This window comes from Schistosoma haematobium, chromosome 6 (genome assembly GCF_000699445.3).
Source record: "Schistosoma haematobium chromosome 6, whole genome shotgun sequence".
Taxonomy (NCBI): Eukaryota; Metazoa; Platyhelminthes; class Trematoda; order Strigeidida; family Schistosomatidae; genus Schistosoma; species Schistosoma haematobium.
This window is the reverse complement of record NC_067201.1, coordinates 7,208,425-7,330,320: the sequence shown is the minus strand read 5'-3', so window position 1 is coordinate 7,330,320 and position 121,896 is coordinate 7,208,425. Positions and strand designations below refer to the sequence as shown.

General features: G+C 33.6%; 1 protein-coding gene across 1 annotated transcript; it reads right to left on the bottom strand.

Annotated features, from left to right (window-relative positions):
- Positions 1-476: 476 nt before the first annotated feature.
- MS3_00008421 (uncharacterized protein) lies at positions 477-69,489 on the bottom strand. Its single transcript, XM_012937052.3, has 4 exons — positions 68,674-69,489; positions 35,539-35,736; positions 19,554-19,826; positions 477-8,843 (listed from the first exon to the last, which is right to left on the bottom strand). The coding sequence occupies exons 2-4, from the start codon at positions 35,650-35,652 to the stop codon at positions 8,655-8,657; spliced, it is 576 nt and encodes a 191-aa protein (XP_012792506.1). The 5' UTR covers positions 35,653-35,736; positions 68,674-69,489; the 3' UTR covers positions 477-8,654.
- Between the last annotated feature and the right edge of the window lie 52,407 nt (positions 69,490-121,896).

Genomic DNA, 121,896 nt, shown 5'->3' with positions numbered 1-121,896 from the left:
ACTGAATGGCTGTTTCGCCCTAGTATGGAACTCTTCAACAGTGCGCATCCGCGATCACACTCGTTAGTGACTAACTTCCAGAGGTTATTCTCAGAGTTCTAATGAGAAGCTGTGACCAGTAGAGTTCAACTGTCTCAGGTGTGAGCTATTTACTCACCGAAGACAATGGTAGATTACGCGCAGTATCGTGGATTGGACATTAAAACTGTTGGATGGCGGTTCAATGGGATAGAGGTTAGGCATTCGCGCGCGAGATGGAAGGTCCTGTGCTCGGGTCCCGAGTGTGAGTTCACGGGCACGCACTGCGGAGGCGTTTCATACTAGAGCGAAACGGCCATTCAGTCTTTCTACATTTTCAATAGTGGTCTAACATTGTTCCATTCATGATCTCAAAGTTATGATCAACTTTTAATACTTTTTTTCATTCATCAATAAAGAAAAATTATGGAAATAAATGAGGTAGGGAAGTTTCTGTTGTGGTGAGTGCTACTTATATCGATGCAAGTAGTGTATGACGCAAGTTAAAAACGTAATGTCTGGCAGCAGAAGATGGGGGAAGATCAAGAAAAGGAAGATCGAAAACACGATGCAATTTGTAAGAAAACGCATGAACAATGAAATGTGAGACATTGGATTGATGTTTGCAACAGGAACAGTCCGGTTTGATATGATGGATTGATATTTTGCAAATTAACGGTTTGCTATACGCTTTTCCTCTTTTACCAAGTAATTCTGCAATTGTGTGATAAGGACGTTCGTTTGTCCCCATCCGTGTTCTGTTCGCTACACTGCCAGTAGATTAGGAATATTTTGCATTACGAATTGATACTAATTTTACACTTACTGAGAACCAGAAGAGAGTCTATTGTTGTTTTGCTATACGTTGAAATTTATCTTCAGTGGACACATATATCTACTCAAGTAGTCGAAGATTACACCTAAAACCTAACTATATTTATTATTATTATTAATGACTTTATTCCGTATTGTAATTTTGGTCCAATATAGAGTTTTCATCAGAAATTATTTCAACATGTTTCCTTCCCTTATTTCTTGATCGATCCTGATGATAAATACCGAGTGATCGCCAGTTAGATGTTAACAGTTCGAGAATCGATATCTGAATAACGCTCATTCTTTTCAATACATATTGCCAGCCATCACCGATGTCTCTGATTGTACTTTTTTGTAACTTGTATAGCGAAAGGTCATAAACTTTTCATAAATGCACCTGAATAGGTTATGCGATTAACAGATATAATGACGTGTTAAAACGAACAAAAACAGTTAATATGTTGAAGTATCTAAATGGCAGGAATAGGTGACCCAGATATTCAAGTAGGCCGCCTTAACGGATTCAATCTGTGACGTTACCGATAAATTTAATAAATATTATAAATCATTCATAAAAGATGTAAATAATATGTTAATGGAAAAGACTATAAAAGCTAAACTATTTATTGATTTGCATAAAACACATTTGTTCTGGTACAATGGAATATCAAAACACAATGCATCACACAAACGAGTCGATTATATTGAAAGGAAATGAAGCGAACAAAAACAGTACAATAAATGAAAGAAATCAATACACAGTTAGAAGATGCAGTTCAGTTAAACATTAAAATCAATAAAAACTTCGTTTTGTTAAAAAAGTCCATCTCACTACTGTAATGAAATTAATTGAAACCTGCGACAGGATCGGTGCTGATTTCTATTGAGACATGTCTAGTAACTTCTCAAGTCAATAAGTAACAAAACTTCTAGGGTTCCAGTCGAGGAACCGTAACAGATGGACAGACTCTTGTCCCATACATCTATCTTTTTTTACCACAGTTTTATACATGATGTAGAAGTTAGTAAGATGGTATTTATAAAACATGACTAAGACAGTGAAATCGATGACACAAGTTGAACTGAACACAAAGTCCTGAACGATAATATTGCCATCGAACATAAGTGGTATGTTGAAAACTACGATAACAGAGTACATACAATCGCTGAACATCCTCAACTCAAAGCAGAGTAGGTCACACAAGCAAAGGATAGAATCACTCTTACTAACGCTTTATAAACTCAGTCTTTTACAATTTAGCTAACAACAAGACAGCTTCAAATCGATCAATCAAATGTATTTAATTTCAGATTTTTTTTCCCATCCAATTTATTATTAGTGCCTAAGCAATGGAAAATACAGACTTCAAAATCACACATATAGATTGACAAAATACAGGCTTAAATGACTCCATTTACAGATGATGTTAAATCATTTAAAACTTATTGGTTATTGTTAAGAGTTTTATTCTCGTTCACTTGGTGAATACTGGACATCAATTTGACTTGAATAAAGCTTTCAATGTTATACATTGTATTCGATGAAATTTAATTCATGGTTTACGGGTGAGTCTTTTGCTTACCGTTGAATCTGTTGGAATCTGCATTCATCAACTTAATCGTTTCGCTAAACAAAAGCTCGTTCAACCTCTCTCAGTCTACAATAACCATCAAAACGAGAGTGAGTTACATATAGACTTTGTATCACGTTATTCAATTGTAAAACATTTCTTAATTTTCTTCCCCTTTTTGAATTTTTACATTGTTTTAATAAACGTCTATTAATTCTTAAGCAACTGTTATAAAATTGAATTTCCAATTGTTTACAAATAATTATTCTTAGAAGGGTTTTGTGGAGAATTTTTTTAGAAATTTCAATAGTTGAAATCATGAATCAATTGAAACTAAATCACCATGGAAAACGTGGAAGCATTGGATGGCCATTTCGTCCTAGTATGGGACTCCTCAGCAGTGCACATCCACGATCCCGTCCCTCAGGAGATTCCAACCCAGAACCTATGAGTCTCGCGCTCGAACGCTTAACCTCTAGACCACTGAGCCGGATGGCATCCAACGGTGTTAATGTCTAACCTCGATCAATCCACGGAATTGCGCCACCGTACACCATTGTCTTCTGTGAGTTGATATCTCACTACAGACCTGGTTGAACTTCACTGGTAACGACTTCTCACTAGAACTCCAGAAAATGGCTCTTGAAGTCAGTCACTAATGAGCAGATGATTATTATTGGAGGGGGTTTTGTGGAGATTTTTTTTAGAAATTTCAGTAGTTGAAATTATGAGTCAATTAAAGCTAGACCACCATGGAAAACCTTGAAGCACTAGACGGTCGTTTCGTCCTTGTGTGGGACTCCTCAGCGGCGAATATTCACGGTTCCGCATGCGGGACTCGAACCCAGGACCTTTGATCTCGCGCGTGATCGCTCAACCTCTAGACGATTGAGGCGGTGTTCAATGGTGTCAATGTAAAATCATAACATTATTAAGTAACATCACTACTCGACTAATATTATTTTATTGTCGTACATCATATATATCAGTGTAAATTTATAGTTTATTTATACATTGAAAAACCAATTAATAGTGCGTTCGTTATACCAGCGCATATTGGAAAGGAATTTGTACAAAAATAGTGAATTACTGTTCATTTTTTTTTATTACAACAAGTTTTGCTATGTTAACTCCCTTGAAAACTAAATATAATCATAAAACAGAAACGACAATATTTAACACGATCAAATGTTACATATTTATTCCTAGTTTTTTTTCTGGGGAATTTTATCAATTAATCTTTCTTTGATGCGTTGTGAAGCTCGTTTATTGAATTCGACATTTAAACAATGCATATTGTTGAGGAGTCCCATACTAGGACGAAATGGTTATCCAGTCCTTCCAGGTTTTCAATGGTGATCAAGCATTGATCGATTCATGATCTTAATCAAACTCAACGATCTCCACGCCCTTATACTGATAATAATACCATATGTCAAATTAATTTCAATTAAAATTTAAAATGCACTTGGTGTTTTTTTACTTGTATCTTCCCATTGTTATTTAGGACTGCAATTGATCAGTCTCTCATTGGTATATGTGCATACTGTGCGGATTACCTCGATATTACCTGAATTCACAAGCTTTATAAGCAAAGATCGATAGTGACTAGCAGTGGAATGGAGGACCAGCGTTTCCTATTTGGGACTAATCAGCTGAATGTACCTGCATCCCAGAATCCCAAATAGGACGAAACACGCATCCTGAATTCCACTGCCAACCACTATTCATCTTTGCCTAAAATTCAAAATAGTTTATGAAATGGATAACAATTCCTAACTCCAGGAATTTTAAGTCAAAAGTTTTAAATTTACGATTTAGGAATGAAATAATAGCTCATTACCTGATGTATTCATCTTTCAGCTCATCAATTACAAAATCAATAATTGTTTGTTTAGCAAATCATCATATCAAACTTTGGATTGATATAATGTCAAGCGATTGGACGTTGTCTACAATAAACCCTGCTCAGTCTAGATTTCATGCTAGTTAGCATTCGTCAGCAAGACGTATATGAGATTTTAAAGCAGTAGATACTTTCTCTAGGATTCGAACATGTGTCACGCAGCTTCAAAGTGTTAAGTGTTATCGCATTGAACTTTTAGTCCTAGTGGAAGCAACTATCCCCTAAAGTTTACAGATGTACCTTACTGATAAGTGTTAACTAAAACGAAATTCAAGTTCAGGATTCCTCGCTTACTCTCTTCGACTGTTTTATCTCGAGATTATTATTGACGTAGTTTTTCCAATAAATATTCAAACTTCTTTCACAAAAAGTAAATTCAGCAAATTTTGGAAATATCCGTATTATCCTCTTTGACACTACACTCACACGTCTTCACGTTAGATTGAAAACAACACTTTCAAGTACCACGGTGGTGATGATAATTTCATAGTTTATATTACTAGCTGATCATATATAATTATGGAAAACGAGAAAGTATTTGACAGCTATTTCATCCTAGTGTAAGGTTTCTGAGGAGGGCACATCCATTATTCCTTAAAAGATTGAACCTAGGAATTTCAGTTCTCGAGGTCTACACTTAACTGGACTGGCATTAATATGTTTATACAATCAATCTCCAATCATTTCAAAATATTGTTTTGCCATCATTAATTTAAAGGTCACTGTGAGGTTTAAATATCCTGGATACAACCCTAGGTGTGGTCGTAGATATACATTTATGACGTACAATGCTATGGCGAAACAACTCCATTTTACTTCTTGGCTTCTAGTGATTATCTAACTAAAATTAATCATGGAACGTAAACTACACAATTCATTAATCTCTACAACATTCCATAGTTACAAATGATTTTGAGACAGTTTCAAAATGAATTCACTTAACATTTAATACATAAAATGGTGGAGTTTTATTCTCTGCGTTGGATAATTTAATCATGGATCTTTCATCATTCTTTTGAACAATATCATCAGTACAACAAATTTCAAGTAGAAATGGAGTGTTCAAATTCAATTCACATATAACACACACAACTTGTTCTATAGACCTTGATCAAGGTGAAACATTTCACTTCAACCTGAAACGTCTACTGATGATATCATTCAGAAGAATAATAAAAGTCCCGCGATCCAAACCATTCAACTCAAAGAACAAAACTTCATCAAATATTCAATACATAATGTTGTATTTTATAACAACTGAATATATATATGAGAAATAAATCAATGAAATAATATATAATATAGTTTATTAACGTGTTTACGGTGTTTATTTTTATTTACCGAAATAAACTTCTCATTTTGATCTATGGTTCATTGTATTCTATTTTATTGATTTTTCAATGATCAGTGAAATGAATTAAGATTCAATGAAAGAAGAATATTTGTAATGATGATATTATTCTTATTATTGTTCATAGAACCTATAGAGATGCAAATGTTTACATACATTTTCAGTCATGCATATTCACATGTACTATATATTATCATTCACACTATAGACGGTATAAGTAGAGGTGAGTTTGAAATGAGAGAATTATTATGTAATATGAATAATAAAATGAACAAATAATAATATTTAACTTGTAAGATAAAATGAAGACAAGAATGGTTAAGAAAAAAATGTCAATGAAAAGGAAAGGAATGAAAAGGTTGTGTGGAAATAATAATGCTAATGCTAATAATAATAATAATAATAATAATAATAATAGAAGCAGTGTAATAGTAGTAGTACTAGTAGTAGAAGTAGTAGTAGTAGTGTGAGTGATAGTAATTAACGATCGAGAATCATTTAAAATCCTTATAAAATAATGATAAAAATGGATAGTTCTGAATAAGAATTCTACTTATGGCGACAGTAAACATAAATATTTTTAAGATGAACATAAGTGAAGAAGAAATAGAAGAGGCGGGAAAAAGAAATAACTATTACACCCATGTACTCAATGTCAATATACGTAAGATAATAACAGTAATAGTAATACATTAATGTAATACTAACCAACATAACTATTGTCTTATTTTAAAGAAATTTATCATTTCTGTCATGACAACTAAAATTCATCTCTTTATATAATAGGTTAGTAAAAATTATACAAGTATGCATGAATATCGTTCAATTACGTAATGCAACAATATCAGTATATATATATATATGTATAACGCATATAACTCACGTAATAAAGCAATATCGGCATATACATATATGTATATATGTTGCTATGTATATCTATATATATATATGTAGGTATGTGTATACAGAAAACAATGCATAGAACAATAATTCATCACATCAATGAACTATATGTATATATATATATATATATATATATATATATATACTTATCATTTATTATATTTAAACAAAACATGAAATTACACAACAAGAAAAAACATTATTTGGTGTTGCTATTATTGTTGTTGTTTTTCTTTCAAATATAGATTCTCTTTCTATAAAAAAGGAATAAAACAATGCATAAGTTAATTAAGTGAACAATAGAAGACAAGGCTCCAAGTGTATAAAGAAAAACAAAGTGAAAATAAAATATGGAATATAAGTTTAATAGATGGTAAAAATACATGGAGAACAAATGAACAATATTCATTGTATTCATGACTAAGAAACAAAACAGACACACATACATATATATATATACAGATAGATAGATAGATATCAGTAGTAGAAGTAGTATCAATGGTTATTTATATTAATATTAAGTATGAAAAATGCTTAAGTCTTCGATCATAATTAAAGAGTAACCATCTAAATGAATCAATAAATAAAGGGGAAATTATTAAGAATTTTATAAACATTAAATTAAGAAAAAGAGAAAAAAAAGAAGAAGAAAATTCAACTCCCCCCCCTCTCCAGCAATCATTATCGATTGATACGATCAGATTTAAGCGAATTTATTAAATGAAAGAAAGAAATTTATTACAAATGATGAACAAAACAGCAAAAAAAAATCAATAAATTGGTTTTTTTTCTATTTTTTTTGTTTGTTTGATATTTTCATTTTCAAACTATTTACTTTATAAATAGTATCTGTGGCCTAAAATATTTTCATTATATGCATACAAATATAGAAACAAACAAAAAAAAACTTCCTCCTAATATAATAATAATAATATTCTTAGATTAAAGAAAAGAGATCAACAAATACCTTGGATACTGAATCAAATTTTGAAAAGCAATGGTTCAATCATTATCATTATTATTATTATTGATCATTGAGGCATACATAGTACACAAAACTTGCATTTATCTAATATATTTATATAGAAATAAATAAATAATGATCGTTACAAGATATACTCATGAATGATAAGCGTTATAGCGAAACAATGCTGATATTAATTCATAACAGTAGTAATAATAATAATAATAATAATAGTAGTTTATATTATTAAGACTTTAAAAAGTAACTAGAAAAATCTTTATGACAATTAATATACTGTTGATTGTATTATAAACTAATTATTATATAGATGTATGATTATTTCACAATATACAATGCACTTTTTAGAAACATTTTGAATTCTTTTTACAAAAGTAAAATAACAAACAAACAAACCATATACTACTATTATTACTACTACTATTACTACTAATAGAACAATCAATCATTCATTTGTTTTGTTTTTTCTATTCTGAAACAAGAATTAAACGTTTCTTTGTTTTCACGAAAAAAAAGAGACTGGTATTACCCCCTTTCTCATATTTCTTTTTTCAAGTACTAGTTGAGGGATATTTCCATATATTATTATAGTGTGATAATGGGTTTAAGTGAGTGATATTGATGATAGTACGTATATATATATATATATATATACGTATAAAAAGGGGGTGGATGTAGTGTTTTACAATTTTTTCAATTATGTATAATAAGTTAGCAGTCGATAGAGAATACAGGAGTCTTTTTAAAAAAACAGAAAAAAATAACGAACAAAAGATGTATACTGTTGCCAAAATGAGAAGAAAATCAATTTGAGAAATGACCATTCCCATTCATGATTAGTTGATTTGTTTTACGAATACAATTAATTGTTTGTTTAGTTTCCTGTTGTTTTTTTTTCTTCTTCAAAATGATTAATGTTTTAGTTGTAAGTTGGTTTTTTTTATCTCTACGAACAATACAGATACACAGATATGCACAATTACAAATTTGTTTTTAAAAAAGAAGCAAAACATGACAAGATTTCCAATAATAGTAGTTAAGGATACAAAATGGATTGATTCATTTTGACATTTTGTGTAGTTTGCTTTTTTATTTATTTATTATTAACTATTCAGCTGGTTCATCAGCGAGTAACATAGAATAAAGTTGTTTATCTGCCATACAACCATCCATAAATTCTTCTCTTGTTAAAACTCCATCAGAGTTACTATCCATTTTTTCAAATATTTCATCTGTACGCGCTTCAGGACTTAAATCAACAGTTGATTCATCAGCACCTAGCATACTGTAAATTGCCTAGATGTATGTATATATTAGGAAAAAAACACAATAATATTATATAGATTAAAAGCATATGAATTATTGGAATTTAAGAAAATAATTCGGATAAAATATAATAAACGTGACAGACTTTGTATAATGTTAGATGATTGAAGTCAGTTAGCAGGATACCCTATCCCATTTATGTTTCGTTGCTAGTTCGCTCTTCTCAGTAAACATTACTTGTGACTATAACCCGAACTGATGCTCCCTGATGGATTCGAAACACTAAGATTCAGTTCCACAGTCCAAAATGTTGTAGGGGTTGGTTCTATGTCAAGCCTATATAGGTTATCCTAGCTTCTGGACAGATCAATCTATTGGTTCTTCTCAAGCCACATTTTAACCCTGTCATTTATTCGCCTATTAATCCTGACTTTTTTTTATATGACCGTATGTGTGCTAATTACTTATCTTACTCATTACATGTCTGTAACTTATTTTTACCTGAATATAAATATCGGTCCACGGTGCGTCATTCCGTTTCGTTTCGTCCTCTCTTATTCGCTTCGTTTGTTAGATTGTCTGTCTGGACCACTGATTGTACGATATATACGTATTCGAAATTCATTCTCGTATTTGACTTATTTAATACCGTTATTCACTAACACCAGATAAGTCGGTGATTATATAGGAGGATTGGCGACATGTATATTTCGACAGCAGTCATTCAATAACAATCACAAATGATCTAACTGGTGTTACCTAAAATGTTACCACTAAGCTTTCCAACAGATGACTGATATCCCGTAAGATTGAGATATTTACCACTGATCGATCATTGAGTAACGACTAATATCATGTTTTGCCAGCTCATTTTTATCTCTGATCCGATTCTGTCAATCCAATTTTTTATTGTGAATCGAGGTCGATTGAAGAAAGCACTCAAGTACTATAATATCTCTAATAGAAAACACCGATTAATTTGAAACAGTGGATTGAACTTAAGATTCCTATGTTGTACAGTCTGTTAGTAAGTATGCCTAGAAAATCAATCTATTTTTTTTATAGCTAGAATTGATTCCCAATGTAATTTCTAATAGCCTTTCAGCGTGAAGGTTAGGTTATCGTGCCACTTCCAACTTAATGCATTCCTACTAAATTTTTCAGTTGATTACTATCATTCCTGATTACAAATGACTGGAAGATTTCATTCAGTGTAAGTGAGATCTATGCATTCCTATGAGTGCAAAGACTAATCACCATATGATTTACACAACAATAATAATCCTCCACGTGATTAAAGAAAGAAGATATGAAATTCAGAAAAAGCTCGATTTTCTAAAAAGTCAAAACTATAGTACAATAAATCAATCTACTTAGCTAAACCACTATGGAAAACCTGGAAGCACTGGATGGCCGTTACATGCTATTGTGGGACTCCTTGCGAGACTAGAACCCAGAAGCTATCAGTCTCGCGCTCGAACGCTCAACCACTAGACCACTGAACCGGCCGTCATCCAACGGTGTTGATGTCTAAATTCAACCAACCCACGGAATTGCGCCATTGTCCACCATTATCTTCAGTAAATTACTATCTTACAATAGAACTCCAGTGGTCACTGCTTCTCACTAGAACTCCAGAAAATACCTCTTGAAGCCAGTCACTAGTGAGCATATGTTGATTGATATCAGAAGGGGGTTTTGTGGATATGATATTATTTCTTGATAGTTGCCGGCTCAGTAGTCTAATGTTTAAGCACTTGCGTTCGAGACAGGATCGTAGATGCGCAGTGTTGATGAGTTCAATACTAGGACAAAACGATCATCTAGTGCTTCCAGGTTTTCTATGGTAGTCTAGCTTCAATCGACTCATGCTCGCAACTATTAAAATTACAAAATTAATAGTTTAATGCATTTCGACAAAAAAACATCTTTTGATACAAAAAAGTAGTAGGGTTTCATTTAGTAAAAAAACAACTATTCTAACTCATTCTAATCATGAAATATTTCAACGAAACATATTTCTAATCAAACAAGGTACTTTTTATGCCAACTAAAGTCGCATTAGTAGATTTCATTCATAATATCAATAGATTATATGACAATTGTATGATAGAACGATTTTCCCTTGACAACTGTGACCAAGAATTAAAACAAAAAGTAATGATAGTAAAACTCATGTAGTTGATTAATATAAACATTGAATACAAGCATAACAGTGTTATGCATTCTATCTTATACAATATTTTCTATTTCTACTTATTGTTAGAATGATTTAAAAGAAACCGCTTAAAGTATATAATATAAATTTAAACAAAACGAGAATTATAAGCAAAGATGGATGATGGCTAGTAGTGGAATCCAGGATGTGTGTTTTGTCCTACTTAAGACTTATTGACTGGATGTACCAACATCCCAGGGTTGATGTTCACTTTGAAACTCGAATCCAGTACCGTTCGTTTTAAATATCATTATGCTATTCATTTAGCTACTGAATTCTGATAGCCACGAACTTATGCAGTAGGATGAAGTTTAAATTCATTTTGTATTGTCTGTTTGAATTTTCCCATTTATGTTTAAGACTGTAATTGATCAGTTTCGAGAATGAATTATATTTATAGGAAATAATCAACTCAGTGTAGTTCCTTGCTTACTCTTTTTACCTACATACAAGTGAATAAGATATTTAAGATATTAGTTGTTGGGGATGATAGATCCACAAAACTCATGTTTTTTAATTTTATCTTATCGACTAACTTATCGATTAAATGTTTGAATGACAGTCAATTGATGAATTATCGATTAAATGTTAAATAGCGGTCAATTGATGAACTTATTGATTAATGTTTAAAAATTTTCCATGACAATATCGATTGTAAATATTTGTATAAATACGCTTGATTTGTGTGCTTGACCTGACTTGGTATCTGCTGTTTGGCTGTAGAATACACTTATTACGCCTTACCAAGACTTCTTGATCGAGTTAGCTGAGTCGGGGACAACGGACCAGAATAGCTATCGAGTCTCTGAATCATTGATCCTTCGTTCCGTTCGAGTACGACGAATCAGTAGTAGCATTCAAGCTTAACGAACCTAACATTACTATTATGTAATAGGAAAGAAATTTAGCTTGTTTAGAAAGATCAAAGAAATATGAGTTTAACTAAAAAGATCACAGTCAGTCAGTCAGTCAGCTACAACGTAAGACCAGGCACATATATGCATCGGTCCAAGTCGCCATACCTCATTAGCGCAACAAGATGAACACCGGATTCTTATGTTAGAAAAGTTGTTAGAGGTTAATCATTAACTCTTTTTGAATACAATCGTAAGGATTAAATATTCTAATCCCTATGGCTCCTGCAAAATCTTAAAAAGATGGGATTGAACTGTTTATTGATAAATTTGAGCACGTTCATTGCGTTTATGTTATATCTCTTGTCTAGTAGGTAGCCTCATGTCAAATTAAAAAAGTTGTTTTATCCTCAAAGGTGTATATGTTAATAGGAATGAGTTCAGTAAAACGAATGGAAATCAGGATTTCTATCCTTCTGATGTAAATGTTTTGCCATGCACATGTAAATTGATAAAAATAATCAGACGGGATTTATAATGAACATTTGTCTCTTATTATTTATGTTACTGATCATAGTCTTGTATATGGTGGAACCAGTTTTGGAGTGATGAGTGTGCTTTTTAAAACTGTTTTTAGTCATTAATTTTATTCATAAATTGATCAACTTTGCAAACTTCTTCCTATTATTTCGATATTCCGAGCTGCATTTCTTTATAAATGCTTGAGAGCATCCATTTACTTATGGATGGTTATTTATTTCCGTATATTCCTCCTTGAGGTTTTCTGATGAATATAACTTTTTGACTCTGTCAGAGGATGATTTTACTAATCTATATCTATAGCATATATGTCACAATCTGTATAAATTTAAGCATTATCCACTGCAGTTTCATTTCCTACATGTTCACATTCGGTAAACTTCATTGAGATGGTGGAGAAGATTTGTAGCTTAGGTGGATGATTTTGGTGGAGTTTTGTTCTCTGAGCTGGATGGTTTGGTCGTGGAGCTTTCATCGTTCCTCTGAACGACATCCTCAGCACAAACTTCAGATAGACTTCCAGCTCAGAGAACAAAACTCCACCAAAAGGTAAACTTCATTATTTCTTCGAAAGGTAACTAAATCTCAAAAAAAAAGATTAGAACACACCTTTTTCTTCATTTCTCATTGTAAACTTACTATTAAGATGTAATGTATTGAAGCTTTCAAGTATCTTACCGAAATTTATCGATCATTTGTTTAACCAATATCCGTTTAATAGACATGACTGAACTATGGTACATAATTTTACATAACATGATTTGCAAAAATAGTCATGAATAAATCCCAATTTTTAATTGTGATCCATTCTTTAGAAAGTAATTTAACAAGGAAAGACACAATGGTGAAATTCATATTTGATGTTTAATCATATTTTTCATCACAATGAAATTCATTAGTTGATCTAAGTTAAATCATCATTGAAAATCTGGAATCATTAGAAGGTTGTTTCATTCTAGTATGGGACTCCTCAGCAGTGAGCATCCACGATCCCACACACGACTTAAACCTATGACCTACGGTCTTATGCGTGAACGCTTAACCTCAAGACCTGATTTACCACATACAAATTTATATTACTTAACTTTGAGTTATATATTGCGTGAAGGCTAATTATTAATATCAACTAGATAACCAAAATTGAAGTAATTGAGAGCGTGACATTAAATTCTTAACCTTTTAATGGGAAATCAAGTGTTTTAACTTAATAGTCAATGTACAATCTCTTAATTATCTCTTGGAATTTTATTCGGTCCATACATTGAATGTGAATACGAGGTATAGTTTTGTAGTAATCCTAGTAATATCAAATAATTCAGAAAAGATAGGGAACTAGTTTTCAATTATACAATCTGATTGTGAATTTGGCATTATCTCTTTTAATTCTTATTTCACACCATTATTCATTTAGAGATTAGGTTTCATATTACATATTTTTTCTTTTAATAAGTAGTAATGGTAAAATGTACCTGAACAAATTCCAATGTGACATTGAAATTTGTACAAACTACTACTACTACTATTGTTATTGTTGGGACGGCTTCCGAGAAGCCGGATGGAGCCTCTAGACGCCCTAGAGGAGACGAGGAGTTTTTACGTAGTTGGAACTAGATAGAAATTTCTAGAATATCAATGTAGCATGCTACGATTAGATGGCAGCATAACTTGCCTACTTGCTGATTGGCTGAATTATAATGATGTTGTAGTTAACGCTAATATTTATAGATAACCATGATTTTTTTGCACATTTTTGATTCTTACCAAACAATCACTTGTCCTGCTTCTTTTTTCTTCTAATTTGAGACTGTGAGGTTCTATACGTTCGGGTGTCATTAGTTGTATATCGTATTCCGTATAACAGAGTAACGGTTATCTCTATTTACTTAGTAACCTTTATAAAGTTTTCTCGACTATATAACCGATATCAGTAAACAGATCAAAGAAACTTGTTTGGTTTTATAAATGTAGTTTACAGCATTTTACAGACAATATTCCCATTGTTTATGAAGTCACAATGTAGTTTTCACGAAAATAACTCGTTTTGAAATTTTACTTTTGATGGAGTTTTGTTCTCTGAGCTGGATGGTTTGGTCGTGGAGCTTTCATCGTTCTTCTGAACGACATCATCAGCACAAACTTCAAATAGAAGTATATTTGAAGTTTGTGCTGATGATGTCGTTCAGAAGAACGATGAAAGCTCCACGACCAAACCATCCAGCTCAGAGAACAAAACTCCACCAAAATCATCCACCTGAGCTACAAATCTTCTCCACCATCTCGAAATTTTACTAAGAGAAATTAAAATTTTAAATTATGTAAACAATAGAGCACATGGCTCAAAATCGTTTACAATGGTGCAGAAATATCCACTCTCTGTGTTCTGCCAAATTCTAATCATCCGAATTCTTCATGTCCCCTACTTTTTTCTCATTCCAACCTTATTTCACTGGATTATACTCTTTTGAATAACATCTTCAAACCCTAATCTTTCCGATTACTGCTTATACTCTTACCACCTCTACCACTATGGGATTTGAATGGACAACTGCATCTCTGCGCTAATGTGGTATGGCAACTCGAACTGATGTACGTACGTAAGAAGTTTCACTTTGTTACTGACTGACTGAGAGCACATGATATACACCGATATTATTCTGTATAATCAGGAGTAGAGGAAGAATAACATAGAAGAACTGGAAATTGAATGATAGATATTGATTCATGGGATAATTATTATTATTTCATTAATATAAATTGAATAGAACCTTTTGTTTACTACATATAACTAGATCTATATTTTTGTTCAGTTTATGAAAAAGAGGAAATCGTTTTGCTTTCTTCTTTTTCATTTATTTACTTTTATATACTATTGTCATTGATAAATGAATTGAAGGAAATTACCATTTTCTCATTATATCACTTATTACAGTGTCACTGGACTAGTGTTGACAATTGTCTTGTAAGCTTTTGTTTTGATTACTTTCGAAGGTGTGTTGTGTACTCTCAATTGTTTGTTTCTTTGTTTGTTTGTTCATATACTCTTCCATTTTCCAGTTTCTTTTTAATGTTTCATATTATGAATGTATCACTTAAATCCTTTCCATATTATTTATAGTAATGTGTATAGTTTGTAAAACCTTTCAATGTTCATAATATTTACGGGTTTTTTGTTGATAGATGACAACGGATAAGGAGATTATTTACTTGAAAACATCTGTTTTCCGAATTATATATGCATATATGTATATGTGTATATTCACTGAAATAATGAACTGACCAGTGTTAGAAGTTGGATGGAAATTTCATCCTAGTATGAAACTCCACAGCAGTGCGCATCCGTAACCCTACACGCGGAAATCGAACACAGGACCTTCGGTCGTGCGCGGAAACACTTAACCTCTAGATCACTGAATCGGCTTCCATTGAGGTTAATGTTTAACTTTAATCAATCTACGACATTGCGCGACCATCTTCCATTCTCTACAATGGGTAGTTGCCATACACCCAACACGGTTGAACTTCACTGGTCACGGCTTCTCACTATAACTCCGAGAATTATCTCTGGAAGTTAGTCATTAGTGGGCACAAGATTATTATCAGTAAGAGGTTGTAGAAATTATTGAGTTTCAACCTGCATGCATAGTCACGGATACGAGGAATCCCATACAATGGCGAAACGGCCATCCAATTCTTCCGGGTTTTCCATGATCTTCTAACATTGGCCGGTCAATGATTTCAGTAATATTCAAAAATCTTCACAACTCTATATCAATATACATAGAATTTTTGCTAAAAATATTTCCACTTAACGCTTGACTACACAATGGATATGTCTTTATGTTTACAATTCTTTTCCCACTCTACTTTTCAACAACAACAAAAATCTCCAGAAGTATTTATACTAGTTAGAATTATTTTTCGGTTTATTAATGAAGCAGATAAAACATCAAACTAACTAACTGACAAACAAACAAACAAACAAACAGTTGCCTGTACATCAATTTAGATAAAGTTTAAACAGGAAACTTAAATAAATAAAAAGAGAGATACATTGGAATATGAACACTAACTAGTTGAAGTGTTGTCTGTTAAATATTCCATGTCATGTTATAAACCATTATTTTTGTTTTACTGAACTAATTATTCTAGTAAATAGTTGATTATAAAAATGTTACATTTAAAAAACAATGCAGGGAAATGAAAAGATTGTTCCTATTATGGACTGATTCTGGTTAAGTAATCATTGAAATCAATGATGACATTTATCAGTAGTGTACATTCAAGACCTTATTGTGAACAATGGGGTTTAATCATGTTGAACATAAATACAAATTTCACTAAAAGCTGTGGATAATATTTGCTTAATATTTAGCGAAGTTAGATATATAAACTATTGATTTCCAACTCATTAACCTAAAGGTTAAGTGTATGCTGATAGTCTTGGAGGTTGTAAGGTCAACCTTTAATGAGATGGTAGATGAGTATCACTAAGGAGTTATGTATTGGGACGAAATAGCTGTTCAGTACTTTTTGAACTTGAAGTGTTGTCTAATTGAATTCTGAGCATATGATAAATAGTCGTCAATGTCAAGTTTCCTTAGTCCTTTCTTACTGATCGAATTCGATTGATCAAGCTGAAATGTGGAAACTAATCCAGCTCATTGATAACGTTTATAACTGTGAATCTATGTGATGCACAGTTTGAATTACAAAATGAATGTCAACCCTCTCAACACCCCAGGTTATATTCTATCATTAAGTGTCAACTGATACATAATCTATGTTTAAGCTTTTAAGCTGACTACATTCGACGCTCAAACAACTATTCACTATTATGAACTAGAGCAAAACAGAGATGTCACTCCCTCCTCCTAGTTTTCATCAGTTCTCGATCTAATAACTGTCAACAATGGGAAGAAACGGCCGTCCACTGCTTCCAGGTTTTCCATGATGGCCTAGGTTCAACTCTCAGAGACCTTATTTATTATTACTTGACAACAAATAACTTAATTTCACACTCATATACATATTGATATAGATATTAATAATGAGAGATTCAGTCACGAACCTAATGGGTCAGTAGTAGTTCGGGTCCTGAAATTGAGTCACATGCGTTTGCAATCTATATGGAGTATCAGTGGTGTCAAGATTATAGATACGCTTTTATTAGTGAACATCTATCAAGAAACAAATTATTGTCTAGGATATCCTATCTACTAACTTCAATGTATGAACATATTGGAAGATTCATATGTAAATGGAAGTTTAAATCTATAATACTGATTTAATTGTTTACATTTCTCATATTTTGGAATATGAACATACATGCATAATAGCCAATCATAGTGTACATAGACTGTTAATAGCTAACAATGTGTTAATACTTCATAACAGACAATACAGAATGATATTGACAAGATGTTGGAATAACATTATACTTTGTTATCAGTATCAAATAGCTGATAAATCTAAAGTTTTTTTTAAACGAATTAACGTCACGTTTCTGTGTTCGTTTGTCTACATATATCGTTTTGTACTGGTTAGCTTTATTAACCTGTGAAAATGTCTAAAACAGTAAAAGAGGGAGTTGTATAACCATATTCTATGTCGAATTCTAGATTTAAATAATTCAAGTAGATTCATAGAATATTCAAGATATATGTGAGTTTGTATATTCCTAGTTTATTTGGAAATCATTCTTAAATGATTGAAAGACTGTAGTTTGACCTATTACTATATAGAAATCAATATTATGTTGATATTGTGCTAAGTATTGATTGAATTCTATCAAATAAGTTGTAACTTGATTTCTGGTCAAGGTGAATCGACATGACATGTTTCAAACTTTGATGTTCCGTATTTAAAGCCAAGTGCTACAAAACTTTAAACACACGTGTCTCATTATCAGTACTAGTAAGCAATGCATATTTACAATCTTCAGAGAACATATTCTTATGGTGTAATCTGAACCCTGGAGTTAGACTGTGAAACTGAGTGACACTAGCTTGAATCTCACAATGAGTTTCAACTTGTCCAAGATGATAAGTATACCTTGCTGTCGATCACTAACTAGTGAGAAACCCAAGTCAAGTAGGATGTCCTTCCTACTAATTTTAGCCATCTAGGAAGCCTGACATCATAGTTAGAATTAAAATATGACAAATATGGTATCACTTACCATTTAGCAATCAATCAAAGTACATATTTCAGTCCTATAAAAGATTTGTCTCACTTTCAGTAACTTAGAGGTATTAGTTATAACAATAAATGACCATGTTTGAATCCAGTACAAGGGCACACATCCTCTTAAGATGGCCAATACCTCTTGATGATAAAATTCAACTTATAGAAAATCTACATTTATGACTTCCTACCGACTCTTCCTAATCACTAAACATAAACTCTAACTGCATGCAATTTTGGCAAAGTAATAAAAACATTTCTGTTTTCGAAAAGAGAAAGAAATAGGTGGTTCCATAGCAATTCACAATCAACATTATATCTATCCACATTATAAGATTTTCAGCTTAGATAAATGCTACTGATGATTATACTTTTACAGACCAGGATGATGTGACTGCCAATGGGACCATCAGTGCTTAATTCAAGTGGAACTATGCTTTCCAAAGTTCATCAGTAGATAATTAACCTGCCTGTCCTGATGGTCTTGTTTGTAGTTTTATACAAGATACTAGTATCATTTGGACCATAACTGGAAACTAAGAAGCTCTGGGTGACTATTTCGTCATAGTTTAGGTCTCCTCAGCAATTCATATTCATGATTCAATAGTGGGTGACCACAATTGAATCTCACTAATATTAGAAATTTAGGCCATTTAATGTCACCTCAGCAGTCAGTAGATTAAACTTCCATCACAAGACCCAGAGAATCCAACTGTGGAACCCAGTGGGGTCGTGAATGCTTACTTTCAAAGAGTCGCATGCTAGGACGAAATAACTATCTAGTGCTTCATGGTCATCAAAGGTTGTTTAATTATAATTATTCCATGATATAACATTTCATACTTTAAAAACCCATACAACTCTTCTTTACTGAAACATCTGTCAATCATTGATTCACTATAATATATATTAATAATTATTATAAATAAAATCTATTCTACTCACTTTGATAATTTCAACCATTTCATGCTTTTCAATAGTTCCATTACCATTAATATCATACATTTGAAATGCCCATTCAAGTTTCTCTTCTGGTTTACCACCTGATGTAATATTAATTGCTAATAGAAATTCTTTAAAATCAATTTTTCCAGAATTATCTTTATCGAATGTTCGAAATACATGTGTACAAAATTCTTCAGCATCACCATCAGGGAAAAATCCAGAATAGACTTCAATAAATTTCTTTTTACTTAATTGACCAGAAGGACAATCTCTCTACAAATAATAATAATAATAATAATAGTAATATAAGTATGTGCTATTTATATCGACATAAGTAGTATATAACGTTAGTTAGGAATAGAATGTCTAACAGCAGAAGTTTGAAAAGATCGTGAAGAGAAGAATGGGAACAGAAAGCAATTGGTATGGGAATGTAGGAGCAATGAAGTATGAAACAATTGATGAACATTTTGCAAATGAAGTATTGGTGTATAAGTTTTCTATTTTATGAAGTAACTCTGTAATTTTGTACTAAATATAATCTGTTGTCCTCATCTGTGCTCATCTTCACGTCAGTCAGTCAGTCAGTAACAACGTAGAACTTCGTACGTATGTGCATCATACCACATTAGCTCGGAGATGCAGTTGTCGATTCAAATCTCATAGTGGTAAAGGTAGTAAAATTATAAATGAATGGTTTAATTATATCATTTATGCTGAACTCTAATTAACTTTGAACGGTTTCATTTTTCAATCATTATCAAACTAAAATAATCGTAACATCTGATGTATAATATAATTTTGAGCAATGCTTGTGTAAGTATTGAGTTCCACATTGACTATGACTAATTAATAGAATAATAAGTAAACTTCTTCTTTATCAGCATCTATTTTACGAATCATAAATTATGTACAATATAAATAGAATATAACAATTTAAAAATGATATATTGTGGCGTGTACTACTGATGTTAATAAATATAAGTAGTATGTAGCATCAATAGAAAGCGAAATACCTGGCAGCAGAAGGTTAAGAAGATTGAAGACAAGAGAAGAAGAAGAATATAGAGTAATTGATGTGGAAAAGAAGAATTAGTCAAATCTGAGACGATTGATCGACATTTACAAAAGGAATAGTCAAGTTTGAGACAACTGTTTAACATTTTGCAAATTAAGTTTTTGCTGTATGGATCCCAGATTTTATTAAAGCGTTTTGTAAGTTTGTATTGAACTACATTCTGTTGTCCTCACTTGTATTCACGTTCACTTTAATATCCTTGACCACCATAGACAACATGATACTAGATCAATTTCAAATTTTATATTACAGTAGAATTAAACTAAACACTATTCACATTAAGTTGACTGATTCTAATTCCTTTTTTTACATAATTTAATAGTTGAATTCATAAGTCAATTAAAGTTAGACCCCCATGAAAATCTTGGAAGCTCTGAATGGCCGTTTCGTCCTATTGTAGGACTCCTCAGCTGTACGCATCCATTCATCGGTGTTAATGGCTACCTTCAACTGATCCACGAAATCGCGTCACCGCACATCATTGATCTAGTCTTAATTGACTCATAATCTCAACTATTAAATTACTATAATATCGACAAAAACCCCTTTCTGATTAAAACCATAATAGATAAACAAACGATATATATATATATATTTGTAGTAAAACATATTAGTTGATGTGGATTCGAATCATACAACCGGGTACAATTTCGTCTAAGATTATATAGATACTATGTCAGTAAGGGTTGATTAACATCAAAACCTAATTTCTGGATCTTTTTAAAAACTTAACTATCAACCATATTCATCTAATATAAGTAACCTTTAAGTTTACGGTACTCAGGTTATAACAAAACAAAGTTATAGTTAAGCTAATTAAATTGTTCCCTATTAATGATAATCTCAGTATTCCTATTGTTTATGTGTTGTTAATTACAACGGGTGATAAAAATTGAAAATCTGTTGGAAACCATTTTGTGCTGAAAAGCTGTTTCGTTATAGTTTGGTAGTCATCATTAGTAATAGGAACATATTAAACTAAACAATTGAGTTGGTTTACATTATCATGATTGGTAATTTTGAGGTAAGTTGTGGCTTATTGTTTCATTCTTGAACAAGCGGCATCATTGATGAACACGGTGGATCTGATGCAGATGTGAAGGCGCGGATCTAGAACTCAAAACAACTGTCAACCAACACCAAGGTCAGAATTCTCAATACAAATGTCAAAACAATTCTATTGTATGAGGCGGAAACATAGAGAATTACGAAAGCCATCATCCAGAAGATACAACTGTTTATTAACAGTTGTCTACACAAAATTCTTGGGATCTGTTGGCCAGACACTATCAGAGACAACCTATTGTAGGAGAGAACAAATCAGATCGCAGCGGAGGAAGAAGTCAGGAAGAAGCGATGGAAGTGGATAAGACACACACTGAGGAAATCACCCAACTACACCACAAGGCAAGCCCTGACTTGGAATCCCCAAGGTCAAAGGAGGAGAGGAATACCAAAGAATACATTATGCCGAGAAATGGAGAAGAACGTGAGAAGAATAAACAACAATTGAATAGAAATAGAATGGAAGGCCCAGAACAGAGTGCGTTGGAGAATTCTGGTTGGTGGCCTATGCTCCATTGGGAATAACAGGCGTAAGTATGTAAGTATGGTTCACAGATTTTACTAAGACGTTCTGTAACTTCATGTTCAACTACATTCGGTTGTCCCCATTCGTGTTCTTGTTCATTACATCGATAAGTAAGAGCATTCAGATAAATTCTAATACAGAAGAGTATGATGAAGTCACTGTGTAAGTGATGTCAAATTGTTAAGCACTATAAACTTAATTTTATACATGCAATCAGATGAGTATGTTTATGTTTTTTTCTTTGCGGTAAAACATAATTTAAAAAATGGAATACAATTCCAGAATGAGACATTAGTAGTTAATGTGTGCCATGTTGCAGAGATTTGATATTGATTCTATATTCTTCACGAGTTTATATCATGGATTGATCTTTGATAGATAAGCATTGAAAATCAGAAAGAATTGAATAGCTATTTCGTTCTGTTATGGAATTCCTTATCTGTGTACATCCAAGAAAAACCCTGAGTTGAGTTCGTAAGTCCTAGATTCAACCCCTAACATGTAGAGTTATTAATACAAATTACTGAGGAGTGACATATCATAACGAAACATTATCCATTTCCCTTTGGTTTTTAATGGCCGTTCACTGGAGATAGATCTGCGATGTTAAACTGGGAAAAATTTAACCTCTTTTATAAATGATGCTGTATTTATTTGAAATAAACATTGATAGCGTAACTAAAAATTGGTAACATTCATAGAGAAGTTTTCCAGAGTGAGTTAAACAAAGTTTCATCCACTATTGTACTATATATAGGCTTTAACTATAGTTAACGGTTTGTTTTCTTAAGCTTATTTATTGTGATTGCCTTCTTCGTTGTCCTAATTCATGACCAAGCAGTCATTTTTAGTTGTGTTTTTTTAACTGGGTGAAAAATGGGATCGATATCGGCATATTTATTAATCGTTGATTGATCTAAGTTCCAAACTTCTATAAATTCTCTGGTATTATTTGTATTCCCTCTGTCCGAGATTTCAATATTTTACCAGCCAAATATGTGTGTACGATTATACACATAGATTGATATAAGTGAAAATAAACCAGCTTTCTTCTATCTAAGGTTTATACTAATAAATAAAAATGAAAGATTCATTATTAAGCCATCCAGTTGAAAAGAATTCAGCTCTACATGGATCATTATTCTGAGCTACAAATTTCCACCAACATCCCGATGTGTTTGATGAACTGTACATTATTTACTGATCTATGATTCTCAATTTACCATTATGTTATGTTAGATAGTAACTCAGTGATGACAATGGTGGATGTGTCACTGAATTTCGTGGATCAATTGAAGTTAGACATTAACACCGCTGGATGCCGGCCAGCTCAGTGGTTTAGTGGTTAAGTGCTCACGCGCGAGACCGATAAGTCCTAGGTTAGAATCTAGCGAGACGGGGTTGTTGATGCTCACTGCTGAGGAGTTCCACAATAGGACGGAACGGTCATCTAGTGCTTCCAGGTTTTCCATGATGATCTAGTTTCAACAACACTAGTGAGCTAATTATTACAATTAAACTGAAGTTCTATTGCAATGAATATTGCATACAAACTAAATCAATCTCTATAGAATCCTTTTAAATAAATTGTTCGCAAGATTGCTCATAAGTAGTATTTATACCTCAAAGCCAGCACAATCATCAGACGGAGAGAAAACATTCTGAGTCTCAAAAAAACACGGCATAAGCAGAACACTGACGAACCAGAAGAGAAGACATTTCGCATTTCAGAAAACACTCCAAGATGCAAATAAATAACCGAAAATACTATATAAACACTGTAGTTTTTCATAGTAGAGACTGAGTCTTTCTGCCACTGTATTGTTCTGTAACATGTTTAAATCATGAAAGCCTCCTCTTCTCTATTACTTAAATCTTTGTGTATTATGTAAGGCTTAATTAAATTGATAATTATAATTCTGTTGAGTAGTATGGATTATAATTCGGAATCATAAATCATATGGAAAATTAACTATTCTTTTAAAACTCCTCCTGAAGTCACTCTGGGGGCTACTGCCGGTCCCAATCCCGAATAAAGGAGGAGGGTTGAGCATGGGGTTAGCAACCTCATCCCGTAGAAAACTAACTCGCCAAGAAAGAACGCTAACCAAAAAAATAATTATTATTTTAAAAATAGAAATTAGTTATAACACAAAAAAGAGCACTCAAGACTTATCATTGTCTCTTTGCTTAAAAAGCTTGTGACTTAAGGCTATATTGAGGCAATCTGCACAGGATGCACATATGCCAACATGAGACTGATCAATTACAGTCCTAAATAACAATAGGAAGATAAAAGTAAAACAACATCAAGTGAATTTAGTTGTTTACTGCATATATTTTCGTGTATAGTTGACTAATGTATAATTCAACTCCTAATAAATAAGTAACATTTCAATGATACATTTGGATTAGTATTGTGGTGAAGCAGAACATAGGTGAGGACAACCGAATTATATTTAGCACAACATTACAGAGTTACTTGGTAAAATAGAAAAACCATACTATGATACCTAATTTGCAAAATGTTCAATAATTGTCTCGAACTTCGTTGTTCTTGCATTTCGATACTAATTGCTTTCTATTCCCCCTCTTCCTTTCTTGATCTTTCCCATCTTCTGCTGCCGGACATTACATTCCTGACTCGTGTTATTTACTACTTATGTCAATATAAGTAGCACGCACCACGGTATCAGTTTATTCTTATTTAATAGTATGAGGGTGATATATTTGTAAGATAAATGAATAATTTAAGCTTTAAGCGATTGTAACAAAGATCTATTCAGTATACATAAATGTGCATGACAAACCATCTAAACTACTGCTTATTAACTAATAGCACAATACATCTGAATGAACGAATGAATACTAGAAAATAGATGATATGCACATTTTCTAATAGAATGACACACCTATAAACTGCTTAACAAAGAAACATTATACTAACTAACGAATACAAGTTATTTGACAGATAGATGTTGGATAAATTTGTATTTTATAGGTTAGTCATCAGTTAATAAAACATTTCTAGTTAATTGTTTGACATAATTATTATTTTAATAGTTGAAATCATAAGTCAATTGAAGTTAGACCAGAATGGGAAACCTGGAAGCACTGGACGATCGTTTCGTCTTATTGACTCATGATCTCAACTATTAAAATTATTATAATATCCATAAAAACCCCTTCTGATATTCATCAACATATGCTCATTAGTGACTGGCTTCAACAGGTATTTCTTGGAGTTCTAGTGAGAAGCAGTGACCAGTGGAGTTCAACCGGGTCAGTTGTGAGATAGCGACTCATTGAACACAATGGTGGAGATGTGGCTCAATTTGGTGGATTAGTTGAATTTAGACATTAACATCCTTGGATGCCGTTCGGCTCAGTAGTTTAATGGTTAAGCGTTCACGCATGAAACCGATAGGTTCTGGGTTTGAGTCTCACGAGGCAGGATCGTGGATGCGCACTGCTAAGGAGTCCTACAATAGGATGAAACGGCCATCCAGTGCTTCCAGGTTTTTTATTGTGATCTAGCTTCAATTGACTTATGACCTCAACTGTTATAATTATTATCGTTCAGTTTTATTGAAGGGAGGCTTGATCAAGTGATTGGCGTTAATATTAATTAAAAAAATTATTTGAAACGCTGGAACACTACATGGTACCTTCACTATAATTTGAATCTCTTTAGTTGTCCTCATCTTTCACTTGTAACAATAACATGTCTTTTGAAGTCTATTTTTTCGTTACAATAGGGTATATAAATATTTTAAGGAGAGATGGATGGTGTCTAGCAGTGGAATTCAGGGCAAAACGTGCATTCTGAATACCATCGCTAGCCACTATCTATCTATCTTTGCTTTAAAAGGGTTGTGTTTTAATGGCAGTATTAAGTCAATTCACACAAGATGTACATATGTATATAAGTCTGGTCGACTAAAATCCTAAACATCAATGAGATGGTCCAAACAACCAATATGTATATATGAGTATATAGCTATGTTATTATACATTTCAATTTACAGTATCTCATAACTATTAATCGAATAGTGACAATTTTAGGGTTGAAGCGATGTTCTTTTAAGAAATGAAAAATGTATGCTAACTGTATACATTTGCATACTTATTTATGTGTTCAGAAAAGCAACCAGTACCGATCATCCCATTATGTTTTTGTAGCTAGATGGTTTAATTAATGAGCTTTGATTTTCGATCTGGAAAAAATTACCAATACCTGCTTTATATACAAGTGGTGTATTTAGTAATTCTATAAACTTATAATCAGTTCACTTATCTTTGTGTAGTGAAAAAGAACACGAGTAGGGGCAATCGAATGTATTACAGAACATCTCACTAAAATCCGAGAACCATACAGTAAATAGTTAATTTGTAAAATATCAATCAATTGTCTCATACTTGACCGTTCCTTTTGCAAATCTTAGTCCATCGTCTAAGATTTCATTGTTCCTGTATTTTCATACCAATTGCTCTTCGTTCCCTTTCTTTCGCTCTCGATCTTCCACTGAAATACATTCTATATCTGACCGTCGTTATATACTACTTATGTGAATATAAGTAGCTCACATCACACTTGGATTTCTGTTAACTAATTTTTTTTCATTTGACATTTACCATACAAACTGATCTATGTAGACCTGTCTATCTGAATATCCTATTTTAAAGCTTTTTCAATTAAGTTAGCTATCTTAAAGAACACAAAAAGGAACCAAAAGTATTCATTTGAGGTTCAAACTTTTCACTATCACATAACACCTTATCTGAATTCAGTAGTTGTATTCTACAATCTACTTATATACATATTCGATTAATATATCATGAATTACTTCTAGTTATTTGCTTGAAGCTATACAATTTCCTTACTAACTAATCATTTTCTAATGGATTCTATCATACAAACATAAACATGAACTTATAATTGATTCATAACAATTAAGTTTCCATTATAAGCTGACCTAATGGTTGAACAGCAACAAAAAAAACATTCTACAGAACATTTCATGATTTAAACAATAACTGACTAGAATTTCTAAAGTGAATCCATTACAATACTATAGAAGGATTCAAAAAATCATTGACCTATTTTCATTTTAATGTTTACCTAATATTTTAATGATTTAAAGTTACTTATAAAAAGTTAATTGAGTATATCTCTCAGTATACAATTACCATTACTCGGAGCCTTCAACCTAAAGGTCTGATTTAGTTAATGGAGCAATGTTAGGGGATGCGATCTCGTGATAGCCGGTGACCATCATCATTTGTTTCCTCAGGATCCTAGAGCCCATGTTCACCAGCAGTTTGGAATCAGGGTTTTCCTACTCCCCTAGGTGGAGTACCGAGCGGCTGTTTCGTCCTATTGTAGGGCTCCTCAGCAGTGCGCATCCACGATCACGCCCCTTGCGAGATTCAAACCCAGGAACTATCAGTCTCGCGCGCGAGCACTTAACCATTAAACCACTGAGTCGGCCGGCATCCAACGGTGTTAATGTCTAATTTTAATAGTTTGATTATTTTTTCCTGATCACTGATTTATATTAAACACAATAACTTAAGAATTATTTTTGGTTTCCATCGGGTTTTATTAAGTATAATTTATATTTTGAGTATTTAATTATCTAATGTTTATGATCCATATTTATTGTTTACAATCATTTGTTCACATGAATCATAAGTATAAACTGTTCATTCCGTCTATGTGTTTTATCTGTATTCAAAGTATATAAATATTTACCAAATAGGTCAGTTTTATAATTAATGATGGATAGTGACTAACAATGAAATCCGGGATGGACGTTTCATTCTGTTTGGGACTCGTTGGCCGGGTGTACCTGCATCTCAGAGTTGACGTTCACTCTGAGACTTCAACCCAGTAACGTCCGCTTCGAACTTCATCACGTTATCCACTTAGATACCGAGTCCTGAGTGCCACCTGCTTATGCGATGGGGTGAAGTCCAAATTCACTTGGTATTGTTAACTTGAGTCTTCCCATTGATGTTTAAGACTGCAGTTGATACCAAGTGAATTTAGGTCAATTTCATGTTTAAGTAAACCAGTAAACAAGGTAATTCGGTTTATTGGAGATTTAGTACAGCTTAAACTTAACTGTTATCACGAACAGATCTACAGGTAAGTAAGGGGTTATGAAAATTTTTGAATATCATCGAAACCATGAACTGATCTAAAGATTAGATGTTCGTATGCGTTACAGAAGGTTCTCGGTTCGATTGCCTCATGCGGGGTCGTGGATCAATGCACTGATGAGGAGTCCCATACAAGGACAAAACGGTCATCCAACACTTTCAGGTTTTCAAAGGTTGTCGAACTTAGATCAGTTCATGATTTTAATGATTTGTAGGTGTTGTATCTAGCAACTAACATGGAGATGAACTTGGTGATGTACTCATTATAAGTCATGATGAAAATCAGTAATGAACCAGTTATCTAATGTAAAAATTGGTTGAATATTATACCATATTACGAACAGACAGAATTATTCAACTTCAATTCACTGGTTGCATGATATCTCATTCACAGTGTAACTCATGGAACTTGAATTCTATTATAGATGCCGATAGTTAGTAGATCTTTATATGAAGGGAAAAATTGATGTTTCCTAGTTTTAAATAACACTTCAACTGAGTTCATTGTCGAAGGATTATCACTACGTTGACATGAAGGGTTTTGTAAAAATAATACATACCGAGATATAATTATGAACAATATACAAAGCTGTTTATTACTTCATACCCAAAATGATAAAATCATGGTAGAATTCCATTTATTGTTTTATTGGTAATAATTTACTTCATGGTTAACATTACGAAATGATCAAAGTCAAACCACTCTTAGAAATCATGAAGCATTGAATAGATTCTCGCTCTAGTAAAAGACTCTACAACTTTACATGGCCACAACTTAACGAGAATTGAACCTAAAAATCTGTAATCTAGAACTAAGCACATACTATTCATACCGACTAGTTTACACTACCAACTTCAGTGAACTCTACAATATTTTACAATTAGCTTATAATATCATATCAAGATGATATAATTGTTCAATGATTCTTAATTTCAACAGTTGAGATCATGAGTCAATTGAAGCTAGACCAACATGGAAAACCTAAAAGCCCTGCACGGCCGTTTCGTCCTATTATGGGACTCCGCAGCAATGCGCATCCACGACCCCGACTCGTGGAATTCAAAACCCGGACCTATCAGTCCAGCGCCAAGGTCTTAACCAACTAGACCACTGAACCGGACGGCATCCAACGTTGTTAATGTCTAACTTCAACTAATCCACGAAATTCAGAGACACGTCCACCGTTGTCATCAGTGAGTTACTACCTCACAAATGACCCGGTTGAACTCCACTGGTCACTGCTTCTCACTAGAACTCCAGGATTTATCACTTGAAGCTAATCATTAGAGAGCATATGTTAATTAATATCAGAGGCGGTTTTGTGAATGTTGTAATATTTTCAATAGTTGAGATCATAAGTCAATTGAAACTAGACCACCATGGAAAACCTGGAAGCACTGGACGGCCGTTTCGTCCTATTGTAGGTCCTGGGTTCCAATCCCTGCGAGGCGGGGTCGTAGATGCGCACTGCTGGGGAGTCCCACAAGAGGACGAAACTGCCATCCAGTGCTTCCAGGTTTTTAATGGCTGTCTAACATCAATTGATTCATGATCTCAACTGTCGAAATCACTACAATCTCCACAAAACCCCTTCTGATTCTTAATTTGCCAATGGTTATCCAATTAAGATCAATTCATGATCTAAACTATAAAACTTAATAATCTCAACAAATCATTTACATTAACTTATATTTCCATTCATCTAAACAATTCACTTACAATAAATGTAACATAAATTATAGATTTAACTAAAAGTGTTTTAAGTATTTTTGAAGTAGATTTTTCTTTTTTTTTCTTTTTTCTTTTCAAATTTATTAGCGGTATTTATGAATAGTTAACAACTTTCTAAAACAAGAATGAACCATAATCAATGATAAATAATCAATATTATTAAGTAATTTGTTTTAGTTCTGTCGAAAAACAATTCGACACCTTTCTTTGTTTGATAAGTTAAATCAAATTGGTGTACATAAAATGTTGCTTGTATAAAATTTCATTCTTTAATTTATTTCAGTCATTAACATATATCAGATGGGTTTTGTGGATATTATAGTAATTTCAATGGTTAAGATCATGAGTTAGTTGAAGCTAGACCACCATGGGAAACCTGGAGGCACTAGACGGTCGTTTCGTCCTATCATGGAACTCCCCAGCAGTGCGCAACCACGACCTCACCCCCCTGCGAGATTCGAACCCAGGACCTACTGGTCTCATGCGCAAGCACTTGACAACTAGACCACTGAGGCGGCAACCAATGGTGTTAATATCTAACTTCAAATAATCGACGAAATTCAGCGACACGTCCACCATTGTCATTAGTGAGTTACTATCTCACAACTGACCCGGTTGAACTCCACTGGTCACTGCTTCTCACTAGAAGTCCAGGATATACCTGTTGAAGCCAGTCACTAATGAGCATATGTTGATTAATATCAGATGGGTTTTGTGGATATTATAGGAATTTCGATGGTTAAGATCATGAGTCAGTTGAAACTAAATGCACCATGGAAAACCTAGTAGCGCGCGAGATCAGTAGGTTCTGGGTTCGGATCTTGCAGGGGCGAGGTCGTGGATGCTCAGTACTGAGGAGTCCCACAATGGGACGAAACGGCCATCCGGTGCTTCCAGGTTTTTCATGGTGGTCTAGCTTCAACTGACTCATGATATTAACCATTGAAATAACATATATAATTAGTATAATATTCTTGTGCTTCCATTGCTTCCAGGTTTTTAATGATGATCTTACATTAATTGATTTATGATCTCAATCAAAAATTCAATAATCTTTACAACCGTCTACTAATAATTATCATGTGTTCAATAGTGATTAGGTTTGAAAGGTGATTCCTTGGAGTTCTAATGAGAAACTGTGATCAGTGAAGTCCTAAGCATCAATGGGAAAACTCAAGTAAACAATACCAAGTGAATTTATTCAGAAATAATTTATCTTATATGTACAGATCATTCATAATTACATTATAAATGAAATCTGGTCTCTTTAATTATTGTGATAAACATGCTACTAATCAGTCATTTCATTGGAATTCAGTAGTTATCCTTCATCTTCCCATTTTAATGAATGAAAAATACTAATTTTTAATGTAGAGTAACGTCAAAATTCAGATTGAGTAAATACCTAATGAGAAGTAATTGAATATGAATTTATCAGTATAGGGGTTGTAGAGATTGTTAAGTTTTGGTTGAGATCATGAACTGATTGATGTTAAACCACCATTGAAAACCTGGAAACCGTGATCAGTGGAGCTAATCCGTGACGGGTAGAAACAGATGTCTACCTCAGTACAATGGAAGATGGTTGCGCAACTTCTTAGATTGGTTGACGTTAGACATTAACATCACTGGATGCCGGCTCAGTGGTCCAGTAGGATGAACGTTTGCGCGTGAGACCGAAGGCCCTGGGTTCGAATCCCGCGAGCGGGACCGTGGGCGCGCATCGCTGAGAAGTCCCACAATAAGACGAAACGGCTGTTCAGTGCTTCCAGGTTTTCAATGGTGGTCTAATATCAATCGGTTCATGATCTCAATCCGAATATGAATTTGATTAGTCTGTAGGTTTTAACAAAATAAAAACAGAATAATCAGTCACTTTACGTGAAATAATCAATACTTAACAACACAGAATCTGGTATACATCTGGATTAATTCAAGTTACTACATCCTATCAATAGAATAGTATGAGATTAACAAAGTGAATACTAATATAATAGCAATATGAATAATACATGTGGCAGTAGAAAAAAGATTAAGCATAGAGAATATGAATCAAATAAAAAAGAATAAATTACACAATTAATAGTAAAAGATAGTTTTAAAATACAACATCTAAGTGGAGATTAGAAGTTGATGTATCTATTCTCTAACCCTAAATTATCATAATTAAACAATTACTGTAATTGTTATCGTCTGAACAGCAACCAGATAGTCTGCAACTATTAGCATAGCTCAGGCCATCCGTTAGTGATTACATTAAATAATACCGGGTTTTGAATGAAATAATTAACAATTATGTGCATTTAAATATCTATGATTTTATTTTTCCTAAATCTTATTAATATAAAAGACTAATTACTTAACTTAAACTTTCAGCAGTATATACGCCAGTAGTAGATAGGAAAAATGTTACACATGCTTTACTACTGTCTACCACGGTAACTGACATTTAAGTAGATAAAGATAAAATTAAAAAGAGTAAAATACCATCATGAGATTAGTCAGTAAAATCATTGGGTTCCCATTTGAACAATACGGTGAGATATAAATCTTCTAGTTATAGTCCAGTTTATAATTGCGGTCAATGATTGGAGATCATTACTGAATATGATCAACAATTAACTACAGTAATGTAGATGCTACATTTTCTAGTGTAGTGGCATTGAGCCCTAAGCATACAATCATCAAAGCTGAACACGAGACAACTGGAAAAAATAGATATTCAACATTTGACGGGAAGAAAAACTCAACAACGAAGAAAATGGGAAGAAGAAATTCAATTAGTTCGGGCTGATGGAATGGCGTGATCAGTGCCTTCCATGAATGAATTATATCAAATCCTAATTTGTTATTAACAGACGAAATAATTAAGTATATTAGTTCACTTTTAATATTTCACTATCCAATACCTTCTAATATTGTAAATTCAATACAACTGTCCAACGATAACTGATTTTCAGTTTTTATTTCACTAACGTTCGATTTCCTTGCATCATTTTTTTCTGGTTAGTATTTTCTTAGAGAGTTACAAACCAAATCTTAGCGGAAGAAGAAATTAGGAAGAAACACTGGAAGTGGATAAGATACACATTGAGGAAAGCACTTAACTGCGTTACACGGTAAGCCCTCACATGGAATCCTCAAGGACAAAGGAGAAGAAGAAGACCAAAAAATACATTACGCCGAGAAATGGAGACAGACATGAGAAAAATGAACAAAAATTGGACAGAACTGGAAAGGAAGGCCCAGGACAGAGTGAGTTGAAGAATGCTGGTCGTCGGCCTATGCCCCATTGGGAGTAACAGACGTAATTAAGTAAGTAAGTAAATAAGTAAAACGCTGGATTTTTATGTAAATTAAGAATTGAATAATCACTATGAATTTTTCAGGCTAATAAAACATAAACTGTACCACATATGTTTATATACTTGTCTCATAAATAAACTGAACGTTTTCTATAAAATCGAACAAGATAAGAATTTAGATGGTTAATGTGAACTGTACTGTAAACATACAACCGTTAGTATATATGTATTATTCAGAAAAAAACATATAAATTTTCAAACATATGTTAATCATTTGGTATTGTTTAGTTCCATCAGTTAGATCTTTGGGTCTTGGATCATTTTATGTTGATGCTGTTATTCTGGATCAGTGCTTACTTGATGTTGAAATAGGTTATTTATATATAATTCATGAGTCATAAATTAGTTCACCATAGATTTCTTTATCATTTTTTTTCTTTGTATTCAACTTAACTATCTTGTTCAGTTGTTATGATCATATGGTTGACTGAACATTTTTGTAAGGGTTGTTAGATTGAATCAATCTAGATGTGTCTATCTTTTGTTAACTGATCGGAATAAAGCGAGCGTTGATGATGTCACCCAGAATGATAACGAAAGCTTTGCAATTAAACCATATATTTCAGAGAATTCGACAATTCTAAACCGTTCAACTTCGATCATTGGAGTTTCCAGAGCATTGATCATTTATTTTGGAACCGCTGAAATATCAGTTCTTATGTTTGACTCAGAGTACCAAGTAAGGATGCCAAGTAGATTGATGAGGTAGTAAATCCTTATCAACTGGAATGGTTGGGACATGTATTACACATGCCCAACTACTATCTACCACGATGAGTCATGATATCTGAGAAAGGAATAGGTTGGAAGAAGACTACAGACGACTAAACCAAAACGTGGCATCAATCCATGAAGTTATCCGCAGTTGAGAAAACGAAAAGTGAATGTCTAGCGCTTTAACTGGGTTGGTGGACACGGAGAGTCCATCTAGGAGAGTTGGAAAACCCTGATTCCAAACCAATGGTGCACATTGGCTCCAAGATCCTGAAGGAACAAATGGCGTATGAACCAATTATTGGTCACCAGCTACCATAGGATTGCATTTTCTGACGTTGCTCCATTGCATTGTGGATCAGACCTGTAGGTCGAAGGCTCCGGTTTTGGCTTCCTAAGAAAACTGCCTGCTTCAGTCTGGGGACCCGGGCAGTATCACAGCCCACACACAAACCAACTGACTTGTGTGACGCATATGTATTAGGTACCCCTTTTTTCCAATATTTATGTGTTCAAATAAATAAATAGCAGTTGCATTCAGCCATGTAGGTATACACAAACTACGTAGTTCAAGTGTGCTCCATTATCGTAACACATGATTGGAAGCATTCGGCGAGATATCTCACAATCCATCACAATGACGCAAGCGAATGAATTATTTATCTTCTCTTAGGTCCTAAGTTTATAAATTTCTTATAAAGTTTGGTTTCTCATTTCACTAGTTTTAATTTTCTTAAATCCTTTCTTCCACTTATACTGTGGTGTGGGCTACGTATATCGACGTAAGTAGTATATAACACTAGTCAAGAATAGAATGGCTGGCAACAGACGATCGACAAGATAGAGAAGAAAAGTACAGAAACAGAAAGCGATTGGTATGAAAATACTGGAACACTGAAGTCTCAAATGATTGACTGATATTTACAAAAGGAAAACAGTCAAGTTTGAGACAATTGATTGGCATTTTGCAAACTAAATATTCACTGTATGATTCTTAGATTTTACTAAAATGTTCTATAATTTTGTGCTCAACTACGATCAATTGTCCCCACTTATGTTCTCATTCACTACACTACTATACCTGAATTTCTCCTGATCATTCCATCTCATTGTACTGATAAGGTTTTGCAACATTAACCAATAGAAACATGTCCCAAGTTTTCATGTTGCATATGACTGACTGACTGATTTACTAACCTTAACTGTAAATCACCTCCTCTATTTCAACTGTTATACAATAGAAGTTAATAAACAATAAACATTCTAAATAAGTATACACTTACATATTACAAAGTACAAATATCACTTTATATACAACAAACAAAGTATCAATCACTTACTATAAATCCACGATACCATTGTTTAATTTGTTTTTTTGTAAAATTTGTATTCGTTCTTAAAAATTCTAAATCTTCTTTTGGTAATTTTTTTCTTGATCCTAAAATGTTGCCCATTTTTTCTTTCTTTTTTTCTATTTTTTTTCTTTTTATGTTATCAATTGCATTTAATCAAAAATGGAAAATAGAATTTTGGGAAATCTAAAGTGACAAAATAGAAGAAAGGGAGGGGGAGAAAAAGAAAAAAAAGAACATCAGCATTGAATAATAAAACAGTGAAAGCAAAAAAAAATAGTTCATTAGAATTTCACCAATGAACCTATTCAATATTGTAAATCTCGAAAGGATTATAGTAATAAAAAAAATGAGTAATAGTCTTAGTAGTATGGAGATTTCTGTAGGTTATAGCAACTCACGTGTAGTTCAGTTTGTTCTCATTTAACTCAGTTAAGCCCTTTTGTTAACTTATTTAGCGGACAAAGTCATCCGTACTATAACAACTTATTGTACCTTTACAATTATTGTGCTTGTATGAAATATGTATGCTTAAACCATTGCTTACCGCCTACTCATATATTCATTCTGCTAGGTTTATTATTAACTGCTTAATTGATTCCATGATCCATTCATTTCCTTATATATATATATATATATATATATATATATATATATATATATATATATATATACATGTATATTTAACACTCGGTTCGCTGATTCACTCATTCGCCTCACTGCTTTGTGGTCTGAGTTACCTGCTAATAAAACTGTAGTCGCTGCTACTCTCGTTGCCTTCTGATTTCTAACACCGTTGAGGATTATATGATAACGACTACGAGGGTGATTGGTCATCGAAGCATAGCCACTCCAAGTCTGATGATAGACTGATCTTACTCAGATAACCATTGATGATCAAAAAGCGTTGAATGGATGGATGTGTTCACTATTGACTAATTTTTATGGGCTAGACAGAGATTCGTAATGATCATGTTGCATGTGAGGTAGTTAATTACCAATGGGATTGAAAGATGGTTGATTAATATTGTGAATTGATTGAAGTTAGAAATGTACACAATTGGATGGTGGGTGAGTGGTTTTAAGATTAAGCAGTTACCGCGAGACCTTAAGTTAAAGTAAAAATTATGAACTATTAGAGTTAAGCTCAATGGTCTAAAGATAAGATACTAACCACTGAGTCTGACAGATAATATGTGATCCATGATGTAGTCGTATGTGTGTGTGTGTGTGTGAATGACCCTAGAGAATATCATAAGTTGAAACAGCTAGATCTTCAATGCTGGTTTAATTATGCTTTGTATGAGACGTAAATCATTTTCAACTTAAAGTAAGAAAAGATCAAATTACCAACGAATCCATTCCATACTTAAAAAACACCATCTCATGTATGAATTTCTCAAGAGTGAGAATCTTTTGTTTCGTTTTCAGTTCAAAAAATTCCTATTTGTTTATAGATACTCAGTGTAGTGAGCAAGAACAAACGAACACTTAAACTCAACAAGAAGTCAGGTTGGAATAAAATTCACAAAGTTACTTTAACTGTTGTGTGAAAAATAATTTTGTTGTCAAAAGTTACACCAGTTAATTTGAAACATATAAGACAAACGAAATACAATTCTAATTCACCAAAACTAATTGACGTAAACGCATTTAATATCGATAAAATCTTATTGTCTGTTAACACATGAACACTTTAAACTCCATCTACAAAAACCCTAGATAGTGGACAAAATGACATATAAATGAACAAACATAGATATTCAGATCAAAGTTCGTAAGGAGTTTTGATTGAGATCATGAACTGATTAGTGTTAGGTCGCTATTGAAAACCTGGAAGCACTGGATGGCCGTTTTGTCCTGTCGTGTGGCCCCACAATTCCGCCCACGGGATTCGAACTCAGGACCTATCGATCTCATGCGCGGACGCTTAACCTCTAGACCACTGAGTCGGCCGACATTCAACAGTGTTCATGTCTAACTTCAACCAATCCACGAAATCGCTCGACCATCCCCCACTGTACTGAGATAGATACCTATCTCTACTCGACATGGATTAAGGATTGTTCAATAAGAAGTTGCCATTGATCAAGAGCTAAACTTAGTTAGAAAACCTTTCACAGACTGAACAACAATTACACTTAATAGATTACTAAGTCATAACTAATATTATCTTTATTTAGTCTTTAGTGTTAATCTAATTCTTTGAAGAGAGTTCTAATATTATCATGTATCTGAGTGACTTGATATTATATGTTAGATGATAGTTGGAGATTGTTTTTTTTTGGACAGTTTTTTCCAATCATCTAATAACTAAACAACATTCAATGTTTCGTATGTCACCGTTTTCAACGTTCTAAAAAGAATATCTCCATGATTGTTGCTAAGAGGGATATAGAATTAAATTTTAAAATGAATAGAAAGAATCAAAGTTATTTTATTGAAAAAAAAACAACATTCAGATCAAATGAAAACTACCTATTTATCATCAATTACTGAAATAAAGATTAAAAAATAGGAACCCAATCTATATAGGAAAGTAACTTTTTTTTTACCACATTATAACTCTCATTCTAAATGCATACAGATTTCCGTTTGTTTCCGTATTTTGTTTGTTACATTTCAGTGTATACTAACACTAATCAAGTGAATGAATTCATTGTGTGTGTGTATGTATGTATGTATGTATTAGTGAATACATGGAATATTAATTCGATAATATTTTATGCACCGTTGAAGCATTGACAATCCACGAACTTAAGCTTGAACTTTGCGTGCAAAAACGATTCGTCTAATCTCTCATCCTTCCTTGACCTTAATTCCCTTAATCGTATGTGCTACTGATCTCGATAAATATAAGTAGTATACATCATCAGTCGAAAGTGAAATAACAATGTTATAACTTTCATTCTAAATGCATACAGATTTCCGTTTGTTTCATTTCAGTATATGTACTAACACTATTCAAGTGAATAGATTCATTGTGTATGTATGTATGTATTAATGAATACATGGAAGATAAATATAATTTGTTCTTAATTCATTTAAAATATCAACATTATACGATAGTTTATTTCTCGTCATTCTTTTTATTTTTTCTCTATTCCTTTTCTCTTTTTTTTCTTTTTCTCTATTTTTTTCTTTGCACTTAAATAAAATTTTTGTCTATTTAAAACTTGATAATTTATTATCATGAATTTACTTTATACAAAACTTAAATTGTAATTTTTGTACATGACCAACAGGAAATTGAAGACCAGCACGGGCTGACCTTGTTTCAGCCTTACTACGAACTTTCTCACCTTTACCGCGTCCACTCATTATTTTAAGAAGTACCAGAAGTAGAGGAATGTGTATATTGTATATTACACTTCATTTACTCGTTTACAGCTTATTTTAAAATGAATTAACTAACATTAAATTGAATTGTAATTAGAGAGTTGGTGTTTGTATATATTATAAATGTGTATAGTTTGATCTATTTGTCTACTTTTAATAGTTGAGATCTTTGGTGGATTTATATAACGACACAGATATAGAGTCTCATACTAGAACGAAATAATTGTTAAGATCATTCTGGCTCTTAATGGGTCAATGAGTCAATTAAAGCTGGACCACCATGAAAAACATGAAAGCACAGGACGACTGATTCGTCCTATTGTGCGACTCCTCGAGCCCGCCTCGCGGGATTCTAATCCAGGACCTATCAGTTCGCGCCAGGTGCTTAACCAACTAGACCAATGAGCCAGCCAGCATCCAACGGTGTTAATGTCTAACTCTAACTAATCCACAAAATTCAGTGACACATCCACCATTGTTATCAGTGAGTTACTATCTCACAACAGACCCGTTCGAACTCTACTGGTCACTGCTTCCCACTAGAACTCCAGGAAATACCTCTTGAAGCCAGAATAGAAATGTTAACGAACAAATCTTAAATCAATAGCTGAAAAATTAAATGCTCACATTGAAGCATGTAAGTCATGGATACGTACTGCTAAATGGTCCTATCCTAGGAAGATATAGCTATCTAATGCTCTCAAAATTTTTATAATTGCGCAACTAGAATCAGTCTGTGATGAGAATCTATAAATTCATTATACTCTATAATAGCTTATACAGACAATTCTATTTCTGTTTTTTTATTAACTGGTTAGTACAGTTGTTATGCATTGAAATTCTGATTCAAAGTCAACTCCTGATCGATTAACTTGAATATTGAGAAAAAATGAACTGAAAGAAATCTCTTTGTTGAAGTGAGTAAATGATTTAAGTAAAATTGAATATTCAATGTTTTAATCAAAAGACAGATAATCAGTACCATTTTAATTAGTTTTAAGAAATAAACTATTGTTATTTCAGACACTTGCTAACTAGTGTTGGGGATGGTTGGAAGAAAGTTAAAGGGGGCCAAACCGAAAACGTGGCATTAGTGCTTGAATTCGCTAACTTCTAGTCTTAGAAATGTTAGTAGATGCAAATTACTTGGTTGGGGTCCGCGTGACTATCGTAACCATTGGTTTGAGACTCTTAATTACATGGCTCAGAATCGATCAAAATGGTATCGGTGTATACACTCTTTGTCTTCCTTTAAACTAAGAGATTAAATTCGCTTCATATCTTTCTTTCTACGAACCAGTTCTTTCTTCCTGTACTATATTACCACCACTGAATTGACTAATTCTATGAATCTGGTGTTCATCTTGTTGTGCTAATGAGGTATGGCGACTTGGACCGATGCATATATTTTACTGGTCCTACGTTGTAGCTGACTGACTGACTGACTGATTTCAGATACTACAGAGATATAACCTATATTTAAAAATATAACACATTAACTCTATAAATAAGTGTTGTGTTTGGTTTCAGCCACTATTAATTTTATGTGATGCAATTCTAGTCATACCAATAACATATATCATACCGGATAATAACATTCTACACACTACATATATTTCATTCACTATAATTGAGTGAATTCCTCAATCCCACTAATTCTACTTTTGAAATTACTTGTAATTATTACTCATGGTTAATAATATATTGAGAAAGTACCGAACATATCAATTTTCATCAGAATGGGTTTTGTGGAGATTTTAGAAATTTCACAGATTGAAATCATGAGTCAGTTGAAGCTAGACCGCCATTGAAAACCTGGAAGCACTGGACGACCGTTTCGTCCCAGTATGGGACTCCTCAGCAGTGCGCACCCACGACCCCGCACCACGTGGGGCTCGAACCCAGGACCCACTGGCTTCGCGTGCGAGCACTTAACCACTAGACCACTGAGCCGGCATCCAACGGTGTTAATGTCTAACTTCAACCAATCCACGAAGTTGCACCACCGTACACCACTGTCTTCAATGAGTTCCTATCTCACAACAGACCTGGTTGAACTCCACTGGTAACGGCTTCTCACTAGAACTTCGGGAGTTTTTCCTGAAGTCAGTCACTAGTGAGCAGTTGATTATTATCAGAATGGGTTTTGTGGAGATTTTAGAAATTTCACAGATTGAAATCATGAGTCAGTTGAAGCTGGTGGTGGTTGTTCGAGCCCCGCGTGGTGCAGGATCGTGGATGCGCACTGCTGAGGAGTTCCATACTGGGACGAAACGGTCGTCCAGTGCTTCCAGGTTTTCAATGGCGGTCTAGCTTCAACTGACTCATGATTTCAATCTGTGACATATCAATTTTATCGGCGAGACTTTAATTTATGAACGGACAAATCACGTATAAGATGACAGGTCTCGGATTTTGGACCGAAATTCACGCATTCACTCGGATAAATAGACTTTCCGAATTATAGCTTATGTCAGTTCATGATTTAAAAAACCCTAAATCTAATTTCTAACCTTAATTGCCAACTGTAAACCATATTTCGAATTCCTCACATTAATTGATAACCCTCACTTGGTCCTGGTTACCAGGTGGACACTCTCAAGGTCAGCCTAGCGTTGCCCAATGATCGTTCATCAATTATAGTCTCATCATTTTATCAGTAACAGTATTGTGTCAATTATTAACTCTTCTAAGTGGTTATGCAAGTTTTTTAAAGCATGTTATTTGTAACCCCAATCTAATAGTTTGTTGCCTGCCAAATATTGTCCAGTTTTTTTCATATCAGGCATTTGAAAGATCTTAAACTTATATAAAATACTCTCAGATTTTGATTCAATCTACTTGGACGATTATGGATTTGAGTAACGTTTGTGAAAGAAAATACTTCAAAACTTATCTGATGGTTGGTTAATCGCAATCTATGTAATATGAACAACCAAAAAAAATGACGTACAGAAGATTAAAATAGTGAACTGTGGTATTTAAGTCATTAATAGCAAGGGTTTGTATTATCACGTTGTTGAATTACAGGACTGTATGCTAATCAATATTCGCTGGTATGTACGCAACCATTCAGTAAGTAAGTAACTGTTTGAACTTAGCATCTCAGCGAATAAGGCTATCGTTAATTGAAGGAAAAGGTACTGTATTTGGATTTCACTATAAACATCAGTAATGAAAATCATCAATATTCACTTATGTAGTTCTGAATAGGACAGAACGCATATTGTACATTCCAGTCATAATCCATCTATTCTAATTACCTTTTAGACATTATAATTAGAAGTAATGATAGATAGTGGCTAGCAGTGGAATCCGGGACGCGCGTTTCGTCCTATGTGGGATTCGTCGGCCGGATGTACCTGCATCTCAGAGTTGATGTTCACACAGTATGCACATATGCCAATAACAGACTGATCAATTGCAGCCTTAAAAAAACTCAATGGGAAGATACAAGCCAAATAATACCAAGTGAATTATAATTAGAAATTTGTGGGTATAAAAAGACACCAACTTTTCATCTGTTATATTTACAAAACTTATATTCATCACTTGTTAACAACACAAAGAAACTAAACCAGCTTATAATTATTATAATTTATCCATAACATTGGAGTTACCTTCAATGAAATAATTCAATTCTTAGTAGAGAACATTCATGTTCTTCAATCTACTAATCAGTGAACAGAACATTTCCCTCTCAACCGTTTGAAATAAACAAATATCTTAAACTCATTCAACTACATTCTAAGCTACAATTCGAACAAACAGTTCAAACTGTATATATTTATATATATCACAGATTGAAATCATGAGTCAATTGAAGATAGACCACCATGGAAAACCCGGAAGCACTGGACGGCCATTTCGTCCTAGTATGGAACTCCTCAGCAGTGCGCATCCACGATTCCGCACCCCGCGAAATCCAAACCCAGGAACTATTAGTCTCGCGCCAAGTGCTTAACCAACTAGATCACTGAGCTGGCTGGCATCCAGTGGTGTTGATATCTAACTTCAACCAATCCATGAAATTGAGCGACACGTCCGCCATTGTCACCAGTGAGATACTATCTCACAACTGACTCGGTTGAAATCCACTGGTCACTGCTTCTCACTAGGACTCCAGGAAATATCACTTAAAACTAATCACTAGTGAGCATATGTTGATTAGTATTGGAAGGGGATCGTGGATGCGCATTGTTGAGGGGTCTCATACTAGGACGAAACGGCCGTCCAGTGCTTACAGGTTTTCCATAGTGGTGTAGCTTCAATTGACTCACGATTTCAATATGTGAAACCTCTAAAATCTCCACAAACCCGTTCTGATATATATATGAGAAACATAGTCAATGAACATGTAACATCATTGACTATATTGGTAAAACATATCAGGTGGATAAACCTTATGTATATATATGTATATATACCCAATTGAAAAGCAAAACGCAACCACTGATCAATTGCATACCTAAACAACCATGGGAAGATACAAGTAAGCAATATCAAATGAATTTAAAACATAACCACATTATTATTTTGTATTTATATTTATGTATAATATAAAATGTCAGAATGAATATTAATCTTCTGATTGCTTATAAGTTAGTTAGATTATGTATGGTTGTAACTACATAAACAATCTAATCATGATAAATAGTTAGAGATTAAATTCAGTACTTTCAAACCATTTTTATATTGTATCATGCTAATATTTATAATTATTTCATTCAGTTAGGTAAAACTATTGAGTATGTATATGTATATATACTAATTGTGCCTAATCAATAGCCTACTCTGGGAGAAAATGAACCAACTTCTAGCTGAAGAGGAAAGAACGAAAAGACGTTGGAAATGGATAAGGCAAATATTGAGGAAATCATTGAACTGTAATCATAAAGCAAGTGCTAACTTGGAATCCTGAAGGGAAACGGAAGGCCAAGGAATACATTGAGTCGGAAATCGGAAGTAGACATGAAAAAAATATAGCGACTGGAAAGGATTGCTCAGGACAGAGTTGAATTAAGAATCCTGCTGAGTGGCCTATACTCTTCGACGAGGGGTAACAGATGTACGTAAGTAAGTAAGTCTTCTTGATTCAGTCAGTTCGTTTTCTATGTGGACATCATTTGATTTAATAGTTTTTGAGATTACAAATAATAAGATGGCTTACTAGACGATCATAAAAAACATGAAAATCCTATTGTGGGACTCCTCAACCGTCTAGTGCTTCCAGGTTTTCCATGGTAGTCTAGCTTCAACTGAAATATGACCTCAACCATTGAAATTATTATTATTTGTTTAAACACTAAAACATTGGTAAAAAGTGGCACAAAATAGATATGCGCCTTGTATGATGAATGGACTATGGCCCGCGTGCCAAAATCGAAGCAAATTGGTTTACTTAGGGGGTTACTCCCCGAGCTTTTGACCTACGCGTCTAATCCACAAGGTAGTGGAAAAACATCACGAGATGCAGTCCTATGGTAGTCGGTGACCAACAATAGGTTTATAAACCATTCGTTCCCTGAAGATCCTGGAGCCCATGTGCAGCGTCAGTTTGGAATCAAAGTTTTCCAACTCCCCTAGGTGGATCCTCCATATTCACCAACCCGGTTAAAGTACTGAACATTTGATTTTCGTCCTCTTAATTTCGTAAACAATACTTCCACCACGAGAAGTCAGTGAGTAAGACTTCCATGGCAGTGGTTGTATGCACGTGGCTATGTGAGAGCATTTGGTGAGAGAGAGCCAACTATCCCCGTACCATATCGTACCATAACATTTGAGGTCTGTGACAATGATATTAGCTACACATGAACATATTAATTGAGTGAGACAAAATAGATAAAGATAATAATTTATGAGAATGTTTTGCTGTTCATCTTTTGTAGGTATTTTATGAAGATAAAATGAACTATATATACTGAATGATATGTTTAATGATATCGAGTAACTGATTGTTTTTCAAACAAACAACCATTCAAAGTAATATTTAATTTCTCAAATAAACATTTCCTAAAGTCATAGTGATATTAATTGGGGATCTTCAAATTAATTCAAAGGGGCTAAAAGAATACATTATGTATGTTAACTAATATATAGTTGTTTTTCATTTTAGTTCGGAAATATTAACAATTGCCCATGAAGATCCAGTTTCAGGTTAAATCAACAATTATGAGATCGTTTGGCAAGCTTGATAATGTTAAGTTATTAACAGGCACTTCACATTTTTTTAATTTGATGCTATTCTTACACAATATCAGTGACGCATAACCATCCTATCCCTGAATTGATTCATTCTGTGTTATAGGCAATCACTAGTGAACAAGTGATTATTTATAAACTAAGTTCATTTGTAATAAATTCGTGCTGCTAAAAATCAATTTAGATATAGAATCAAAGCGGTTTCTTCACAGAATAGAATTTCATTATATTCCCATTGTATTGTTAGGAATCATCTATAACTTCTTAGAACATTTCTTTGAAAGCCCAAAAAAAATAACGAAATAGTTTAACGAATCAATATTCTTTGGACACGATTCCCCTATCACTATTAGGAATCGATCCCAAGACATTCAGACTCATTCACAAAAACAACTTCTAGACTACTGGTCTACATGGTCAGCTTCGATTAGTTCGTAATATTAGATAACCATAACCAGTAAGTATTGAAGGGAACTTTCCTTGTGTATTAGACTAAATCGCGTTAACAAAACTTTTTGATGAATTTAGTTGTTTAATACAACTTAGTAAATGTTCCAATCCTTCTCTAACATTGATTATATTAAATTTGATTAGTTTGTTAAATTGAAATAATGGGAAGCGAAATAGATGAATATGCATTTGTCTAATAGCAAAGTCTCCAGTTTTATCGTGATTTATTCATCTTGTCAAACATGCAATTTACCAATAGAGATATAAGTATGTCTGTATCTATGGTGAGGTGGTCATTAGTTACCTACATCCATCTCATATGTCCCATTTTCTTCATGATGAACATAATGATGATATTGATGATGGGGATAAAACCAAACTATTAATGAGAAAATGCCTCGTTTCAATGTGACATTTAAACAAAAAAAAGAAGAGAAGCACAGATAGAATGAATGTTTTTAACAGACCAACTCTATGAGTACTATGGAAAGAAAATAAGATTCTTCATCTATTGAGATATTAAACAGGTAGAAAAATTGAAAATTGTACATAGTTTGTTATCCACTATGAAATATTGTAAGCATTTTCATCACCAGTATACTGACAACGTAAGTGCAATCATCGAAAGTTAGCAGAATCTATATATATATATATATATATATATATATATATATATATATATATATATATATATATATATATATATATATATATATGGTGGTTAGGAGTATTCTTCATGAAACCTTAAATATAGATTTCGTACTAGTTGTTACTCGTCATTAGGATGTACTTGTAGTATTTAGAAAAATGGTTAACTCTGTAGAATTCGAACTCATGTCACCTAACTTCACAATTTGGTTATTTATTTACTTATTTATTTATTTAAAAACATAAACATTGGTACAATACGGCACCAAATAGATATTCGTCACATAAATCATTCGATTTATATGAAGGCTGGGATACTGTCAAGATGCCCAAATCGAAGCAAGTGGTTTTCTTAGGGGGCCAGACCTGGAGCCTTCGACCTAAAGGTCTGATCCACAAGGCAATGAGGCAATGTCAGGAGATGCAGTCTCATGGTAGCCGGTGACCAATAATTGGTTCACATACCATTTTTTCCTTCAGGATCCTGGAGCCAGCTCATGTACACCATTAGCTTGGAATGAGGATTTTCCAACTCCCTTAAATGGACTCTCGGTGTCCACTGACTCGGTTAAAGCACCGGATATTCACTTTTCGCCCTCTCAATTTCGTAAAACACAGCTCTGCCGCGAAAAAGCAGAGAGTAGGACTTCCTTGATAGTGGTTGTATGCACGTGACCATGTGAGAGCATTTTTTGAGGGTAGCTAAATCTCCCTACCCTTGATTATACCAGGGTATTTGGGGGTTTGTAAAATACCATTGAGTTATACAGGCGCCAACTAACTACTGAAATGATATCTTTCGTTAAAATTACACTCCATTAGGCATTGCTTATTCAACGAAATAGACTGAAATATAACCAAATTAAGAGATGCGAAATAGTAAAGGGGTTGTGGAGATTATTAAGTTTTTGATTAAGATCATGAACCAATTGACGTCAGACCACCTTTGAAAACTTGGAAGCACTGGACAGCCGTTTCGTTCTATTGTGAGACTCCTCAACAGTGCGCATTTACGATCCCGCCAGCGGGATTCGAACCCAGGGCACTTAGTCTCGCGCGCGAACGCTTAACCTACTGGACCCCTGAGCGGGCATCCAATGATGATATTGTCTAGCATCAACCAATCCATGAAATTGCGCGACCATCTTCCATTTTACTGAGGTAGATACCTGTCTCTACCCGACATGGATTAGCTCAACTGGTCACAGCTTCTCACTAGAACTCCGAGAATTCCTTCACCAAGCTAGTCACTAGTGAGCACATGTTAATTACAAAATACGAAATAATTATTGAATATTGAAGTTAGATCACCATGAAAAACTTGGAAACACTGAATAGTTGTTTCGTCCTCATTTCAAATCACATGAGTCATTATCATGAATGTATATTGTCAAGGAAGTGTCCCACAATTGAACAAAACATCCATTCAATATTTCCAGGTTTTCTATGATAGTCTAACTTCAATTAATTCATAATGTCAACTTTTGAAAATTACTAGAATATCCCTCAAAATACCCTTTACTGATATGAACTTTTTTTTTTAAAATATAAACTCAAATTAATTTCAACTTTATACAATAAAATGTTCTCATTTCAAAATTGATACTCAAATAATCAAGGTCAACTAATTTTCTTTTCTCTTTTTATTTATTTATTATTGAATTCATTATTGTTTTAATGATCATTTAATTAAAATTTCAGCATCTAACATGAATAATAAAATGACTATAGTTAAATAGAAAAGAATTTAAACAAAACTATTAAAACAAACATGTTTACTAGTGAACTTTTCAGTTAACAACAACAACAACGACAAAAATAGAGAAGAAAAATAAAGGAGACAATATAGTATGAGGTGAAATAAAGAAAAATAAATGGTTCATTGTTTGTTTGTTTGTTTTTCCTTTATTCTATTGATAAAATATGCATAAATGTATATTGATATTTGTCTATATCATTTATTTATGACTATTTTCTTACTAAAAGAATTTGAACAATGTTAATTTAAGACTGTGATATATGCTACTTATATTTGTAGATATAAGTAGTATGTAACACAATAGACGATAGTCAGTCAGTCAGTAACAACGTAGAACTTCGTATGCATCTACTGGGATTACTAGGTAAGTAATAGTGAGATTAGATTTAGGGTATTAGGGAATGATGGTAAATTAGTTGATAAGGTTGTGGATCTTCATCAACTGAGATGGTTAGGCCATGTGTTACGTATGTCTGAACATCGATTACCATGACGCGCAATGCTGACTAGTGTTGGGGATGGTTGGGGGAAAGTTAGGGGCGGCCAAACCAGTAAAAACGTAGCATCAGTGCTTGAAATCACTAACTTCTAATCCGAGCCATGTTGGTAGATACAATCTACTTGGTTGGGATCAGCGTGACTATCGTAACTAATGGTTGAAGATTCTGAGTGACATAGTTCAGAATCGATCATAATCCCATAAATGTATACACTCTTTGTCTTCCTTTAAACTATGAGTTTAAAATTGCTTCATATCTTTCTTCCTACGAACTTATTCTTCTTTCCTGTACTATGTCCTTATATGCAATCTTTCATTTATATATATTATCACCATTGAATTAACTATTTCTATTAATCCGGTGTTCATCTTGTTGTGCTAATGAGGTACGGAGACTTGGACCGATGCATATATTTTACTGGTCCTACGTTGCAGTTGGCTGACTAACTGACGTACGTACATCCAGACGGTAGTGGGATGTCTTTAAGAAGAAGATTGAGAAAATTGAAATGAAGAGAAAAAAAGAAAGTAACTGAAACTAGCCAAGATAATAACAGGAATGAGGAAACAATAAAATTTGTAAGTGACAATTAATGGATGACGTGCAAATGATGTGTTCAATGTATGATTTTTATATTTCACTAAACCACTATGTAATTATGTATGAAACAATAAATTAGTCTTCCCCACCTAAGTTCTCGTTCATCACAATGATACTACATATTATAATATCAATAGTATTATCAAAAGGGGTTTTGTGGAGGTTTTAGTAATTTCAATAGTCGAAATCATCATTCAATTAAAGCTAGACCATCATGGAAAACCTGGAAGCACTGAACGGCCATTTCGTCCTATCGTGAGACTCCTCAGCAGTGCGCATCCGCGATCTCAACTCGCGGGATTCAGACCCAGGACCTATCGATCTTGCGCGCGAGCACTTAACCACTAGACCACTGAGCTGGTTTCCAATGAAGCGGCCGTCCAGTGCTTCCAAGTTTTTTATGGTGGTCTAGCTTCATGGACTCATGATCTCAACTATTGAAATAGTATTAGTAGTAGTACGAATTATTTTCTTGTGGATATTTATTCATTTAAACCTAATCTAAATTCAGTTTACTTATGAAACTTGTGACTTCAGACAATATCGATGCAGTCCGCACAGAATGTACATATGACAATGAGAGACTGATCGATTGCAATCCTACATAACAATAAGTTACAAGTAAAACAACACCAAGTAAAAATCTAGTTTATTTGACACAATAATAAAAGTCTTTAATGGTAATAAAGTGCACAAATATGGTATTTCAATCACAATTGATTGATCACTGGGTGGCGATCAATGTTACGCGTGTCTAGTCCTTATTATTAGTGCATATCGAATGCTATCGACCATGTTGCAATGTGGCCAACAGACTAGGTGACTCGACAGTTCGGGCACTGTATATTGAGATTAGATAGTGGTTGTAGGTAGCCAGGGAGCACCAGATCCCTCAAGATTACAGGTACACCTTGCTGACGAGTGCCAAGTAGCACGAAACCCGAGTCGAGGGTTTCCTGTCGACTACCTACAACCAGCATCTAATGGTATTTCAATATTTGGATTTATGATCTATTTTTTAAATAGATTGCAAAAAGCAATAATAAATTTTCCAGTTTAACTAAACAAATTATTAGGTTGAGGGTAATTAGGGAAGAAACAAGGAATATATATATTCAATAATTACTGATAATTTGTACATGGCAATTTGACGGATCATTCCCATTTAAACATTAAAAACCCGACGTTCAACGAACGGATCTCTTTTCAATGAATATATTATCAAGTTGTACAATTGTACATATATATGAAATTTTTTTGTTAAAGTACTAGTTCCGTGGGGTAATATGAACAAAGAATAACCAAGATGATGTAATAGAAAGAGTATAATACCAAATTACATAATACGAATAATAACAATAGACTTAATAAGTTAGTAACGAATTATAACGTGAATGTCGTAAGATGACTAAAATGTTTTTCAATGGTTAAAATCATGAGTCAAATGAAGAACACTATGGAAAACTTGGAAACACTGGATGGCCGTTTCACCCTAGTATGGGATTCCTCAGCAATGTGCATCCATGATACCGCCTAGTGAGATTCGAACCCAGGACATATCAGTCTGGCGCGCGAGCCTTTAATTACTAGACCACTGAACTGGCTGGCATCTAAGGGTGTTGATGTCTCACTTCAACTGATTCACGAAATTCAGCGACATTCACCATTGTCTTCAGTGAGTTACTATCTCACAACAGACCCGGTTTTTGTTACAATAATGAAAGGTCTTAAAGGTCATAGTGGTGTAAAAAAGTAATGTGGTATGGTGAATACTTATGAATAATATAATGAGAATATGAGACATTATTGCAATAAAAACATTTTAGTCATCTTACTATATTCAAGTTATAATTCGTTACCAATTTACTAGGTCTATTGTTACTATTCGTATTGCGTAGTCTAGTATTATAATCTTGTTCTATTACATCATCTTGGTTATTCGTGTTCAAATTTTCTCGTTAAAAAAAGAGATCTCTTCGCTGAACATGGGAATTTGTTAGTAAATCTATTCTTAATCGATGATGATTTTTCAAATTTCTATGGATAATGAAGAGTGAAATTGATTGAGTTGTGCTGTTATATGCCAATTATAAGTGGATTACTTCTATATCGACTTCATCTACCAATTATAATCTACTTGTTATTTGATTATCAGATGTATCTAGCATGAGTTTTTTCTACTATTTGAATCTCTTCAACTACCTGTGTTTCAGTACTGATGTTCACACAAGGATTACTACTCATTGAACAAGTTACTGGCTAGCTAGACGTAGTAGTTAAATGGACAACGTGTTGGGAATGAATGGTAATGAGTTCGAGTCGCAATCTGACTATCAACACTGGAAATCAAGTACTTCATGCTGAAGTGTCTCGAACAGGACGAAATACTTGCCTCACCTTCTTATACTAGCTAAAATCCATTTGTTCCATAAAAAATGACTTGGTCATGTTTATTTATGATTAGCCGGTTACGAAACAAAATGATGACAGTGACGCATGTTTCGTCTTATTCGGGACTGATCAATTACAATCCTAGGAATCAATTGGAAGATTCAAACAAACAATACAAAATGAATTAAAACTTCACCCCATTGCACAATCAAGTGGCTGTCTGAACTCAATAACTAAGTGGACAATGTGATGGCGTTTAAAACGAACGATACTGGGTTCGAATCCCAAAATGAACATCAACTCTGAGATGTAGGTACATTCGGCTGACGAATCCCAAACCGGATGAAACACGCGTTTTGGATTCCTCTGCTAGCCACCATACATCTTAACTTATAATGATTGTAAATTAAAGCAATATCGAGGTAATATGCACAGTATGCACATATGCGAATAAGAGACTGATCAATTGTAGTCCTAAAAATCAATGGGAAGATTTTAACCAACAATACCAAATGAATTCAAACAAAAAATAATTTAGATAATCCGATGCAAATTATAATTGATAAACAATCGAAATGTTCAATTTAGGTCACTTCTTTTAATAGATTGATTATAGATGGTTTTTTTATTAATCACTAATTTACATCCTTAGTTCATTCCGATGAACAATTAATTCATCTCATGTCAAACTTTTAATTCACAAATTCTTTCTTATTAACATAAACATTGATTTTCTTTCTCATTATTCCATACTTCTGAATGTAATAAATAAGGTGTGAGCATTATTACAAGTTAAAGGAAAATATAAAACTTAATTTTCATCTAAGAGATTAAAATGGGAAATTTTTTTAGTTCATCCATTCGATCCTTTCTTCCACCCTATCATTCTCTGTCACTACTCTTCTTTATTTCTGTTTTCTTTTTTCTTATTCTTCTCTATGTTTTATGTGTTTTTGTTCAATGAAGTCGTTTGAAAGAAAACATATGTGCATTTATCTTTGCATGTGTGTGTGTGTGTGGGTGGGTGTATGTATGTACACACACTCGCATAGTGAGATACAAATTAAACAGATAATGATGAACAATCAAAAACATATGCCAATTCAATGATTATCGAATCGATTGATTTCTTCCATTCTTGTAAGGAAGCATAAAGACTTAAGATACTCTTCCTGTTCACATTTTTCTTCTTCTTCTCCTTCTTCTTCGGTTTTTTTTCGCAATGTTATGAGAACAAAGAAAAAAAAACAATAACCAAACAAAGTCAACTTCTTATTGTTATTACTATTCCTAGTAGTAGTAGTAGTAGTAGTAGTAGTAGTAGTAGTAGTAGTAGTAGTAGTAGTACTAGTATTAGTATTAGTATTAGTATTAGTAGTAGTAGTAGTAGTATATTGTCATTTGTTTGTTGTTCTATCAGTTCTTTCGTAGTTAATAAACTGAGTTGAATTTATTTCTTATCTCTTCTTTCTATGTTTATTCATATGCGTATACGATTGTATAGATGATGATACAAATTGTAAAAGCCTTTAAAGAATACGTTTATCTACTCATTTTTTAATATTATCCGAATCCTTTGAGATTGTGGAGATTTGCATTAAAAAATAAACGAAAGGACGATGTAAACACAAATGGAGATACTGACGAAAACACACTGGGAATAAACTTAATTATTCAGTAGTATAATAAATGAACATGCACGTGGGGATAATCAGTTTATTTTAGCGCTAAATTACAAAATCTCTTTGTAAAATATGAGAACCATACATTAAATACTTCATTTGCAAAATTCCATCATATGTATGATTCTGTATGATTCTTATAGTTCACCATTGCTTTCTATTGACATTTCTGTCTTCTCTTCAACTAGATCCTTTTAGTCTTCCATTGCTAAGGTTTTCATTTCCGATTGGTGTTACATACTTTTTATATCTGTCGACATAAGTAGCATACACCACAGTAGTAGCAATGTCAGTAATAATAATAATAATAATAGTAGAGGTACTAATAGTGATTTTGTTATATGCAAATTACTTTCGTGTTTATTTATTTGTCTGCACGCCAGAGAAATTAAATTACTTGCGTAATTGTTCTAAATGATTTAGTGAAATAAGAATGAGTGGTTAGTAGATTCCTGATTGAAAGAATGAAGGTTTTGAAAAGAATAAGCGTGAAATGAAATGCTTGATGGAGTACTGATGATGATGATTATGCTAAATGTAAGAAAATTTATAAAATTCTTATTAAGTTATGACATTATTGCTCTTTTGTTCAAGTAGACTTTCCTTTCACTTTGAAAATATAGTTATATTCGTACATGATAACTCAGAAACATATGTGCATTGTTGAATATGATGAAGTGTATTTGAGATCATGAATCAATCAATGTTAGACCACCATTGAAAACCTGGAAGTGCTAAACGGTCGTTTTGTTATAGTATGGGACTCCACAGAGATGAACCTCCACTATCCCACAAGTGGTAATCGAGCACAAAACCTTCGGCCTCATGCTCGAACACCTAGCCTCTAGAAATTCATACTGAGTAAAGCAGTGTATCAGGAGCTGATAGATGTTAATGAAATAACAAACAGATTACAGTTTATAATTAACATTAAATAGATTCTGTACTTATCTGTTAGTTAGCCAACATCAACGTAGAACTTAGCACGAATAACGTGTGATGAGTTGACACATTGACATTAACATAATGAGATGAAATTGATAGAAATGACTAGTGAAAAAATTTAAATAATTCAGTATTTATCATTATTAGAAAGATTAACCAATGAGAATGTGGTTCCAAACGATAAAGAATGAAAAGGTAAGTTGTGAAGGAATACTATAATTTATGATATTGAAAAAGATGAAGAGTAAATGTATCTGTGTCACTGTAACCTATTCCAAGCTGTCATCCAGTTTTTAACCACTACCAACCGTTCTTGAACGGATCACAACTAGGTAGTCAGTATCTATGAAAATGACTCAAACTAATAGTTAGTGACATTATAAACTGATGCTACATTATGGTTCGGTCATCTTTCTTCAAGCTAGTACAGTAAACATTAACGGGAATGTTGACTAGTCTATCATCGGGATGTAAATTATTTTCATTGATCCTTTTATTAATGATAACTAATTAATAAATTTAATCAATTAAATGTTAATTAATTATATAGTGGATAACCAGTGAACACAATAACTCATTACTTCAGACGACCATCTTCCACTGTGCTGAGGTAGATATCTATCCCTACTCAACATGGAATAACTCCATTGGTCACGGCTTCTCACTAGAACTCCGATAATTGCCTCATGAAGTTAGACAATAACTTAATAATCTCCACAACACTATACTGATATTCAATATATATTAAACGGTATTTTTATGCTCATTTTAGTTTTTATTAAAATCATGGTAATAAATCTTCTAAATGAATGCTCGGATTAATCTATTTGACGCTTTTTAGAACCCAAGATTAGATTTGAACGACAACTTGAACACAAGAAAAAAGGCGCAAAGTGTGAAAAGAACGGCTTACTCCAAGGTTATTTTATATACAGAAAAACAAAGGTATTTATACTATTTCAGACTGCTTTGAACTTCTGGAAGCATTCATAACCAAACATACCATTTGATCTCGGCTGTGATCTTGAGGCGAAACTAGCGCTCGAGACCGAAGGTCCTGGGGTCGGTTCTCGGATGCGGAGTCTTTGGTGTGCGCTCCTGAGGAGTCTCATAGTAAGACAAAATAGAATTTCAGTGTTTCCAGGTCCTCAATAGTAATCTAATTAAGGGGATTTCATGATGTAAGCTATGAAAACTCTACGGTCTTCACAAAGTTCCCTACACTAATAAGTATAATTTCCATTTCACTGTTTTACTTATAGTAATTTCATTAGTTTTTCAGCTGAAAAGTTGCTTATACACTGAAATATACTTCGAAATTGGCAAAGATGAGTACAAAGTTGAAGACTTATTATGAATCCCAAGTTAATTGTCAACTATATATGAATCGATTAAGTTACATATCATTTATTAATCTGAGAGGGGTTTTGTGGATATTGTAGTAATTTCCATGGATTGGTTGAAGTTAAACATTAACACCGTTGAATACCGATGGTCTCGAGGTTAAGCTCTCCCTCACGAGACTGATAGATCCTGGGTTCGAATATCGCGAGGCGGTATCATGGATATGCACTGCTGAGCAATCCCAGTGCTTTCAGGTTTTCCATAGTATTCTAGCTTGAATTAACTCATGAATTCAACTATTATGTTGAACTGAACAGTACATGACATGAATTAGTCAATAACTTAATGCACATTTACAATTTTACATGTTAATAGATCAAAATTTAGCCTAACTACTGTAGCTCTTCCACACCGTTAACATCAAATTCAGTTTTTTCAAGATTACATCTGAGCTTACTTTATAAATTCTCTTATATAATACATAATAATTTTTCAAATTTTCATTTTTGGAGGGGGTTTTGTGGAGATTTTAGTAGTTTCAATAGTTAAAATCATGAATCAATTGAAGCTAAAACACCATGGAAAACGTGGAAGCATTGGATGGCCGTTTCGTTGTAGTATGGGACTCCTCAGCAGTGCGCATCCACGATCCCGTCCCCCAGGAGATTTCAACCCAGGACCTATCAGTCTTGTGCTCTAGCATTTAACAACTAGACCACTTAACCGGCCAGCATCCAACGGTGTTAATGTCTCACTTCAACCAATCCAAGAAATTGCTCCACCGTTCACCATTGTCATCAGTTAGCTGATATCTCACAACAGACCTGAATGAACTCCACTCATAACGGCTTCTCACTAGAACTCCAAGAAAATGCATCTTGAAGTAAGTCACTAGTGGGCATATGTTGATTATTATCAAAACAAGGTTTTGTAGATATTATAGTAATTTCAATAATTGAAATCATAAGTCAATTGAAGCTAATTCCATACAGTAGAACAAAACAGTCATTCAATTCTCTCAGGTTTTCTATGTTAGTCTAGCTTTAATTAATTCATGAATTCAACTATTAAAATTTTTATTTATTCACAAATAACAGAATAGTGAATTTTTATTTTTCTCGATTCACTAGTTGTTTTAATTTACTCCAATTGACCTTGACTTTAAGGTTACTTCAAGGTTACACACATACATACATACATACATACATACATACAATAGGTTTACAAATACAAAATGGTCAAATTAATATTTTATTTTATTTTAAATTGACATGAATAACTAACTAATATTGGGAATAATGAAGGTTAATGAAAGTTAAAATAAAGTGAATAGAATGAATGAAAATGAACCCAAAAATATAATAAATAATTAGATTAACATGATTGACCTTAAATATATTTTTTTAATTTATCAATTTAATGATGGGTGTATATAGTAGATTTGAGGAAAGCATCCAACTGCATCACAAGACAATCCCTCGCATGGAATCCTCAAGTTCAAAGGAAAAGAAGAAGACCAAAGAATATATTATGCCGGGAAATGGAGATGGACATGAGAAAAATGAACAAGAATTAAATGGAACTAGAAAAGATGGCCCAGGACAGAGTGAGTTCGAGAATGCTGGTCGGCGGCCTATGCTCCATTGGGAGTAACAGGCGTAAGTAAGTAAGGTTATAAAAAAAAAGAGTTTTGTGATCTGTATTCAATAAATGAGATAATATGGACCTTTAAACTAATTTACCTCTTTACCTAGGCCAAAATGGACAATACTTGGGTCGGTGTGATACACTTATCCAGTAGTTCTACTTACAAACATATCTCCATATGAAAATTTAAGTTTATGAATACCTATAAAACAGGCCAAACATGAAAACTTAACTTTCATTCATCTTGTCTACCTGATACGGAATCCCATCTAAGGAAACAAAAATCTTTGTATAAATTTGTTACGATTAATATCATTCCCTCATTCATGCACATGTACTCTAATTCTACTAAACACAATGGTTCAAATGTTCTACATAATATTTGTTAGTAATGAATAATCAGAGCTTATAGTGTCTCAATTAGTCAATCATAGTTAATGTAGAACCTGGTATAGATATGCATTGGCTCAAGTTGACACAAATATGAGATGAAAATTAATAAAATGAATAATGAAGTAATAGGAATAATGTAGTTGCAATCATAATGAGAGAAAAATTAAACATTGAGATAATCATACGAAAAGATAGGATGTTAGAATATGCGTGGAGAAATAATGGAACTCGGAATTCCGGGGAAGAGGAAAGATGAATGCAACAGAGCTATTGTAAACGCCTGTGACTCATTTCGCACAAGATCTACAACCATTAGTTGCATTTATCAGGTTGTCTTCAACCATACTTCATACCAGTTGATAGCAGTCGTTAGGCATACATGTTCTTGATAACTCGGTCGATGAAGATTTACAGCTTCACTAACCGTTACTGTTATTGCTTCTCGGCTCTGTGAGCTAAGATCATGTTTAGTATCTGTTCTTTGGAGTGTAATCTTTTCAACGGTCTCTAAACTTAGACCTATGAAATTACATGCATCGTTCGCCTACAAATTTTGTCCCCAAATTCCCTGGTACGGACGACGGTGGAAAGAGTCAACTCTCCATCACCAAGTGCTCTCACATGGCCTCACGAATACAGCCACTGCGAAGGAAGTCCTACTCACTGACTTCTAGCAACGGAAGTGTTGTTTCAGAAATTGAGAGGATGAAAAGCGAATGTCCAGTACTCTAACCGGCTTGGTGGATATGGAATATCCACCTAGGGGAGTTGGAAAACTCTGATTCCAAACCAATGGTGCAGATGGGCTACAGGATTCTGAGGGAACGAATGCTGTATGAACCTATTGTTGGTCACCGAATACCATGGGAGTGCATCTCGTAATGTTGATCCACTGCCTTGTAGATCAGACCTTTAGGTTAAAGGCTCCGGATGTAGTCCCCTAAGACAGCTGACTTCATCGGTTTGGGCACCCAGTCAGTATCGCAGCCCTCACACAAATCGAATGATTTATGTGGCACATATCTATTTGGTGCTTCTTTGTATTAATGTTTATGTGTTTAAATAAATAAGTAAATAAACGAATATGAAATGAAAAATTCGGCATTTATTTAATAAATGTTCTATGCAAAGCAGTATAATATCATATTTGAACTAATTGCATTGGTGACATATATATCTCTATTAAAAAGTCCAAATAATCAACTAAAAATTACAGCTTTTTTTTCATTTTCTGTAAATTTAAGATAAAGAATGATTGACGGCATTGTTTATACATTTCAATTTGTCTGCCATTCATATTTTTATTGAGTTTCACATAGATCTTAACCCATAGTTTACCATATTTCCCTCCATCTACGTGCCTTCTATATTTTTTTAAAGTTTAATGACTGACATCATGGTTGAGTATTGTTAAGGAGTCCCACAATAGGACGAAACAGACGTGCAGCGCTTCCAGATTTACAATGGTGGTCTAACATCAATCGGTTCATGATCTCAATCAAAAAAATCTTCAGAATAATTAACTCGATGATGATGATGATGATGATGATGATGATGATGATGATGATGATGATGATGATGATGATGATGATGATGATGATGATGATGATGATGATGATGATGATGATGATGATGATGATGATGATGATGATGATGATGATGATGATGATGATGATGATGATGATGATGATGGATATCTTTTAATAATTGATATATACGTCATTATACAACATCTTATTGCTCTCGCTTATATATGTGTAGCGGCAAATACAAAAGGCTAAGTATTCTCTTTCTGTCTAGCGCTCAACATACATGACTATTAAATCCAATATATTGTACATTGAAAATATTACCGCGCAAAATAATAACGAAATAATTATCATAACAGGGATTATAAATTAATTTCAAATAAACCTTCACTTTGAGAAAAATAATGAATCAAATTATTTTTGATTATAAAAAACGGATTATTCCTTGTTTGTTGCTTCACTTAGCCAAGTTGAAGATTTAATTTATCTAATAGTTGAAATCATGAATCAATTGAAGCTAAAACACCATGGAAAGCGTGTAAGCACTGGGCGACCGTCTCGTCCTATTATGTAACTCTTCAGTAGTGCGTAGCCACGATACCCTCCCACGAGATTGGGACCCAGGATCTATCAGTCTCGTGAGCGAACGCTTAATCTCTAGACCACTGAGCCGCCCGTTATGCAACGGTGCTTAACTTCAACTAATCGACGAAATTGAGCGATATGTCCACCAATGTCTTCAGTGAAAAATCAATTCTTAAACATTTTTGAATTGTTGTGAAATGATCAATATTCAATTATTTGAACTACTACTGTTAGTAAACTGTTTAATCTTAATACACATAAGGTTGAAATTATTTTCCGTTTGATTATAGGTTAACATTCAAAGTTATTTTGAAATTTATCAGAAAATTTCCAAGATTCTTAGTTTGAATATACCAGGTATAAATGATTTGAGTTATGAGCAAAGATGGATAGTGGTCAGCAGTGGAATCTAGGACGTGCATTCCATCCTATTTGGAACTGGATATACTTGCATCCCAGAATCGATGTTCATTCTGGGACTCAAACCCACTACCGTTCGTTTCAAACGCCATTACATTATTCACTTAGCTACTGTTATCCACAATCCATCTTTGTTTATAATGCTTGTGAATTAAAGCAATATCGAGGCAATACGCACAGGATGCACATATGCCAATAAGAGACTGATCAATTGTAATCCTAAACATCAATAGGAAGATTCAGTTAAACTATCTCAAGTGAATTTTATTTTAGTTGTATTGTATATTAAACTTAAACGAAGTTGAACTTAGCTTGCATAAAGAATTCAAATGTACAAAAATTGATATCCATTTATGATGAAAAATGACTAAGAAACTATTCTCTTTTTCAGATGTATTTAACTTTTTGTAGTAATCACTTATACAAACAAATGCTTTAACTGCAAGCATAATAAACATTGAAAGCAGATAACCAAATTTATTTATTTACTTAGCATAACTAAAACACGACAAATGATTAAGGTAAATATATAATGAGAATATTTTGGTAGAGACCTAACAATGATGGATGGCAGTGAAATTCAAGACGTTCATTTCGTCCTATTTTGGACTTGTGAGCTGGATATACCTACATCTCAGAGTTGATGTCTACTTTGGGACTCAAACCCAGTACCATTCACTTCAAACGCCAGCTCGTTATCTACTTAGATACTGAGTTCAGATAACCACTGGCTTGTGCAATCGGGTGAATTTTAATTCACTTTTATATTGTTTATTTGAATCTTCCCATTGGTATTTAGGACTGTAATTGATCAGTCTTTTATTGGCATATGTACATCCTGTGTAGATTGCCTCGGTATTAACTGAGTGGATAATCCAGGTAATGTAAGCAGATAAGTATGAATTTCCAGTTGATAAAAAGACAGTAGCACTGTGTTACATGTATATATAACCGATTAGTCCTAAATAAGACAAAATACTCATTTTGAAAATTTACTTCTAACCTCTGTTTATTTAATTCATTACTAGTTAATTTAATTAACAAATAGGGGTAACGCCTGGGGATATTTCGTATAAATATTTATTAGCAAAACATCGACAATAATCACATGAATAATCTGAAGATACTTTACATGAAAGACAGATTTTTAGCTAGACAGTTATTAAGGTACTAGACAGCTATTTCGTCCCAAAGTTAACTTCCTGATAGTTTTCATATCATTTAGTTGGGACCTTGTAGTTCTGATATTCGATTTCGGTCAATTCTCATTATATCCAATGCATAATTCACCATCACAGTTAATACCTATCTCACACCCGATACAGTTGAGCTCTGTGGATCACAATTAATAGAAAACTTTGAACATTGGTTACATGCTAGTTCCTATTCATCAAAAAAGCAAACTTCAAATAATAATACAACGAAAGATCCTTATCTTATTTCAGAGCGCATCACCAAATTTACCAGTCATGAAACCTGGGTTCAGAGTTCCGTGCTGACTACTTCCAATCACTTAACATCTCAATACATGTGACGTCAAGTTAAATAGACTAGTGATCAGAAGTATTGAACAAGCACAGAACTGGTCACCACTCATTAACCAGCCAACATAAACGTCACGAGTTCACAAACAAACTCACAGCTATCACCACAATTACGGATGATATGTCAATCGATTATCAAGTTGATGATAATCGGAGCATAAAAGGGGAAACTCATGTAAAAAAAAGCGTATATCTTAACCACCTAAAAAACATTTGATATATTACAAAATTAATAAAACATCAGGAACTATTTACACCATAGAAAAGGCCAATTTTCATCACTTGACATATCCTACCATCAGTATGATTTTATAAGATTATGAAGAACGTCTAATGAACTACTTCAAAGGAGTATTTGAATCAGAAATTTCTACACAACTGGGGATTTAGCATTTTACGGAGTTAAATACGATTTATATGTTAAAAAAACGTGTCCAATTCCTTACTATGGTTTTAGTATTCTCTTTTAACTTTAACAGTTTTTTTCACTTGATATTGTTTTATTTGAATCTTCCCATTGATGTTTGATTGAAGTTTAATTCACTTGATATTGTTTTACTTGAATCTTCAAGTGAATTAAACTTCAACCCATTGCACAAGCAAGTGGCTATCAGGACTCAGTAGCTAAGTGGATAACGCGATGGCGCTCGAAGCGAACGGTACTGTTCACTCTGAGTTCGAGTCCCAGAGTGAACATCAACTCTGAGATGCAGGTACATCCAGCTGACGAGTCCCAAACAGGACGAAACGCGCGTCCTGGATTCCACTGCTAGCCACTATCCATCTTTGTTTAACAGTTTTTGTTACCTTTTATTTCCCTGTTTTGATTGATTTTATTGATTTTTATTACCTTTGTGTTATTACGCAACCTATATTTGATACTTAGAACATCTATGATAAATTCGTTAGATTTATAGGTCATTTCATCACAGATTAATCTGAGTTGAGACAAAAGTGAAGACAAAGGAATACTAGATAGCCTTTTTTCTTAACATAGGAAGGATGCTTCAACACTACATACTTACTATCCTACCAAGGATTGAACCCAAGTTCTAAACATCTTATGATGAGAATTCGATCATTAGAATAATTGGTTAGTGATCACACACTTATACCTCAAATTCTAATCACATCATTGTTTATCCCATTGATAACAACTGAAAAGTCCAGAATTCCTTGGTCTTCACAATAGCTTTTCAATCAATCTTCATAAAATCCCTTCGAGTAAACATTGTTTAATGATTTAACACTTTTGCTGTTGTTGTTGAAAATTCACTATAGATTTATACGTGGAAACCAACTTTGTTTGTTTGTTTCCTCATGATATTTATTACTAGTGATCATGCTAATTTGAGCTTAATCTTCTATTATTACGCATGATATACTAAATTCTAATAAATTTCTTTGTTCTCTTTTTTTTTTGATTAAACAAGGATGGAATAAAATGGTCTTATTTAGGTGAAAAATAGTCAAGTAATTATATCATAAATCAAATAACATTTTATGAATTAAAAAGAATCGAATGAATCTATAAAATATTACATGCTTCTTTACATGAACTAAACTATTCTTAGAATTAAACTTTAGTTAATGTATTGAGATAGAAATTAGATAAAGGTTGTTTCAATTGTTGAGATCATGAGTCAGTTGAAGCTAGAACACCATGGAAAACGTGGAAGCACTGGACAACCGTTTCGTCATATTGTGGGACAACTCAGCAGTGCTCATCCACGATCTCGCCTCACGAGATTCGAACTCAGGACCTATTGGTTTCGCGCGTGAGCGTTTAACCACTAGATTACTGAGCCGGCATCCAACGGTGTTAATGTCTAACTTCAACTAATCCACCATTGTTTTCAGTAAGTTGATATCTCACAACTGACTCAGTTGGATCCCACTGGTTACTGAGTCTCACTAGAACTTCGGGATATACATCTTGAAGCCAGTCACTAGTGAGCATATGTTGATGATTATTAGAAGAGTGTTTTGTGGAGATTTTAGTAATTTCGATTGTTGAGATCACGGTTCTAGTGGTTAAGTGCTCGCGCGCGAGACCAGTAGATCCTGGGTTCGAATCCCGCGTATGGGATCGTGGATTTGCACTGCTGAGGAATCCCACAGTAGGACGAAACGGTCATCCAGTGCTTCCAGGTTTTCCATGTTGGTCTAGCTTCAATCGACTCATGATCTCAACAATTGAAATTACTAAAGCCTCCACAAAACCCCCTTCTGATAAAGTTCCTTGTTCATTTTGCTTAGGATCTATTAGTTGGATATATCTATCCTTCATTCCAGTGTATATGTCTGTAGTTAGACTAGAAGCCAGTATGTATCGGTTTGAATGTTAACATGTTATATACTAGAATACTTGGACGCGACTATTCATTAACTTATTCAATGATTTAAAATATATAAGTAGGTATTTGTAATTTATAGGATATTTGGTAGACAAATACATATAACTATGAACTAAACATTTTATCTATGAGCTAAGGAAACTATCTAATTTCTAACAAAATGAAGCAGACTAACCAAGAAAGAAAAGACAAGAATAACTAGCAAATGAAACTTTACAATCATTTCATATTATTAAATGTATGAAAGTACAATATAAACAACAATGAATTAAATTAATATATACTAATTAGCTTCAATTACAATAGTGCCTATTTCTTATTGAATCTTAATTTATCATAGGTTCGATTCCCTCTTGTGGGATTCCGGATGCACATTACTGATGACTCTCATATTGGGATGGAAAAGCCATTCATTGTTTCTGGGAGCTTAGATCAACTCATGATTTATTGCTGTTATATTTGTTTGTTATCGTTTCATTACATTTAACGGTATTTTAAAGTTTAAACTATACATTACCAATAAGTTTATGATAATTTCTGAATTAAAAAAATTGTTTTCTTAGACAAACAACAATATATTTTTGATTGAAATCATGAGTCGATTGAAGATAGACCACCATGAAAAACCTGGAAGCACTGGACGACCGTTTCGTCCTAGTATGAGACTCCTTAGCAGTGAGCACCCACGATCCCGCACCCCGCGAGGTTCGAGCCAAGGACCTTTCAGTCTCGCGCCAGGGGCTTAACCAACTAGACCACTGAGCAGGCATTCAATGGTGTTAATGTCTAACTTCAACCAATCCACGAAGTTGCGCCACCGCACACCATTGTCTTCAGTGAACTGATATCTCACAACAGACCCGGTTGAACTCCACTGGTAACGGCTTCTCACTAGAACTCCAGGAGTATCTCTTGAAGTCAGTCAAATGAAAGATTATTCAACATAAAACGACCGGTTTTTCATTATCATTAGAGAACGATTGAAACTCTTCAATTGTATTCATTCATAAACTAGACTATAGTCAAATACTTAATAGTCTCAGATCTTTGCAATAAGTAGTAATTGATTTTCTTAAAAAAAAAGAAAGCCTATTCCAATAATGAACTTCATTGTATTGTATATCTTATTATGAGAAAATTGAATTTTTGGTGAGACTATAATTTATGGACAACCTTTGATTGACGCTAAAGTGACCTTGAGGGTGTCTACCTATTTATTAGGGCTAAATGAGGGTTATAAAGCAGTTTGAAGAATAATAAGGATTAGGATTTAAAGTTGATAGTTAAGGTTACAATTTAGACTTAAGGTTACTATCACGAACAAACATCAGCTATAATATTAAGACTCTATTTAACCGAATGGGTGAATGAATTTCCCGCTAAAATCTCGAACCTGTTATCTTAAATCTGATTGGTTCGTCCATAAATTATAGTCTCATTGAATTTTCTAACGAAAAAAAGAAGTATATTGAATTAATCAGTAAAATGAACAATAAATTTAATCTGAGGTGATAGATGTTGGTGAAATAAAGTTTTGTTTTTTTTTTACCTGTTTTTTTATATTTTCGTGTTCATAAATAATTTATGCTCAAAAAATCTTTATATCTGAAATATCAGAAGAGGGAGTTTGTGGATATTATAGTAATTTTAATAGCTGAGATCATGAGCCAATTGAAGCTAGATCATTATGGAAAACACGAAAGTATTAGATGGCTGTTTCGTCTTATTGTGGGATTCCGATAGATTCTAGGTTCAAATCTTGTGAGGTGGGTTTGTAGATGAGCACTGATGAGAAGTCTTATAATTGGACGAAATGGTCGTCCAGTGCTTTCAGGTTTTCAGTGATGGTTTAGCTTCAATTGACTCATGATCTCAACTATTTAAACTTTTTATTTGTTAATAAGTAGATTATGAAATTAATTGTTCTTGTTGAAATGTATTCTCTATATGGTGTAGGAACAAATGAGATGTTGTTTATAATCAATGAGGACTGAACAAGAATCTTAATGTTGTTTGAGATCCTTTAGAAGTACATACGAGTAATTCTGTAAACATTAAATTCTAGTTACCTCAGATATTATAGGAAATGTAAATAATAAACATCTCATTAAATAGAAGCATTTCAATAGATTTTCTGATGTTGAATGATATCCCAAACTCTGAGAGAACTAAAAATCCTCGGAGTGGACCTTGAGTTAAATCATGAGTGAACAATCAAAACTATTCTGTATTTCCTTTCAATCATTCTTTAATTAGTTTTCGATCATGGTTCAATTTTATTATTAGTAAATGATACAACATTTCCACATAAGTAACAGTAATTTTCATTATACTCTATAAAATTGGAATGTTATGTACCTGATTTCGTGTTGATAATTTCGGAACCACTTGAAAAACATATCTACATATCATATCAGATATACATATCATCTATTGGAGAAAGCTAATTGAGATAATCACAGAGTGTGCATAAGCTTATTGGGTAAAGAGTTTGGAGTTTTAAGTGAAAGGTACTGCATTCGAATCTTAATATGAATACCAGATATGCGACTTAGATACATTCAGCAGACGAGTTTCAAATAGAACTAAACATATATTCTGGATTCCACAGCTAACTACAATCTATCTATTTCATCAAGGTATACGATGTTAAGTATAGGGTTGTGAAGATTGTTAAGTTTAGATTGATATGGTGAATGGATGAATGTTAGACCACCATTAAAAATCTAGAAATACAAGATGGTCGTTTCATCTTAGTATAGGGCCCCTTCAACAATTCACTTCCACGATCTCGCACGCGAGACTCGAACCTAGGACCTTCAGTCTCGTGAGCGGATGTTTAACCTCTAGACCACTGAACCAGTGCTTCCAGGTTTTCAATGGTGGTCTAACATTGATCCATTCATCATATTTGTTACGAATTCAGATTAATTAGAGAATTATTTAGTGAATCCTAAATATTTCCAAATATATTCTAACATTCACAATCACATCAGTATTCAGACATATAAAATATTACGTATCAGTGATTTAATGTCAAAAATTCTTCAAAAGTGATCAACCGTAAAATAGTTTTCAGTCAATGAGTAAATCGTTTTACATCATTATATATATACCTTAACATAAATGAAGAATAGAACCTGGAGCTGAGAATAGGAATTATTTGGCTACTTTAAGTGATCTCAATTTCCAAGTGAATAAATAGTCAAGATTAAATAGACGCGATTTCTGATGCATTACATTCCAATCATAACATTATGTTCAGCGAATGATGAACACTCGGAAAAATAGTGGAATATCATGCTTGAAATACATATTATTTGTTAGGTGGTCGAAGCTGGCCGATAGGAAACCAATTACTTGGAGTGCTTTCGATTTCGCACTCACCAGTAAGGTATTCCTATAATGCTGAGATTGATACCCCATGTAGGATTCTAATCCGAATCATCTATTCTCATAGTCGGAGTGGTTAACACAGATTTATTTGTCCAGCAATTGTTTTTCTGTCAAATTGAGTTATTTACATAGTGGTTAATTGTGGAATGTACAATTTACGTTCCATCCTATCTGGGTTTTTTCAATTGAATATATTTGTATGCAAGTATGATTATTCCTAATTGATACGAACTCAGTAATCACCATTTAAAGTGTCAGTGTGAGCCAATGAATCCTGACAACGTTCAAGAGTTTAAAGCGATGAATACCGGGTTTGAGTGACAGTGACAGTATCGATACTTGTGATTCAAATATATCCAATTAAATATTCTTAAATAATTTGAAACGCTTGTTATGGATTTCATTTCAAATTGTAACTCCAGATAGAAGAGAAACATCAGTTCAAAAAATCTAAATACCATACAGCTTAGCCTTATCAAATTCAGTCCAATATATTATTAACGAGCAAATACAAACTCTTACGATGAATAATGAAGGTTTCAAACAATATAAATTCATGAACACAAATCAATCTATCTTATTGAACAAACTTGTTTCACAAATCAGGGCGTTCTGAACAGCATTGAATATCATGATAAGAATAATCCTTTTTGTAATTGACATTTCAACTTCATAATTCTCTCTGTAGTAGACAATTCTAACAATGACTTCCAAGTAAACACATAGTAACATGATTTCGGGTACCATGTATTATTTTTTATTGTCATACCGTGTAGATGAAATCATTGCTTCAAGATCAATAACCTGGTTAACAAGTAAATTAATAATCATTTTGTTTTAGCCTTTAACCTCTTCTACTTTAGAATGTTGTTAAAATGGACAACACATTGTAATACTATTATTTTGTAGATAATGATATATGACATTTGTCACAAAGCATGTATGACCACAATATCCTGTTATCGATTTGTTTTTTTTGTAGTTTAACTGTCACTTTAAAATTTTTATCCCATTTACCAGATATGAATTAGTATACATGGTTTTAGATCATAGTGTAAATATGAGAGCTAGTGTGATAATGATCAAATCAAAATCAATAAAGGCATAAACTTATGATATAATAACTGATAGTCGAATTGTTTAACCATTTACTTAACTTTATTATTTAGAACTCTATATTGGAGATTTATATAACATCTAAGCCCATTGTAATCTGACTTATAGCATAATCACATTGGTATGAAGATTCCTGAAAGATTATTACAACTAAATTTGTATTGTATTAGTTATTTAAGCTGAATAAATGGTTTACATGAAATAGAACAATAAGAACAATAACAAAAAAAGGGTTTCATAATATTCACATGTTATAACACAATTCAAAACCTACCTTTCTTATTATCCAAAAGAATGATATTGATTAATCAGTAGAACACCAGTATTTATAATGTATAATGAAATAAATGTACTTTGTAAATAGTATATTTTGTTGTTGTTGTCGTTGTCGTTGTTGTTGAAAAGACTATCTGTTTAATCTCCTTTTATCAGTAACTAGCGAGTAATAAGTTAGATACAATGAAGAAATAAAGTTTTCGCTAATTATTTTTTCTCTTTTTTCTTTTTGTTTTTCTTCTTTTTTTTTGTTCGTGTTATATTTTGAAAAAATTAAATGATTGGCAATAATAATAATAACAACTATTTTAGCGATTAGTTTTAATTATGCCTCGTTTATTTGTTTGTTTGTTTGTTTTGAAAATAGGTAGGTTATCAATAGAATTTGTATTTCAATAGTTCAATATGTTTTTTATGAATAGAATACTTATTTGTAATCAATTCACTGGGTATCGTTTTGTTTTTCCCAACTTTCATTCAATATAGATGGATATAAATGTGATAGAGTTATACTTGTATATAGGTAAATATACGAGAGGATAATAATCTGAATGATTAATTCGAGGTTTTAATAATTAGGATATAATAATTGTGTTGAAATTCAACTAAACAATATTTGATTGTTATAAGTGAATTCACGTTTGAAAGTTTGGAAATATTTGACGAAATGAAATCATGGTAACAATGATAATATTAATGATAATAGTAATAATAAAAGTCTGGTGGGACAAACATGAATGAAAACGACCGCACATACATATTGAATACATGCATATTCGATTAAAAAAAAACCCATGTATTAAAGGAATATAACAAATGCATGTATGTATTACAAAAATTAACCAATAAAATACAATTATCCTGGATAGTTTTATGTGCATACGTGCATACGTGTGTGTGTGTGTGTGCGTGAGTATGTGTGTATATAGTGATATTGGTTAACTATGCAAGCAAATGAGTTGAATAAAAATTCCTTGAAACATTGTAAACAATTGCCTACAAAAACACGTTAGGGAGGATAATTTTGGTGGGGTTTCTCTCTCTCTCTTAGTTTTTTGTTTGTTTCTTCAATGCTTGCATTTTCCATCGACATCGTCATCATCATAATCAGCATCAGCATCATCATCATCATTCACCTTCCTTTTTTGTATGTTTTAGAAAAGAATAAAAAAGAATAGGAGATTCAATTTATGATCTAGAAGTGATTGTAGTAAACATGTCAGTATATAACCTTTTCATCTATATATAGATTATAGTTAGAGATATATATGTATATAGTGTACATGGAATGTAATTATATGAAGAAAATGGTAAATTGTGTATAGACAATTCACCTACCATTCATTGTGTTATTAAATAACTTGTTATTTGGTGATAATAACACTTTAGAACAAATTGATGATTGTTATGAGACATGAATGTTATGGATTCAATCCTACCAGGGAATGTGAATACAAACTACTGATGAATTGTGAATCCACATGAAACAGATGTCTAATGGGTTTTGATTTTCGATTATCTGAAATTGTATTTAGAGGCAAACTAAATTTTATGAAGCCCTATGCCCCCAAATGCTCTGGTACGGCTGAGGGTGGAGAGAGACAGTTCTCCCTTGCCAAACGCTCCCACATGGTTACGCGTACACAGACACTGTCACTGTCTCACTGCCTTATCAAGACTGAAGTGTTGTATTCAAGAGTGAGAGGACGAAAATCGAATGTCCGCTGCTTTAACCGGGTTGAAAGATATGGAGGACTCACCTAGGGGAGTTGGAAAACCCTGATTCCAAACCAATTATACACATGGGCTCCAGGATCAACAAGGAACAAATGGCATGCGAACCAACCATTGGTCACCGACTACCATACGACTGCATCTTCTGATGTTACTCCATTACCTTATGGATTAGACCTTTAGGTCGAAGGCTCTGGGTGTGGCCCGCTAAGAAAATCACCTGCTTCGGTCTGGGCACCTAGGTAGTAACACAGCCCACACACAAATCAAGTGACTTATATGACGCACATGTATTCGGTTCCCCTTTGTACCAATATTTATGTTTTCAAATAAATAAATAAAGCCTTGTGAATTCCAATTATAACCATTTGCTAACTAGTGAATAATTCTAAGAATGATTGCGAAAATTGTAATTAAGAATGTTGTGACTGGTGGAATTCAATCATGTTAGAAGTGAGATAGTAACTTGCTGAAGATAATGATAGATGATCACCATCTACTCACTGCGGATCTGTGTTATGATGAGCGGATATGCAATGTGCTATACGGTAACCCCCCACCAAACTGACTACTTGGTTGAGAAGACAAGAGTGGAAGAGGACTATCAAATCATATACACAAATATTGATATATATATTTCTACCCTTAGAAAACCAATCCATTTCTTAGCCAATAATATGCAGCTGTCCTTCAGTTCATTCCTGATTGTCATCAAGTGAACTTCCCCTCTGGTGGCTTCTCATACTTTCACTATGGCTTGCTTTGATAGGAAATCTCGGGAGTTGTAATGAAAAACCGTGACCTGTAAGGTTCAGTCATTGTGAGTTTGAAGAGGGCACTCACCGAAAAACAATGGGAGTCGGTTACACAGTTTCATGATTCACTCAAAGCTGGAAACACACATCACTATCTAGGAGTTAAAAAAAGGTCTGAAGATCCTGAGTTCAAACTTAGTGAAGAGGTTGTGGGCGCTCATCGGTGGAGAGTCTCGTAATAGTACGAAATAGGTTGGTTTGTCATCTGGTTAACATTCAACAGTGTACTCAAAACCTGATACAGATAAATTATATCAGACAGCTCACTAGTAAATTTATGGCATTCCTGATGTCCGAGTTAGTGAAATAACTGTTACCAGTAAAATTATCTTATATTCATACTGTATTGCAGTTGAGTGAAAATGAAGTTGTATTAGTGGATCTGTTATTTACGCGTTCACCACGAGATTTGGAAGTTCTATAGTCTCTCCTCTTTTGGGTTGTGAATGTGGTTTGATATGATTTCCAACTTGCTATCATACATTCACATGCTAGTCAAACTAAATATATGACATATAAATTCCAACAACTAATTTGATTGTCTCAAAGTCAAGGTTGAAAGATAACTATGGTTAGTGTCAAATGACTATAGCATATAGTAAATATATGCTGCTTAAAAATTCTTATAATCATAGTTTACGTTAATTAAGTGAACTTGATTAGACAGTTATTCAAAAACAGAACACAAAAGACAGAAGATATGCCCGGTGAGACCATAATTCATAGACGACCTTTGAGCGACACCAAAGTGACCTTGAAAATACCCATCTACTTACTGGGGCTAAATGAGGGTTATAAACTAGTGTGAGGAATTCGAATTATGATTTACAGTTGATAACTAGGGTTAGGAATTAGATTTATGGTTTTCATCAGGAACTGATATCAGCTATAATGCCAAAACACTATTTAGACAAACGGATGAATGAGATTCGCGCCAAGATCCAAGATCTGTTATCCTAAATTTGATTGGTTCGTTCATAAACCATAGTCTCGCCGATTTATCCTAGTATGAAACTTTTCGATTGTATACACACACAACCCCACCAGTGTCCTTACCCAGTTAAATGCGTAATCAGTTATTTCTATTATGATCATTTATCATCCAATTTCTCTTACATTCTGAGGTTTGATTTTCCATACTCTACTATCAAATAAAGATTGATGTAATTTAATTACAAGGAACATATTATGATATAAAGGTCAATGAGATTGTTCAATTGAAGTGTGCTTGAATTCATTAACTTAATAATTGAAAGTAGAGTACTAGAAAATCACTCCATTGAAATAATAATAAAGTTGGTGGAATGCGTATACATTCGAAGTCTGGGGTGTTTTTTATTATTTTTTTTAATCTAAATTGTAATGACCTTTCGGTAAGAAATGGATTATCTTGTTTAAGAAAACAATATTTAATGTAAACAGAATATTCCGTAAATATTTAATGCAATTTAATTTGTTTAAATGATAATAGTAATAATGATAACAATAATAATAAGATATAAGTACAAACCTAGTAGGTCATAAAGTGATCTACGTTCAATAGGTCTGTTTACAACATTGAATTGGTAATGTACTATTACGTATAAGTAAGCTTAATATTAATATCTCATTTATGTTACAAATCAACTAACAATAACGGTTCACTGTTTTTTTTCACCTTTCCAAATAGTCAATCTATCTTTATTGATACAATGATTGTTAGTTTTACATTTTGTTATTTTTAAATGTCTATAATTTATTCATTAATATCAGAAGGGGTTTGTGGAGATTTTAGAAATTTCACTGGTTGAAATCATGAGTCAATTGAAGCTGGACCACCATGGAAAACCTGGAAGCACTGGACGGCCGTTTCATCCTAGTATGGGACTCCTCAGCAGTGAGCATCCACGATCCCGCGCGAAACCAGTAGGTCCTGGGTTCGAATCCCGCGGGGTGCGGGATCGTAAATGCGCACTGCTGAGGAGTCCCATACTAGGATGAAACGGCCGTCCAGTGCTTCCAGGTTTTCCATGGTGATCTAGCTTCAATTGACTCACTATTCATTAATGTTTTTAGAATAAAGTATTATGGAATATAATAAAATCATTACATGATTGTGGAGGTTGTTGAGTTTTAACTTAAATTATGAACCGATCAATGTCAAACCATAGTTATTTGCTCACTAGTAACTAGATTCAAAAGATAATTCTTGGAGTTCTAGTGAGAAATCATGTTCAGTGGTGTATGCAGCTGATGAGAAGTTGTGAAGTAGAACCTACAAACCTTGTTACTCCTACTCTATTTAAATTCCTCAAAGTATTTGGCTGCTTGAAAACTGAATTCTGTTTTTAATTGATTTTTGTATTTCTTACTGAAGGCAATTATTCATTGAAATCTTACGCTCTTCTTTTTAAAAAAGAAATACAACAGAAATATTTCTGTATCATTGTCATGAAAGTGTTTTCATTTGATCTTTTAGGCAGTGTTCTGTCTTGTACTACTTATACTTACAGATATGAGTAGTATGGATCAAGAATTGGAGCAAAGATTCTTACTGACAGAAGATGAAAATGAGGAGATGAGACTGGAAAACCATGGAGTGAGTAAGAGACAATTCAATGGAGATGTACAAATGGTGTAATTAATTTATCGTATTCATATTTTACAAGATCAGTATGTGTAATTTCGAATACTGCAGTTGTTGTATCTGAAGAAGATTCAATTATGGGTAATTTCTGGTAACTATTTATAGACTTTCAAGAGTTGAGATCATGAGTCAATTGGATCTAGATCACCATGGAAATCCTGGAATCACCGGATGGCAGTTTCGTTTCATTGTGGGACTCCTCATCAGTGTTCATCCACGACTCCGCCTTGCAAGATTCCAACCCAGGCCCTTAACCAATAGACCACTGAACCGGCCAGCATCCAACAGTGTTAATGTCTAACTTCAACTAATCCACAAAATTAATGTTTAATTTTTGTTAGACATTTTATTCAAATAAACAATGAATATTCATATCAACTATGAATGGGAACATAGAACCCTAACAGTTCATGCCATTATTTGTTTTATATTGTTATTACTAATGAAATTGTTGATGAATTCTATTACCGATTTTCACATTATAAAGATTAACAAAATTCTTCTTGCTTTACATTTATGTGAAATGTATTTTATAATTAAATTATTAAAATTATTCCTTTGCATTAATTGCTATGAGATAATTACATTTGTAATTCTTAAATGGAAACTTGATTCATTCACATAGATTTATGTGAAAGTTTCCGTTAAGGCTTTTGTTCAGTTATATATATTTAAATTGTGTGATAGTTATGATGGGGTGGTTACTAATTTAACTGAAGAACATCTGGAACTTAAAACAACTTTTAGCCAATATCAAAGTCACAATCTTCATTATGAACGTCAAGACAGTCAATTCTACTGTAAGGAGATGAAACATGGAGAACTACTACAACCATCATCAAGAAGGTACAAGTATTTAGAAATAGTTGTCTGCTCAAGATACGCAATACACGTTGGCCGGAAACTATCAGTAACAACCTATTGTAAGAGAGAACAAACTAACTTTGAGTTGAAGAGGAAATTCGGAAAAGTCTTTGGAAGTGGATCCTAACTTGGAATCATGAAGGGAAACATAAAAAAAGATGGCCGAAGAACACATTTTGCCGAGAATCGGAAGCAAAAATGAAAAGGATGAGTAGGAATTGGAAACAACTGGAAAGGATTGCACAGGACAGTGTTGAATGGAGAGTGCTGGTGGGCGGCTTATGCTTTTCCACGAAGAATAACAGACGTAAATATATATAAGTAGTAGTGAACGATATTTGGTGGGGATAACCAGTTTATTGTTTAAGTCGAAATTACATGATGCTTTCATAGAATATAATAAGCATACACTTAAAACACTATTTGCACATCTTCATTCAGTTGTCCTGTACATGCTTCACATGAATTTTCAATTCTATTGTTATTACGATTGCTTTCTGTCCTCATCATTTTAATCTTCTCAATCTTCTGCTCTAAGACATTCCACCCTCGTCTGATGTTACATACTACTTATATCTTCAAACACAAGTAGCATATACCTTACTCTCTCTCGCGCGCGCGCTATATACATATATAACATTAAGGTATATACCATCTTTTATAGTTCAATACGTTCATCTTAATTGTAAAATAACATTCCATAATCTTATTGACCTTATTCTATAATTTTCTATTCAGTAACTTAGTTAACCGATTACATATGATTATGATAACAAAGTGAACATAATAATAATAATAATCAATAATCAATAATTGTATTGTATTGTATTGGTTTTTCATTTGTGCATGGATAAATTATTGATTAATGAATAAAGTTTTTTTTCCTCTTTTTTTTTATTAAGGCAAATTATTGATATTGTGAAAAATAGTAGTTATTTGTTACCATTCATCTTTAATAAAAGACAACTATGTATATAGACATATTGTGAATATGTGTTAAAATCTATATTTCCTTTTAGATAGACAAACATAATAGAAGAATTGTTCATTCATTAAAAAAAACAAACAGAAGATAGATTATAGCTAATAGTGTAGATACTCGTTCGATGAATGTATTTGGATCTTAACATGTTAAGATTCAAATTGAGATTCGATTTCAGTACATCTAGTTTCTAACACCAATAAGTTAATATCGACTGAAAGAAAATGTTATTGAAAATAAGATGTAGAATGGTATTTTATCTTGTATTTACATTGTATGATAGTTATGATGGAGTAGTTACTAATTTAAGTGAGGAACATCTGAAACTCAAAACAATTGTCAATCAATAACAAAGTCAGAATTCTCAATACAAATGTCAAAACAATTCTATTGTATGAGGCGGAAACATGGAGAATTACGAAAGCCATCATCCAGAAAATACAAATGTTTATTTACAGTTGTCTACACAAAATACTTAGGATCCGTTGACCAGACACTATCAACAACAACTTACTGTGAGAGAGAACAAATCAGATCCCAACGGAGGAAGAAATCAGGGAGAAGCGCTAGAAGTGGATAGCATACACATTGAGGAAAGCACCGAACTACATCACAAGGCGATCCCTCACATGGAATCCTCAAGGACAAAGGAAAAAAAACAAAGAACACATTACGCTGAGAAATGGAGATAGACATGAGAAGAATGAACAGCATTTGGATGGAACTGGAAAGGAAGGCCCAGGACAGAGTGGGTTGAAGAATGCTGGTCGGCGGCCTATGTTCCTTTGGGAATAACAGGCGTGAGTAAGTAAGTAAGTAAGTAAGTAAGTAAGTAAGTAATTAAGTATGTAAGTAAGTAAGTAAGTATGTAAGTAAGTAAGTAAGTATGTAAGTAAGTAAGTAAGCAAGTAGGTAAGTAAGTAAGGTTACTAATTTACCAAGAGCATAATATGATATGATTATAATGAATAATAACAATACCGTAAAGAACTGTCAGCTCCAATGACGAGACTATAATTTATGGAAGAACCAATCAGATTTAAGATAACAGGTCTTGGATCTTGGCGTAATATTCATTCATTTATTTGGCTGAATAGCTTTTTGGCATTTTAGCTGATATAATTTCGTGATAAAAAACAATAAATCTAATTTGTAACTCTAACCATCAATTGTAAATCATAATTCTAATTCATCACTCTAGTTTATAACGCACATTTAGTCCTAGTAAGCAGATGGATACTTTCAAGGTCAGTTTAGTGTTGCTCATAGGTCGTTCATAAATTCTAATCTCACCAAATAATATGTTACAGGCAGTCTCTTTCACTTGTATTCAGTTAATCAAGTTACCTATAAGTTTATCTGTCCAAATATTTGAGTAAGTCAACTTGATTACAGTTATCATGTAACAAAAAGACTCTTAGATTTCTCAAACGACCTAATTAAAAAAAACTTGATGCGTGAATTACCTCCAATAATTCTGATGATATAAATCATTTTATCTACTTTTTTTTGTCAGAAAGTGAAATTTTTAAGAAATTAACTGTACCAATATGAATCATAGTTGCTTTAACAATGAGATCGAGATCATCATATAATGTTAACTAGCAGATGAAAGTATCAGACAATAAATTTCAATTGAGTATTCAGCTGCAGCCGATTAGGAATATCAAAAAACATGGATTAGTTTCATGTATATAACTTGGTCAACATAACTCATATTTGGTACAAACGTTTTCATAATCAGTTACTCAAGTTGTTCACTGTGTCTAATCATATCTTCAAATATTAAAACTATTCATACTCGAAGAACTTGGAAAAATGAGCTAATCATTGTTTTGTCAACATTGAATTCATCCGTTATGATACCTGCAATCATTAACCAATCAAAGACTATTCACCAGTCAGTTACCCGATTTTATTGAGTCTATGAAATTAATAAATTTTCCACTTGAAGTCTTATTAAGGAGCCGTCACCAGTAGATTTCATACATATCGTGTATGAACCATTTAACCACTAATGAAATTAAAAAAATATTTACACAGTATTAAAAATTGATTGAAGACAGAATTGTAACCAATTGAGTGTAACCCAAATGGTCTATGAGAACTTAAGATCCTGGACTTGATCCTTGATAGGTTCATATATCGACATTGATACAGAGTCTCGTGCTAGAACAAAATAGTAGTCTAGAAGTTTCTGGCTCCCAATGGTTGTTTAAATACGACTAGTTAGTGTTGTAAACGATGAAAATCAATTGAGTGATTTAATTTATTAGTTGAATTCATGAGTCATTTGAAGCTAGACCACCACGGAAAACCTGGAAGCACTGAACGGCTGTTTCATCTTATTGTGGGACTCCTTATCAGTGTGCACTCACAATCTCGCTCCCGGGATTCGAACCCAAGACCTATCGATCTCGCGCGTAGATACTTGAGCTCTAGACCACTAAGCCAAAATTATTTAATTTCACTAATTCTACTCAATTAACACTGACCATTTTTAACAGAATGTAGTTGTACAATGAAATATTATTAAAGTATTTTCATTATTTTTTAGCTTATAATCACTCCTACATTAATAAACAGGATTAACAAATGTTTCGTCCAAAGATAGAGATAATTGAAGTTCTGTTTATCTTCTCTTACAAGGACAATTAACTAATCAATCAGTCAATCAATTATGTTTGTCTCTTTGATTGTTCAGTCTTTTCCTTTCTTTCTTTCTTTCTTTCTTTCTTCCAATCTTGTTTCTTTTCATTACTTTTGAAGTGTATACTCTAAATAGAATGATAAATGTTTAGTATGGTTAGTAAATTTTTCATTTATTCTATATAAAAAAAAGATAACCAAATAAATAATGAAACATTTACATTCTGGCTTTTATTTATTTTCAATAGTTGAGATCATCAGACAATCGAAGCTTGACCACCATAGAAAACTTGGAAGCACTGGACGGCTGTTCCGTCCCATTGTGGGATTCCTCATCAGTGCACATCCACGACCCCGTGTCGTGGGGTGTTGTTTTTTTGCATTGACAAATTGTTCCTCACCATTTATCTGGATCATTACTATCAAATTTTGTTGCTGTTTGAGTATTGAAATGTTCACTTTCATGATCAGGAAAAAATCAGTATTCTGTTTTTTTGTTTGTTTGTTCGTTATGTAATGTTTTACAAATCTGTTTTATATAATTGATGAATTGGTAAGTAATTAAATTGGTAGATGGATAAATAGATAGATCATTGATATTGCAGTAGTAAACATTATCGAATGATACACTCTCTTAGGCGTACATACACACTTCCATCTTGTAGATGTATAACTACACATTGAAGTGATAATAATAATAAGAGCGAAGAAAACGACAGAGTGATAGTAAGTGTCAATAGTTGAAATCATGAGTCAATTGAAACTACACCACCATGGAAAAACTGGAAGCATTGGACGGCCGTTTCGTCCTAGCATGTAACTCCTCAGCAGTGCGCATCCACGATCCCGCCCTCCGCGAGATTCGAATCAAGGACCTATCCGTCTCGCGCACGAGCGCATAGCCATTAGTCCACTGATAGTAAGTTTGTTGATGTAAATATGAAAGAAATAAAATAGTAAACAGAAACAGATTACTTCATATGATACATTCTTATTTGTATTCAATAAAAAAACAGTGGAAATGAAGGGAGGATGTACACATTTCACAAGATAAACGTATGAGCAAGCAAAAAAAGAGAAGAAAGAATTGCTTTTATTCCTAATTATTTGTACTTTTCTATTTTCATTCCTTCCTTTATGATGATTACAAATTCATTAAATTACAATACCAATAATATCACAACAACAATAATAGTAATAATATGAGTAGTCATTTAGAGTATAACAAAAACTTAAAGTCTATATTATCTTTTAACTTAAATCCAATTTGTATTTGATGTACACATAAACACACACATACACACATTGAGAAAGACAGACATTGGCAATTTGTTATTCATCAACCTATTCTCTAAAACTAACCAGATCAAGAGACAAAAAGAGAACGAGCCAGCCAGCCAGCCAGCGAGCAAGAGAGACAGATAGTGAAAGAAAGACGAATTGAATAGGATTGAATACAATGAGTAAATAGAAAAAATAATTAAAAAATGAAATTATAATAGTAAGAAAGTTATAAAATGAAAACATAGAAATCCAATAATAAATAATAAATTAATCAAAACTTATCTTGATCTATTCATAAGAGTCTTGTTATTCAGTTGAATTCATCCATTTGATTGAGTAATACTAATAGTAATAATAATAATACTAATAATAATAATGATAGTAATGGTAATAGTAATAATAAATGTTTGATTATAGAGAAATTCAACATACAGAAAAACTGATCATTGGACTATAAAAGAGAGAAATAAACTAACAAATAAACAAGTACTTTGATAATAGGGACTTATGTATGGAAATCAGTTATGCATGATTAGTTGAATCGTGTAAAAGAAAGAAAAATACAACAGAATCCAAGTTAACTACAATATGTCTATATACACATTAATGAATAAGTAAGCAAATAAGATAAATACTGTTTACTACATTTATAACTATTCAACTAAAAGTACAGATTTATAGTGTTTCATTGTATGTTAAAATAGTCAATAGATAAAAACGCTTAACCTGACAACTAATATATCATTCTATGTGTATGATTACCGATGTGTAGTATGACAGGGGGAAAAAACACATCTATTAGAGTAGATACAAAATTTTTTTCTCTAAACTCTCCCCTTGAAATACCATTTTTCTTTTCTATTAGTAAACTATTGAAGTAGGAAGTTCATCTAAAATAAAAAACACACACACACAAACGGTTTGATTACGTCATTGGATTATTTGATTTATTACTTTGAATAATCTATGATTAAAGAGTTTTACTGACCAAAATGTTATTTTCTTTATACTGTTACATTCATATATATGTGTTATTTTGTTTGATTTCGTTTTTATAAATAATGATAAATGATTTTAAAATGTCACTAAATAATATTAGTTAAACAACCATTATGAACTTAGTAGCACTGGATAAATGTTTCATCTTACTACGGGACTGCTCAGCAGTGCATGTATGCATACTTATATCATCATCATCATCATCATCATCATCATCATCATCATCATCATCATCATCATCATCATCATCATCATCATCATCATCATCATCATCATCATCATCATCATCATCATCATCATCATCATCATCATCATCATCATCATCATCATCATCATCGTCATCCAAAGCATCATCATCATCATCGAGTTAATTATGCTGAAGATTTTTTTGATTGAGATCATGAACCGATTGATGTTAGACCATCATTGAAAATCTGGAAGCGCTGCACGGCTATTTCGTTATATTGTGGGAGGAGAAACTCTGGGGAATGTGGAAACGTTCACGGACACGTGATGCATCATCGATGAACAAGGAAGATTGGCAAGGCAATCGAAGAACATATGGAACTCGAAGCAACTTTCAATCAATATCAAAATCACAATCTTCAATACGAACGTCAAGACAGTCAGTTCTACTGTATGGAGCTGAAACTTGGAGAACTACTACAACCATCATGAAGAAGGTACAAATATATATATAAATAGTTGTCTACACAAGGTACTCGACATCCATTGGTCGGATACCATCAGTAAAAGCTTTCTCTGGGAGGCAACAAACCAGCTTCCAACTGAAGAGGAAATTAGGAAAAGGCGTTGAAAGTATATAGGACATGCATTACACAAATCATCAAACTGCATCACGAGGCAACTCCTAACTTAGAATCCTGGACGGAAAAGGAAAAGAAGTAGGCCAAATAATACATTACGTCGAGAAATAGGAGCAGATATGAAAAGGATGAATAGGGACTGGAAACAACTGGAAGGGACTGCCCAGAATAGGGTTGAATGGAGAATGCTGGTGGGCGGCCTATGCTCCTACACGAGGAATAACAGGTGTAAGTAAGTAAATAAGTAAGTTAATAAGTATCAATTTCGTTATATCATTTCATAAATACTATCATATTTTAATCGGAAATAAACCTTAAGACTTATGTGTGTGTGTTTTCAAAATGCATAGAAATTATTTAAAAGGAAAAACAAAATGTAGACAAGTGAAAAGATTGTCAATAATGCAAAAAACTCATTTCCTGTCGGATTTTTCTGATGGTAGTTATAGAGTATCACCCTCCTTTTTTTCTTCTTTGACGTAACAGTCTAATATGTAAAGCAGTAGAAATATGGTGTTATACCGCTTATTGAAACATATGAATTGTGTTTCTTCTTTCTTCTTCTAATGTTTAACCAGTCATGTGACCTGCTAGTGTTAGATTTTACCAATATACCTTTGTAATAAACATTTTTATGACATGAAATCAGTAAATATAAACATTCTATCATTGAATATAAACAAATTACTGTAAATATGTGTTCTGAAAATAGGGAACAATTCTACTTATTCCTACCATGTAACCAATATTTTAAGGAGTAATATACAAGTTGACTATCTACAGGTTAACAATCATAAAAAAAGACTTTACCTCATTTTCTAACCATGTTATCAGTTATATCCTAAAATATTTCATTATTTTATTTGTATATTCTTTTCGTAACTATTGAGTTACTAATGTGCAAATATAGATAGTTGCTAACAGTGGAAGTAAGAATGAGCGTTTCGTCCTATTTGAAACTTTTCAGCCGAGTGTATCTGCATCTCAGAGTTGATGTTCTTTTTGGGACTCGAACTCAGTACTGTTCACTTCAAACTTCATCACGATATCCACTTAGCTACTGAGTTGATCTTTGTATATAATGCTTGTGAATTAAGGTCATTTCGAATCAATACGCATAGTATACACATATGCCAATAAAAGACTGATCAATTGCAGTATTAAACATCAATTGGAAGATTGAAACAAACAATATGAAGTGGATTTATTGTGTTACTGCCTCATATTTTCCTTTATAAGACTGGTTCTTCTTTTCTCATTGAATTTCAATTTTCACTTTTGCTCTTGTTTACTACTATGCTATCCTGAAAGCAGCATGCAATAATCTCAAATAAATATTGGTTAAAACTCTTTCAAATTTAGAAGTTATATACAGTTTTTCTATGTTTTGCAATTCTCGAGAAAATTTATGATACATAACTACATCGAACTACAGTTAATCTGTGCAAGCTCTAGATCAGAAAATAACTTGTTCATTATTTAAAATTTAATACAAGTACACAAACATTTTGATAGTACGTAGTTCAAAGGAGAAGACAGGAAGCTTTTTACTTAAACATCTGGCTATTTGGTATCTGTCATCAAGGTTTACCTGAAATCTTGAAGAAACCAATAATTCCTGGATTATCCAGGTTTTCAGTCGGAGACTCAAAGATATGTTAAGGGTTTCCTACTGACTATCACCTACCAATTGACATCAAAAAATTCTGTACCTATTTTCAAATCAATGATGCCAATACCCACACTACAAATTGATCAATAGGATTCGGCCAGTTCTAAGAATTAGACCAGTATGACATTGAAGTGTAATTCTACAGTACAGAACGTTTCACCAGTACACAAGCACGGCTCCAACGGTGACGATAAAGTTTTTACCGAGAATTTTACAGGAATACACAGTATTTTCCATGATTACTGAAAAGACAACAACTACGTTGTAAAGATTTACGATCGTCTACAATTTAAATGATCATATTTCTTTCAAGAGTAAATATCAACTTCAATTAAATCATTGCAAATATTCGTAAATAAATGTTATTGAGATGTTACCGAGATCAATATTGAGAGCGAGACAATAATTTATGGACAAATCAATCTGATATAAGATAACGAGTCACGAATTTTGGCGCGAAAATCATTCATACACTTGTCTAAATAAAGTTTTGGCAATATAGCTTATGTCAATTCGTGATCTAATTTTTTAACCCTAACCATCAAGTGTAAATAAGAACTCTACAATGTGCTCACTAGTGACTAGCTTCGTGAGGGAATTATAGGAGTTCTAGTGAGAGCCGTGACCAGGGGAGCTAATCCATGTCGGGTAGAGACAGGTACCTACCTCAGTACAATGGAAGACGGTCGTGCAATTTCATAGATTGGTTGATGTTAGACACTAACACCGTTGGATGCCGGCTAGCTCAGTGGTCAAGTAGGATAAGCGTTCGTGCGCGAGATTGAATGCCCTGGGTTCGAATCCCACTGGCGCTATCGTGGATGCGCACTGATGAGGAGTCCCATACTAGGACGAAACGTTCGTCAAGTGCTTCCAGGTTTTTAATGGTGGTCTAACATCAATCGGTTCATGATCACAGTCAAAAGTTGAATAAGTATTTCCACTTTTATTCATTTTATGACTGATTCAGTTTACAATTTTATAATTTTATACGACTTTTGTGACACTACAAAAATATACATCAGTTTCTTGGTAGTTTTACTCTGTTTTATTAATTCCCTGTTAGTCAGTCTATTGGGATAAAAGTTGCCTGACAATCATTTGAGTATTAGGTATACAAAAATAGAACACTATTTCCTAAATAAGGATCAACGGGTACTCTTGATCACATGTGTACAGCCTAAGCACATATCTCTAGCTTAAATGTTAATATCTTGAATATTGCTCAATGAGCCATTCTCTTTCCCATGTCCTCGAATCCTATTAATAGCCTTTGCCTTGCCTAGCTATAACTTAATTCGATTTGACTATAAATTCGCCTCTGTATTTGCTGGCTCACATATATCCGCTTCTGTGTTCCGAATTCGCTTGATGTGCTTATAGCTTTGTGATCTGTACTATCGTTTAATAAACTGTAGTCGCCGCTTCTTATTACCTTCTGATTTTAAATACCGTTGGGATTTATATAATAACGGTTATCAAGTTGATCGATTAACGAAGCTAAGCCATTATAAACTCTTCTTACTAACTATCTAGGTAACTTATCACTTGACTGGAAATATGAGAAAGAAATTATTGACAGCATCCATGAAATCTGTATGATACTATGTATAATGCATTTAGTAACATAATGATAATGTTGAGTGAGTTGCCAAACATTGTTCAACAATTTTGAAAAAAGCCTGAATTTCTAAAGAATTTGAGTTCAATCCCCGTTGGGGCTGAGGGATTAGCAATGGAGACAAGTCACGTACTGGGCATTTTAGTCTCTAGTATTTGTCTAAATAAGATCATTCCGCATTGTAAACTATGATATACGTACATATATATTTCATGCTCCACTGAAGGTCAGAGATGATAAACTAGTCTTATATTATGAAACAGTTCACAACTAGTCGAAGATTACAATTGATTCTCAAATTCACTAGACTATAAATACTATAACTATTTTGTTATGTTTTCAACGGACAGAATGATGACAATCAGTGGTAAGTCAAACATCAAGAAGTTTTAGAAAATCCACATCTTTAATACACCGATCTAAAACACATTATAAGGATCTTTCCTTTCTAAGCAATATGAATGATTTCTTAACAATAGGCTAATCAGATCGTTTATAGAAAAATCTTTCACCTTTAAGTACTGATTTCTTTTGTAAACTGATATCATTTACTGAGAATACTGTTAATCATTTTCTGAAACGAAGTAACCTGAATCAAGTATAGTTTGAATTATTTTCTTCTGGTAAAGCGTTTTTTGGCGAGTTAGTTTTCTACAGGATAGGGTCGTTAACCCTATACCCAACCCTCCTCCTTTATTCGGGCTTGGGACTGGCAGTAGCCCCAGAGAAGCTCCAGGCGGAGTTAAGTATAGTACAATCCGGTTAATCCAGAAACACTTAATCATTTAGTTCATACACTTGTAATTATCTTCTCTATAGTATCAAGACATTAGCTTTTCAAAGAAATGCTCCTCCTTGATGTAATAAATTCCGATTCTTTGATTTTTATATTGTCTAGATATGAAGTTATTGAATTTATTGAACAACTAGACAATCTTGTGGATAGTTGAGAAAAACACGTGTTATGTCTATCTAGCTAGTATCAACTTCATATATTGAATTAAATGAAAGAAACTATCTTACATAAACAATAACCAATAATTGGCGTGAGCTACTTCAAAGAAAACATAGTAACACTCAAAATGACAAATGATAGATGGAATCTTTGATACAATATATATATATATATATATATCTTATCTTACCCCGACAAGGGTGTAACTTGATAAAACTTTGGACTTTTATTCTCATCCAGTCACTAAATAAGCGGCAAAATAAAAAGAAAGAAAAAGGGTAGACACCATCGATATTACTGAATATCAATAAATATTAAAACTAGATTTTCTTCTTATTGCCTTCAAAGTATATATTTACTCATTTGTTTAATAACTACTTTGATTAGGATTTTTTGTTATGATTACTATGTAAACATATCCTACTTTATTTTGAAGACATGCATTTTTACCGTTGTTAATGTTAAAGTCTGTATTCTATCAGTCTTTGTTAGTATGTGCGTACCTAGAGCAGATTGCATCACTACTGCCGTTTGATTATAAGATTGGGTAGTGGATGGTATTAAAATTTGTGATGCGTGTTTCGTCTTATTCGAAACTCATCAGCTGATAATGCCTGTATATAAATGACCACGATCAGAGTGGGACTCGAACATGATACATTCATTTCAAAAATCTAGTGCTTTATCATCTGAACTAATATGTTCATGTTAAGATATTCCTCTCAGAATAAACACATAGAATGTCCAACGTATTATTCAGAGAACTGATGAGTTGAAACAGCCACTAGCTTGTACAACGAGTATGTATTTGATATGTTATAGGTTAAAACACTCGTCCAGGATTCCACTACCAGTCAGCCTTAATAAAGATATGTATTTTCCTGTAATATTTTTTTTGACCAACATAGAATTCCAGTTGATTTTATAATGACACTTTCTAAATGAACACAGAAATTTAAATGTTTGCTCCGTGATGTTCTAATTTCATTTTGTATTGTTTGTTTGAATCCTCGCATTGATGTTTAAGACTGCAATCGACCAGTTTCTCATCGGTATATGTGCATACTGTGTATATTACCTCGATATTGCCTTAACTCACATACATTATAAGTAAAGACGTATGGTGTCTAGCAGTGTAATGCAGGACGCGCGTTTCGTCCTGTTTGGGACTCGTCAGCTGAATGTACCTACATCTCAGAGTTGATGTTCACTCTGGGATTCAAACCCAGTATCGTTCGTTTTAGACGCCATCACGTTGTCCACTTAGTTATTGAGTTCAGATAGCCACTTGATTGTGCAATGGGGTGAAGTTTTAATTCATTTTGTATTGTTTGTTTGAATCTTCCCATTGACATTAAGAAGTGCAATCAATTACCTAGATATGGAATTATTATCCTGAAGTGAACATCAACACTGAGATGCAGATACATCCGGTTGACGAGTCCCGAATAGGACGAAACTCGCATCCTGGATTTCATTGCTACTCACTACCAATCGCTTTAGTTATCTGTTATCCTATCGTTGTATACTATTCCCATTGTAAAAAGCTAAAAATTATATTGGAAAATGTAAAGTTCGTTCATCATTTGACAAACTAAATAATCATGTTAGAACAAATAAACAAATTGTCATTTGTTGTTTTTATCAGATTCCATGCCAATCACATTATTCAACCTTGATCAATAATTTCTACAAACACTGAAAATGGTAAACAAACAATATTGATCTAACTACTTTTTATTATCATAGTTGACAAATGACATTCTTAACACGTAAATATTGTGAAAAACAAAAATAAATTGATTAATCAGGAAAAGGAAGAAGTGATTTTAAATGATTAGATGTGGCTGACAAGAATCTCTGTTTACCAGTATAGGGGTTGTGGAAATTATTAAGTTTTTGATTGAGATCATGAACCGATTAATGTTAGACCACCGTTGGAAACCTGGAAACACTGGATGGCCGTTTCGTCTCATTACCGGACTCCTCAACAGTGCGCATCTACGATCCCGCTCGCGGGATCTAGTGAGAAGCCGTGACCAGTGGAGCTAATCCATGTCGGGTAGAGACAAGTATCTAACTCAGTACCATGGAAGATGGTCGTGCAATTTCATAGATTGGTTGAGGTTATACAATAACACCATTGGATGCCTGCTCAGTGGTCCAGAATGTCAAGCTTTCGCGCGCGAGACTGAAGACCCTGGGTCGAACCCCACGAGCGGTATTATGGATGCGCACTGGTGAGTAGTCCCACAACGGGGTTAAAAGGCCATCCAGTTCTTCCAAGTTTTTAATGGTGGTCTAACATCAATCCGTTAATGATGTCAATCAAAAATCTCTGTTTAATCCAGGATTTGTGTTCTTTGGCACATATCAGCGAGATATATTGTTAGCCTTGAATGCTAGCCATACAATTCGATTCTGTATAATTGAGCTTCACCATTTGAAATATCATCATCGTAGGATTATTGTTAAATGTTTCCAATGAAGAAATGTTCTTCGTTTGTAAAACTAATGAATATTTGATAAAAACAATAACTATTGCCTCGGATGTAAAAATTTATTTTTAAACTTTGTATTAGTCATACTAATCATGGACCGAATATGATTGGCTAAACTATTCCGTTTGAATAGTGAAAGTATATTTAAGTTTCATGTTCAGCATCTCCCAAATGTAAACCAACCACCTAACATAGTAGATGCGACATTTAGATACTTAGACTAGTGACTATATGGCAACTAGATCAATAAAATTCGACAAATATGACACTGGTCATTAATCATTGGTCAATCAATTACGAAAACAAATCCCTTAACCATCTTTAGATCGATAGTAAAAATGTCATTATTTAAATTTGCACCATGTATATCTAGTAAATGGACAACAAAGAGGAAATATTAAACTTAATTTATGCTACGGTGTTATGTGACAGATTTTATAATTTGCAACAATGTGGTGTATGCTTCTTATGTCTCTCGACATAGGTAGTATGTAACGCCAGACGGAAGCGGAAAACCTGGCAACAGAAGACTATGAAAATCAAGTTAAACAAAAAGGAATTGTGAACTGGAAGAATAATACAGAATGTGAAGGATAAATGATGGAAACTTGCAGATAATGTATTCAGTGTATGGTTCTTATGTTTTACCAAGACTTTGTAATTATATATTTTTCGGTTTTGTCATTCACTTACTCTTCAATAAATTAAGGTTCAATTCTTGCCCTGTATCTTAAAACACTACTACTTATGTCAATATAAGTAGCATACACCACAGTATCTCTAGCTTTTATACGAACAATGTAGTTTGAAGTAGAGTACATAAACATGTAAGAGATATACAAATATATGTATGTATATCTTTATTAGTTAAAACTTAGATTACATAATGAAAGCTAAGTAGACCATAAAAATATATTTTCTTTCATTTAAACTATCCTTTAAATGAAGTTAGAAATGCTGACCATTATGCTCAAACTCATCAGTCTACAATTAATTCACTTGTTCTTAAACTTACCATTAATAGGTTCCCTTCATAATAATAAAGTCATACTTATGCAATGTTTAAAGGTATCCAGGACGAGACTATAATTGATGGACGAACCAATCACGTATAAGATAATAAGTCTCGGATTTCAACGCGAAATTCACTCATCCATTTGACTAAATAGAGTTTCAGCATTCTAGTTGATGTTAGTTCATGATGAAAAACCTAACCTGAATCATCAACTGTATATCATAATTCTAATTCGTCACATTAATTTATAACCCTCATTTGGTTCTGTTTATTAAGTGAACACATTCATGGTCAGTCTAATATTGTTTCTAAGGTCATCCATAAATATCAGAAGGGGGTTTCCTGTAATTCCAGTTTTTGAGATCATGAGTCAATTGAAACTAGATCATCATGGAAAACCTGGAAGCACTGGACGGCCCTTTCCTCCTAATGTGGGACTCCTCAGCAATGCACATCCAAGATCCCGACTCGCTGGACTCGAACTCTGGACCTACTGGTCTCGCACTTAACCACTAGACCACCTAGTCGGCCGGCATCCAACGGTGTTAATGTCTAACTTCAACTAATCCACGAAATTCAGCGAAACATCCACCATTGTTATCACTGAGTTACTATCTCACAACAGACCCGGTTAAACTCCATTGGCCACTACTTCTCACTAGAACTCCATGATATACATCTTGAAGCCAGTAACTAGTGAGCATGTGTTAATTAATATCAGAAAGAGTTTTTGTGGAGATTTTAGTCATTTCAATTGTTGAGATCATGAGTCAATTGAAGATAGACCACCATGGAAAACCTGAAAGCATAAATTATAGTCTCATCAGTATCCAGAAGCATGAAACAATTGTCTATTGATTTTTGTTACTAACATCATCCTATGACGAAAACAACAAAACAAAACAATATCACATTACATTTTATAAATAGCTTCTTTACGAAGTAAATTGATGTCAAATTATATACACGCAATATTTATTATTTATCATCCTATAAAGTGACGTATAACTTTCTTCTTTATTTTTTTTTCTCGTTTATTTTCAACTTATCAATACAACCTATTTCCTCATTCTTTTTGTTTTCATTCTCTTGAAATAACAACTCATGGACATTCTTATTGTGTACACGCAATAAACATAATCATCATAACAATCCTATCAGAACAACTGATGGGATAATATTTACCATGATGAAAATAAAAAAATCAATATTCCCCATTTATCATTGTTATATAGAAGAAAAGTAGCATAAATTATTACATGATTCAATATGATTTACAAAACTATATAATTAATATTCACAATTGTTTGTTATTATATAATCGGTTGATTAATATGACATGTTATCTTAGTCTCAGGCAACAACAAAAAATAGTCCTTGAAATGTTATATGTGTTATTCACTTGGTATTGTTTGGCTTGTATCTTTCCATTGAGGTTTAAGACTACAATTGATCAGTCTGTTATTGGCATATGTGTATACTGTGCGTATGCCTCGATATTGCCTTAATTCACAAGCTTTTTTAAGCAATGATGGATAGTGGCTAGCAGTGGAATGGAGGACGCGCGTTTCGTCCTATTTGCGACTCGTCAGCTGGACTCAGTAGCTGAGTGGATAACGCGATGCCGTTTGAAGCGAATGGTACTGGGTTCGAGTCCCAGAGTGAACATTAACTCTGAGATCCAGGTACATCCATCTGACGACTCCCAAATCGGACGAAACGCACGTCCTCCATTCCACTGCTAGCCACTATCCATCATTGTTATATGTGTTATGTTGAATGATATTTGAAAAAAAGGATTATAATGTAATAGAAGATTCGATAAACGGAACTAATCATCAATTATTTTCACAGTTACAATCACGAGACGATCCAAGCTATACTACCATTAGAAACCTGAAAGCACTACACGGCCGTTTTATTCTAATGTGAGACTCTTCAGCAATACTCATCCACGTCACGCGAGTGGGACTAGGACTCTTGACTTTAGGTGTTGCGAACTGACGCTTAACCTCTACACCACTGAGTCAGTCGGCATCCGTGATGTTGTGCAAGCCTTCGACCACTGTGCACCACTGAGAAGCCACATATTAGGACGAAACGGTTATCCAGTGTTTCCAGTTATTCAATTGTGGTCTAGCATAAATCGACTCGTGATTTCAACTTTGAAACTTCAGGATATACTTCTTGAAGCCAACTATTGAAATTACTACAATCTCCACCTGACCCCTTCTGATACTAATGAATTTATAGCTATATTGATGGTGAATAAAACTGATCAATTGTTGATTACTACTTCGGACTTAAAATAAAGATCACTTTCTAATATAAAATTCAAAAACCTAATTTTATAGTAACTAGAGTTACATAAATGTAATCGATAAGACGATTTACAATTATTTCCCATCACACACTGACATACAGTAGAGGATCATTTAAAAAACCAAAGAGTACAAAATAGCATTAGGGATTTCGTCAGGGTTTAATACTTTTTAAAAATATAGATAATCACAATCTGATATGCTATGATCTTAGAATGCCTGGATTTTAGGCTAATCCTAACATTATTCGATATTCCCTTAAGGCCTTCTTTACATATGATAAGACAGTAATAAACCCTGAATTATTGACTTGTCATGGAAAATGAAAGAGAAACACTACATTGCCTAAAGTTTATGAATAGTTAACATAATTAAGAGGAATTTATACAATACAAATTATACTCTAAATCAGAGCTGTCCTAATAGAAATGATTCATTTTAACAGATGCATTAACTGTACAAACAAGAATCAACTATGAGATGATGGAGAGATGTATAGGACAAGCTGTGAATCACATGTGTAGAAATTCGAACACTTCACTTCTACTTGAAGCTTGTATTGATGATGTCGTTCAGAAGAACGATAAAAGCTCCACAACCAAACCATCCAGCTTAGAGAAAAAACTTCATCAAAAAAATTCAACTACGAAAATCTCAATTGTTGATTAATCTGAAAGATATCATAATGATCATTGCTATTTAGACGAGTTAGGTGATCTAAACACAATATGTTATAATTCATAGTTATTTCCCTGTTTCCACTTTATTAAACAATGTCTGGCTCTTCTGCGAAACGGGATTGAGCTGTACTGTTCGGGTTGTCATGTGAAAGTCTGGATGGTGTACGGTTCTCCTGAAAACCAATATAGAACTACCCTGGCCCACAAGGATATATCACATAACATTACATTAGTACATAAGAAGGAGTTCTGGTTCATTGATTCCTCATGTCTCATCATCCGGTAAATTTTATAAAATAACTTTTAATGCTTTTCTAGTTATTTATTTCCAATTTATGATATGAACATAAATGCCTAAAGATAGTTGTATATTAAAATAGAAAAACTTTAAAATGCCTTTAATATATCAACGATTTCTGTAAATCAGTACACAGCTTGAGGTAAATATAGATCGAAACATGATAAAATTCACTAAAGAAACATTTCAACAAATAATCCATCGTAAAGTTCTATATAGGACTAATGTTATCTAACGTATGAAACAATGAAATAATTATTATTAATTTAATAGTTGAAATCATGAATCAACCGAAGCTAGATCACCATGAAAAACCAGGAAGTACTGGATGGCCGTTACGTCCTGATTCGGGACTCCTCAGCAATGCACACCACGATCACGCCTCGCGAGATTTGAACCCGGAACATATCAGTCTTACACACGAACGCTTAACCAATAGACCACTTAGTCAGTTGGCATCCATCGGTGTTATTGTCTAACTTCAACCAATCCACGAAATCGTGCCACCGTACACCATGATTTCAACTACTGAAATTACTAAAATCTCCACAAAACCCTTTCTGATATCATTATTATTATATCGATTTTTCCCATTTTGCCATTTGGTAAATTAAGAAGGAACGAATTGAGCGATTTTTATTGATTTATTACAAAGATTTCATAGATCTAATACAAATAATAGATTCCTTTATTCAGGATTATAATAATTGAAAGATAGTTTATAATAGTGACTGAATTACTATGAAAACCAGTAAAAACCAAAAAAAATTACTGGAAAAATATTTATCTTAGTTTAAGGGTGTTCATCAGTGCATAGTGATAAACTTACTAAAAATAGAACACTGGATTATAAGGTTTTAATAGTGACATTTAGATAAACGTCAGTCTATGATGTAAATGATTTGGAAACCTTTAAAAATCTTTTATTCTAAACTTTTCAGTTATAAAGTACAAAAAATAAATGAAGAAAATATGTAAACTAAAGTTATACAACTTATTACTATGTTGTATGCTACTTATATCCGTCGGCATAAGTTGTATGTAACACCAGTCGAAAGTGGAATATCTGTAAGTGGAAAGTTGAGAAGGCTGAATCGAAGAGAACGGGCATGTAAACAGAGAGCATTTTTAATAACAAATAAGGAACAATTGATAGATTTTCAAGTGAAGTATGTAATGTACGGTTATCATATTTTATGAATGAACTCTTTAATTGTGTATTAAACAATAAATTAGTTGGCCCTACCTGAATTTTCGTTCGCTGCATTACCATTAGCAATCATGATGCGTACCTTAATTTTATAATCACTTCTATCAGGATTGATATATTCCCTTGAGTATATTTCTTTAAAACTCTAGAATCTGTAAAAGAAAAACTATCCAAATCGATAATCAGTACGAATTAAAATGAATTGTTTCAGAATCAACGTAAGGTAAAGTTTCCATAAGCAACAAATTGAAGAATGAATGAATGTGCCAAATATTATATACTAAATGGAATAAAATTAAGGGAAACGAACTGGAGAAGTGAAGTTATGAATGAAGATTAGGTGAAGTATAGTAGTATATATAGTAAAATCATTTATATACATCTAAAATGCTTATCCGCAATATCTTATGGATACTCAAATTGTAACACACTGAACTCTCTTTTTAGTTCATTTAAGATATGGCTTGGAGGACATAATATGTATTTTTGTAGCTAATTCAACCTCTGAAAATTCAAATGAATATGTATTGATTTTTCTTATGAATTAATAATTACTACGGAATGAGTAAAAACCAAGTAGCGTATTAGAACTGTATCGTAGAAACTCCGGAGAAGTGTACTATGATGAACCATTCATGTTTTGAATCCAGTAGCCTTAGATCTCTTAACAAGTACTTTGCATTCAAACTTGTGATTTAAAACTTTAAACCGTTCGCTTTGATTGTAAGACAGTAGATATGGTTGAAATCCAAAAGTCTCAATGTTGTACAAGAATATCAGGAGTTCATTTTATTGCCAATTATTACTGAAAATAAGACAATATTCTAAGAGGAATATCTTTGTTTCGAGCCTGAAAGTCTCAGAGGTCGATTCTTAGTTTGAGCTGTAAGTATGCACTATCAAAGTGTATCATAATAGAATAAAACTTTTAAATTTTTATTAAAATCTCAGTTATTATCATTCTGTAATGGAAAGACTAATTAATACGAACTTTTCAAATAAATATGAAGTAATTAATGTTTGTCAACAAGCGATTATTTATTTATTTGAACACATAACTATTGGTACAAAGGAGCACCGAAGAAATATGCGCCACATAAGTCACTTGATTTGTGTGTGGGCTGTGATACTGCCTGGGCGCTCAGACCGAAGTAGGTGTTTTTCTTAGGGGGCCAAACGTGGAGCCTTTGACATAAAGGTCTGATCCTCAAGGCAGTGGAGCAACGTCAAGAGATGCAGTCCCATGGCCAACGACCGGTTCATACGGCAGTTGTTCCTTCAGGATACTACAGCCCATGTGCACTATTGTTTTGGAGTCAGGGTTTTCCGATTCCCCTAGGTGGAGCCTCCGTATCCAACATCCCGGACGTTCGATTTTAGTCCTGCCAATTTTGTAAAAAACACCCCCGCCACGAGAAGGCAGTGAGTAGGACTCCGCTGACAGTGTTTATATACGCATGGCCATGTGATATCATTTCGAGAGGTAGAGTCGATTCTCCCCACCCTTGGCCATACCATAGCATTTAGGAACCTACAAGCGATTGTCGGCTATCACTAACAATATCAAACTGATTATACTATGTATCCCGTATATGTTAGTAAACTAATTTGTATAGTTTGAGTAAGGTCTTAGTTAATTCTTTGTCTATCACCAAGTCAATGAAAAATGAAAAAAAATATCACCATTGTTTCTTGTCTAGTAACTATGGAATCTCTTCTTGATTGAACTTATTATATTCATCATGTAAATTTGTTCCTATCAGTATTTTTTCCTCTAAATTAATTCAATTCAATATCATAGTTAGAAAAATGTAACTCATTAATTTACTTATGTCTTGTTTCATTCATAACCAAAGTTTAAAACATGTTTACTAGACAACATGGGATACAAAAATACCTTTAATTGTAATGTTAATTCAATTTCTTTGAATGTACATATACAATGTACTTTATCATTATTCAATTCTGTTTGTTTTTTTAAGAGAATGCTTCATGGAAAATTAATCAAGTAACAATTAGTTATAAAATTTTCTTATATGGATGTAGTTTTGTTCTCTGAGCTGGGTGATTTGATCGTGGGGCTTTCATCGTTTTCTGAAGGACATCATCAGCACAAACTTCAGATAGACGTTTTCTTATACTTAAACAATTTAACTATCTGAAATGAACTTTCAATCTACTGGTTCTTTCTAATATGAAAATTTTCTCTTTACTCACTTGGTTTTTAACGGAAGTGTTTGACTATGTTTTATTATAGTTTACAAATTCTCAGTAGTATTCAAGTACAACCACATGCTGGATGAAATTGACAATATCTCAGTCCAGCAGTAGATTGAATTGAATCCTAATGGATCATATTTCAATAAAATTGAAATTGAAAACCTAGGAGCACTAGATGATTGTTTCGTTCTAGTATGAGACTCTACAACAATGCACATCCTCTCAATAGGGAGTTAAGTCCAGGACCTTGGGTTACGACCACGAACAGTTAACCTCAAAATCATCGAGTCGGCATCCAACGGTGTTAATGTCTAACTTTACCTAATTCATGATAGTGAACAACCATCGTCCATTGTGTTTGCTGGGTAAGTGCAACACACTCAACACAGTTGAACTCCGCTGGTCTTGGCTTTTTAGCAGAACCTCAGGAATTTTCTATTAAAGCTAGGACGAATTGGTCATCAAGTGCTTCCAGGTTTTTAATGATAGTTTAACACTGATCAATCCATGATTTCAATGAAACTCAACAATCTCCACAATCCTATACTGAATTATATTAATTTTACCTTCTTCCTAGTCACTATATGGTGTAACCAACATCAAATGTCTTCAGTTCGGTTGACTCCACATTTATGGAGTCATTGTCTGTTATAAAAAGCTCGAAAATTCAATTTAAAGTTGATAATCAATTCTAGGACTGCGGTGTTATTTGACATGCTTCTCAGATTGCATAACAAGCCTTCATGTAATCAACCAGTTAGATAATAGTGACATCTTTCAAAATATAGTTGTTTGCATGTTTTCACGAACGCATGTTAGTAAAAAGTATAAGCTTAAATAATTCATTCACCTCGCAAAATCATAATAAATAAACTTTAATATCAGGCGTTTCTGTGGATATTAGAGTAAGTTAAATAGTTGAGATCATCAGTCAGTTGAATCTAGACCATCATGGAAAACCTGGAAGCAATTTCGCTCAATTTCGTGGATTAGTTGAAGTTAGACAATAACACGCACTCATGATTTCAACTATTGAAATTACTACAATATCCAAAAGAACCCCTTCTGGTATTAAACAACATATACTGGCTAATGACTAGCTTCAACAGGTATATCATGGAGTTCTAGTGAGAAGCAGTGCCCAATGGAGTTTAACCGGGTCTGTTGTGAGATAGTAACTCATTGATAACAATGGTGAATATGTCGTTCAATTTCGTGGATTGGTTGAAGTTAGACACTAACAACGTTGGATGCCGTCCGGCTCAGTAGTCTAGAGGTTAAGCATTCGCACGCAAAACTGATAGGTCCTTGGTTCGAATCTCACGAGCCGAGGTCGTGGATATGCACTATTGGGGAATCCCACAATAGGACGAAACAGCCGTTCAGTGTTTCTAGATTTTCCATAGTGTTCTAGCTTTAATTGACTTATGATCTCAACTATTCAAATAAACTTTAATTCGGAAAAACTTATTTTACTAAATTGTATCATTCGTATCTCAAACTATTCATCTATAAAGATGCTCAAACTTGTTTTAATGTCGTACTATAATTTAGTTTCCTGTACATAGAGTAACAAATGTAATGCCTGATTATAAATTGACTGATATATCAATTATAAAAATGATTGATTTTGATTTCATTCGATGACAGTTTTTAATAGATTATTTTGTTGAAAACAATATTACAGAATATATTTGTGGTGTGTACTGCTTATATTGATATAAGTAGTATATGACGCGAGTCAGGAATGTAATGTCTGGCAGCAGAAGATGAGGAAGATCAAGAAACGAAGATCGGGAATATAAAGCAATTAGTATGGAAATGCAAGAACAACGAAGTTCGAGACAATTATTGAACATTTTGCAAGTTAGGTATCATAGTATGGGTTTTCTATTTTATCAAGTAACTCTGTAATTTTGTGCTAAGTATAGTTCGGTTGTCCTCACCTGTGATCTCCACTACATATATTGACTAGATCACTAATGATTACGTAATCATCTTTATGAAAAATAATAAGAGGGAGATGAATAGAGAAATAAAACGCCTTCAATATTGTGTTAACATCATCTAATATTTAGTTAAATTATCATTTTTGTTTTGATAACAAGCTTGAAATGTACTGAAATCAATGATAAGTAGTTTTGATCTGGTTCATTAATTATATTCATCGGGGAAAATTGTAGTTAATGTTCCCTTTTGTAGTATTGAATAATTTCTATTTATATACATACAAATAATCAATTTTTGTAACGGTTAACTGAATTAACAAATAACCATTAGACTAATTAACCCCAGTTGAAAACATGAACTATTTCCGTATGGGTTTAATTATCTAAACAATGAAATGTTTTGTAGGCAATAATAAGTATACATTTTTTCCAATCATTCTTTCTCACATTTCACTAGTTGAGATCATGAGTCAATTGAAGCTAGAACATTATGGAAAATCTGGAAGCATTGGATGGCCGCTTTGTCCTATTGTGGGACTCCTCAACAGTGCGAATTCATGACCTAGTCTCGAGAGATTCGAACCCAGGAAATACACGTCTCGCGTGCGAACGCCTAACCTCTAAACCACTGAGTCGGTCGGCATCCAACGGTATTAATTTCTAATTTCAACTAATCTAGGAAATTCAGCGACATATCCAGCATTTTCCTCAATGACTTACTACCTCGCAACAGATCCTTCCAATGCTTCCAGTTTTTACATGGTGTTCTAGCTTCAAATGACTCATGATCTCAACTATTGAAATTATTATAATATCCACAAAAATTACTTCTGATATTTCTCAAATTTGATTGCTTCATTAGTTGAAGCCAGTTTGAAACGCAGGATAATTAATTATTATTATAAGTATGGTGATTTGTGGAGATTATAGTAGTTACACAGTTGAAATCACCAGTCGATTTATGCTAGACCACAATTGAATAACTGGAAACACTGGATAACCGTTTCGTCCTAATATGTGGCTTCTCGGTGGTGCACAGTGGTCGAAGGCTTGCACAACATCACGGAATCCGACTGACTCAGTGGTGTAGAGGTTAAGCGTCAGTTCGCAACACCTAAAGTCAAGAGTCCTAGTCCCACTCGCGTGACGTGGATGAGTATTGCTGAAGAGTCTCACATTAGAATAAAACGGCCGTGTAGTGCTTTCAGGTTTCTAATGGTAGTATAGCTTGGATCGTCTCGTGATTGTAACTGTGAAAATAATTGATGATTAGTTCCGTTTATCGAATCGTTAAGATGGTAGCCCTCAGCAACATGACTTATTTATCTGCTGATCGAATAACAAATGAGAAAACAAGAGAATATAGTAGATCTGATAAAAAATTATGTTATAATCACTTCATTTATCGTACAGCACTTATGTCTATGACTGCACACTTTTGTTACTTGTATGGTACCAATTGACGGACAGGTTTACTGCGTAGCATTTCGTTCCGTCCTACTTTATGGCTGTGAAACATGGCCGGTAGGAGTAGAGGATTACTTACTTACTTACGCCTGTTACTCCTCGTGAAGGAGCATAGGCCGCTCACCAGCATTCTCCATCCAACCCTGTCCTGGGCAATCCTTTCTAGCTCCGTCCAGTTGTAATTCATCCTTTTCATATCTGCTTCTATTATCCGACGCAATGTGTTCTTTGGCCTTCCTCTTTTTCGCTTCCATTCAGGATTCCAAGTTAGGGCTTGCCTCGTGATGCAGTTTGACGATTTGCGTAATGTATGTACTATCCATTTCCATCGTCTTTTCCTAATTTCTTCTTCAGCTGGAAGTTGGTTTGTTCTCTCCCACAGAAGGCTATTGCTGATGGTATCCGGCCAATGGATGTTGAGTATCTTGCGTAGACAGCTATTTATAAATACTTGTACTTTCTTGATTGTGGTTGTTGTAGTTCTCCAAGTTTCAGCTCCATACAGTAGAACTGCCTTGACGTTCGTATTGAAGATTCTCACTTTGATATTGGTTGAAAGTTGTTTTGAGTTCCATATGTTCTTCAATTGTAGGAATGCGGCCCTTGCTTTGCCAATCCTCGCCTTTACGTCTGCATCTGAACCTCCATGTCTATCGACGATGCTTCCCAGATATGTGAAGGATTCTACATCTTCCAGAGTTTCGCCATCAAGGGTGATTGGATTGCTGTTCTCCGCTTTGAATTTGAGGACCTTGGTTTTCCCTTTGTGTATACTGAGGCCTACTGATGCAGAGACTGCTGCTACCTTGGCTGTCTTTATCTGAATCTGTTCACGTGTACGTGATAGGAGGGCTAGGTCATCTGCGAAGTCAAAATCGTCTAATTGATTCTGAGCTGTCCATTGTATTCCGTGTTTTCCCTCAGATGTCGAGGTCTTCATAATCCAGTCGACCACCAGAAGAAAGAGGAAGGGAGAGAGTAGACGGCCTTGTCTAACTCCGGTCCTTACTTTGAAGGCATCTGTCAGCTGTCCTCCATGCACTACTTTGCACTGTAGTCCGTCGTATGAGTACCGGATAATATTGACAATCTTCTCAGGAACTCCGTAGTGTCGAAGAAGTTTCCATAATGTCTTCCTATCTACACTGTCGAATGCCTTTTCATAATCAATGAAGTTGATGTATAGTGATGAGTTCCACTCAACTGATTGTTCGACGATGATCCGTAGTGTTGCAATTTGGTCTGTGCACGACCGATCCTTACGGAATCCAGCTTGTTGATCTCGAAGTTGGGCGTCTACTGCATCCTTCATCCGGTTCAGCAACAATCTGTTGAAGACTTTCCCTGGTATTGACAGTAGTGTTATGCCTCTGTAGTTTTCACATTTGCTCAGATCTCCTTTCTTTGGAATCTTGACGAGGTGTCCTTCTTTCCAGTCCATCGGCACTTGTTCCTCCTCCCAAATCTTTTTGGAGTAGAGGATATTCGTAGGTTACTAGTATTCGATCATAGGTGTCTTCGAAGCATTGCAATTGTTAGGAAACGGGTACTAGATAAAGATGGTAAATGAATTGATGAAGTAGTGAAACTTCATCAGTTGAGATGGCTGAGACACGTGTTACTTATGCCCAACGACTGGCTGCCTCGACGTGCGGTACTCAATGGTATAGGAGTAGGTTGGAAGAAAGATAAGTGAGCCCAGAGCAAAACATGGCACAAATCCATGAAATCACTGACAAATAGACTGAGCCATGTTGGTAGGTGTAGACTAACTGGTTAGGATCCGCGAGATGATCGCAACTGATGGTTAAAAACCTTGAATGACATGGCTCAAAATCGTTTACAATGGTGCAGGTGCATCCACTCTTTGTGTTCTCCCAAATACTAATCTTCTGAGTTCTTTATGTTACTTTGTTCCTCTTTCCAAATTTATTTCACTGTGTTATAGTCCTTGAATAACCTCTCCAAACCGTAATCTTTTTGATTCCTGCTTATACTCTTACCACCTCTACCACTACAGGATTTGAACTGACAACTGCATCTCTGTGCTAATTTGGTATGGCAACTTGAACTGATGTACATACGTACGTATGAAGTTCTACATTGTTACTAACTGACTTGTATGGTATATTTTTTAACATTGAATATATAAACTTGGATATAAAAAGAAAATCATTTTTGTTAAAACAGAAAATGTTTTCCATTAACCATATCCAAAATTTCTGACCTTTTTTTATAGATAATGAATTGAAAATCGAAATGAATCTCAACATAGTATACAGCATGTAGAGATTTGTACGCTATGTAAAGTATCATATAGATATATAGTTCATTAGTATTATAGGTTAGTGATGGAAACCAGTAAGGATTTATTATATAAATAATATTTACTTTTTAATAATTTATTCTTTCCATTTATAAGATCGTTTTAGGTCATCCTAGTGATTACATGTTTATTTAATAGATGGGTTATAGTCTTATAGCTTAAGTTCTCTATACTAAACAAATACCTAGAGTGAAGTCATTACGTACATTAGTGTTGTTAAATTATCAATTATTTAATGTGATTAATACCAATGTCATTCGTTAATTTCATTTAATGTTTACTTTGATATTTAGTTTGGCATTATGTTGTTGTTGTTCAGATCATCAGAGGTGATTCAGTCTTGTTTATTTTGTATAGATCTTTAATTTAACAATAAAAGTTTACAAATAAGAAAATGTTTACATTTGACTTTGAAGTATTTCTGTTAGTAGATAAGATATCAATAAAAGTTAATCATTAGTCTTGATAAAATTCTACCTTCTTTTTGGGGATGATTTTAGCCAATTGATGAATACCTAGTTTCTAGAATTTAAATAATACCGACCTAATCAGTTTCATATTGATTAAAATGTTATAAAATGAATTAGAGGTTGTTTCGCTACGGCGTACCTGAAAAGATAGTCAATATCATACGGAATTCCTATGATGGATTAAACTGCAAAATCATGCATGGAGGTGAGCTGACAGACTCGTTCGAAGTAAAGACCGGTGTCATGCAAGATTGCTTACTGTTACTTTTTCTCTTTCAATTGGTGGTTGACTGGATTATGAAGGCGTCAATATCTGGGGAGAAAGCATCCGATACAGTGGACAGATAGGATGCAGCTGGATAATCTATACTTCGCAGGTGATCTGGCTCCTCTATCGCACACGCAACAACAAATGCAGGAGAAGACGTCTATATTAGTATTTATAGTTCACTAACGAGGGAGAGAGACTTTTTATTATTGTCTTATACACTTTTTCCATTCATAAAACGATGAGATAAAGAAATGTTATCATAAACCTAACTAACTGTATATTTAATATTAACTAATTCCATACAAATGGTTAAAAGAAGATATTACTCGTACCTGTAGTTGTGTACCAATTATATATATATATATGAGGAGATATAGAGAGTCTTATCTCTGAATATCTCTGAATATATGATGTAATCATATAATCATGTCACTGAACATTAAAAATATAAACAAATATAAACATTACTATAAAAATTTAGTCAGATGTTTATAATTGAATATAAACATTATTTTTTGTTGATGTATAGACTACACACTTGATATAAGTAATCTTGAAAGTTTTATTTTGTATACAAAACATTTTATTTATTTTTCCTTAGAAAAATGAATGTTCAAAAAATAAGATCTTTTACCAGTAAACTTGATCAGGTCACAAATTCCCACTTACTTACTTACTTACGCCTGTTATTCCCAATGGAACATAGGCCGCCGACCAGCATTCTTCAACCCATTCTGTCCTGGGCCTTCTTTTCTAATTCCATCCAATTCTTGTTCATTCTTCTTATGTCTGTCTCTATATCTCGGCGTAATGTGTTCTTTGGTCTTCCACTTCTTTGGCCTTGAGGATTCCATGTGAGGGATTATCTTGTGACGCAGTTGGGTGCTTTCCTCAATGTGTATGCCATCCACTTCTAGCGCTTCTTCCTGACCTCTTCCTCCGTTTGGATCTGATTTAATCTCTCTCATATTAGGTTGTTGTCGATAGTGTCTGGTCAACGGATCCGAAGTATTTTGCGTAGACAACTGTAAATGAACACTTGTATTTTCTAGATGATGGCTTTTATAGTTCTCTAAGTTTCTGCCCCATACAGTAGAACTGTTTTCACATTTGAGATTACAAATTCAACATATCCAAAATAACCTTCAATTTGTATTTTAATCCAAATGCATGTACATGTGTGTGTATGTGTGTGAGTAGTCCTTCAATGTTTTGTTTCAAATATCACATAGATCAATAAATAAGCTCCATTGATTGTTAAGGAAAAAATAGATGGTTACAGCTCTTAATGTCTTTAGAAAATGATAACAGTAAACGTGATTTTTCCTTTTGATTATGAAGTATATCGATTGAATGAATAATACTTAGATAAATCACTTTAAAAAGATCTAATATTTACACTATAATGACCTAAATTAACATATTTCACTCAAAATTTAATCTGTATAGAAAAATCTTGCCTACTTGTCTATCACAAACAATTATGAGCCCATTTTATAGAAATTTCAATAGTTGAGATCATGATTCAACTGAAGCTAGACCACTATGCATAACCTACAGCTGAACGGCCGTTTCGTCTTGTTGTGAGACTCCTCAGCTGTGTGCATCCACGATCGCGACTCGTGAGACTCGGACCAAGGACATATCGGTCTCGCATGCGAACGCTTAACCTCTTGACCACTGAGCTGGCGCGCATCCAGTGGTGTTAATGTCTGACTTCAACTAATCCATGAAACTGAGCGACATATCCACCATTGTTGTCAATGAATTACTATCTCACAATAGACCCAGTTGAAATCCACCGGTCACTACTTCTCACTAGAACTCCATGATATACATCTTGAAGCCAGTCACTAGTGAGCATATGTTGATTGCCTTAATTCACAAGCATTATAAGCAAAGATGGATAGTGGCTAGCAGTAGAATCCAGGACGCACATTTCATCCTATTTGGGACTCGTCAGCTGGACTTAATACTATTAAGGAGTTCAGTTATAGGTTGAATAGCTTAGTGGCAATATCTCAGATTGGGAAGTCGTGATATGGTTATGATTCATAGAATGAAAATAATTCACTTCAATATTTCAGGTATATCAAGTTGATAAGTTGTAATTATTGAGAAAGTTAAGTCTACAATTTCTTGCTTATTATATTTAGCTACGTAACATCAATTTATAGGAACATTATAAACCAATTGAAAGACTGAAAAAACTTTCTTTGTAGAAGTTTGATTATCCTGTGGTGCGTACTGCTTATATTGACATAAGTAGTATATAACGCGAGTCAGGAATGTAATATCTGGCAGCAGAAGATGGGGAAGATTAAGAAAGGAAGAGCGGGAATAGAAAGCAATTAGTATGGAAATGCAAGATTAACGAAGTTCGAGACAATTATTGAACATTTTGTAAATTAAGTATTATAGTATGGTTTTTCTATTTTATCAAGTAACTCTGTAATTTTGTGCTAAATATAATTCGGCTGTCCTCACCTGTCCTTCACTACATTTGGTATCCTAGCAGCGACACGCACCACAGTCCTATTTTATATCTATTAATAAAGGCATCCAAACTTAGTACACATCCAATACACATTACCGTAGTACCTACCTATCGATATTATTAGATCTCAACTATGAAGTATGTTTTTAAATTCATACTTTTGTTTTATGACATATTCCAATTAAAACAAATCACATTTATCAAATAGAATTCTGAACGTGTAAAATCTATCATTATGAAACGGATATCATGTTCTTATTAATCATGTGAACAGTTCAAATCTAGTCGAGATGTATTTTGTACGCTAAAAGAGTATGAAAGATAGAGCAAATAAGGAAAGCTGAAAAAAATACAGCAACAGCAACAGAAGATCAAAAGAGCAAGAACGAGAGAGGGAGAGCTAACCATTCAATAAGCATATAGTTGAATGTATTTATAATTTGATCATAAATACAATGGATAATATTCAATAGTTACATCGAGATTAGATGATAATATTTTAACGACCAGATATACTAGCATAGAATAATCTTCACAAAACGGTTAAACAGCTGGAGAAAATCTGTGTATGTTTGTGTGTGTGTGTGCGTTTGTTTTCCTTTATACTTTTCTCTTAGCAACTATTTATATAATTCAATAGAGAAGATAGAAGATATAAATAAAACATATGGTTAATTAATACTATGATAAATGTATCACATTTCATATATGAAATCCTAATCACTTCTGTAAATAATTAATATAATTAACATTAGAATAGAAATAAAATTTAATTCAGGTAAACTTTTATTCTTTTTCATGTTCATTTGATAGACTTAACAATTCTGATGTGAATACATGCTTTTATTGTTATCAGGAAGGGGTTTTATAGAGATCCCAGTAATGTACTAGATGAATTCATGAGTCCATTAAAGTTAGACCACCAATGTTTTCAGATTTTCCATGGTGGTCTAGCTTTAGTTGACTCATGAATTCAATTGCTTTTTTTTTAAATTTATTATCAGAAAGGGGTTTTGTGGATATTATAGTCATTTCAATAGTTGAATTCATAAATCAGTTAGAGCTAAATCATCATGGAAAATCTGGATGTAGTGGATGATTGTTTCATACTATTGTGCAACTCCTCAGCAGTACGCAACCACAATCCCGCCTTGCAGGATTCGAACCAGAAATATATCGGTCTCGTACGCGAACGCTAAACCTTTAGACCAATAAGCCAGCTGGCATGCAACGATGTTCATGTCTAACTTCGATCAACCCACGAAATTGAGCCACCATCAATTGTCTAATGTTTAAATGATTTGGATTTTATATTTGGATCAGAAATTAATTATTCATTGGGATGAAAAGTTGTTTAAATCATAAGAATAATTTTGAAAAATAAAGTTTATTTCCAATAAAATCATGAGTGTAGTAATAGGATGAAGTGTTTTGCAAATGGTTTATAATTAAATTACACTCTTATGTAAATTATATTACATTATTGTTGGGGATGTGAGATCCTCAGAACTCACTTGGGAAAGTATCTAATTTTGTAATTTTATTTAGAAAATTTGAATTTCTTTATTTTCTCACCAAAGGAGCTCTTGTCACCTTTATGTCATATTTCCCACTGGGAAATATCTTAAATGCTATTGGTCCGTTGCTTCTTTTAGTATGCTATTTGGTAACTCTCCCCAAGGACGGTTTTGTACTGTATATATACGTTTTGAATTGTGTTTGTTGTTATCGGTCGTTTCTGGCTGTTTTGCAGAATTTGCTTCCCTATTTCAAGCTTGGACTTCTCCCTCTAGTTAGCGGGGCTGGGACGTATCAATAGCTAGCTTACTGGTCTTTCGTCACCGAGACTTGTTTCTCGTTAGCAGATTAAGTGAACTCGTGATAGCTTCAACCCAAGCAAATATTTCAATGTTGATCATGATTGAATATTGTAATAATATAGTCAGTAACCAGGTCTATTAATTTTGTTGCAATTAATGACACTTTGATAGTAAATAATAAACGGAATAAACGCTTAGAAATGTTGGTAATATATTTGAATATAAGTATTAGATGTGTTCTTCAGGGTTGTCGAGATTATTACGTTTTTGATTGAGATCATGAATTGGCTGATGTTATATCACCATAAAAAACCTAGAACCACTGGACGACCGTTTCGTTTTATTGTGGGACTCCCCAGCAGTGCTCATCCATGATCCCACCCCGCGAGTTCCGAATCCAGGATATATCGGTCTCGTGCGCGAACGCTTAACCTTTAGACCTCTGAGCCGGTATTCAACGGTGTTAATGTTTAACTGAAACCAATCCACGAAATTGTACGATCATCTTCCATTTTATTGAGGTAGATACCTGTCTCTATCTGACACGGTTCATGATCGCAAACCAAAATTACATGTGTTTGTCCAAAAATAGTTTAGTGTAAATGATGCATTATTAAAACAATAGAAATAAATTGGTAGTTTTGTAAAAGTTAAGAAGCTGAAAATGAGAATAATCAACCAGATGACAATGAAGGTCATTGTAAAAATATGAATTGGGATAGTGTTATCTCAATTATGTATACACTTAAGTACTATCATTCATTAACGAAAAAAAACTTGATAACCTGATGTTATCGTAGTTGTAAATTTGGTTAGTAACCAAGTGTATCCTAAGTGAAATGAAACAGAGTCTGATCGATCTGAATCGGGAAAATTGTTATTTGAAATAGTGGGACTAACTTGGTGGTTTTGATTATGTCGTTCAGAAGAACGACCAAACCATTCAGCTCAGAGAACAAAACTCCATCAAAATCATCCTCCTGAGCTACAAATTTTGTCCACCATCTTATAAGTTTGTGGTGTATGCTACTTATGTAGAGAGACATGTACTATGTAACGCTAGACGGAAGCGGAAAACCCGACAGCAGAAGGCTAAGAAGATCGAGTTAAAGAGAATAGAAGAGAAAATAGAAAGGAAATATGAACTGCAGGAATCATAAAGTATATGAAAGACAAATGGTAGAAATTTGCAAACGACGAATTAACTGTACGGTCCTCATATTTTACCAAGACATTCTGTAATTGTGTATTTCTAATACAATTTAAATGTAGAACAGATCTTCAGTCTGTGGTTTATTTTATCACTAATTGTTCGTTTCATAATATCACCATTATTTCAGGTTAAAATAAGTAGTTACAACCTTTCCCATGAATATCACTCTTTGTTATTGAAGTCGATCCTGTAATACCTTTAAATCTTCTAATTAGAAGACAATCAATCTTGATCAAAAACCATAAACCGATATTGTATCAGCATATTACATTGACATAACATTATGAAACATATGTAATGACTGACTCCTTTAGTCAAAGAAACAATTACCTCAGTGTTTAAACAATATCTTTTTACAGAAAACCGTGACATTTCATTCTAATACTCAATGAAAATACTTCTAAATTCTTCCACTAAAATACTAAATCCTATATAGGCTAAATGTTTTCAGGAAAGAGCACCATGTAGGTTTGATTATCATTAGAAACGGACATTCAATACTATACATAATTTCAAATTTCCCTTTCCATCTATTATTATTCTATTAATTCCATTTTAAAATACATTTCATTGATATTCATGAATCTTCCCATTACTCTTCTCTTTTCTTCTTTTACTTCTCTACGACTTACTTACGCCTGTTTCTCCTCATGGAGGAGCACAGGCCACCCACCAGCATTCTCCATCCAACTTTGTCCCAAGCAATCCTTTCCAGCTCCTTCCAGTTCTTATTCATCCTTTTCATATCTGATTCTATTTCTCGACGTAATTTGTTGTTTAGCCTTCCACTTTTCCGCTTCCCTTCAGGATTCCAAGTTTGAGCTTGCTTTGTGATACAGTTTGATGATTTGTGTAATGTATTTCCTATCCGTTTCTATCGTCTTTCCCAAGCCCGAGTAAAAAAGGAGGGTTGTGCATACGGTCGGCAACCACATCCCATAGAAAAAAACTTGTTAAAAAAAAGCGCCAACTAGATTAAGCAAATTAAACCATTTCATTTCAAAGGTATCTAAACTTATGATATAATTTTCACAGATTGAAATCATGAGCCATTTGAAGCTAGACCACCATTGAAAACCTGGAAGCACTGGACGGCCGTTTCGCCCTAGTATAGGACTCCTCAGCAGTGCGCATGCACGATCCAGCACCACGCGGGGCTCGAACCCAGGACCTGCTGGCTTCGCGCGCGAGCACTTAACCATTAGACCACTGAGCCGGCATTCAACGGTGTCAATGTCTAACTTCAACCAATCCTTGAAGTTGCTGAGGAGTCCCATACTAGGACGAAACGGCGGTCCAGTGCTTCCAGGTTTTCAATGGTGGTCTAGCTTCAACTGACTCATGATTTCAATCTGTGAAAATTTCTAAAATCTCCACAAAAACCCCTTCTGATTATGAATTAATTCTCAAATAAATGACCTTTATATATATAAATCAATGTGACCAAGATAAATGTTACTTAGGTTAACTAAATAAATCAATACTATTTCCAATTATTGATCAAATTTATTTGATAACAAATTGTGTCATTTCATATTATAATGTCAACATTTATGGGAAAACAAATAAACAAATAAATAAACAAGAACAAATGCTTAGTTATGAGTTCAGGTGATAGTTTCTCATACAATGTTGAAATATTACACATACATACATACATACATACACACACATACAAGAATACAAAGTTATCTTATTAATTATTATGATGAATATTACCAAGTATGGGTATACAAAAAGAAAAAAAAGTTGAAATATCTTTATCAGAAACATTGACTTATTTTTATAGGTTTTCATAATTAGTAAATGTAATAGTTTATTTATTTACTTATTTTAACACATAAACATTGGTACAAGGAGGCACCAAATACATATGCGCCACACAGATCTCATTTGATATTTGTGAGGGCTGGGATACTCCCTGGGTGCCCAAACCGAATCAGGTGGTTTTCTTAGAGGACCACACACGAAGCCTCCGATTTACAGGTCTGATCCACAAGGCAGTGGAGCATCGTAAGGAGATGCAGTCCCATGGTAGTCGGTGACCGACGATTGGTTCCTACGCCATTGGTTTGGAATCAGGGTTTTTCAACTCTCCTGGGTGGACTCTCCATATCCACTAACCCAGTTAAAGTGCCGGACGTTCGCTTTTCATCCTCTCAATTTCGTAAACAACAGTAATGCCATGAGAAGGCGGTAAGTAGGACTTCCCTGGCAGAAGTTACATACGCGTTGGCATGTGAAAGCATTTCGAGAGGGAGAGCGAACGTTCTCCACTCTCGACCGTACCAGGACAAGACCGAAAATCCTTGATTAAAATCCCGAATGCATGACCAAGCATATACATTGCTGAAGAGTCCTATACGAGGACGAAATGGCCATCCAGTGCTTTCAAGTTTCTAATATTGATCTACTCTAAATCGATTCATAAATTCAACTATTAAAATTACTACAATATTGACAAATATCCATCCTAATAATTAGAGAATGCATTTACTAATAGAAATTTAAAAAATGGTTTTGAGGACTGGAAAATTTCGAGTGAAATTACGTAGAGAACCATAGTAATCATGATACTGATAATGAGCTATAAAAACTACTGTTCAAATAAACATTTATTTTGCATAGTGCTGCTACCTGGGACTGTTCAGCTGGATGTTTTTGCATCTCAGTGTTGATATTCACTTTTGGACTCGAAATCAGTACTGTGCTGTGTTGATATATTTAGCTGATGAGTCCCAAGTAGAACGAAACGTGCATCCTCCATTCTACTGCGAGTCACTATCCATCTTTGCATATAATGCTTGTGAATTATGACAATATCAAGGTAATATGCACAGTATGCACATATGACAATAAAAGACAATTAAAGTACTAAACATCATTGGGGAGATTCAAACAAATAATACCAAGTGAATTTACAATTTATTACTGTTTGTTTATTCTTAATGAACTAAAGTACAAATGTTTCTTCTTAATTTACATCACAGATCAACCTATGATAATTATGGAGAATTAGATAACGCCGAATGGAGAGGAGCTGTGATGAAATAAGTTCAACCATGTCCAGTATGAAGCATTTACATATCAGTGACATTAAATGATGGTTGAACACTAACGTGAATGAATCAAAGTTAGATATATACACCAACAAATATTGACTAAGTGGTCTAAAAGCTAAGCATTCTCAGTAAAACCTAAAAGTCGCGAGTTCGGTCACCAGTGGGAACGAAATTGGGTAATCCTGAGAAGTTGTATGATAGGGTAAAACAACTGGTCAATGCTTTCCGGTTTTCAATCGTTGTCTATCTAAGGTTAGTCCATGATGTAAAGCACAAATTTTAATTCGTCTTTTAACCATTGTACAAACAATTTTATTTTATGTAGTTAGTACTTATTTCAATGGTTAAGATCATGAGTCAATGGAAGCTAGACCACCATGGAAAACCTGGAAGCACTGGACAGCCGTTTTGTCCTATTGTGGGACTCCTCAGTTGAATAACTTACAGAGCCACAAAGAGTTATAACAAATTACACCACAAACTGATAGTGTTGGGTATATAAGCTTTTGGATTCTATGTATAGGTAACAAAAAGTTAAAATACTCAATACTTCTTTGCTTTCAGTGATTGCTTTATGATGAAGACGTGTTTCTAGTTATTGTAATGTGGCAATGAAAATTACTGATTTGTGATATATCATAAAAAAACCCGTTGTATTTGACAATATCTGGTTCTAAGAAATCAATAATACACTTTCTATGCATAGATATTGATGGTCTTCAAAACCAAATAACTTATCATTATAATCACAGAGTAAAGTACTCACAGCTTGTGGTTGTAGATTTTTATGTGAATGATAAAAAATTACAAGTACTCTGGTGTAATATTATCAAGTCACATGCATTTTTATGGAGAAATATAAGAGAAACCAAACTCAATTACTTTCTGACTCTCTAGGAATCTAAAATTATGACCATTTATGATGTGAACGTTTGTGCGTCTTGGTGTTTTTAAAGATGAAAGTGAATTTATTACATTAAGATCGTGCTAGCAATGTAATTGAATATGTACGTTTTGTCTTATTTGAGAATTATCAGCTATATGTACTTGCATTCCATTTTGAAGGTTCAAGTTGAATGTCAAACACAGAACTTTTCAATTTTTGTTCTTCAATGCACTACCTGAACTTCACTGCTGGCCACAATTCAAATATAATAAAATTTGTAACAAAAGGTTATATCATGTTAATTCAACCGGGATAGACATATAAGAGTAACTCATAAACACTACTTTGGAATACAAGAAACTGGGAATCATCAACCCCAAGTGATGTATTTATAATTAGTTTAGATTTTGTTAAAGCGCTTCATTTTATTAAGTAATCAAGATGAGGCTATAATTTATGGACGACCTTCGAGAAACGCTGAAGTGACCTTGGGAGTGGAAATCTAGGATAAGTTATTCGGTCATCTATACTTAACAGATGTGTTCTTTGGAACAGGTAGGATAGCACTTACAAATCACAAAATAATTTAGAAAATGAACTTTATTAAACAATGAGATGCTTAGAGTATTTTCATATTCTTTAGTCAGAATAACTCTCTATTTTGTATGTATGTGTGTTCGATTATCACAACAGTAAAATGTGTAGCTTACGGTTAGTGATTATTATTTAGTCAGTAATCTTGAGGTAAATACTTGGATGTAAAAAATCAATATTTTATTTCCACTGATTCAGGTAAATACACTTGTGCATAACAGTAATCACAAGAATCTATTGTTTATTACTTACTCTTAGTTAGTAGTATAAATATATCTTGGATTTGCTAAGATAACAGGAACGCGGATACTTGAAAAAAAATACCGTAGGGGTTAATATATCCTAGAAGGAACTGATGTTATCAATGTAATTTGAACGGGTATTAAAAACGTTGAACAGTTAAAAAGGTTACTGCTTGGCTATTCAGGTGGAGAAGGACATTAGATGTTCATATCGAATAATGGCTGAATTCTATATTTGCTAGGCAGTTCATTGTTCTGATTTAATTTTACAAAATAGATTGTTAATAATCTGACTGAACTGAAATCGAATCAATCACATATTTATATTGAGTGGTTGTAAGATCTAGAACTTGTGTTAATTAGTATCAAATGTTGACATATCAAATCTGTAGTTTCGAAGAAATTATACCCAAGTTCTATGGAACATGCAGAAATCTGTCGAACACTATATTTCCCATTCAGCAGTCGGATTTATAAAGAGCCAGAAAATTCTAAAGCCAATTGCAAAGGTTATAGTGAGAAGATTTAAAGCAACAGCTCTATCAATATCTAAACAAAAGGTTTGAATACGTCATATAGCCGAAGAATTCATTATATAAAAAAAGACGAGCTCGAAAATACCAGTCAGTGAATTAATTTCTTAAACAATATTTGATCAGAAAAAGAAGAAAAATAGAAGAGTAAAATCTCACCTTCTGACGTTTTAGTCAGCAGATCAAATTTATAAGTATCGAAAAAAATATATATCAGAAGCCAAGAGGGGCGGATCAAATACTAAACTGCACTAATAACAACAGCTTATAACACTTGTGTACAAAATATTACATCTTACTTACGTCTGTCCCCCCTTGCCGAGGAGCATAGACCGCCAATCAGCATTTTCCAACCAACTCTGTCCTGGACAATCCTTTCCAGTACTTTACAGTTGTTGTTCATCCTTGTCTGCTTCTAATTCTCGACGCAGTGTGTTCTTTGGATTTCTTTCTTTCCTTTTCCTTTACGATTCAAAGTCATTACATTACATCAGTCATACAAAAGATTGAAAAAAACAATATATTTGAGATCTGTAAGAATGGCTTTTCAGACAATTTCATAAATTAGTATCCAGCCTATCATCAATAATTCAACCGTAGTTCTCACACGTGCTGAGATCGCCTTTCTTCGGTATTTTGATCAGAAGTCCTTCTTTCCAGTCTGTTGGTACTTGTTCCTCATCCCAAATCTTGCTGAAGAGAATGTGGAGTATCCTTGCAGTTGCCGCTACGTCTGCTTTCAATGCTTCTGCTGGGATGTTGTCTGGTCCTGTTGCTTTGCCACTCTTGATTTGTCTGATGGCCATGCTGATTTCTTCAACTGTTGGTGGGCCAACATTGATTGGGAGGTCCGTGGGTGCTACTTCGATGTTGGGTGGGTTCATTCGGGCTGGTCAATTCAAGAGCTCCTTAAAGTGCTCCTCCCACCTGTTTCACTATTCTTCAATGTTGGTGATTACTTTACCTTCCTTGCTTTTCACTATTCATACTTGTTTACGATAATTTCCAGAGAGTTTCTTTGTCGTATCATACGATTGTTTCATGTTTCCTTCTCTTACAGCCTTTTCCACCGTCATTGCTAAATCTAATGCTCCTCTTCACTCGCTTGTTGACTTCTGTATATTCAGCTTGTGCTTTGACTCTCCTTGCTCTTGTTCACTTCATTCTAATCTACATAAATCGAGAGATAAAATATCATAGAGCATTACAATAAGTTATAAATACTTTCTACATAACAATAACTATCTAGAATTTCTTATCATATGAATACAGTATGATCAAGGATAATCCGTTTTCTTTTCTTCTTCTTCTTTTTGTTTTTCTTCTTTCTTTTGAAACAATATTTAGATCATATGTTCCAAGCTTACAGTTCAATGACAAATTAAAATTTCATCATAGAAAATTAACATTTTTTTTATTTTTCAGATTAATCCAGTTATACATCAAATGTTCTTTTCTCTTTTTTCTTTTTTTTCTTTTTTCTTCTTTTTTCTTCTTTTTTCTTCTTTTCTTTTTCTTTACAAATTGTAAATTAGAAACAAGCATAATGTGACCTAGTAAAAAGATACAATTTTAAACAAAAATTGAACGATGAGTATGCGTATATTTACATTTTAAATTTGCAATGGCATTACGTTTTCTTTTCTCGGCGGACATTGTCAATGATAAATAGTCGATGTAAAGAATTAATTATAGTGTCTTAGTGTGGTATGCGCTACTGATATCGACAGATATATATATAAGTAATATGTATCATTCATCGAAAGTGAAATGTTTGAAGGCAGAAGATCGAGAAGATCAAAGAAAAGAGAATGAGAATAAAGAATGATTGGTGTAGAAATGAAGGAACAATGAAGTCTTAGACGATTGACTGATATTTTCAAAAGGAATAGTCAAGTTTAAGACAATTGATTGATATATTACAAATTAAGTATTTACTGTATGGTTCTCAGGTCTCAATACATTAGTACCAGAAGAATGTTTTTTATAGCAGTTTAAAACCAGTTAATGTGAATTAATAAAATGAGACCATTTGATTTGAATATTAAATGTTACTTTTCGATCCTGAAAGTTCAAATATAGATAACGCGAACTTAAGTGAGAAAAGTTACTTTATTGATTGTTGCAAAATTACAATGCCTTAGTGAAAACAGGTATGGAGGATAGCTGACAAATGCATTTCAAGTGAGTAACGGAGTCAGACAAGGCTGACTACTCACTCTCTCTCTCTTTCTCTTTCTTCTGGCGGTCGATTGGACTATGAAGATTTCGACATCTGAGGGAAAACACGGCATAAAATGGACAGCTCAGAACCAATTACACTATTCGAACTTCGCAGATGACCTAGCCTTCCTATCGCATACACGTGAACAAATGCAGTTAAAGGCAGCCAGCGTAGCAGCAGTCCCTTCATCAGCAGGCCTCAACACACACAAGGGATAAAGCAAGATCCTGAGATACAGCATAGCACGTACCAACCAAATCACACATAATAGAGGAACATTGAAACAGGTGTAAAGTTTCACGTACCTAATCAGCATCATCGATGAAAAGAAGGATCTGATGCAGACGTGAAGGCGATGATTGGCAAAGTAAGGGCCACATTCCCACAATTGAAGAACATATAGACCTCAAAACAACTTTCAAGCAATATCAAAGTCACAATCTTCAATACGAACGTCAAGACAGTTAGTTCTACTGTACAGAGCTGAAACTTGGAGAACTATTACTACAACCATCATCCAGAAGGTACAAGTATTTATAAATGGTTGTCTACGTAAGATACTCAGCATCCATTGTCCGGATATTATCAGCAATAGCCTTCTGTGGGAGAGAACAAACCAGCTTCCAGCTGAAGAAGAAATTAGGAAAAGACGATGGAAGTGGATAGGACACACTTTACGGAAACCACCAAATTGCATCATGAGGCAAGCCCTAACTTGAAATCTTGAAGGGAAACGGAGAGGATGAAGACAAAAGAACACACTTCTTCGCGAATTGAAAGTAGATATGAAAAGGATGAATAGGGACTGGAAACAACTGGAAGGGATTGCCCAAAACGGAGTCCTATGTAGAATTCTGGTTAGCGGCCCATGCTTCTCCGCGAGGGATGATAGGCGTAAGTACGTAACTGTTAGTGAAATATAAAAACACTACATTAGATACATTGTTGATACTACTTCATTCAGTTGTCCTTTCATGCTTCATCAGTCTTTCAATTCTGTTGTTATTACAATAGCTCTCTGTTTCCCTTTCTGTTTTCTTTAATTCAATCTCGTCAATCTTCTGCTGCCAAACATTCCGCTTCTGATTGATGTTACATACTACTTATACCTATCAACATGAGTAGGATATACTACACAAAGTTTACTCTCCGTCATGTAAACAATTCCTTTTTTATGAATAATGAGTAAGAATTATGTGATAGACATACGATGATACCTGTTATTGCTAAATAAATTTGAATCAATGAGTTGAGCATATTTTCTTCGTTTTCGTACTGTTATTTTGATAAACCAATCCTCATATAAGAATCACTGAGGAAATATTTGTGGAGTAGTGTCTCAACGGTTGATGTGTTCAAGTTTTAGCTGCTGAAACATAGGTTAAAATATCAGTCAACACTATGAACAGAAGTCAATGAAATAAGATAATTAACCCAAATATAAAAGAATAGAGAAAATAGAAGTTACTACGAAAATAAATGACAACCGAGGCCACCAGATCAAACTGGTTTACGGCTCGTAAGATAACTAATAAGCTTACGTTTGTATAAGGTAAGTGCGCATCGTGTTACGTAGATTGGGAACGAAATATCTGCAGTGAAATCATCTATTTCAGGAGAATCAAGGGTATTCAAAGCATCCATTTAAGCTTTAAATCAGCGTGGATATATACATATACATATAAACTCAAAACCATAATGCTAATAATAATCACATGCCCATCAGCTACTAAATTCGAGATGCAATTTTTGAAAAGACGTAACTACCCGAGTTCGACCGTGCTAGATTTTTGCTAGTTATCTATAACAGGTTTCGGAAGATGAGTATACAATATTGTGAACTGATTAAATCTACCTAGACATTATCATCATCGGATGCTGTTTCAATGATTTAGAAGTTTGACACCCATGACAGACACTAAAGCTCATGGGCCTAATACCAATTGGTGAAGTCGTGGATATGTACTACTAAGGGGTCTCATACTAGGACGAGACAGCTGTCTATTGATTTCTAGTTTTTAATGATGGTTTAATTAAGATCGATCCATAATTTAAACTAAGGAAATGTTATAACTTGTGACCGCCTATTAGAGAGCAGTGACTTATCGATCGGATCACTGACGCGTAAACCCGTATGAGCAGCTTAGAGTCCTGATTGGCCCTGCTTCCTGCCTAGCCCTGCCTGTTAAGTCCAGAACACAAGTCTCAGTCTCTGTGATATGAATCCTTATATTTCAAACATACTCTGTTTATATACCAATCAAACAGACAACAACGTACCAATAAAATATGAAACAACATTTGTACAAGAATTAGCCAGATGTGGCTGTGAATGAGGGAGGTAGTAATTAATATACTGGGTATAACTCAAGAATGGTAAATCGTATAATAATAGTTTGTGGGTCAAAAAAAAGCTTATAATAAGAGGGAATATGAATATGAATAGTTTAGTTATTCAACAATTATACGATAAAAATATACGCTTAGTATTCGTCCATAAAAGGATCCCAAAGTTACCATTCATTATGTTTCTCGGGTCCTAACAGGAAATATACACATATATCTACTTTTTTTCATTAAGTTATGCACAAAACTGTTTTCATTATTATTTTTTTTCTTCTAAAATACATCTTGCTATTTAAAGAGTCCAGTCATTGTTCATATTTTTACAACTACATTTATTGACATTTAAATAGTTGTATTATTATTATTAGTTCTCTAGGGTCATGGATACTTAGATTTCACCTTGACATCTCTCAAGGACAATAGATCTATAGTTGTTGTTGGTTCTTTTTCCAAAGATTGACGATTAGTACTAGTAAAGAATTCTAAGGTATTTTATTGAATAACCATTAATGTAATTTTCTATATGAATAATCGATACTATTTTAATAATAATAATAATCTCAGTTGTTGAGATCATGAGTCATCTGAAGCTAGACCACCATGGACAATCTAAAATCTCCACAAAACCCCCTTCTGATATTAATCAACATATGCTCACTAGTGACTGGCTTCAACAGGTATATCATGGAGTTCTAGTGAGAAGCAGTGACAAGTGGAGTTCAATCGGGTCAGTTGTGAGATAGTAACCCACTGATGACAATGGTGGATATATCGCTGAATTTCGTGGATTAGTTGAAGTTAGACATTAACGCCGTCACATGCTGGCCAGCTCAGTGATCTAGAGGTTGAGTGCTCGCGCGCGAGACCAATAGGTCCTGAGTTCGAATCACGCGAAGTGGGATCGTGGATGCGCACTGCCAAGGAGTCCCACAATAGGACGGAACGGTCGTCCAGTGCTTCCAGGTTTCCATGATGGTCTAGCTTCAACTGAATCATGATTTCAACAAGTGAAATTACTAAAATCTCCACAAAACCCCCTTCTAATAATAATAATAACATTTATTTAAACTATTTATATAAATAGCATCATAATAAATCGATAAACAAGTAACCATTGATTACTTTTAAGTAGTCAGTTATTATGAATAACTCCATTTAATAAGGTTTCAATAGCGACTCAATTAGTTTAGTTTTCATGTTGTTGACATTAAATGACATTGAATGACACAGTTTCAAATTGTATACGGACAATAATTCTCATAAGATTATCAATGTATGATAATATTGATATGAAACCTGAGTTTTGATCACTTATCCAATCATCTTGATACTATCTATTATGGAATAAAGAGTATTGTAATTTAAAGACGTTTTAGTTTGTGATAATATTTTATCAGTTTAGGGGTTGTGGAGATTGTTAAGTTTCTTTTTTTGATTGGTTGGGGTTAGACATTAACACCATTGGATGCCGGCCGGCTCAGTGGTCCAGAAGGTTAAGCGTTTGCGTGCGAGACTGAAGGCCCTGGGTTCGAATCCCACGAGCTGGATCATGGATGCGCACTGCTGAGGAGTCCCACAATAGGACGAAACGGCCGTTCAGTGTTTCCAGGTTCTCAATGGTGGTCTAACATCAATCGATAATATTTTATTTCGATCATCAGTATTTTTATTAACATTCTAAAGGTTAATTAACAGGATTAATACAAATGGTTGAGTCTCAACATAAATGGAAATGAAACAAAGTACAACTCTTAATGAATGGTAATTTACTTGTTTAAAAAAAACTATTTAGTTGATGTTATATTCTAACAAGAATGGTAACTGCTAGGACCTATTCGTGAACTTTTATTACATATATTATTATTGGACAACCATTAAGTAACTAAATTATATGTGTATTCATATTCTTTTCATTATAAGCTTTTATTTGATCTATTGACTACTATTGTACGATGAACTATTCTTAAGTTATTCCCAATCTATTAGTTACAGTCTCTCATACTCATAGCCACTTTTAGCTTAATATTGTATAACTGTTATTTTCGATGTGATTGAATGGTGTGGTTTGATTTGTTTTGTATATAAACTGCCTATATCTGGAGTAAATAATTCATACAGTGAAGGCTGAGATTGTGTTCTAGACTCAAACGGGCAGGGTTAGGTAAAAAGAACTAATAAGGACTCCGAGTTGACTCTAGGCTGATTGTACTGGTTAACACATCATTGATTTAGCATAGTGCTAAGGTCATAGAAGTTAGTGTTCTAACTGGTGATTTTAGTCACGTCATAATTAACATGGCATAAGAACATAACAGCTGATTCATTGGGTCAATGATAAATCTTTAAATGGTAGGTGTACGTGATTTGTGAAGAAATGGATTTTGTTTTAAAGGGATATGTAAACCACTGACGAACCTAATTTCATTGGCGACTGACAGATATCCGCCTAATTGAGTCTACATACATGTGATTTAGTCTAATTAAATAAACTTCTTTTCTCACTTTCCATCATTTCATTTGAGTAGCCAAGCCTGTGTATAAGAGGAGTGTGTATCAGCAACAACTCTAGGGAAGCATACAGAACAATAATTATCACTTGTCTTTTGAGTTAATGAAAAAGCCTTACGATGTTTATTAGCTCACTGTTACCATGAATATCTTCATTCATCTATATTTATTATCGATTTCCGTACACAAAATGTAATTCTTATCATCAAAAACCTTTCACGTTATTACATGATTTCATTATCTATAAGTATTGTGACTGCAATGTAAGAGAGTACAATGTTCACTGAAAACTATTGTATCAATGAATTTTTACGCAGAAGATTTCAATCAAGTAAATTTTTATCAACTTTATCTTCTCTAAATTAAGTTTCACATTATACTTACTTACCTAAATAAATGGTTGCTCTGGTTGTCAGAAGGGGCATCGGCCTCGTGACTACCGAAGTAACTTGGCTTTCATCATGAGGCGTCATAACTCTTCTGAATGAAGACCTTCTGACTCCCAGGGCAGAGTTTAAAAGGTTTGAATATTTTTTTCTGGTTAGCGTTTTTTCAGCCAGTTAGTTTTCTATGGGATAGAGTAGCTAACCCCATGCCCAACCCTCCTCCTTTATCCGGGCTTGGGACCTGCAGTATCCCCCGGAGGGACTCCAGGCGGAGTTATACTTAAACACTAATTTATTTCTAATTTATTATTGGGTGAAATTATAATTTATGAACGAACCAATCATATTTAAGATAATTGATCTTGGAGTTTGGCCCAGAATTCATTCACCTACTTGACTAAATAATGTTTTGGCATTTTACCTGATGTCAGTTCATAAAGAAAACCATAAATCTAATTTCTAAACCTAACCATCAACTATAAATCATAATCCTAATTCATTACATTGCTTTATAATCTTCATTTAGTTCTAGTAAATAAATGGTCATTCTCATGGTCATTTTCATGTGGCTCAAAGGTCATCCATAAATTATAGTCTCACCATATTTATCTATAATATAATAAATCACAAATATTTCGTGGATTAGTTAGAGTTAGACATTAACACCGTTGAATGCCGACTCAGTGATCTAATAGTTAAGCGCTCGCGCGCGAGACTAATAGGTCCTGGGTCCTGCGCACTACTGAGGAGTCCAATACTAGGACGAAATGACCGTCCAGTGCTTCCTGGTTTTCCATGGTGATCTAGCTTCAAATGACTCATGATTTCAACTATTGAAATTACTACAATCTCCACGAAATCCCTTCTGATAAGAATCACAAATATGTCTCTGTGAATGAGTTTTGTCTTTCTAAAATGAGAGCAGTCTCAATGTTGTAGAGTTTGAATAAAATTATACAGTACTCAATACAGATTACTTTTCAAGCAATCAAGTTTCTATGTAAGAAATGATAGATGATTTTAATAATCTCAGAAGATTATTTTAATGCTTTATATAACTGTTGGTTACTTCAAACACTTCAACTATCATTATTCAAGACTGTAAGTAAAGATCGACTCAGTAATTTGGTGATTATTATTTCCAATTTAAGACT

What these genes read in the sequence shown, in the direction of transcription:
- MS3_00008421 (XM_012937052.3), bottom strand. Translation starts at nt 35,652, where the DNA reads ATGGGCAACATTTTAGGATCAAGAAAAAAATTACCAAAAGAAGATTTA. An exon ending in AATGGTATCGTGGATTTATA is followed by an intron (nt 19,827 to 35,538) that starts GTAAGTGATTGA and finishes TATTATTTGTAG; the next exon opens with AGAGATTGTCCTTCTGGTCA. An exon ending in AAATGGTTGAAATTATCAAA is followed by an intron (nt 8,844 to 19,553) that starts GTGAGTAGAATA and finishes ACATACATCTAG; the next exon opens with GCAATTTACAGTATGCTAGG.